We start from the raw sequence: 121,896 nt of genomic DNA on the forward strand, positions 1-121,896 counted from the left end.
TCATCCTGCAATTTCATGGCTTCTAAACTCTAAGAGCTTCCTAGTTATTTCACCCCAAGAGAAAGAGCTAAAGAATTTTAAAGCTAAAAGGATTGGATTTTTACTGTGTGAAATGAATTCAACCAAACACTGCAACCCAGTGGAAGCTCCAGACCTCTTTAAATTAGCCCCTACAGCAGATAATGTCTTTTTAATCAGTTTGATGCTCTGATAAATCGACTCTTATTTCCTAGCAGGGGGAGAAAAAGAGAAACTGAGTTGTTGCTTGCTTGGAACAAAGTATTTTGAGATAGAAGCTATTTGTGTACATAAGTGCCAGAAAGCTTCTAATTTAGAAACACAGGCAATTCCTTTCTATTTCAACTCCATAAATCTGTTTGTCTAATCCTGGGATATTTTGAGGGATTTTATGATAGCCCATGTGTGTATCATTCCACTTGCCTGCACAGCAAAATTTGCTTGAGTACACAAAACATATAGCAACTTGTTGGGCTGAGTAATAGTAATAATCCATCTAATCACAGTCAATTCAGCTGATGGTTGCTTATGGGCATCCTTTACACATTAATTTAAGGACTGAATAAGCAAGATCAGAGCAGCTATTTAACAAAAGCATGCTCATAAAGCTCCTCTAAGCACCCAACACTCATTTTCAGAGGCTTGTGATCTGGGAGCATGCTTTTAAAACAAGTTTACCAGCTTTAGCCTTTCTGCCTGTCATCAGAAACACTCACAAGTCAGGAGAATTTTATTTCATTTCTTACTAAATTACACACATTTCTGATCATTAATTTGGGCATCGAGGAAAAGGACACGTACACACAAACATAATGTGGTAGGATTTTTTGGTTTGTGGTTTGACTTTTTTTTTTAATAAAGCACATATTGTGTCCACTCTCCAGTCTCAACTTGTCTTATTTTCAGTCAAAATTACCCCAGTGAGGTGATGGGTAGCACAGAAGGTCTAGGAGGCACCATCAGTCTTTTCATTAGGAAATATTTCTTGTTTTAAAATGTTTGAGCAGGAAAACCACACACACTAAGTGGCTGAGGCTTTGGTCCATACTGAGTGTCCACTGCTGTTTCCAGCTGCCCCAGAGCTGGTTGGCAGCAGAGGTCACCACCATAGAACAATTCATGGCCTCCTCAAACAGGTCACCCCTGCAAACCCTCACTGCTTAAACCTCTTGGCTTGTGTCCCTTACATTGTCACAGCAGGGAAATAATGCAGCCCATGATCTTGTGGCTTTAAGGGTGAATGTGGAAGAGCTAAGGGTCAAATTCCCCCACCACGAGTGGACATTCCCATGTGAAACAAGCACTCCCCATACAGTGTGTCTGGAGGTGGAATTACAAAACACAGTTACTAAACATGATTCCAGACCTACATCCAACTTTTCGCCACAGGTAAAGGTATTGAGAATATAATTGATTTTTCCCCCAAGACAACAAAACAGCAGCTTGGCTCCAAGCTTGTGCTCATGCAGGGTAGGGTGTTTTACTGGAACATTTGTCATGGGAGGTAGGTATGCATTGAAAGGCATTGAAAGGTCGCTTGTTTAAATCCAACTTCACATGCAGAACCTAAATTTCAAAATTTCCACTGGAAGTTGCAGTTGTATGCATTGCTTTCCCCTTCTTCTAACTGGAAAAGAAATCCTAGTTCTCCAAAGAAGTACTACCTTCTTTTAAAAACACTTCTTTTGCACATGACTAAAGATGTGTTAAGTTCTTGACCATACTTCTAGTTTATATAAATTTGGCTTGTCACTGTAGCATTCAAATTGTTGGTTTATAAAGAAGGAAAGTCTCTGGGCAATAAACTCTGCTGGTACTGGCTACAAGAATTTAGAGTCTACTTATAACACATGGAAAGTTATCACCTTTTGATCAGTAGAGATACCATTGCTACATCATTCTGTGCTATATTGCAACTGGGTTTCTCAAGGAGGCTTATTAATCACCACAAGCTTCATAATATTCCAGTTACTATTACTGTACCACTGCAGAAGTAAACAGAGATTGAGAAACCAAGTATCTTGCCCTCAGATCCCTTAAATAGTCTGTGGCAGATTCAAAGTGTTCTTTATAGTAAAGAAAAGGAAGGCAGCTTAATAGCTAAGCACCAGATTGATACCTGGGAGATCTGAAGTCAGTTCTTTCCCATACACCTTTTGTTTTGTGTCTGGCATGCTTCCAAATATCTCCAGGTTCATCCTTAGTACAAGTGGGTGAAACTAATTAAACAGGAGTTAGACAAATATAGAAAGCGTCAGAGTAACCCAGCCACACACAGCCCAAGCCAGTACTGTTTGTGCAGCAATGCTGTTTTTCATATGTAAGAAGGGGAAAATAATTCATCTTTTAATTGCCAACTGCGTAGTCCTAGAACATAGGAGCTAAAGCACAGGTTAATCCAAGGGGATTACATACCACCCCCAGTGCAGGTACACAAAGCAGCTTATTCCACCTATCCTTTCAAAGCAGGGAATGACTTCACATCAAGGCAGTTTGGGAGCCCCAAGAATGTGGGCAAGTTTGTGCTAGTGCAGTGTAACTTCACAACATGATCAGCTTCTCGTGCCCTGTGGACTGTCCTACACCCCTTGGTGATTGTGCAGCTTCTGGGCAGCAGAGGCATTGGGATGCACAAGGAAATGCACAGAAGGGTTTGTAGGAAAACTTGGAAATGCTGGTGGGACTCAACCAACCTCTTCCAGCAGAGAGGAGAGGAGCTTTGGGATAAATGTTCATCCCTGTGTGCTTCATCACCCCACCTCACAGTAACTGCTGTGAGACAGTGACCTGCAAGCCACTGCAGCAGCAATACAGATCTTACTTATTGAATTAAAGGTGTGAAAGCAGAGATGTAACAGAGGCTTTGACTCCACAGTTCCTTCAGTTCTGTGCATCAATAGACTCATTCAAATGCTTAATAGGAGAACACACCTCATGCATGTGGGCTTCTAATACATGTTGTTGGTCTCAGCCTCTCTTTGATCTGTTCCCAGCGCTGCTGCAGTACATATCACACATTAGCTTCAACCTTTCCATTCAATCAGCTGTCAAATACATCCTATACATTGAAATGCCTTTCCTCCTCTACAAAAAAAAAAAAAAAATTAAGATTAACAGAAAAGACCCCTGGGTCAGGCTTAGAAAAAAGGTACAGGAAAGATTTGGCTTTTCAAGCTTTCCTGTATATGTTCTTCTGCAGCTCTCCCAGTATCACTAAGTCTGTTCATCTCAGGGGAATTACATTTGATAGCATATTTAGTTCACAGGACTAGCACAGTTGCATTAAACAGAGGCTGCTAATAAAACATTACATCTCCCTCCCCCCGGCACTCCATTTGCTGTGATGTAAAAGGCAGACACCCCATAGAGAAATTAATCAGAAAGAAGGGGAATGAATCTAAAGAGTGAAAATTAAAGACCCCATGACATCTACATCCATCTACTGCATCCAGATGAAACAGTGTCCCAAAACTCAAGGATGTATTAAGATCCTTCCGAGAGATGGAAGGGGTTATAAAATTCAGCACATTATCATCAATATATAGTTATTTAAATGGAAAGACTTCTCTTTGCTCAGCACTGACTCTCCACAGAGAACACAATGTCTTTTAGAAGAAAGTACACCTCTTTTGCTCTGTGAAGTGATGAAAAAGACTTAAAGACAGATCCTAGAGGGGCAGTATCAGTCTAATTTCAGTAAAACCACACTGCTTTACCTTCAATAAGGTTATAGCCTAAGCACCTACATTTCTCCCACCCAGGGAAATCTAGGGAAGTGTCTGTGTTCAAAAAAAAAAAAAACACACCCAGCAAAACAGCTATAATTGTGTGTCCTCACATTCCAGTTCTTCCCCATTTGGTCTAATGCTCTCAAAGCTTTTCAACGCCAGAACTACTCCAACATAAGGAATGCCTAAAACTGCCTTAAGGATGTCTTGCTTTCCATTAATCCCTTAACCAGATACTCATCTGTCAGAATCCCTACAACAACATTTGCAGAACCCAATGATGCTGTATAAGGGAAGGATTCCAAGTGCCTCAGCTAACAAATTTGGCTGAAATGGATTAACCTGGATAGAATGTGAAAGAAGCAGTCTTGGCTTTAAGCACACATGCACTACTCCAACCTTTGTAAACTCAAATTCATACCATGGAGAACAGATTTAACCAGCAAGGAAAATTGAAAGACATGGACAAAAGTGAACGGATTGCTCAGATTCTAATCCACCATGCAAGTTTTGTTTGCAACACCCTAACTAAATGCCAAGGTTTAAATTTATGGTCTGTGAGCAAAGCATATGCAAGAAGAACCTCATGAACTCTTGCAGACAGTGCTACTTCTATGAAGCAATGCTCAGACTAGAACTTCCTCAAAAAGCAATTTAGTAGAGCAGGATTTGAAATGTTACATTCAAATCTGTTAGGCTTGATTCAGGTGGACCTGAACTTGGAGTGTGGAATAGGGAGAGAAAGACCCTTAAAATAACCACATACCCCCACAACACAGGGTGCAGAGTAAATACATCATCTTTCCTGTAAAGCTGAATCACTTCAGGTGTTTGCAGATGAATAAGGCTGAATCAACCATGCAAGCCTACTGATTTTGCCAATACCAAAATTTAAATTCATTTTAAATTTAAACTCACTTCTTTTAGCAACCTTAAATCACTTTAAGGGAGAGAGAAAAAATCCCTACAGGAGAAGAATTGTAAGTATAAAGCTTTTTCTCTTCTCAAAACACCATTATTCCAATCTTGGCAGCTCTGGGTCAGAGATCAGAACTGGGCCTTGAAAGATTATTAAACAAGTATTAAAGAAGAATGAGGATTATATTGTATGTCCCTGCTAGGGAGTCTCACACCTTCTGTCTCCCAAATGCTGTTTCTTTGCAGGAAGTGGCTGCACAGCAGAAGACAGAAAATGGTAAATTTAGTCAGAGCTGACTTTCAAAACACACCATCATTTATTCAGAGTGAAAATACCTTCCTACCTCCTGCTTTTGCAGACTGCTGAGATGAGAATAAAATTATCTCCACACCAGACTGAGGGTGGGAAGAGTCTTCCCACATATTACAGAATCCTGTTCATAACCACAATCCAGTTTTAAAAAAGTACAAAGTTATATCTTGGTAGAGACTTCAACCAACTAAGCAAGACAGATAATGCTCCCATTAGTTGTTATCTGTACAACCCAACTACTTGACAGTAACACCTTGGGTGCAGTCCTGCCTAGTCCACCTTCCTCTCTTTGTCTTTCAAAATTCTCCTTCTCTTTCCTTCACTTTCACAACAGCTTCCTTACCAAGACTGTCCCAGGATTTATTTCAAGGTGATGAAATATATCCTGGGCTGTGGCAACACCTGGGAGACCAATGTATCTCATTCTACCACTGCAGTGATGGCAGTGTGCATCCTGGTTACATAAAGGAAAAGAACAACTCAAAAATAATGTTCACATAACATCATTGAGTAAAAATATTTTGCTACAATTTCTGGGAGTTAAGAAACATTCGAGATACAGCCTACAAATGTTATTGGACTGTCTTTGTGAGACATAGGAGGGGAAAGGATGAGAACACTTGTAACAAATGTTCATGACATATTAAGCCAAGATGACTATCTGTGCTTACTTTTTGGAGGATGTTGGTTTATTTACCTGATAAAAAGCTCACAAGGACTAGATCTTAGTTCAGATCAGCACTACACATGCCAACACTCTGCAAAACATTAACTAAGTGAAACAAAGTGAATTGTAAGTTTTCACGTTTCTGACTTTGTATAATGCCAGATTTTTCTAAATTTACCTTCACTGGCTTACTCTTGCCATTTCCCTGGATTATATTGCACTACAGCCTTACAAACCAATAGGCATTATTTTATTGATATGTCCAATACTATGTTTTCCTCTCTTATGTCACCAACACAACAACACTGGGAGGAGAGCTATTCTCTCTACCTTTAAAAAAAGGGTTTTGGTGCCATGGGCACTTGCATAATTGAAATGCAGAGAGCTTTTTGCCCTTGGCACATTAAGCTGTTCCCTCATACAGTAGGCAAACAATAATTAAGATAAAGACTTAGGTATATGAATAACTTTCACTATACATTAGTCTTCACTCAAGAGTTAATAATCTGCCCAGGGTTGAGGTCTGTGTGAAATGTCAGGATTTATCTGAAGCTATCAGGGGGGGTCTGTCCTAGCTTTCAACACCAGCAAATAAAACACCTTATTTTAACAAGATCACAAAGCAGAGTAATGCAATGTTGTTGCTACCACAGTTTTCTACCTGGATGTGTGTCTATGTGTATAAAAAAATTAATCATTTCATCCACATCAGCTTCCTCCAGGAATGTGACAATATCCAATTGTAAAAATATCAGTGAATTCCTACCTGAGGCAAGTTGAGCAGAATTCAGATTTGTTAGTGTTACAGTGATAAGCACCCTTTCATCAGAAGCACATTTTTGTCCTGTAAATAACATTTCTGCATTTGATTCAAAACCTTTTGGGCAGGTCCAGGCAATATTAGACTGGAAGCTGTGGGATGTGATGTATAATCCAACAGCCAGAGTGAGGAATGAGGAGCCAAGACATATTCACCTCACTGACTTGTGTGCTTTTGCTCTTCCTCAGTTTACCCTCAAGAGCACTCTGCTAATGACAGCTTGCTTTAATATTTGCAAAACACACCAAATGCATGTACTGTGCATGTAAATACAAATACAAATGATTTCAGAGCAGGGTGCTCAGCTCTCAAATGTATTTTGGCATGGCATGGGAATGTGAAAAAAGGCTTAACTGAAAACTTCTCCCCAGACTAAATACTTCAGCCCAAATTAGCAATTTGCATTGGAATACTTCACACCCACTTCAGGCTGAGTTGTATTTCAAACTAACATAACTTTTTGCACTATGACGAGAATGAGAGGAAGTACACACATCAGCACTTTCTTCTCCCTTTAAGCACAGTGCAGGTTTTGAAATAGCAACAAATAAGAACAGCTGTATTTTGTAAACAAATTTTCACATTGACTTTCAAGATTACTATGAAGAGTGATTAAAAGATTCATCTTTATTGTTGTAAAGAGTAACATAAACAAACAATTATTCTTTTTTTTTTTTAAAGATATTAGGTTGATCAATTAGGCCTATTGCAGAAAGACTTGAATTAGTCTGATTAGTCTCAGCTACTTAAAGTCAGAAGCAGATGCCTCACTTTGCAAGAGTCTTGATTAAAGGCTGCATTCACAAAAAAAATTGGATTACGCACACTTAAGACAATACCTACCATTTTTCAGCTCTCCCCTCACAGCAGATGGCCCACACAATCACTGACTTCAAAAAATTCTCACTAGAACTCCTCCAAAGCTCCCCTCACTTTTTGAGACAAAGGTATGTGCAAGTCAAGACTATTTTCAAATGTTCTCCTCATATCAAGAGTTATCCTGTAGGTCAAGAAAAGCTTCAGACCATTCACACAGGGCTGTAAGTCAAAATACAGTGCCTGCACATTCCCAGAAGAGTCACCCATATGGCCACTAGCAGCAAGGGAGAGGCAGAATAATAACATAAGAGCCTTGGCAGCAAGCAAAATCCACATCTCACCCTCACAGCACTCCAGCCAGAGGAAGCAAGTGAGAAAGCCAGGACTCAGAGATACAAAATGGCTCATTATCTACCCCAGAAGGCACAGCACTGCCAAGCTGCTCTTTATCAAGTCCTTAACAGGTGTAAAATTAGCACTTGTTATTAAAGACAATGGAGTTACATGTACTGCCAGCAGCTGAAGAAATGTGCTAGAATTGTTTTTACCTCCAGTTAATTCGGTACCATTCAATAATGTGCACGGAGCCCATAAATTAGAGAAGTGCCTCTTGGAGCATGGCAGGGAGCTAAGGCAGTGTGTGAGCATCCTTTCTAAAACACAGGTGCTTTCCTGAAGGAAGGACTGAGGACCAAATCCTCTTTTCATCAATACTGATGTAAATTCAAACAAACAGCATTTACCTGAGTGCAGACTCAGGTAAACCTGTGCCAGCATAATCTGTAACCAGAATCTGGAGCTGTCAGAAATCCTCGTAGGCAAATGCCAGGACAGAGCTATTTTCAGCTTTTCTAACCCCACTGAGCACACACTGACTGGCTGGCTGCACTGATATTCTCTCTTCTCAGCTACTTACAATTCATTCCTGGGAATAAAGCAGAGAAAGGTGTTATTTACCATAAGAAGCAAAAGCCTATTTCAGATGTATCTCATTATGTGCAGATCTCATTATAGGCAGATGACCTCAGGTTTAGGATGAGAAGTCACTGAATCACTCAGGACTGTGTAGCTTCATTGTGTATTTTTCTGTTCTAATACCATGCTCAGCTCTGAAAGCAAATTATTTAGATACATACTGCACACAGGAATGCATCTAACTGCAGAGCCATTTTATTCAATGGCACTGTGCAGCCCACCATTCTCCCCCTCTCCCCAGTAACTGGGAGAAGGGTTGGCCAACATCAAACAAATCTGACCAAGGACAGAAATCTCAGTGATAATTACATTCCCACAGGGTTTCATGAAAACTGGCAGTGAGATAGAGGAGAAAATTAACTCCTCCACCAAGGGGAGGGCAGACACAAGTCAGGCATCTTGCTGTCCCTGTGGCAGCAATTGGCCAGGCAGGCAGCACACAATTTGCTCTGCACTAGTCGAGGCACACACTGCCTTTAGTCTGCTGGGACTGTCACTGGGTGCATGTCAGGGGATCAACTTCAGTGGGAGGGGTTTGTAAATCCATAAAAAACTGTTTTTCTTTGCTCCTCCTGCCAGATACCACGAGCAGACTGAAGTGAGAATCATGGGACAAAGCTCTCTTGCTTCAATATTAATATTGAGTCTATTACTGGTGTGTGTGGGAATGGTGCTGGTGGAATGGAGAACAATTAACTCAGAGTTACTAATAGCCGCAGGTTCTCTTCTGCTCTAGTGTTCTGCAGTGTTCCTACTGTCATTTTATGATGCAGTCAGAACATGTCTGAAACACCCAATATAAAAAGCAAACTGTGTTTCTATTCAAAGGTTGCTGGACAAGTTCAGGTTTGGACAAAACGGGGGGAAAGAAAAAAACCTGTTTGCTAAGGTATGAAACATCTTACCACCATCCTTGGTTCATCATGCATCTTGGAGGAGGCAAAAATCAACAGAAAGCAAATAAAAAGAGCAGTTTCTTTTTATACAGAGCAAATCTCCAGCTCTTGTTGGATTGATAGGTGTGGTGAGTCACCAGCACATTGCCAGGGCTGTCAAGTTGTCACTTGAGCTGGCTGCAGTACAAAGCTGAGTCCTTCCACATGGTCACCACTCCCCTCCCTGCGTGCAAATAAAGACTGCAGCCTTCTCACTCCTTTTTCCAAATGCACAGGGAAATCTGTTGTTTCTTCATCAGTCTCACATCCCCCTGGGCAATGGGAGGGATCATCATCTGATGCATGTAAATGCTAACAAAACACCCATCTTGACACTAAAGGGTTTAAAACCTATAAAAGGGCAACTGCAGTGCAGTAATGACAAAAACTGGCAGGTTTCAGGTGGCCTGCAGTGTCCTGCCGTGCTGGCACTGACATCTGTGACAATGCTAAACCAAACCTGGCACTTCTCAAAGACTGGGAATTAGCAGGAGAACTCGAGTAATAGTCTTGTTGCCGCAGATACTTCTGTCAAGCAGTGGAGCTGCTGGGTCATGCACTGACCCTCTCCCCAGCCTACGTGGTTCACTTTAGAAAGGCAAATCAGCAGCAGGTTCCTCAGAAAAGTCCGTGCCAGTGCACTGCAGGCTGGCAAAACTCATCATTCATTCACTCTGATCAGATGATAACACAACAAAGGCAAGGCTGATGCAACACCTTTGTAAACACAGAGCCACGCTGGCTTTGTTGAAGTGTTGCCACATTTTAAACCTGCGTACAAACAGCAGAACCACTGCCTGTGCAGCGTGTTGCTGAGGTTAGGCTACAGCCAAACCACCCCTGCAGGGTGTCAGGGGCTCAGTGTAAACAGCAACCCGGTGGCAGCCACTTGAAATGCATGCAGCGACTTGCACAGGTCCTTGAGTGCCACCAGCAGCTCTGCACCTCAGCTCCCATCAGCTGGAAAAATATCAACCAGCTGCATCCACACAAGGGGCAGAGAGAGGCTTTGGCCAGGGAGGGGAGGGCAGGGCACTGGCATTTCTAAAGGATGCTGTCAGACTGCTGTGCTGGTTTCCAGCCTGATTATTTACACTGCTAATGGGGAGAGGCCTTGGAGGACAAGGACTGTACAGCTGCATGCCTGGTGCATACAAAGCCAAGATTCCTTGCCATATTCCCAACATATAGAGACCTGTCTGCTACATTGTTGGATTTTATAACATCAGTGATTCAAACAGCACATGCATATCACGGTGGGGTAAATTTTACAAAAACTTTAAATCCTGTATTTACAATTTATGCACCTGAAAAGGGATTTTAGTTGCTATGGTATAGTCATTGTGTTGTCAGTACATTGGAAGACCTTCCTCACAGATGGCTTTTCTAGTTCTGCTTTTAAAGGGAAAATAAGTGAGACGTGTCATTGAAGTTTAATGTTTTGATGCTATTGCAGAGCTTGGTTTGTGTTGGGTCACCTGTCTGTCAAGGAAAATTCCATCCAGTAACTTCAATACCATTGCTCAACACCTAATGGTAAACTGCATTTACAAGTGGATTATTGGTAAAGAAGAGCAGGAAGAAAAGGGAGAGATACTTTAGATGCCAAGGAGCAAATCAGAGACCTAGTGAGGCATTCAAAGAGGCAACAGTAAGAATAATAGATGATGCCCTACCAAACACTTAAAAACTGGGAAAAGGAGATAACAGGGAAACCTTATATTCGCAAAAGCGTTTTGGAAAATTTCTACATCAAAGCTATGCATAGGGGGTTTGCAAATGATTTGGCTTGTATGAGGCTGAGGAGAAATGTGACCAAGGACATCAACAGGGGAGCAACATACGGCTGCCCTCAATCTTCTCCACTCCTTTGTGCTTTCCCAGAACCCACAGCTTTGCAAAGAAGTGCACAATCCATGTATTGGCATTTTCTTCCATTATGGTTGTATTTGTGTACATTATGACATTTTCCTCCTTCTGTTTCTCTCCCCAAAAGCTGAATCAAAGCTCTCCCTCATTTCCTGTTGCATAAGTAAATAACATTAGCTTCACTTTGAAAACTGAACAGTTTGAAAATAGCATCCCATTGGAGCCTGTCTGCAGGGTTTCAGCTGCCACAACTGAATGTTTTGCTCTGTGTTTAGCAAAGGACATTGTGAGAGACGTATTTTTAAGAACTTTTGAGCTCAATTTGAAGGCAAACACAGTAGTCCACTTTGTCCTTCCCTCTCGTACCCTGTCTATTTAGGCTAAAAAATTGTGTTTGCACAGCACTTAGCCCCATGAGACTGAAGCCTTTAGGTACAAATGTAACTCATTTAAATGGTAATGTACAACAAAATGAGTGGCACCCTTCAAAACAAGCAGCATTTATAAGTGTATCTGTGCCCAGTGCTGACAAATGGAGTGGTTGCAGGCAAAGAGAAAGGTCTCAGTGAGACAATATTTAAGTCAGTTTTTCCAGTCAAAGGCCAAACTCTAAAATGTCTGCTTGTTTCTCTACTGTCTGTGCCCTGAAGCACTGTGCCTGCCTCCCAGAGAGCAGCACACAAGGACTCCAAAGGTATTTCCTATACAAGGTCAGATCAATTAAAATGTGCTTTAAATAGAGTCATGGGAGCTATGGCAGGAGCTCCCCAGTCTGATTAGATCCCTGACACTCTGAAGGGCAGAGTCTGAGGCAATCCACTGACCTCGGGTAGGAGAGCCAGATAACAAGGAGGCACAGACCTGCTTTTTCCCTACCCTGAGACCCAAGGCTTTGCTCCTTCTGGTCATCTAATATTGCTTTAATACCAGTGATGCCAGGAGTTAACTAGTGACCTGGTTCTTTCCCTACTGAAGTCAACAGCAGAATTCCAAAACCAAGTCTTTCAAAACTCACGACAAGCTCTTTCAGCTGTCCCAGGAGCCCAAGCAGGAAAGGAGATACTGCCTTCCTTTGCCAGACCTGATAGGAAGCTTCCTCAGAAATGTTTACCTTAAAGAATGAAAAGAAGAAAACCTTGGCAGAGTGAAGTTGTACTGGTTCATGCCAGGGCCTGGGCTGTCCACTTGGGAGACAAAGCAAACAAACAAAATCTGTCTCAGAGAGGCCTCCTTACCACCAAGATTTGAAAGGTCCTAGTCTCAATAGAGAACATTAATGTAAAAGTGCAGCAAGTGAATTATGCTACTGAAGTGTTGATGCAGAGGAGAGATGGCAGAAATGTTATTGGTGTCTGCTGTAAGAGCATCTCTTTACTCTCCATCTCCCAGTGAGATGCAGCCAAGTCACCCCTGCCCTGGGTGTCACAGGAATACACCAAAACCAGGAATGACCTGTCTAAGGCTGAATGCAGCAGTCAGAAGCAAAAGACATAAACAAGGTTAAAAACAGGCTGCTGAGGAAGTGCATCACTTGAAGTCCCCGCCTGGGTTGCTCTGAAACATTCCCCTCCTTTTACCTCCATGCTCCAGCTGTCCCACCCACCCTCTGCTTGTGGGGAGGTTCTTGGGAAGAGAAAAAATGAGTGAAGCCATTACCTTCCCTGTAAGCTGCTGTAAGGTCACTGTCATGCCAAACACACTGTGTCAGCCAGCAGTTCCCTCAGATCTGATAATAAACCTCTGAACATTCACACTGTCAAGGGTTATGTCTTATTCTATGTATTCCACAGGCATATTTCTGCAAGTCAAATTCTGCATGAAGCCATGAGATGCTACATACAAGAGCAGCCTGGAAGGCAGTTTCTGCTTTCTAATTTGCACTTGTGATATCATTGAACATCAACAGAACTGTTCTTTCTCCTAAATATCACTGATAAATAAAGTAGTTTTAGCAAGATTTTCATCTGGTGAAAGTCAGCGCCTCCACCTAAACCAGTGCTAAAGGAATTTACACCATCTGAAGCCCTGGAGCAAAAAAAGTCCAAGTCAATGGGATATAAGCCAAAATTGGAATGTTTTGCTGCATACAAACCAGATTTACTTGCTTGCTTAAACAGGTGACTAAGTGCTCTAGTGAATTGGGTCCCAAATATGACAGCATTTTTTATTTATGTCCACTTCTGCCAACTTAGACATCTGATACAGAGGTCATCTTATAGCTAACATTTTTGTCTTAAACCCTGCCTATAGTCCCACTATAGAACAGCTGCCTGTGGAGTTATGTTCCACACATAACTTTAAAAATAAAATGCAAGTGAGTAGAAAATGTGGGTTTATAACTAGAAAGAAAATACATGGGTACCTCGAACTAGAAATAAATGAAACATTTTCTGCATGCTGAGAAAAGAACAAATAATCTTGTATTTCTATTGCATTCTCTTGTATCACTGGTGTTTCAATACTGCAGTTACAGTGTCCTAGAACTGCCTGAGCTGGAACTGGTTAGACCAGAAGCACTGTCTGGGAAAAGGGTTTACACATACATTAAACAAATTGTCTACAGAGCATCTTATTTCTCTATAGGGAAGCTGAGTTTGTACCAACTGCAATTCCAGACACTTGTAGCAATGTAGCAATCATTGGAATCCCAGCTGAAATCCCATCTCCCAGTACTTTTATGTATTGAACCACTATATGGGAAAAGGCAAAAGTAAGCTTGGAGGCCATGTCCAGAACACAAGTTCCTCCTCACTTTCTCAAGTTCCTGGTCAGCAGATCAGAGTCCTGCTTTCTCACATGATTTCTGTCCATACTTCATCTCCTCCTGAAACAGGCTTGACCATGTGGGGACCTCTTCTCTCCTTGTCCCTCACACACAGGCAAGCTCACCTCTGGCCTGCCTGTGAAACCTAGTGAGATGTGAGGTTTGAGGAAAAGGGAATTTTTGTCCCTGAAATTTAATCTTTAAGCTTTGAATCACCATTGCACTGGTTCCAAAAACCCAGCACTTGTCAATACATTTTTTTTCTTGTTGGGAAATAATTTTGATGTGAGCTTCTTGGTAAACTGGGCCATCAGGGGACCTAGAAATGGTTGCCTCAGCAAGGAGAAGGTGAGGAATTTCGTGGGAAGAACTGCAAGCACAGGAGAAAGAATTCCAGCATGAGCCATCCCTGCCAAAAGTTATTCAGGCAGCTCTCCAAAGCCAGTGGGTTTCTAAAGCTTTATTTGATATCATAACAAGCTCAACACAATCAGGTCTTGAAGTGTGCAATTTAATGGCTATTTTAAATCATTAAATTTAAATAGATGAGTGAAAAAAAACATCCAGCGTGATTTTTGAAATTATGTGTAATCTGATATAATTAAGTCTTTGTAAAATAGACTCAAATAATAAACTAAGTATATCTTTGTGTAAGTTTTAGCTGGACAGAACTGCAACAGCTAAAACAGTAAGCTAAAAGATTACCTCAGTCTTGAGATATGAAAGATAATTGGCTACCCACAATTACCAATAAAGAACAGTATTTGCATAGGGAAAACTGTATTTCATCCATCTGTGCCTCACCTTATTTTGCATTTCAGGCTTGCTTTGTGCCACCAAGCCAGAGCATTTAATATGCATATGATTGCCATGTTGGCATGGAATGCAGTAGCCCTGAAATGTCTCATTTGCTTGTGACAAACATAAACATAGTTAGAAATGAAGGAGAAAGCATCAAAGGATGCAAGGCTGATCAGCAAACACTATATAGGGGAATATTTAAACAAATTATCAGGTTTATGCAAAGTGGCATGGATGATGGGGTACCTTAATCTTTATTTCAGAGGATGATAATATTGTCAGACTGGGGGAGAAACAATGAAGACGTCCAGGGAGAGGATGAGGCGGCTGTCAAATAAATAAAAGAAACAAAACCCCTCGGGTCCATTCAAAATGGCATTAGAGGCTACCTGGGAGAAGTGTGTGCCCAGCCTGGCTGTGCCCAGGGCTCAGAGGTACCATAGGACAACTCATCCTGCCCCAGCACCTTTAAGATGTGCATCTCCAGAGGACAGTGCAATGACACCAGTGCAGAACTCAACACCAAGTGCAGAGCTCCTCATGAAAACATTCTCTTTTTGCCCTCATGTTTGTGGAGGTTTTCCCTTTTGCTAATAAATACTTGTTTCTCAGCATGATGCTCCTTTATTTATTTTGACTGTATTTATTTATCTGATCCTTGCTCTGAAAAAACCCACAGTGTATTGAATCACTACATGGTTTTGATGCTATCTTTGGAAGAACTGTGACTTTCTCCACACAGAAAGTAAATTTAGCTGGAATTTACAAGTTAGTAAATATAGCTGGTATTCATGGGTATCAGCAAGGGGATCCTCTAGAAATTCTAGATGCCATATTCCCTTGCATACAACCCAACACAGTGCCAAATGTCAGTAAACAAACCTAGTGCACCCTTTTCCAGGGATAAATCAGAGGGAGAAGGGCACCCTTTGTAACCCATGCAAAGTCAAAAAGCTCTTTAAGCATCAAACACTTGCTCTGACTCTCCCACTTCTCCAGCTGCAGAATGAGGAGGAAGGAATTTACCCCATCTCACAGGCCTCTTGTGAGGGTAAGAAAACTCAGCACATGGATGCCATGCTGCTAGGGCTACTGACGGGAGGGGAAAACTTCACACATTATCAGCCTTTTGGCCAAATGGCTGGAAAACACTGGAGATGGTATCCTTAGAAGTGCAAGCTTTACATTAACTCTGCCTGGGGAGGCTCCAGCCAGCAGCAGGAGCTGAGGACCACACAAAGCTGCTGTCCAACCAGGGAGCAAACACAGCAGTGTCACAGAGAAATTAATGTAGCTGTTTGCCATAATGGACCTACGAGGCCCAGAGCTTGATTCCACTCCCTAGTTTTCTTGTGGTTTTAAAACCCATTTTTAATTGCTTTTTCTCATCAGGGAAAACAACTGTGTGAGCTGCAGGTCTTTGTTCTGTAAACTATAAAGTGCTAAGAGGATATAAGTACTATCATTGCTATTTATTTCACCCCTCAGTGTTTTGTTTCTCATTCCTGATTGGTTCATGATGACTAATGTCAGAACTCTGTTCCCAGTTACACACCTCTTGGGCAGAGGCAATGAAAGGTGACATTTAACACAGTGTACCACAGGCCATCCTCCTTTCTGAGTGTTAAAATCACATACACACCAAGAAGCACTCTTAACAATAGATGTATCTTTTATTCACAGATAAAAACTGAAGCAAGCTGTTATAATACATATTTATACAAAGGATTTGAAAAAACCATAAAAAGGAAGATGATTAGAAAATATGATTCATTATGAAATGTGGTATTACATACACTATTAAACCTTTTCAAAAGTATTTGTTTGGCAACAATTTATCAATAGTTGCCACACTTAAGTGGCCTCCTTCAAAAAAGCACAAATCTCATGCAGCATGTATAAACTTGATCCTGAGGGTTTGCCTTCCTTAGAAAAACTGTAAAAAGATATACTATTTGTCTTAAAAGTTCAAAATGCAAATGCTATATTTATAGTCAAAACTATATAAAAATATGGACCTAACTTAACATTTACAAAAACTTTTTGCTCCTTTTTTTTTGCTTGTTTTATGGTTTTGGTAATAAACATAATTCTCAATTCCCGCAGTCAGAGAGGAAAAAAGAAAACCAAAACAAACCACAGTGCCCTTCGTAGACTTCCTCACATTAAGTTTACAACTCCAAAAAAGACCAGGTCTGTGAAAAGTGAGGTTAGTAACCAAGGAAGTAGGTAAGCAGTTAATATATATCTATATATGTATATATAAAATGGAAAACAAACATTTATTTTGATATGAAAAAGTAATAATACAAAACCTGAAGGTAAAACAATCATCTCAAAATGCCATAATACTCCTTTTCAATAGATAAATGTTCATAAAAATATCTTGAACCCTAACCAAGAAAACAATTATAATACAATTTTAATTCTGCTACATAAAACAGCTTTTCTATGAAACAAGAAGGCAAGTTCAGGTATGAAAACATAATTTACTTATTGCTTTTGCTACAATGCTGTTTGTTTTTTACATATAGTCATAAATACACTATACAGTATAAAATATTTCGTAGGAATACATTTTGTGGTCTGCTTAGGTTTGCTGGCTTTAATTCTAGCACCAAATACAAAAATGAAAATCAAATGAACTTTAAAGGCACTTCCATTTCATGTTTGTTTGTTTGTTTGTTAATTAACATCATGGTTTGTACTAAATTCTTCACTTCCCTCTGGCAGAAGCAACACTTGATCCTACTTTTATCTTTGTACAGCTCAGGTCACATTGAGGCACCAAACGATTTATGAACATTCCCATTCCTCAGCTGTTTCCTTCTCCCACAACATTCATTGTTGCTTTTCAGTCTTCATCTTTCCTCCTTCACTTCCCAGCTACTTTATCCCTTTACTTCTTCATGTCAGACGACCCAGCTTCACTTCCTTCAGTCCCTTGAAAAACCTCTCTTCAAACCTCCACTTCCCTCACTCCATCTTGCGCATCGGTTATTCCGATATCGAAACACGTCACTATCATGATATGTGACTTGCACAGATTAACACACTGCTCCAGTTCCTCTGTCACTTGTTCCAGTGCCTCCAGGTACTCCTGTGACTCCTTATCAAGATCAGGATCCACTTCAACTGTCAGAGAAGAAAAAGTATTGAGTAAGAGGAACAGCTCATCGTAAAACATTATTCTATCACAAAGGAGCCAATATGGTAGAGTAAAATTTAATTTCTCTTGAACTAAGACTTTCTTCCCTTTGTTCAGCAGATGCAAAACTCTGCCTTGAGGCTCTGGTTACACACAGCACTCAGTCTGTGAACAAATCTCATGCCTCAATTTCCCAGATATAATATGGATATGGAAGCAATTTTTTCCTTCTTTGGAAAGAAGACTAATAAAGGAGTATATATATAATATAAACAAGCATCACAGTGTGAGTCTGCACCATTTTGATGTTCTCTTCTGGTTGGTTTGGATGTTTCTTTTGTTCAAATCATGTATTACGGAAATACAGATTGAGTCATTGAGTATTTTAGGACTCAATTCAGCAAAATATCTTAGCAAGTGATTAAGTTTTTCAGTGGGACTGCTGACATGCTGAAAATCTGTTGTATGCTGATCATACTGCTGTTTTTGCAAAGTACTTACAGTCTTCTTTCCACTTATTTGGATCCATCATCAACCTGCACTTCGTCTCTTCCAACTCTTCCTTCAAAAATTCATGCTTTGCCTTTATTTCTCTGATTCGCTGCTGGCGCCTCTCTAGTATCTTCAGCTTGGTATGGAAATACATCAGACCCTTTTAAGACACAGAAAGACCATTCCATGAATTTTCCTATTGTGAGCTGGCCCATAACAGTCTGACACAAACTGCTCCCAGCTCACAACTTGTGAGTTTTAGCAAGTGGGTTGTTTTATTTGGAGTTAGCAAGTAAGAGTTAGCAGATGGGTTGTTTTATTTGACTGTGGGGTTGGTGGGGTTTTTATGGGTTTTTGGGGGGTCTTTTTATTTGAAGTTTACATTAATGGATTCTAATCTAGAGGAACCACAAGCTGCATCGCTTGGACATTTGTTGCACTTCTCTGAATTAGCAAACATGTCTCAATACATTCTGAAATTACTACTGTTTGTAGCTAAATCTTTTTCCAACAGTGAAAATTATAAACACAGCCTAATGATAATGTCAGAGTCACAATTAATACTAAAACATATGAGTTCTTATTTTCTTAAAAGCTTTCCTACCTTCTCAACATCCTGGAAAGGCTATTACAAAAGAAATGGGAAAAAGGCATCAGTAGAACGTAGAATTCTGGTCTCCAAAATAGAATTAGCTGAAGTGTCTTCCAATTACAAGTAAGTTAAACTCAGTATATCCCTGATTTAATAGAATATTGTCATTTACATAAAGAGTTAATGACCCTATCATTGAGGAAGGCTGTAAGGTTTCATCAGCCAGGCTAGGATTATGAAGTCTTCTCGTAATGTGTTCATTGGTAACTTTCATTTACACCATCAGTCATGTTAAACACAATTAATTTTAGACAGTAATCATTTTCATTTTCTGTGTTAAGAGTACCCCAACATGTGAATTGTAAAATTAATAATTATAGTACTTTAATTGCAATCAATTTCCTGAACACCATTCTGGCATTCATGCAAGGACTTTGTCTGTATATTGTAATTTAAGTTGTCTACAGTTGTAAAATATGTGCTGACCTCAGTTTCCTCTTGTCTGTGTCGCTGTAATCGTTCCACATCATCAATCTCATAAACTTTAATTTCAAATGGCTCTTTCAAAGTGCCAGGCAAAGGTGGTAGATCAACCCATTGGCCAGTGACACTGGGTTTTCTTCCTAAGGAGGCAGCATCTGGCAATGGAGCAGGAATCAGTCTACGACGCTGGAGACCTGAAATACAAAAACAAGCATTCCTCAGGCTCTAAGAGACTAGCACACTGGAGAACATACTGCAGTGAATTAAAGAAAGATCTAGGTTCTCAGCATACTTAGGAAGAAATGCTTTTCTTGATCTTTTCCTTTTAGTAAAATACCCTCAGGCTGCTAATTGCATTACTGCCTTGACAAAGTAGGTTTCACTTGGTTCACAGATGGGAGCAACAGCAGTTCCTCTCCCTAAGCAGATGTCTGAACATCAGTCCTTTATTCTCTCCTTGCAAAAATATTTTGCCTGAATTGATTTTTCTTTGGTGGACTACAATGGAAATCATTGCCTTGCAAAGGCAATGAGATTGTGAATGATCTCAAACCAATACTGATAATGGCACTTTGGAAATTTTCTGCTCCCCCAGTTAAAGCCAAGCAAGGCTATCTAAGATCCCTCTCACTGCACTACCTCTTTGCAAAGACCAAACAGTTTCCTCCAGAACTACTACTGCTATTTTAGGGTGCTAAATACCAGCAGTTTTCAGTGACTTTGTGGCATTCAGAAGGCAACAACTGAACTGCAACTTGAGCCACCTCCAGTGTTGAGACATTTCACCCCTGTGCACCAGCACCCAGAAGTTCAGTGCATGACAAAACTCACCAATTCTGGGAGCCTTCAATAGAAAGCTCCCAGATTTACCAAGAAAATCATACTGCTCCATGGTGCATCTGCTAGGGCTCAAGTTTCATGAGGCAGACACTGAGTTATTTCCTTCAAAAATGCTGATACTTTTGATTGTGAGAGTTGGCACTCTGGTGTCCCCTTTTTTCCCTTTTTAATTTTTTTTTTTTTAATTAAGTCTCTTTTAATTCTCTAAAAGGCTGACCTGTACACTGCATGTGTCAGGGATGACTGCATGCATAGAGATGCTCTAGCAACAGTAACAAGGCTGCAGTCCAATCTTTAAGAAGAAGAGGGCTGAAGGCCACCAGAAACAAGCTGACTGGACACACGGTAGCTAGCAGTAAGTATAAGCTGGCTTTACGTGACTGGTGACAATAAATTAGGTACTTAATTGCCTCCTCTTATTAAAAACTAACTCAGAGGTAAAGAGTCTTGTTTCCTCTGCTCTTACTAAAGGGAGCACAAGAAACAGAAAAGACAGCTGTGCTCAAAGGACAATGCTACCAAAATAACTTCTGGGATGAGACCTCTACAGGAGAGTTACGTACAAGCTAAGGCTGTCAGATAATCCCTGTCACAAACTTCAACATGAAATGAAGAAAAAATCCCAGCAGGTACCCCCAAAGCAGCACACCTCCCTTGATACCCGGAGAATTACCTGCTTTACACATTCTTAAGAAAAACATCCCTCCTTCTTAATTGCATCCTTGATGATTTCTAAGTAACAAGAATAAAATGGGATTGTTTCCAAAAGGCAAAGACTTGCTTCTACTTCCATAACATCATTCTCACAACCCCAATCCATTTAGCCTGAAACACCACTACAGATCCTGTCAGATGAAACCACACACTGTAACCCTGATCCTGTAACTGCTTTGGTGACAGGAGATCCCTCTAAGGACAATACCAAACAGATGTGGTCAAACACATGCAATAGGCAGGCAAACTTCAACTTCATCTCCTTCGACTGTACAAGCCAGGGTCAACATCATTTCTCCAGGAATGAAGTTAAAGGAAAAGGGGACAGGTTTATAGTGACATATATGGGAGTAGGATCTGTCCTTAAAATTCGGAGACTGCATGACTCCAACACAGTCTGGCGCAACATAAGCTACTCCAAGAATATCTAATGATGTGCAAAGATTGTAATTATTTCAGAACAATAACAGGTCTGAGCCAAACATTTCTCAGAAGAAATATTTGATGCACTTCCTGGTAAACCGCATTTCATGCATAAAACACATTATTTTCTCAAAGTCTACAGCACTCCAAAAAAGTAATACATAATTTACTGATATAGAGCAATTACAACTGGAAAAAGAAATAGTTTGTCATTTTTGAAGACCTTATAAACATTTCCTGGGGCAAAAACAAATACAAATCCATCAGTGGGTAATGCCTTCTCAATATGTGTGCAACTTATACAGCTGTTAATATTGATTTGTAGGAAAGGTTTAAGAGGCTGATATGCTATGGAAAGAGAAGTGCAGCAAATGCTGCACTAAGGTTCCAAAATGATTTATCACTTGCTGAAGCAACTCAGTTGCCTTGACCAGAAAGCACCATGAGATCAGCTTTGCTGATTTGGTATAACTGCCAGAACTGAGCATCACAGGTATCTACAGGGATTGCAATAATTGCCACTTTCCAACCAGAAGTTCAGATTCAGTGCATTGCTGATATTAGCTCCTACTACATTTCCAACAGTCAGTATGCCCAGGCTGCTGAAGGAGCCTGCTGGGCATAAGCTACATAGCACTGATTGCCATGGACTCCTTATGATACCACAGGATCCCAACCTAGATCTGAGAAAATGAACTGTAACACCAACCATCTGAGCCAGATTTTGAAGCTGGCTACAAATACACTTGACTGCAGCTGCACTTACATGAGCACCACCTGTGAAAGCCATAAGGAAAGGCACCAGAGAGAAGGAAAGGGGACCTGGATCCCACACGCCCACCATTGCTTGATGTGGTCACACACAGTGAGTCAGAGTTGCCTCTTCCAAGCAACTCTCCCAGTCAGTTTCCTGCTGCTTATAGTTCAGTTTTCTGCTGCTTATAGTATCCACACATACACCCTTAAATTCCTTAACATAAATAATATTACAGTGCAATACAATAATTTAGCGATTAGCTGGTAGCATTAACCAGAGTTAAGAGTCGCTGCATCTTACACACACACCCTACTGCTCTGCCCCTAAACCTTAACTTTGGGTAATCTAACACACGTTTAGCAATCCTCATTAATTCATAAACACTCTTCTCCCCTCCAGGCCTATTCCTTTGTTTCCAAACTACAGCCCCAGCCAGTCTCTCTGACATTCCCTCACAGACACCTAGCAGCAGAGCTCCTCCTCTCCTCCCTGCCCTTCTCTCACCAATCTTCCAGGATCACTCACTTATCCTCACAAAAACTCATCAGCACCTCACTTTTCCCAACCCACCCGTAACACCCTCCTAACTTGGGCCACCCCGGTGCTGGCCCTGCTGAGGGAGGAAGGAATGTCCCCCATCTGCCGGCAGCCTCCCTGTGAGGGAGGAGGCAGCAGGTGGCTGCCGGCACCTCAGGGCACCCCACACTTCTCCTGCCCTCTCCACCACAGCACCTGTGTCACACCTGCAGCTTTGAAGTAAAATAAATGACAAGTAGCTGCTGTCACAGCAATGCACATGCACACACAAGCGCATGCAGTCAGTTCACCTCCCTCAGTTCCCTCCAAGCCTCCTCTCCTCTCTCCCAGAGATGCCACAAAACACCTCCATCCTCAGGGATGCAGCAGAGCACCAGCAAACACCTGACCACCTGCCCCTTCATTCCTTACCTGTGGACCGTTTCTTGGGGGATTTAAGGCTCCTCATCCTACCCGGCGACGACATCCCGCTCTCGCTCATGGAGTCGTGTGCCGAGGAGGCACTGCCAGTGGCCTCGCTGTCCCGAATCATGCTCTCATAGCCACTGCTGCCGCCGCTGTGGTAGAACAGAGCTGTCCTCCCCATGGCTGGCGGCAGCTCCCCGCTCAGGACGCTGCTGTTGTCGCTGCCATGCCCACTGCTGTAGCGCTGCGGCCGCCGCGGCGCTGTTATCTTGCTGTACGGCGACGGCAGCACCGGCATCTGTGACTTCTCATCGCTGAGGTTGATGCCGCTGTCATTGCCGCTGTCGGAGTCAGTGGAGCCTCGGAAGTGCCCCGCCTTGGCAGAGCCGCCCGACACCAGCTCGTTGACGCGGCTGTTGGCTGCCCTCATGGCCTGCTTGGTGCCCATGATGGTGCCGCGGCCTGGTTTGCCGCTCACAGGCTGCACAGAACGGGGCGCTGCCTTCCCGCCGGCCGCCATGCCAGAGCCCTTCCCTGCAGGCTGTGCCAGGGACTTCACCGAGGAGCTGAGAGACTTTGATCCGCTGGCAGAGAGGCCTCGGTTTTTATTCCCACTGGCTTGCACCTTCTGGTTGGATGTGGGTTTTGCCTGGCTGTTTTTACTGGCTGCAGGGGCTGTGAAGGGCAGTGGTAAACCCACGCTGGAAGCAACAGGGGGGACCCCCAGCCTGGGGACAGAGCGCCCTGCCCGGCTGCTGCCAGTGCTCCCACTCTCCCTTGCCACACTTGCTTTGGATCCAACTGATGTCAGGCTGTCACACCTCTCCAGGGACATGTGGCTCCCATATCGGTGCACAGTTTCACTCTTCGACGCTTTCACCTTTAGGCTGGACGTCATCTTGGGCAAAGAGTGGTCACCCTTCAGGTTCATTTTGCAGCTGGCACCTTCACTAAAGTAAGACCCAGCTTTCAACCGCAAATCCACTTCGTCTTCAGCCTTTGGTGTGGCAGCTCTAGCAAAGTCCAGCCCAGAGGCTTTCCCCACACCATTACCCAGACCAACAGGCTTCTGCTCCAGGCTTGATTTACGTACAGGAGGTGTTGGAGGTGTTGGCCCACCTGGTCTGGGCAACATGGTTGATTTCTGTGGTGTGTTCTTCTTTCCCAGTGACGATTTCAAGCTGCCAGTGGCCAAGGGAGCATCCGAATTCCCTCGGGTCACAGACTCTGGCAAAGTACTGTTGGCGTGTGATACTGGCATCACTCCCAACGTGGTGGCTCCTCTCTTCAGCTGTGGAATCTTCATCACAACTTCCGACTTCTTTGCAGCTCCGCTGGAGGATTTGCAGGCCATTTCACAACCATCGACAACCCTCTGTGAACAGGCAAGCATAGTCTGCGACTTCGTTGGCCTGGATGCTGTGCCAAAACACTGGGCAGCTTTTTCTGGCTGCTTCTCAGTACCAAATGTGTGAGGTTTTGGAGACAGCAGCGAGTCGGCAGGTTTTGCTTCCAACTGATAATCGGTGCGTAACAGCCAAGGATCTTCAAATATACCATGTGGATTCTGCAGCTCTTTATAGCTGAGGACAGTATTATTGTGGATTGGAGAAGAGGTAGTTTTTGTTTTCCTAGGAAGACTAGAATGTATTGTTTCTATCACAGGCGCATCACGAGAATTACTAAATTTAATTTTTACTGGCTGATCAGTGACACAAAAAGCACTTTTTATCTGAGATGCTTTGGTAGTTTCAGAGGTTTGAGGGCTTTTGCTGATGCTTGAGGAAAGCTTGCTGGAACTCAAGCTCTCACTCTCCAGTTCAGAGAAGCAAAATCCACTGTCATTCAGAGCGCTTTTCAGGGGGACACATAAATGGGATGAGTCCAAACTGAAGGGTTCCTCAGACTCATTACAGTTGTAAGATGACTGTGCGACAAAACTGTCACTAGACTGGGCTCCATCACTTTCAATTGTACAAATGCTGACTTCACTAAGCCATGAACTGATGGAGGAACGTCTGCTGCTGGTAAAGGGATCCTTAGCAAAGGGCACAACAATATCAATATTTACACCAGTAGAAGTCTCCTTTGAGGTATAAGCATCAAACTCATCATTTATGCTGCTGATAATACTGACCGGCCTCGAACCTGATGCAAGGGCCTGAAGGGAGCAGTCACTGTTAAAGCTAATGATACTGGAAGGTCTCCCATTATCCATAATTCCACTAATAGAGAGCTCTTCCACCACAGTGAAAACAAGCTCATCCTCTCCATTCAACTCAACAGGTTGCTGCAAAGTCACTGTGGTGGTCAGTATATCCCGATCAAAACATTTCCCTCTGAATGCTGACCTGAAGCTGTGTACCTCTATCGCACCTGACTGACTCTGGGTGTTGCTACCAACCAGGAATGTGCTTCCTACAGGGTTTTGCTCACATTTGTTTCCCATCTGTTTGCTCATTCCCACAGGAGGAGTCCGAACTGCACTGCTGTTGTCCAGCTCCAAATTCTCAGCTTTGGAGCTTGGCAAGTATTCTCTCTGCTGTGGAGGGGGAGGTGCTGGACTTGGCAAGGGTCTCTTCACATACAAGGCCTTTTCCTTAGCAACACATTCAGCTGTGGCCTTATTCTGCTCCGGATTCCTCAAAGGGCTACACCTTGAAGTCTGCAGGGAATCAGTGATTGTCTCTCTCTCCCCCTCCAGGAGAGAGTCTATAATTTTGTTGTCAGCTCTGCTCTGCAGCTTGGAAAGCTCTGCTTTCGAGTGAGGTGTGCTATTTTCTTGACAGTTGCCATTGCCACCCCTTGGTGCAACAGCCTGGAAAGGAAGGTTATGCCCTTTCTTGGGAGATGCAGTTTCTTGTGGAATCGGTTTCTTAAATCCTCCAGAAGGAGAGGATATTTTCTCCTTTATCAGCTTAGACTGTGCGTTTTCTGTACTTCCAGGAACAGGACTACAGTTGGACCCAACAGAGATTTCTCCACAAGCAAATTTCATGGGTTCCTCACTTCCATCAATGCACTCTAACCTTTCCTGCAGTTCAGCAAAAGTGTTGCATTTAAAATGGTCCTTGTCAGAACTCCTACCAAGAGCAGAATTGTCTTTATTTCTCTTCTTATTTAGGGACGGGATAATGGGAACAAACTCTGGTGGACCTTCATTATCTGTCAATTCCCTGTCGGACAAAGCTGCACCATTGGGACCAACATAGATGACAGTATCACAAGACTGTTCACTGCTGGAGGAATAATCAGGATCACTGGATATATTCAGGACAGGAAGGTCTGGGTCAAGGGCAACAGTTCGTGGGTGGAATGGTCGCAAATGTGGAGGTCTCCGGACATGTCCTTCTTCACATGAACTCTCTCCTCCAGACGAGCTGGATGCATACTGCAAATGACAAGTAAAGGAAAATTTATTAATATCAATTGATAAGTAACTATATACATACAGGAATTTATTAAAAGGTCAGGCTTGCAATATACTCTGTGCTTTGCGTATACTATCACAACTACATCTACTGGGAAAATATTAGAGGGGACAGTAAATTAAAATAACACGCTACATAGATTTTACTGCATTAGTAATAATATAACAATCACACCTTTTCAGATCATTTCCATTAAATATTATGCATTGTCTTTCTCCTCAATAGTTTTTTGTTCCTCCTTTATTTATTTTTAATTAATTCTATCAATAATAGAAGCTTTTGAGATAGTTCCACATGTAAGCAAAGAAAGAATACATGTTTGAAACAAAAAGAAGGGAATTTCAGGATTAGGGGCAGCATGATGGCTCAGTGCCAAGTCATTTGTCAGTTCCTCTCCTGAGCATTTATGCATTTTGTATTACTTCCTACCATCAAGAAATCCCACGTTCCCCTACCGAGAGGTTAGGAAAACTCATTTTCAAATGAATTAATTTCTGCTTGTTTGTGAACCAACCTTGGATTTCTTCTTTCTCATGCGGTGGATTCGCGATGCGAGCTGAACGGTGGTGAGAGTCTCTGCATAATTGGCTGGGGAGTCAGAAATGTGTGCAATCATAGTGGTCCTGCAGTTGATGTTCCCAAGTGATTCCCTCAACAACATTGTCAACTTGTTGTCCCTGTGCAAAAAAAAAAAAAAAAAAAAAAAGAGAAAATCAGGATTACTTAAAGAAATCATCAATTTTTTTTTGCAGAATTTTACACCACAAGCTGTGCTTTCACTCTTGTGCATGTATGGTACATGTAGATTAGAAATATGCTCCTGTTATTGACCACACGTAAAATGCATCTAAATGTACACATACAAAGTTGCCAGTATTTTAGTTTATCTGCCTGTGTAATTACAGTATGCTAAGTCCTTCTGTTGCTTAGAAAATTGTAAACCAATTGACTGATAACTAGTTATCTCAGATTTAGGTCATACTACCCAAAAAACTCACGAGTGCTGCATTTTTAGCTGAACAGACGTAGTATCTGGGTAGCTGTACTCTGTGAGCTCTACACAAACACTTTTGATAATAAGAAATAAAAGAAAACAGAAATGGTAAGAAATCTCTAAACAGATGTAACAATGTTAGATACCAGAAATATATTATAAGTGTCACCACAACCAATCTACTTTCCATTCTGCCACCTGTGGTCTGCCCTGACATAACAAACAGGAAGCAGAACTTATCTCTGGAAGCTTTTCTTTTGAGGTGAATCCTCCACTGTGGACAGTAAAGCTAACAAGACAAGTGATGTTTTGTCCTCCACTGGTCTCCAAGACATCTTTCCCCACAGCTCCCTGGGGGCTGCTTCCTACTGTCCACCCTGAGCTGGTCCAACCTGAGTCTGCTCACTAAACTACAGTAGGTGACAAAGATGAGGATCTGCCCTTCCCTATTCTAAACCATCCATCCTCTACTCCATACACACACCTAGCAACTAGCCTGAGGAAAATATCTCTCTGCCTGATACAGAAAGAAAAAACACCTGTTTGAGATGCATCACTAGATAAATATGTGCAATGACATGATTGATAATGCATTATAACTCTGTGCTGTTGCTAAGACAAGCAGCAATTAAATTTAAGGACCGAAGGCCAAGTTCTGGTGTGGCTGTTGTCTTTAAGCTGGGCTCCCCACAGGTGTGTTTGACACAAAATTGTTGTCACAGACACTCTGCAAAGGAACACACCTAAACATTCACTTCTGCTAAACTAAGATGCGACATGGTGGTCTTCTATTTTTTTTTTTTCACTGAAAAGATGTATCATCCAAAAAGACATACAGAAATAACAGCCTTTGATGACCATACTTGATCAACAATCAAATATTTTCTGAAATTTCAATACAATTTTTATATTTGCAGAAAGAAGACAAAATCCTATGAAATTTGGGTTGAATTATTCACTAATGTCAAGCTGGCTGAGATCAGCTAAAAATTCCAAATCCAGGAAACAAAGAAGAGAAAGAAGGAAAGAAAACAGCCATTTTTCCCCTCCCTTTTTTCAACAATCAAACCCTCCCCAGCACCTCACCCAACTTCAGTATATACCAATATGTATAACATTTTTGGCCATGTAGCTAAGAATTTAATGTTACCTGAACATTTAAAAACCTGCATGTTAATATGGACAAGTAGATGAACAGATACATGTATCTGTAGAAGTGACCTTAACAGAAGACAGACCCCACTCTTACAGAATTTCCTTTAGCTTCATATCATAGATATAGAGCAAATTGTTGATGCAATCCATTTCTCGTGTAACACCAGCCACAAATTTAAGACAATGCAGACAAGAATTTACTTACTTATATGGCACATGCTTAGCACCATTAATTAAGGCCAAAATTACATTGCCCAGGGCAGAGAGAGACAGACACAGAGAGCCTCCTCCATCTCGGCTCTTGCTCAGCACTTTTTCACAGCTCCCTAGATCAATGAGATGCAAACGACTGCGTCCTCCAGACACTAAAACAAAAAGGGGAAAAACAGTTGTACATCACGTTCTTGCATGGAGTCAAGCCAAACCTGGTATTCAAAAGGCATTCAAATGAGGAAAATAATGAATACACCATGAGATAATGACCAAATTAATATTTAATTGTAAGGAAACCAGATATTAGTCACAGCTACAAAAGTTAAAGGTGACTCAACTGGCTTGAGAGTTCATTTTTTCTTTTTAAGTTAATTGCAAATTATTATTAAAACTAATGCAAGACCACATAATTTAAAAATAAACAACATGGTAAGAACATTCATACTTCCTCCTTTGCCACTCTTCTCCATGCGATACTGGTATATGTGAAGAGTAAAGAGCATGTGTGAATTCCTCCTATCCTCCTCCTCACATTCAGGCTTGCTGGTGCTTCTGGCAGCAATTGCAGCATCAAGGAAAAAGGCAGCTTTCTCTGCTGTCGGGGCCCTTAGCTCACTTTGGTTTTGAAGCTTGAATATAAACAAGAAAATGACTAATTAGCACAGGGGCAGTTTTTTATATTATTTTTTGCTGAACTGGCTAAATCTCCAGGGCACTAAAAAAACAAATATGTACACCATGGGAGAAGGGCTTATAAATTAAAAGCAATAAATTTTTTCACTGGCTTAAAAGTTGTCATAATTGTTGCCAGATAAAAGGAAATAAAAAGTAGAAGAAAGTGAGGCTCAGAAAAATCTATGTTGTGATATTCATTATACCTGGGTTCCACATATTGGATCTTCTCTCAGATAAACCCCAGGAGACTGGCCATCCTGAAGGCTGCCAGTGGCTACTTCAGCTAACAAATCCTTAAGGTTTTCATCTTTGCCACTGATCTCCACAGCAGATACTCTAATAGAGAAACGAGTTCCAGTTTTTTCTTTACGTTCATTGATCAATTTGAAGAGCCAAGAAATTGCACAGGGGATGATACCAAGGCTTTGTGTGGAGCTATCTTTCCCAATCATGGTAAAAGATTTTCCTAGAATGAAAAGACAAACATAAACACAATTTACCTTTCTTGTACAAGACTGTGTGTCTTCATATTAGCACCTGATATCACCACTGTACATTGCATGTAATGCCATGTGCTGCACAGATCAGGGAAAGAACAGATGCAAAAATTCGAAGTATGTAATTAATAATCCATTACTATTTATTCAATTAGGCTTGCAAGTTGTGTAAGCCAGACCCACAGCAAATTAATGTTAAAAACATCTCTGATCTTTCGATTTTCATCACAATGTGCCTACATAAACTTGCTCTTGAATAAGCTAATCTGATGCTACATTTTACCTTTTCAAATTAAAACTTACAGTCACAGTGTAGAAATAAACTGTGATAAGTTTGCAAAGCTAATTAAAAAGAAATTCTAATCTATTCATATACTCCAGGTTTATTGTTCCAGGAGCTGACAGCATGTAATTACCAGACTGACATAGTAATTAACTGTAACGAATTTGGGAGCTCACCAAGCTTGACATGACCAAAGCAAAATATGCAACCATCTGCACCATTCACAACAGACTGGATTACTTCTGCTACTGTTCCAGAGCATACCTCAGCCTGAAAGAAAAATTGGAGACAAATAAGTGAAAGAGCATATACTGCTGTGGTTTTTACTATTCTTCTGTAATGAAATGAATGACTCAATATTTTTGAGGTGCAATATTCTCCCCATTTTTATGGCATCAGTCCCATTATTTTAGTAACTGTGCTATCTTAAAAAATAATAAAATATGCTACTACAGCCTAAAATAGTTTTCAATTCTATTAAACCTATTCTCTTGGAATATTGATTCTATGACTAATGTAGCAAACTGAATGCTATCCAACCAGGCATCCTGCTGATATAATAGCTTAGCCAAGGCTATTCAGTAATAGTTGCAACTCCACCGAAATTAAGCTACTCAGGAGTGCTCACAGGAATTAGAAAGACATCCATACTGGATAAAATGCATTAAGATCCCTAAATAAGATTTCATAGTATCACATTTTCCTCTTCCAGAGGAAGCGTCATCATCAATAAAGTGAACTTGCTAAAATACTTGATTGTGCTAAAACCAGTTTATCCACGTCAGGGAAGGTTTCAAATACACAATGAGATGATCTATTAAGTACAGCAACCGGGGGCAGGGGAGGGTGCTGCTGTAAATATGTAACTACAGTGAAATGATAAGGCTCTGTTTGCAAGTGCATGGCAGCAAGCTTGCCTCCAGCAACGACGCCTGCACAGATGGGGCTGCACTGGCCAACGTCACCCAAAAACACAAGAGGCTACCCAACAGGCCCACTACAACGAATTGAAAAGCCATCCCAAACCAGGGGAAAACAGCCTGAAGGACTGGTGCCAAAACCAGCAGACAAGCAGGCTGTGAGCAGCCACCTTGCAGCAGGACTAGCAGCACAAGTAAGAAAACCTCACTTCCAGTTCTGAATGAAGGTTGAGATCACTGTTGTGTATTTCCTGTCTGAATCTATGCAGGATCTTAAAAGCAGCTTTCGGATGTGGCCACCTTTGCTTTAGGCACTGATGTATGTGGGAAGTTATTCTTCATCTTCTGTGCTTGGCTAGAAGTTTGACTTAATAGATGTTTTCCTATCTATAGTCTGGGACCCAAAAAATTAAGCAAAGCCCAAGAAGAAGATCCGAGGAGGGGATTATGAACTAGGCTTTGTCATGTTTTCTCAACATTTATAGACTATTTTCACCTTGTTTGTTTTGTGGTGTATTTTCGCCCTAACTTTTTTGCAGCAACTCAGACTTGGTGTAGTTCTTCAAATGCTCTTGAATCTGTTCTTCTTTTTAAAGCTGTTTTTAAAGCTGTTCTAGGACTTTATTATCTGAACCAAAGATGCTTCACAGAAGGTATTATCAGATGTCCATGAGTACAACCTCACTGAATATACTGCAGACCCCAATCCTCTCAAAGCCCAGCTATCCTGTCTGTGTAGCAGATTTCAGGTCTGGGGCTACTACGGAATAAATGCTCGCTTTTGCAGGCCAAAAGACATGCACCACCATCAGCACAACCATCAACACAAAATAATCAGTCAAAAACAGTATAAACAAACTGGAAAAGGTGAAGAGAATATAAAAACTTCCTGTTTCAGAATAACAATCCCAAGGATTTAGCTTTATCTTTCCTCCTCAAAGCATTTAGTTTAACATTAAGCATGTATTTATTTCCCTCTGAAAGCTGAGGGGAAGGACTTTGTTTCAGTATCATCAAATAGGTTAAAACCTAGCTGGATGGAAAACTGGATTTCAAACTGGCTGCGTGTCTTTCTTTCACAAGAAAATACTCAAGGTAATTTAGTCAGCAAATCCATCTCCCCAGCTACTATTCCTTTATTTTACATCTCAGCTAAACAGAAGATGTAAGAATTTATCCACTTGTCTATTAATTACCACCTTTTTCCCAGGCATTAAGGTGACTCATTCAAATAAAATTCCCCAGAAACAGAAGGAACTCCTCAGGCAATCAAACGCTGTGGCCACGAAAAGACTCGGGAGGTTTTTACGCAAGTGACTCCAGTACCTGTGAAGCATCCTGGGGGAAAACTGCATCAAAGGCAAACATCTTTGGGACAGCAACAACACCTCTTCTGTGCCCTGCATTGGAAGGCCCACTCGCTGCTGGATCATAAAATGTGATTTGCTTTTTTCGTGGGTCTACCTTTAAGAACGACATGGATTCAGATGTTTCATGTGCTCCTTGAGAGGAACAAATCCTGACCATCACTTTCACCTGCAAGAATTCAGAAGAAAGCAACAACTTGAGTTCCTAGCTACAGATAAACACATGCAAAGCATTCCTCCCAAACCCACTCCCCTTCCCATGATGTGTTTGTTTGTAATGTTTAGGTGTGTCAGAACAACCGTGGGACAAAAACAGAGCCAGATTTTCCAGCCTGGGGTCTTCACTGAACTAATTAGGTTTTAAAGGTGCATTTTGTCTCTTCAGTTGACATTGTTCCAGTTTTACCTATTCAATTTATAAATGTCTGATCTGCAAGTATGATCCACTGCAGGTGTAACACAATACCTAAGATAAGAAAATTCTAGTCTCCTGCCTTTCAAGTACTCAATGTAACCAAAAGGTCACTTTGAAAACCAGTCTGAAATCACACAAGGCTCAGACAGCTACTGCATTTACAATACATCTAGGAACTTTCAATTTCTCATTCACATTATTCTAATATAAAGGTGTTTCCCTTACAACTGTCCCAGGCGGTTGCCTTTATGCTGTCATTGCTAGGCTCTTCAGTGGTTAGTTGCAGATTTAATGGGGGGAAAAAAGGGAAGGAAAAAAAAAACCCAAACCACAAACCACTAAAAGCTCAAAAAGCTTGAAAAGAAACCACTCACAAGGTACATTTCTATTTCAGCACTACAAATTATGGTATCTTACACACAGATTTTTAAGACAAGATCTTTAAAAAGCTCTGACATGTTAGCTGTGATTTCCAAAGCAGCTTATGGGAGCCAAATGACTGAGTCTCAGGAAAATTCAGCAACAGCTGCACACCTGCTTCTTTTAAGCTTCCAGGAAATCATACTCCTACTTTAAAAACCTGTGAAATACTGCCTCACACTCACTTACAACCATTTATCCTTATGAAATGCTCCCATGTCAGAACCAGCATGTTTTATACACCTTGCACTGAAGTAAATTACTATTACAGGTGCAACTTCAACTCTGAACTGCCCAGCAGACCAAACTTCAGAGAAAAGTAATGCTCAGTCAGAATTACTTTTTCCATGGTGGATGAAATGTTTCAGTAATAAGCTGAACAACAGGATAATCTCCTTCTGCAACTTCCAAACAACCCTCACAGCACCAGAGTTAACCAGGTGGTTGAAGAGCCTCCATTGCTGTGATACACCACAGCTGGAATAATTTACAGTCACACTGTCCAAGCACCCATCAGCACCTTCATCTTCTGCAGCACAGCTTCTGAGCCACAAAACATCCACTCCTGTTAAAGCACATGGTGTAGTGGTGGATTGGCAGTGCTGGGTTAACAGCTGGACTTTACCCTGAAGATCCTTTCCAACCTAGACAATTCTACGGTTCCATGAGTCAGGTCCACTTTTAGTCCTGAGCTGGATATTGCTTGGGGAAGCTGGGTTCAAAAGCACTTGTCTCTGATAAAGAATGATTCTCCATTTCCGTAAGTTTTTTGCTAAATGTAACCTTAAAACTGCCAGAACAATTTGACTCCTACTTACTTTGTTTCGAGAACATTATGTTATTAAAATGGTGTGCACTTATTCCATGGACACATTGTTTGTGTCTTTACCAAAAAAATGGGCTTTGCAGTCAGCACTTCACCATCACTTCTGTATCTAGAGAAATACTGGCAAAGGAAGAACCGAAGCTGAAAACCCATGTCAGCAAAGCACAGCATGTGAAATGCAGGCAACAAGCAGAGACCAAAGCAATTTGAGCCACCCTCAGGGATTGCCCCTCACACCAGACAGGATGAAAAGGTGACAGCAGCCACATCTGCACCCAGTGTGCAGTGAAACGCAGTGCCCAAGGCAGGATGATCCACAGCAGATTTAGGACCACACTGAACTGTCCCTGCCCTTATCAGCTGGGGAGGGTAGGTAATCAAAACATTTCATTTCAGTTCTCAACTGTTCCATTCTTCCATCTCCTCCTCTCTGTGGGGGCTAAACTGCACACAGGCATCCCTACACAATTCCTCAAGCACTCTTACAGGACATACTTTCCACAAAGCAGCTCTAAAAGCTTTTCCCCATCATTTTTTCCAAACAAAGAGGTTAAGAAACAACCAACCCTTCCCATAAACACTGCAGGAGGCTCCACCAGCAAATTCTTCCACCTATTGACTCAAGTAGTCCCCTGATTCAACACCTTCTTTTCTTTTGCCTTTCACAGTAACATAAATATGAAAATACAGCCCCAGAAAAAAAGCAAACCTTAGAATAAATGAAACAGCTGCCTCAAAAGCAAAGTGCATCAGAGGTGACACACTCAAGGCTGTTTCCCCATAAAAGCTGCATGAAGCCAGCTTTGTGTATTAGCCTGCTAGCTCAACCTTGACATGCTACCAAGGTGCTCATAAAAAATAACCTCGCTCAGGGCAAAAAAAAAAAAAAAGAAACAAAATCTAAATATATAAATATATATAAGTATAAATGCCCACTTCAGGGTCTCTTGATTAAAATGAATTTTAAAATATACGCTGTTCTCAAAGCACTTATCTAAACAGTCCTTTCTGTTCTCTCTTCCACCTATTATTAGATTATAGCAGCCAGAGCTTGGATAAGAGGAAAATTGGTTTGCTCCTGACCTAAACAGCAAGTTACCTCCATCAGAGCATTGCTTCCCCTAAACACAGAGATGGCTTCACCCACAGAAAATCCTTGTGTGACAAATTAACTATTTAAGATCACCTCTCTGAATCAGAAAGATACTAAAATAGCTTCCCATAATGGATCAGATCCCAAACTTAACAGATCTCAATGGTCATCTTCATTTTTACTGTGGAAGTGAGCTTTCAAGACAAATGGGAGGGGGGAAAGAAAAGCAGCTTGAGGGAGTTCCTCTTTTAGTGATTTGTCTATAAAAGCCGATTTGCAGAGCAGAAAAACACTACTTCACATTTAGTTTCCCTGCCTACTAAATATATCTTTAAGTGGTATCTATCAGTAATGGCAGAGTTATAATGTGCCACACTCACTCATGATGCTCAGCCAGACTGATCTCACTCAGAAATAAAGCAGAAATGCTCATGAAAGCACCATCAAGCACAAAGACTGCTCAAACATATCCCTTCACAAGAGCAAAAACTAGGAGCAGGCAGATCCCAGGTGCATGCACATGCTTCTGTGTGTATAAAAGAAAGGTTTGGCATAACACTGTTTATTCTTCTCACACTTCCTGCATGCCTGTGGTTGAGGACCAATCCTAAGTGACAGGTTTATATTCTCAGCTCCGAAGTTCATCCCAGTGTTCTTCTGGAGTTAATACTGCAGAAAAACAGCATAGCATAAGTACTATGGAGCCAGCATGGCTCTTGCCTTAAGGATCAATTTAACTGCAGCTTCTCCTGGGTCTCTTTATCTAGCTCTCATATAAAAGGCATGCCCACCTGTAGAGATAGCAATACACGGTGCAGGAAATCATCCAGAAACAAGGGCTTGCAGGGAGGGGAGGATTCAGGATAACACAGGGCCTGTAAATCTGAAAGTAACTTTGACCCCTAACTTGAGAGAAAATCAGCAATAACTGAACTCTAATGTTTTTATTTCCTTATGAAAATTAATTATTGGAATCAAGCACAAATAATTTCCGGCCCACTCAGGATCACACCTTTTGTGGGCAATTATTTGACAATATGTCCAGCTTTCTGGGGTCAATTCCAATTGCAGCAGTACCAGCTACTGCTAACGTTTGTACAAAGAAATACAAGAAAATTAGTTTAGTGGAGAATTAACAAAGAAATGGAAGAATAAGATAGATCTAAAGGAAAAAGAACAGGTCAGGGGGGGCAGGAATTGAAGAGAGCTGAAAGGACTGCAGGTGAGGTGAGAGAGAGAGAGAACACAAAAAAAGGAAAGAATACAAATTTGGTGATTTCAGAAGACTCATCTCAGGCTCAGGGCACCCCACGACTTTTAGATTCCTTAAAGAAAGCCAAGACAGAAATTCAACCTGTGATGGGAATGACCCTTTTTGCTAAAAGTGGGTATTAACACTACCTTTTTTCCCCCCTTTTGCTGTTTCTTCTTGAGTGCAGAGGACAATGCAAAGTGAAAAAGAATTACAAGTCGAAGTTCAAAATTATGAAGGATACAAGATGTTGTACACAGACATTCATGCAGACATTGAATATTGGACAGAAACTCTATTTTAATGAGGATGTTGACAGAAAAAGAGGCTAGGTTTGTATTTGAGTTCAATTTCTGTAAATAAAAATTAAAGATTCATAAAGATCACAATATTTGCACATTATTAACATTTTTCTCAGTGCCTGAAGACAGCCTAAATCATGGCAACAACTGAAGTATCTCATTAATTATCTGACTCTAATCTGGTGGCTTTTATACACTGAGGGTTCACACTATATTACTGAACTTTTCCAAATTCGTGTTTCTGCGGAAATCAAGAGATTGGCAGAATTGCTGAAGAAAATCCTATTAAAATCAAAAGTGCTTGGGAAAAGAAGACGGCAAATACATCTTGAGTATATCATTACAAGATATAGAATTTAAAAATATAAATAAACAAGCACCTAATTTGGAAAAGCTCTAGAAATGGGTGGCATAAGAGCCATCAGAGGCCACTCACCCAGCACAACAATGGGTGTAACTTTAACCTTCACTGAGAGAGAGTAACTTTAACTCTCTCTCACTGCCAAGGGTGAGAGAGAGTTTCAGAGCAATCAAGAAATTTTTTTTTTTTTTGTAGATCTGTCAGCCTATAGTGGAAATCAGGGCAAAGAAAGGCAACGAAAGAAAACAGCCACTAGAATTCATTTGCTCCAGCTATGCAAGGGCAAACCTAAGGGGCGGATGCTGAATCTTAAAAACAAAAATCACACCACTTTTATGCAAACATAGAGGGTTTTAAGGAGACAATGCAGCAAAAGGGCAGATTTTTTAATAAAAAGAAAAAACAAGGTAGAAAAAGATAAGTCCTCTGTGTGGAAGACAAGGCTATGTGGAGGACTCTGAGGCCAAAACCCATAAAGTTTTAGAAACATCTGATGAGATCACTAGAGAATCACACATCCACTCAAATGTCAGTAACCTGCTGGTCTCCTGAGACAAAACTCTAGACCTTGAGATCTTTAACCTTTATGAAAGTCAAATCTAGATGTATATTTATCAATTTTCGCCCAAACACTAAAATCTCAGAAACTGAGGGGTGTGATTCTGTCTGGTACCAGCCCTTCCTGCTCCTGCAGCCCTCCTCCTCCTTTGGTACTGGCTACCCCATTCCACACCAAAGGGTCACAAGGAGAGACATTCTGGCCCTTTGTCGCGTGGCAGTCACTGTTCCTACCCTGTGACCTTCTCCAGTATTCCCCATCCCGTGCAACCTCTTTGTGTGAACACAGGATTTCCAGATCGCCCCTTCAACACTGAACCAGCTGGAGTTGAGGAGAACAGGGCAGAGGAGTCACAGCAACCAAAATAACGGGCTGGCTTCACGACCCGCCCAGACAGTGCAGAGCATTGAGTGTATGTCAGTGCCAGAAAGCAGGCCTAGAAAAAGCAAGAGACAAACCAAAAACCTGTGAAACCCAAAATTTGAAGCAATTCCCTGACAGCTGAGGGTGAGACTGATGGTCAGAGGCAAGCCAGCAATTTTTGTCTAATAAAGCCCATATATTTTGGATATGAACTGAATGGAGATATCACAAAGTCACACATCAATGAACATGAAAATCCTCCAAGACCAGTGAGGCATGCATTGTCCCAGAAGAAATCATGTCCAAGGCTGAATGTGCAGAGAAAAGATCCAGTGATCAACAGAGAGAATGACACAATCCTACATCATTTTAGACAGAAACAGTCAGGAGATTGACAATCAGGTTCTCATAGATTATTACCCCATAATCAAGAGAGATGGAAAGGCTTTAAACTCTGAGACCAGAGAAAGGGGAAGGACCATCTCACACTTAAAAGAATCAGATTACTTGAACTCGGTTCCTAAGACTATCATGGGCCTCTACTACATGTTTTAGAAAACAAATACAAAAAAAATTATATATCTATATATATATATATATATATGAGAAAATTGGTCATTCCTCTTTCAATGGAGGGTGCAAACCAATCAACACAGTTTAATTAGGGGCAGACACGTAGACAGAGAAGACTCCACTAATTCACTAGGTAATGACTAGACTCCATGGCATTTTGAATGTTGAGGAAATTAGGATCCTGACCCAGCCAAGTATGTTAGCACAGGCATAACTGTAACATATGGTACCTCCTTTGAAATCAATGGATGTGTAGTGTTTATGTTTTTCTAGTGATGCTTTGTTAGCATCTGATGCTTATATAGTTGTCAAGTTTCATATTAGACAAAATGAGAAAGAAAAAAATAAAAAGAATGGATCAAAAAGCATGTACAATTTTAAAATACAAGGGCTCAAGCCTTTTTACTAAAATAAACTCTGACTTTATCTGTCTGTATTTTGGGAAGGTGCTGGCACTATACTGGAATCCATTTTAAAAATGCTGGTCATATTCTGCATTACAGCGGTATCATAATCCCTAAATGAACAAGCAATTTGGTCTTTAGCAATAAATGTCATTATAACAAATTTGAATGGACACTAAATATTCCCTAGGAACACACATCCTTGACAGGCATCGTGCAGCCAGGAAGTTAATTTTGTCCAATGTTCACAAAATGGCGTATAACAGCAGGTTAATTAAATAACTATGTTTAGACACCCACCATTCTGAATTAAGATTTCTCACCAAGAAATTACAAAGAATTCACATTCAGTTGAATAAAGACCATTTTCCAATGAAATCACTTATTTTTCAACTACAGTGTAAATCAAATTACAAAAGCCCTAGTTCAGAGCCAATATTTTTCATGGATTTAATTGTAACTGACAGATATATAACCCTTGCTAAATTGGTTTACCGTGAGTAGTTCTTACAAGCCTTTCATATACTGCCACTACCAATGGATGGCAAATTTATATGCAAAATTGCCATGCTAGCATAGACCATCTAGCTCCCTTGGGAGAACCTAAAAAAGAAAATTTTTTAAAAAAATCTCTTCTATATTGTACTCTGTTAAAGAAGAACTGATTCTGTACTCTCAGAAAATATGATGGAAAGCTATTCCATTTTTTCAATGTGGAAACAAAGAACTTACGTATTTCTATCTCACTTTTCCACATTTTTGTTCAAGCAATTCAAGGCATTTTGGCAGGGATGCAAGTGCCTTGGATGATCCAGTGCTACCTACATCAATAAGCAAGTACTTACTGTGATACATGACTTATATCAGAAATAACGCTTCAGTCATTAAGGAACAAGGAGCAGTAAAGATGACAAAATTAAGTACCTATTTGTTATCCGTCATCAAACCATCGTAAGAACCAGTGAATGGGACACACAGCGCACTTAAGAAAACCCTGCATGATCAGTAAATCATATTAGCAGTAGCTTAACCATGGCTTGGTAAAACATAAATGAAAGTAAGTGTCTAAAACTCATAAATGGAGAGCAGTATGCATATATACCTGTCCAAGAAACATGTCTGAAAATTCAGGTTCTTTTTAAATGCTCCACTTCAGTTGTCTCACATAGGAGGATTCTGTCATTCTAACATAAAAAAAATTGACAGAATCCTAGGAAGAGACAAGCACTTAAAGTTGCTGTTGTAAGTGATGCAGTACTATAAAGAATGAGCTGAATAGAAGCCCAGAAAATAATATTTTGCATGAAAAAGGCTTCCCACCATGCTAAAAAAAAATAGCACATTAGAATGCTATACAGCAGCCACTGTAAAAAGGATGTCTTTTTTAATACCACAATATGATAAATTATCTTAAGTAGCACATTAATGTCAGAAATTGAGCATAATCTAACTTCTTTCCAGTGACAATATTAAATGGCTTTCAGACGTCTTTCCTACTATTCTGACATTAAATTTAATAACACCCAGAGAGACCACAAAAATGATTCAGTTACAAGAATCATACTGCACTGGATCATTGCCTTTTAAGTAGGATTCAACTAAATGGTTTGGACTCTGATGCTTTTGGCACATTCAAGAGAAAGGTACAAATTTTGCTATGTAACATTTGTCAGAAGTGAGCACATTCCTTTCAGTATCCAGCTTGAATTGACAGTGGGATCTTCCTTTGTTCATGAGTTTGTTTACTGTTGAGTATACGAAACACAGATCCCAGGCAGACCTACCATTCTAAATTGTTGCGCTTTTTTTTTTCAACTTTTCCCTGTTTGGTATTCCAGAGTACTGACAACCCCTGCAAGCACCTGTGAGAGTGTATAACATTTTGCAATCTTGCTACAGAAAATTAAGCAAAAGGCTTAATTAAAGATTTGTATCACAGAACAAGTCCACACACTGCTGCTGAAATTATTATAAGCAGAAAAAATTGGTATTTCTGAAATGTAAAAGAAATTAATATGACATTCATTTTTCCACCTTCCAGAAGAATACTTGAAATAGTGAGAAATTATAAACACAAATTGCAAAAGATATGTAAGGGCTCCCTACTGAAGTAAGTCTCTAATAACAAATGTATTCAACCATAAAAGCCGTATAGCAATTTCACCACAGAAGAACTGGATGATATGCACGGAAATGATGATGTGAAAAAAGGAATAAATTTAGATCTTGGACTCAATAATCAATAGCTGAGTGCAAGAACTGGCCATAATGATCTCTGCATGCTCCTGCCTTGCCCAGCAGTGTTCACAATGCACAGTTACTGCATTTGCTGTAGTCATGCAGCTTATGAAAAGCAAGAACTCAACTTCCTTTCCACAAATGTCTGTTGTGCTCAAAAGCTCCATACAAGGTCCCACAACCAGTGGCAACACCTGTCCAGTTCTAGACACCACAGAAGAACACAAGATAGTCCAGATGTTACCTTCAATCAGTTCCTTAGATTCAACTGTCCCATCACCCAGCACAGAATAACTCTTATTTCTCTGCTGGTCCCAAAATTATATCATATTTTCCACATTGTTTCTGTGTCTCTTACAATATATTGAACCAACCTTGAGTATCAGTGGATGAAAAAATATTAAGAGTTACCCCTGCAGAGACAGTATATACAGAAAGCCAGTCATATTTGCCATTGTAAATTCTTCAACATGTACTTTAAGCTTCCAGCGGATTTACAAGAGAAATGGGACTGCACAGAATGTGTCATTATAAATAATAATTAGTCACTCTAGTATTCAGGCATTACTCACTTAGAATAAATAGTATTTTGGCACAGTTGGCATGTCATTCATCCTTTCATATTTGTTGTAAAGAGAGGCACATTGCACTCACTGAAGCATCTTGGACACTTCATGGGTTTCCAGTTTGTTACTTCTATTTTTCATTCTTGCTAAACAACTTCTCAGAGGTGAGGGAGGAAAAGACTGCCCCACCAGCTGCTTAACCCACTGTAACCACACAGTAATAGTGAGGGACACTGCTGACATGAGAATGATCACACAAACCTCAGAGAGCACCAGCCACAGCTGCTGTGGTAGGAAAAAGCGACTCCAGAATTCACCACTGATTCTGTCCCATATGTGTATCCTATATTCATTATTGGAAAGGCTGCAAGAAAAAGCTGAGGAAAATGATAACCAGGAGGAGTTGTCTGAGGTTACAATATAGATGTATTTAGTATTCTATTACCACCAGCTGTGGGGCATTAGCTGTTATCTCCTGCTGTAACTCACCCCTGGTAACAGTCAATGGGCCATCAAGAACAAACTGCATGACTCATGGACTTATCCTATTGTGAGATGCTCTGCCCAGAGGGAGGAGCCAAGCATTCCCACCTGGATATAACCTGGCCTTGGAACTGCCCAAGTCAGCCCTATCTACTGGATTCCCAGAGGACAAGAACTACCACTGGACCATCAGGTGGAGACCAGACCTTCCACAGGATCACTGCTTCAACCTAACTACTTCACCTGGACTGCTACCACCACCCTAACATGGTATCAGGTTGTATCTGACTCTGTCAGTGTTTTTATTCTTGTATTATTCCACTTTTTTTTTTTTTTCCCTATAAAATTTATAATCCTGACTTGCAGTCTCCCACTGGTTTGTTTTCAATCTAACATAGGAGTGTAAAGCAAAAAGCTGTCAGAAGAGAGACCAATGTTAACAGAGGACCACAGTACAGCTGCCAGTGTTTACTGATTGCTCTTTCCATTGCTGTGATACTTAAAGCAGTGAGGAAGAAAAGTAATTACTTTATTCCCATCACCCTCATCATGAGATAGCAGCTGAGTAAATCTTGATCAGCAGAAGCTGATAAGTAGGAAATAATGGAGAGTGCTAATGCATAGTGAGCTAAATGCTACCACCAAAAGCTGCTTGGCATTGCTCAGAAAAGGTGAAGCTATGAAGTTTTTGTACTAAAGAACACCTATAGAGAAGTGACACTTCTCCTTAGATCACAAGTTTTAAGGATTCAGGCACATGAAATTTTATTTGTGCTAACTCATAATTTTTACAAAAAGCAGTATCATTGGAGAGCTTTTTCTAAGGGCAAACACTGATATTTATAAAGTTGCAAATGAGGAATGGGTTAAGAGACATTTAGCAGATACTGCAGATCTTACACTGTGGATCAGAGATGCCTAGATACTTTGGTTTTTGAAGAGCACTAAAGCTATTAATCCCATCACCATTTGGATGCTCTCAATCTTAACCCAAGAATGAAAGGACTGATTCAATTAGCAGAGAGCTCTTTTCCTCTCCAGCAAAGCACAGGATTTTTCCAAACTGTGGTTAACAAGTATGTGGTGAGAAGGACACAGATAGAACCCTCACAGAATTACAGAACCAGCTGAGTTGGAAGAGACCCATAAGAATCATTGAGTCCAACTCCTGCATCTTGCACAGAACCAGCCCCAGGAATCACAACAAACAGCGTCTTCAATACTTTATGATCTTTGTAGGTTCCTTCCAACACAGGACATTTTGTGATTCTAAGTTTTTAATGTCTGTTACTTAGCTCTCAGCTAAAAACATTTTGAGGGTCAACAGACAGACATATCTCATGCTGAAGTTCCCACATCTGACCTGCTCAGGGTCCTACCATATCCTTGGCATTCTGGTGGAGCTTTTCCCTTGCAAAGTTCTCTGCTCTACTCACTAGTGAAGAAAGCAGGTAGAGCACAAGACCCAAGGCATATTATCTCCTGCCCTCTGAAATCAAGCACTTGATCACAGACTTTGTTAATCTGTTTGAAGACACCTGATAAACCAGTGCTTTCCATGAGGTACAAGTCATGCTGGGAAGTCCACCAGCCACCCTCAAAGCACAGGAAAATGGCTGAAGTCTCCTGGCTACACATAGCTGGAGGCACACAAGTACAAACTCACTTTAACTGAGCTGCAGGCACAAGGATATACAATCATATTTTAAAGGTCTTCCTAAGGCAAAGTGCCTCAGGAGTGCCATGCTCCCTGTTATTCCTGGTGCCACGGCCAAGTACTAAGTCTCACAGGAAAAAAGGAAATAGGCACAACAAATGAGTTTTGTTAAGAAACAAACACACAGAGAGGACATTCCTTAGCAAATGCTCCTCCACCTGGGAAGGACTAAATTACTGCACCAGGTTTACTGTATCCCATCATTTAATACTACATCCTCTTTTCTGAGCACTGGAAAAGCAGGAGAAAAAAAAACACATTTTCATTTGTGAGTTTCCACATGCTTAAAATAGCCCAAATTACTCCTTTATTTTCCATTAAGCACTAACTCAGTTAGGAAATAGGGAGTGTTCTCTGTGAGCAAATGTCAGCTCCAGGTGTTTAGGCTGACAAACTCTTTATGTTAATGCTGATTTGTATAGTTACTCTAGGTGCATATTTTAGCTCTCCTGTGCACATTACATACTTCAATTCTATCTTCAAACACTAATCTCTTGTAGACTATGTAAATAAGTATTCATCCTCTGTTGTGTGGGTGATTAAACAGTTATAAATATGAATAAAGCTCCAAGTAATTGGGTTGTATTTTAATTAATTTTAGATAAACTCAGCACAAATTTTCAATTTCAAAGGTGCTGCATTTCGTAAGTTGGTGAGACTGCTACTCCATTTCCATACTTTAGCAATGACACTTGAAGCAGAGGGAAAAAAAGCCCCCTCAATGCATCTCCTTAACCTCAGCAGAGAGACAGCACCAGCACTTGGGTCCCGCTGGCAACTCAGAGACTACTTCTTCCTGCTGAAGCCTGTGTGAGCACTGGGTTTGGACCAAATGGGTTTGGATGTCAAAGGAAAATTCGTCTCTTGCTCTTTGTAAAGTCTACAGGAGATAACATCACTCAGGCACATTCAGATGGATGTGGCTCTGTCTCAATCCCAAGACCCTTTCTTTGAGCCTACCCAACTGTGTTCCAGGCCAAAAGCTTCCAGCCCGGTTAAAATTTATCTAGAAAACTATTTTAAAACATTGAAATCCAAAGTTACCTTTCCAATGCCAGGGTTGTCCTTGATTTTGGACACAGCTCTCAGAAGGCATGGTGGTGCTGGGGGAGGACAGAGCTGCAGGATGCCACTAAAGTTAGTAGCATAAATAGAGAAGTCGTGTGTGTGTGGCAGGGGCGGATGGTATTTCTTTCTCTTCGAAGACAGGTTAAGCTTCTGTGCTGCTCTGTATAAAAGTAATAGCAAGAAAGGACAAAGTTACTTAGATGTTAACAGGAATAGGAACCAGAAAAACAGATGCTCATTGTCATCACTGCCTGCTTAGGAAATCAAGTCATTGCACTCTAATCTGATTTCATAAGGACAAGCCATCAGGACACTAATAGAGGAAATATGTGCAGAAAAATTACAGGCAAAATATTCAGTTAATTTCTCCACCAACAGAATTTCAATTATAATCTAACTTTCCCTTCTCTCCCGCAACAGCTTGACATCTGAATCCTAAAAATCTAACATCTCACTGACGTAATAAAAAGCTGAAATAATCCCCTTGTAACTGGCAGAACCAGATGGACTTTGCTGGTGATATTATGAAAAGTGTTTCTTTATGCTCTACAAGGTACTCAAGGCAGAGGATAACACTCCAAGTCAGCTGAGCTCAAGATCCTCTCCTGTTGGCTGCACAGGAAATACTGAGATAACAGAAAATTTCCTTCAAGACAGATTGGTTTTTCCTCCCCAGTTCCATTATTTCACATTGAAATGGATAGCTATTAAAAAGACACACTTTAATGTGCTGGATGATAATGATCCTGCTTTTGAAATGTAGAATTTCAAAACATAAAAGATGAAGAAGGAGGAAAAATTAGAACATACAATTAAAATGGTAGCATTCTTCCTTGTGAATAAAAATAGGAACATAATTAGTTTTTTCTGCTATTCCACATCAGCAACACCAAACAATATAGCAAGAAACAAAACCACAAACTCTTCTCTACATCAAAATCCACATGGAGAAAAAAATGAAAACACCCAGCAGAATTAAGCAGAATCAAAATATATGTTAACAAGCACATGCTGCACAACTGGGCATGGCAATGAGAGTGAAATCTCAGTTCTCTCAAAGTCAAGGAGAGCTCTGCCTGAAAAAGACGTGTGATCTGACCCTGAGATTGTCAGTAGATAATCCACCCACAGTTAAATACCATAAAAGCATCCAAAATGTTACCTTTTAGAATTACTTTGAATGACTGTTAGGCCAGCAAAAGCACAAGGCGTCCCACTGCCAGCAACTGTGGACATCCTGAGACCATACACCTGATGCCAGCAGCACTTCAGGGGACAAATCACTATTCTGGTCCATGTTTGCAATATAAGGGCTTGTCACTGAACAAATTAGTAAGTATCTTTATACAATAGCTATTTTATATTTTCATCATGTCTTTCAGCCCATGATCTCCAAGTACTTTTCAGTGAGATTAAACTGGCACTAGCATCTGTGAAGTTATTATAAGCAACTATATGGACAAACTAAGGCAGCACTTCAATGTCAAAACAAATTAAGGGTAAATCTAGAACCCTAAGCTTGCCACAAATCTTGTCATCATTGTCAGGCAGCCTCAGGCTTAGTCAGCTTAGTAAGCTGGTCAGAAAAGGAAACTTTTCCTTTGGTTATATCTCTTGTAGGTTAGAAATAAAAATTAACACCAAGAGCAGAAGGGCTGCACAGTTTCTTCCAGCAGCACTATTGGCTTTAAATGAGCAACAGTACAAAGAACTGGTTGTGTCTGAGGAGCAAAATTTGACACTTGAGTCAAAATCAGACAGCTAGTTAGCGCAACAGCCAGGATTCAATACAGGTCTCCAGAATTCCAAGTCCCTTTTCTCTATATTCCAAAACTTGTGCGTCAAAATCCTGAACCTTTTTACTTCAACTTCTAGAGATGCAGACCCCCTACATGCTTCCTTCTCCCTCTATAAATACTGTAGTATTTAGAAAAAGACAAAGATTCATGTGATGAAAAACTGAGGCACTAGTTCCAAACTCAGAGGGAGCCTAAAGCCACTGTCTTTTGAGGAACAAATTGGGCTTTTGCCTCCAAGGAAAGAAGCAGCTTCTGACTCCTACTGCATCCTGAAACCAGCAGGAACTGCATCCTACAGTGAAGAAAAATACCTCAAGCATCGGTTTATACAGAACCTCAAGGGTTTGGTGGCAATGAGAACTGATTTAACTGCCTAAATCTCAAATCCCCTTGCTAATACTTCATTCAGTATGAAAACATATGCTGAAATAGGACACCGGGAACACAGTTGCACAACTTCACTGTAGTTGCAGCTGCACATTAAAACCGTAATGTCTCCTAAATTATATACAGCTTTACTGTGCTGAAAAGAGTCTCTACCTGTTGGTACTGTCATTGTGGAACTCAAGACAGTCATTAGCATCTATCTCCAAGTACCAATTAACAATCGTGGTTATTATTTAATTGTCTTGTTGATTAATATGAAAGACAATGTTTATTTTCTTGTTTACATGCTATGATCCCTTGTTGAAATTATAAAAACTCCTCAAGAGAATGTCTTCAAAGTGCAATCAAGATATACATTAAATCCTGATTAAATAATTACTCCTGCAACAGATCTGGCTGAAGGAGCTCCTCTGGGAAACATACATGAAACAGAATGAGATACAAAGGACAAATTTACTCAGGAATTGTGTGTTCAAGCAGCTAACTAAGCACTAACAAACAATGAGTAACTGCACCCAAAATGGCCAAGCTAAGCAAAGCATATAAACAATGAACAGAAAATGCCACTTTTTAGAAGTATAGCATCTCTCAAAATAGCTCAGTAGCATATTTCTGGGACATTGTGATAAGCAGATCTAAGATACTGAATCTGTTACTAATTGCCTTAACTTCTGCAGCAAGACAGAACCACTTTCAAACTGGTTCACTTCGACAGAATGCATAACCTTCCTGCACCTCCACTGTTCAAAGGACAGTGGCATATGCTACCTAAAGCAATTAACTGCTGTAGTGCTGATAAATCCTCTTCCTGTGAGTCTGGAGGGTGATGATTTTACTAAGAAATTTGGCAAAGGGTTTGTTGATGTCCATGTGAGATAACGGGAAACAGAAAGCAGAGGAACTGGAGTAGGTGTTGTAGAAAATAATCAGTGCTTTGATGGGAAACAGGCCAACTGCACTAATAATGATGTGTGTGGTTCACACTTAAAAAGCATCTCTTGTCAGGTAACAGTGCACAAAGCTTAATTACAACCTCTCTGTGTTTGAATGCAAGAATGGCTTTGCCTGACATTAAAACAAGGTTATTTCTGGACCTGGAACACCACAGACATGTTTTACAAGCAGTATCAAACAGCTTGCTGCATTTGATTTTGTTTGTTGTTTAGGGTGTCTTTTCTAAAAGGGAAAGGGTAAGGATCTAATTGAAAGCATAGGGCAATTTAGGCAAAACAAAAAACATCACTATCAAGCTGTATACTGTGAATATGAATTCAAGTCATAGTCATCCTCAGCTCCTATAAAAAGCACAGTGAGTTCTTTAACAAAAAGCCACTTGGGCAGCAGCTTTCACATGCTTTGCTTGGGCTCTTGGACAGGTCCAGGCAAAGAGCACAACAGAGGGACTCATCAATCCCTATGTGCTTCTTGCAGAACCAACAAATACTTGGTGGCATGCCAGCCAACTACTAATTAGGCCAAAATATAGGCCAAGCTGGTCTGGACATGGGCCCAAATAAATTAAACAAAATCTATCTTCACAAACCTCCTTACTTCAGTAAAATTCATGGAGGATACAATTACATGGGGCCAATCCTGAAACACTCCAGAGTGCTGGACTTTCTGCAGTCCTCATCCAACAACACATTACTGAATTTACACTTAAGTTTCCAGTTGGGTCTTTTCTCTAGAATTCTTTGTCTCAGGGGAATTTGTTTCATGGAGACAGGACTGGCAAAGCTCTGCTAAACTGGGCCCTTTTTGGCCTAGTACCAGGAAGACAAAATTTGGGCTCACACCAGATCACTTTCTGTAGGAGCTTAATTGGTTGCCATGTCCATTGCCTTTCCTGCTTCTTTTTCTCAAATTTAATCTTGCGCAGTTGGCCCTCACATACATCTTCAGTCCCCACAATGGGCTGTCTGACCTTGTCCAATATCAACTTCTGTTTCCCCACAGGGAAAACTGTGACCTGCAGGGAATTCTACACAAAACTTAAACATTACAGTCATTTGTTTCTCTGGGTATTTGCCAAACGTTTTGTCACACCCTGACAGCATTTTACACTTTCCACCTACTGTCACTTTTCCCATTCAGCCTTTGCAAGCACTCTTCTACAAAACATTCTTAAAAGGGAAACTAAGCCCCATGTTCTTATGCTTCTCTTCCAATTAAAGCATGAGACACATCCATGTATATTGCTTTTAGCTCCAGCTGTGAGATCTACTGTCTGCATTTTGCTTAACTCTTTCCCTCTTTAATAGAAGATGTCTTTTAAGACACTCTGGAGAGTTCTTTCCTCATAGCTAGGCGTCACAGTAGAAAATAAAACTAATATATGGCACATGCAGGGGCACTCAAATATCAAATGACAAGGGACAGTCTCTAACCTGCTCTTTCCCCCACACGATTTACAGATTACTAGGTTTTCTACCATGCATGGATGAGACTAGAGAGGAAAACCACAGCCAGATCAATTACATAATGCTCAGCATCGAGGGAAACAGACTGTGCAACAACAGTAGCTACAAAGCCTGCTCATTGAAAGAGCCATACCATTTTTAATTTTAAATTCTGCCTATGTTGTTAGCATGACATTTCAGATATTCTGATGTACAGCAAGCTGCTTCTAGCTTACACTCCCTGCACACGTTCTGCACATTATAGCTGTGAAAGTAAACAGCACAATTTAAATCCCTAAATGCCCTCCTTCTAAGCACAATTTCTCCATTTAAAAAAAAAAGAAAATTAGATGTGAAACTTTTATAACTATGCAAAATTATAAATTTTTTGTTTAAAAATTTGTGAAATGTATTAACTTTCAGAAGGAAGAGAGCTATGAAATATACTTTGGGACAGATACTAAAAATGGGTCAACTGAGATAAATGCAGAGGACTTAATGGACGCAGTACATTTATGGACAAACTGCCACAAGTCAGAAATAGAACTGGGAGTTCTGATTCCCAATATTAAGCTCCACTGAGAAGAATACTAAAAGAACATTTCTGCACATTCATTTCAGCATGACTCATTAAATATTAACTGTTTTAGTGTTATTAGGCAGCCTTATCTTTCAGAGATCACTATCATTGTTCATATTGTGAGAATGCTTAAGGGCCTCATGAAGGGTCAAGGCCAAAGAACTGTTCAGTCCAAGCTTTAAATATCCTGAACGCTGCAGTTTACATAAGAGTATGCTTACTCAACACTTTTGGGTTGACCTTGACAGACATCAAGGAAGTGATTTTTATCCTGATTCTGAGCCATCTGCAAAGTTTGAAAACTATGGATGCATGTTTACTCTGAGAATCAGTCTACCCTAAAGCAAAGCTTTCCCAAACTTTCCCCGTTCAACAAGGCCTCAATCCCCTGCATCACCAACATCCCAAGCTTTTCCTGCTGCCAACCAGCTCCAAAAGTAGCAGTGGGAAAGTCACAGCCTGTCATGGTATCTGCAGTTCCAGTTATTGTTTCCTTAATCACTCATCAAAACAGACAACAAATAGACGGATGTCCTACAATACATCCTCCAGCACCCTGTCCCAAGCCTTCCACAACTCACAGGATAAACTTGGTTGGCATTATTATTTTTGATATTGCTATTGCTGTTTGATTTGTGGTTCTAAAATTAGAAAGGTAGCACAATGAAAAAAAGGCAGTTGCTACCCAAAACCCCAAGCAAAACTGAAAACTGACAAGTTTTTGTCAGTTTTCACTAACAGCCTTCAACTTGGAAAATAAAATGTGATTTAGAAAGACACATTTTTAAAGCGAAAACTGTGAATGTCTCAATACATCATGAAGGTTTGGAAAGGACAGGCACCATTTGTATTTCCAGAGTAAATTATGTCCAAGGAGTCACTTATAAAGCATATGATAAACTCTGAGGTCTCTTCCACCCCCTAGAACAAGCTTACTAGCTTCCTGTGATGATGTTCAACTTCTGGAGGACATGGATGCTTTCCCTACTTATTACTATCATTAACACAAGTTCTGCACCAAACCTTTGTTTGCTTAGCTGTCCCAGCAATGCTGCTGAGAAGCACTGACAGGAAGAACAAACAATTAATGTTCCTTATTTCTGTGTTTCAACTTCCTCAATAAATAATTAGTTCATCTGGGCCACAATGCACAGCCTCAAACAATGGCATTTTTATAATGGGTAAGGGTAATAAAGTTTCAAGAGAAACCCATTATTCTGAAACATTCCAAAATGTCAAGCCACATTTAATATTGTGGGGATGTTACCTCACCAACACTGTGAGAGCAAGTATCTCCAATTCGAGACAAAGTTCATGCCTTGCCTCATGCACATAACATAATCTTACAATTCAGACTTGAATTTCAGCCTCTCACTTTGACCTTGTAATTTTCTCTTACTATCTCTTATTAAAGTCAGCAAGGCGGAAATAAAGATCAGCAGTGTTGACATATGAGGAACATCATCGTCTCACAGTTTTTAACTAGACAGTTTTTAACTACTCTTACTCTTAGAAAATTCACATCTTGTATCTCTCATTCCTTACTCTCCCCCCACTTCACCAGCAGACATGCAGAGGAGCTTATTTCTTTCTCCTGCAGCAGCTATTACGTGGATGAAAACCACTTCCACACCCCACTCTTCTCTTTTGCAAATTAAGAAGTCTCAATCCTTCCAACCTCTCATCACAAGTCAGGTTTCCTGGATTTCTGGCCATCCCTGCTGCCCACCCTGGACTCTATTCACAACTTTATAAAGTATGAAATCTAAGATTTGAGCACCAGAGAGCAATAATCAAGGCTCACCTGAATTCAGGCACAGTACAGAAAGGCCAGGAAAAGCCACTTTGGGATAAAGTCAAAACAACCTCCAGAAGATGATGAGCTAAAACAAACCTGCAAGGTACTCCTGACTTCATAAGAGGTCCCTCATGCTGCAGAGACCCAAAATGTGGTCCCTCCATTCAGCTACATTTTATTAATTTAACAGAAGCAACCAATCTAGCCCATCTTCAAGCATTCATGCAATTTGCATACAAGTATCCAAGAAGGAATTTTCACCATGCTTCTCCATAGTTTAAGGTTCGTTCCCCGGGTTTAAGGAACACCAAAGGGCAGATCCTCACAAGCACTGACAGCTGCAGTTTTTCCAACCATTTTTTCTGCTCTCCTAAACCAGCAGTTTCTGAGGTTGCTGCTACAAATTTGTCTTGAGTTATGTCAGCTCCATCCAGTTCTCATCAGCTTGTGGATTTTAGACACTTTTCTGGCCCAAGAATATTACTTCAGCATCCAGGAGCAGTGTTCAGGAACTGACTTTTATATATTTTATATATATATTTATGTGTCAGAGTAACAGCTAGTCACAGCAGCCTGCCACGTACCATTTCCAGCTCTGCTCACTAATGATGTTAAACAAAGCAAGAGCAGACGAACATATTGCTGCACTTCCACACTCGCTGTTTACAACTGCACCATCTGACAAACTGCTGAAAACCTGTGTAGGTTAATCTTTAAGTAAGCAAGACTGTCAACACCTAATATAGAAATATGTCAGTTCCTGGGCTGCACGCTGCATAGAGAGCTATGCACTGAAAATACAGCTACCTGAATGCCAGCAATATTTCCCCACTCTGCTTCATGAGCTAACTGAGCTAAAGCAGGCAGAACCACATCAATCTAAGCACACTCCTTAGGCAAAAAAGAAGTTGGACTTATTTGCCAGCAAGACATAGACACATGAAACAGTCAGGTTGAGCAAAACAGAATTCTAATCTCATTTGTATTCTGTCAGGAAAAAGTAATAATGAAATTTTTTAAACTAAAAGGTATTTAAACTGAAACAATGGTGCTAACTAGCCTTTCTTTATTGAAGTAACACTTAAATAGATTACTCAAAATTTTGCTTTGTAGTATCAGTTCCTGGTGTACAAAAATCATTCTGCTCATTCAGGCTGCTCCAGGGAAGAGGTAGACATATTTGCAAGTGGAAAAGGTGAGAGATAAAATACATAACATGGCTAACAAGGGTTCATTTGAAGCACTAGATTTAGACAAATATCTGACAGGAAAGAGAAGGACTGAAAAAGGGGGACATTCAGTACTTCCAAGTTCATGATTGCATACAGCAGCCTGACTATAAGTTAGCATCTGTGAGTATAATGCCTTCTTTACAATAAAAGCTCTGGGATGAGTTACATTTTCCTGTTACCTTCTTTTGACCCAACACACCATCCCCACAGACATACCTTTCTCATCAATTCCAGTTCCCTCAGTTCCACATTTTATTGCACATCTAGAAAATCCACAGAGGATCCATTCCCACTTCAGCTGGGTTTTATTTCAGATGCTTAGTCAAAGGCTTGACACCTATACTGCCAAGCAAACAACTTCTCAGGGGGGGCATTTACTTATTCCTACTGTTAGTGAGTTAAATGGTCACTGACAGCACTAAATGATGCACTGGAAATCATCCAAGTACAGAAGTGTTATGCCTACACAATGAGTATTTTTAAACAGAGGAGGGACACATGGGCTTCTAAACCCAGGGTTACTATAATTTATTTAACTGACATCAGTTCTGAAGTGATAATTCTAGGAGGTGTAACAGGCTGATACTACAGCACCCTTTAAAATAGCACTTGGTGGGAAAATTTGCAATGCATGTTTTTCCATCACTGCAGATGGAGAGAACTGACTGTTTCTGACCCAAAGATGATAACTTCAAATTTCAGCAGAAATGAGCAACTCCTGAAGACCTTCTTGAGACACATTATCAAATAATATTATGAAGCTTGTCCTGAACTCCAGAAAGCTTCACTAATAGCATTTAGATTAGATTCATTATATGCTGATTAACTTCCATTGAGTCATTTCCTCCACAGGGCAAGTGATTCTTAATAAGTGAGCTCCAACACTGAGGACACAAAAAGCCCAACAAAGCAGAAAGCAAACCCAATAGCAGCACTAACTGATGATGAGCAAGGTACTGGCTAAGCTCTTTGAAATGTCCTGCCAAAATAAACATCTTCCAGCCTCCAGCAGGATGGATGAAGGTAGTTTTAGAAAGCCAAAATTCAGGATTTCATAATTTAAAAGTAGCATCAGAGTAATCCTGCAGTTGATCAAGCACTGCAGCTACAGTGCTGGTGCATCATTTTGGCTTGACATTTTCTGTTATAAATGATAATGTGGGATGTCTTATTTTGCAACACGCACAAGCAAGCAAAGCAGTTTAGCTCAGAAAAGAGACAGTGACACTTCAAAGTCCATCTGCCCTGCAAACCACATCCTGCACACCATAAACTGAGTGTTACAGTGACTGCAAGTTAGCCAAGAAAACTAACTATTCAATTAACTGTCAGTCTGATTTAAAACTATTTCACCTGCTAAGTCTGTCTGTCTTAACAATGTTCCTAAAACAGTTACATATGTTATTGGAAGGGTCTGAAAGTCACTAGTAAAGTTTTAAAACAGGTGCAAACTGTCACATTACATCCGCACAGGAAAGTCACCATTATCATTTTACCTATGGAATGCTCCGTTCCCACTGCAGCAAAACCACCAGTGCAGCTGCCACTGCTGCCAAGCTGAGGAGCCCCAAATAACGGAGTCAGAACAAGCGCTGGTGCTCAGGAGTCCAGGAACCAAAAAAGCAGGCAGACTGGGAGGGCTGGGCTGAGGGGGAGTTAGGAGAAGTGCTCCTCTTGACAAGCTAGGAAGGGCAGAAAGAAGGGAAAAAGCCAAGGGGAAAGAGAGAGACTCTGGTAGCTAGGCAGCAGTGACATTCCATATACTCAGGAAAACAGAACAATCAAGTGCATCCAGCTAGGGAGGAAGGAAAAAATAAAGAAATTATTATATTAAAAAAAAAAAAAGCCAACTAAAATTAAGGGAGAAAATATTAAGTCCAGGCAAGCAGAAGATCCAGGAGAGGACAAAGTAAGAAGAAATATCTGCATGACTCCAGTCAAGTACTTCAGAATTTTCCCTAGTTTAAAATTCACTAACCACCATTTACCCCCACAATAAATACAAACTTGGCTATCTACGAAGGCACAGATTCTCCCCTACTTTTGGGTACATCTGTTTTAAATTATTCTTCTTTTCTCTTCCTCATGTGCATCAAGAATGTCTCAGAATATAGAGCTAATCCAAGACCCAACTAGTGCAACTGCTGTCTGCACTGAACCACCTACAGCAGCTCAGAAAGTCACTACACCTCCTGGGGGGGCTGCCTCTGCTGCTCCAGAACCTCTTGTATTATCATCCATCAAGGCACTCAGGGCTGACAAAAATCAGCCTGCCTCAGGGATGGCCTCAAATTATAAAGACCTTTAAGGTATTCAGTCAGCAGAAAACAGTGGAAGTGCTTTGTTGTGCCCCAATTCTGCTTCTGCTCTCAAGCTGGAGATAAGAACTCCAAAATCCTGACCTTACCATGAGGTCCCCACATTACTAGATCCATTTTTTCCTCTCTTTCACTGTCTCTTCCTTTTCATATTTCCTGCCAATCTGGTTGGCACCAGGTTCCCTCCTTTCTTCCTTCTGCCACCTCCTGCACAGCCCAGCCTGATCCCACATTAAAACTACAGTCTGTGTTGTCCAAGTGAGGCTTCTCCTTCCAAATATCTCCCTGACACTGCTGTCATGCATCATCTCTCCTTGGTTCATACCATGATCCCTAACACTTTATAGCAAGGAGCTTCGTCTTCCAAGGCAATGACTGACAGATGCCCAGTCCTGCTTCATCTGGTCACCACCCAGTTCCCTCCGAGGCTTTGTCAAATCCTCACCATGGGCTCTCCAGCTTGGCTGATCATTCTGTGCCTCTAAATCAATAGGCATACCCTGACCACAGATTTGTCAGCCTTTGGGACATTTCCATGCTTTTCGTAGAGTTCTAACTCAGCACTACTCATTTCCAAACTCTACTTTCCCTCTCTTCTCAGCGACTCCCATTTTTTCACCTCTCCCTTTGCTGAACTAAGCTCTGTGTCTCATCTCTGCCCCATCAGTCCCACAGGATCACAGATGAGGTGTTCCTAGCAGGGAGCCAGGCTCGCCACACAAAGATAATGCACTGTGTAAATGCACAATGCCAAATTAGCAGCGATACCAGTAATGATGTTCTGCTGTTAAACACGCTGTCCTGAGAGTCATTTGTGCTTCCAAGAACAAAGCCTAACAAATTCAGGCTTATCTCCTAATTTATCCCCCTCACGGGCTAACGTGAAATGGGATATACCTAAAGCATACACTCTTTGTTTGTCCTTAATTATAGGCAGTATTATGCTGCCACAGCAACGAGGAAAGCTTAAGCTGCCCTAAGTGATACAAGATACTGCACAGAGCCACATGCCCTGCCCCATCTCCTGTCCCCACGCCGTGCTGTTTCGTGCAGATCACGTTTGCTCTCTGGGGACAGGGAGCAGCCACATTCCAGCAGCGTGGCATGGCCCTGGCGAGACAAGGCAAGCCCTGTGGTGACACCCGCTCCCCTTCCATTTGCACATCTGCATCAGGGCTGTCTCACCCTCCCTGGCTCCATGCAGAGAGAGGAAAAGGGGGACAGGAGGGCATGGAGGAGGACACCGTAGGGATCAGGCTACTCCAGCCTTCTAAATCCAGAGGAGGGAATCATTAAGGAGAAAACATTAATTATGTATCTCGCTGCCCCTGAAACAGCTGGATGCTCCACTTCATCTGCACATCCATAGCTCTCCCTCGAGCTGCAAATTTCTCAGCCACCATTCCTGAGCAGTGACCAAATGGTAGCAAGAGCAAGTGAGGCACTGCAGGGTATTTAACAAAGAAGGGATGGTGCACTGAGGGGCTGCTGGGCTGTGTTAATATTAGCGAGCCACCACATCCCCGAGGAGCCCTGCAGCTCCTGTCATATCGCTCTGGCACCATGAAATAGGGACAAACCACGGAGTTTGGATGTACCTGCCAGCAAAGCAGCCCTAATCGCGAAGGGTTTGTACCCCACGTTCTGAGGTGACTAGTTCAAATTAAATTTTCCCACATCACATCAACACAGGATTTCTTGGGCATGGGTTGTGCTTACTGAGGAAGCTTTACCAAGTGACTCTGCTTCTTCTCTTGACCCTTGATTCATCAGGAATTTACAATGGTTACCTGCAATTATAGCAGGGACTTCTGTTTCAACCTCACAGGCTAGCTTAACTATCACAGGTCAGCACAAAAATCTCTAATTCAGGAGTCAATGAATCACACGTTTTCTTCACCTTTTGATGAACTACTACTTATTCATAACCCAGTTATTCATATTATGTGTATAAGAGATTCAATTTATGCCAACTCCACACAAAGCCATGATACCAGTGCACCCCAGCGGGGTACTGGGCAGAAGTTTACAGCTATTAAATACAGGGAACTGTGAACTACATTATGAGCTTAGCAGAAATGTAATTCTTGCTTTTAACAGGACAGAGAATGACAGGCTGAAGTGATTTACCTAGGAACATCTTAAACATGGCAACTTATAATAAAAATATATGTTTCTTTTTTTTTTCTCCCCACATTAAATTCTGAAAGTACTGATAGTCATGGAATAATCAGGTTTAACAGGTTAGCAGTAATATATGCCTCAAGTGTTCCTAATACATCATAATCTTCTTTCACAGAATTTGCATCACTGTCAAACTGAACTACTGATTTTCAGTTGATGCTTTTAACATGTTTCTATGGTTACTTTCCAAGGTCGCATCAGAGAAGCCTGAACAGCAGTTCAGAAAGACAAAAGGCATTTTGCATCCTTCACTATATTAAATAATTTATGAAAGTTAAGGCATCCTCGAGGAAAAAAAAATCATAAAAGAATAGGTTCTGAGGTTATTTTCTCAGCAACAGTTTGAAGCACAGCAAAATCAATATCTCTATAAAAGCTTTCAAGATGAGACTATTTGACTAATGTTCCATATGGTACAAAATGCTAAAGAACACATTCTAAGTTTAGATATATATGCACAAGCCTACATGAACTGCATGAATGGACTTTAAAGCAAAATGCAGACATCTAATTTGCTGCTATCAGCTTCATCTTTTAAATAGGGCACTAGGCATTGTCTCAGTATTCTAAATTTTAAAAATGCAAAAATAAAACTGAAAAAAATAAGTAAAACCAGTAATGACAGCCTTTATTATTTCCACCATTTTTCATTCAAAGCCACACAGATTTCATCTGTCCCCTAAATGTTACAAATTTTGACTAGCATAATGAAAGCTTGTACAAAAAATATCTGAATTCTCTGCCTACCACTACACTAGATCAGAGTTTATTGGAACTAATTGAAGTGTCTAAGGCTTGGAACAAAAACACATTAGTCATTTAGTGGTTGTGCTAATATTGCTATGCCTTTCCTGCAGTTTCATTAGATACAGACTGCTTCAATACCCTAATCATATGCTCAGTCACAGCACAATCAGGACACAGAGTACTGACAAGCTGTCCCACCATGCCTAAAGCTGATAAGGTGCCTGCTCTATGAGTAACCTCAATTATTGACTGTATTTTATGGTCAATCTAATGACCAAATGCTTATCAGTGAACCATCAGGTGCCTGTAATAGGATAGTGACCCTTAGTTTATATGTACCATTACTGCTCATTAGTCAATAATTAGATTCTTTAATCCAAATTCACAGGCATTAAAATATGATGGAATATCCTGCCTCTATAAAAAGACAACTATGCTTATTTTAACTCTTCAGATGTTCAATTACATTACTCAGAGATTGTATATTTTGTTAAGAAAATCTGCTTGCAAAAAGCATATTGTGTGCAATGTTTTATATCATGTCTAAATTGACACAGCTTTCCCAAACATGCAGGAGGATGATGAGAGCGGAAAGATAATGGGTGTGATTCACCACTGTGATTCTCCAGATTTATTATCTTAAATGGTTTTAATCTAGCACAGCCCAGCAAAAACACTGCAAATAATTCAGAAAACTGAAAACTAGTGAGTGGTATGTTTGGAAGACTAATTTCTCAAACTAAAGCAGGTGGATACAAGGGAAAGGAGCTATACAGTTATTTCCCTACTTCGAAGGCAGCAGTCCCACAGCAGCAGGTGCAACCCTGTAAGCTAAGCAGTTTGAAAAGATCAACAATATCAAACAAGATGAGAATCTCAGAAGAGGGACAGTTTGTCTTCTGCTCAGTGCTGCTCAGGATTGCTTGCTTAGATACATATTTTCTTCTAAACAGCTTTGATTCCTCCTCGTTGCCCTGTGCCTGCTCAAACCTTCCTTCCAGCTTGTGCACTGGGGGCAGACATCCTTGTTCTGCAAACCCCACAGCCCCACCCAGCTGCACAGGCACCGCTGCCACCGCTGTCACCAGCCACCAACAGGCGGAAATGGCACGGTAATGGTGACAGCTTCGATTTATTGGGGGTCTCCATTCTCCTCCCAAGGGAGTGGTATTTTCTTTTTTGTCAGATAGCCCATTAACCTCTTCCCAAGTGCACGCCCACTCTCCTCCTCGCTGCCCTTCTGCCTGCTCTTGGAAACACCATTTCCTCTCTTCCCCAGCCGCTTGCGTGACAAGAAAACCCAACAGCTTATTAGAGCTTTATAACAAAATATGCCAGTATTTACTTAGCTGCAAGCATAGCCCACAGAAGGGCCCTACAACTATCTCACATATTTTCCCTCAGTCATATAAAGTTTGTTCAGGTTCCTTATACAAAAAACCCACCTGGAAACTGGTAGAAAGTGTGGAGCACTAGGCAAGGCACAGTTCATGCCACACCAGGGGACAAAGCCAGCTGCATTCCTCTTAAATCTGAAGAATGCAAGAATAAACTTCTCCTCTTGAATTGTAAGGGTGAACTGGGAGTCTTTTCACGGCCATCCATGAACATGAGCTGTGCTTTTTGTCCTGGCTTTCTCATTCTGCCAGTGACCTACTGAGAAGCTCCATTTTCTGCTAAATCCTCTGGTCCTCTGGTAACACAACCAATGAGTAATGTCTGGCAATTTGCTTGCGTGACACAGTCAGATGTTAATCAAAGCTTTCCTCCTTCTGTGACAGATCACAGTGAGGAAAAAAGCTTAAAACTGATTTAATTTCTTAATACGCTTCTGTCTGCTGTCTTTAATATTTGGCTTTGATTTTGAATACTTAGCACTTCTCTGCATTTCTTGGTAATGAATAAAATACTTTTTTTTTTTAAGCAGAACATAATTAAGCTTGAAGAAATTAAATATGACATTGAAATGAGAAAGTGCCTTGGATGAATATGTAGATTTGGGCTGCACATATGCTTAACAAAATCAGTGCATTCCCTGCAAAGAATATCTTAATGATACTCATTTTAACCATGGGTACCTCTTATCACAAGGTATCCTTTTTGTTGTATCTCTTAGCTATTATTTTCTAGGTGAGGGCATGAACTCTCTGTATTTTTTAGAGTTTGTGACCTTACAAACACAAAACTCTGATTCTCATCAAGGAACAAACCGGAGTAGAAAACAAAACAAACAATAAAAAAATCCTGCAGAGATTTCCCTTTCCAGGCACAAAACAGTCCACAGGCAAGAGTGTAAGGGTGTTATTTCAGCAAATAGAGATTCCAGTTTTAACGTGGAAAAGGCATTTATATGTGGTCAGGAAACCATGTCACAAGCCAGAAGCTAGTTGTGCTAGGACCTGTACAAACACAGAGAATACTGTTTCATGAAAAATCCTTTGGAATCCTTTATTTATGTGGGAAAAAAAAAAAATCTGTATCTAGTGTTGCGTGGCTCAGGAAATCACAGATGCAGTTTCCACAAGCACCCTATGAAGGCTTTGTCTTCCAAAGCAACTAACCCTGCACCCAAATACACTGAACACTAACATGCATGCAGATTTTTGCCTAGATACTTTATTTCTAAGGCAAAACAGCCCTTTTTTCACAAGCCAAAGTTTCAACCACAGCTCCTTTTACAAAAAGCTCATGTAAAAAGACGAAGGTCCTCAGTAGATTTGGTCAATGAGAGGCCAATAGTTTGCAAAAAAATAAATATATATGTGTGTGTCTGTGTGATTGTCAATGTATTAACTGCATTTATTCCAGTAGAGAACAAGAAGAAAATGTGCCAGGCTCTACATAACACGAGTAACACACTGGCCTTGCTATGAAGTTCAGATTTTAAGTGGCTGAGGAGTTACAGTATGGAAAAAAAAAAATCAGCAAATATAATGAACGGGTACTACAGCATAACACTACAGCCATGACTCTTCTTTCATCTCCATGTGTTTCCTGAGAGAGGATCAGCTGAACAGAGAGATGAAGGAGAGAGAAGCAAATGCTGCTACAAAAGATTCGCGGCAGGGATGACCTTCCTCAACATGTTCAAGGCTGGATGGTGCAAAGGGAAGCAGACAGGACTGCAAGGGCTGAAGCAAAGAAGCCTGATAGCCCATCAGTACTGAACAAAACCTCCAAACTGGTGATATCCTATTATTTGTGGTCCCTGGATAAGCCATTTCTGCCAGTAGCTGTGTCGTCTCTCACACATCCTTGAGGATTTCCTCCTCTTCCTCTCCCCTTCTGCTGAGAGGACTGCATGGCTTGAGGGTGGAAGGAAGGCTCAGCATGGAAACTTTGCTCCATTAAGGTCCCAATGGCAGAAAAGTCAAAAGAGAAGGAACAGTGTGGGAGTGAGCTTCTCCTGAGGTTAATGCCGAAGCTGGGGGAGCAGCCTGGCCAGAGCTTTGCACCCCCCTGAGAATCTGCTCAACCTACCCAAGTGCCAGGGATCAATGATGGATCTCTCTCCTCCAGCCTTTGTGAGATTTTTTTTCTTGTGTTTCAACAACAGAAAAAGAAACAGAAGTGCTTTGTGCACAAAAATTTCCATCAGCTCTGTCCTTCATTTAAAAAATTCAAGAGAATCAATTTTGAACATGGGTAGGGAATAAGCAATGTACTAATGGGGTTTTTAAATGTTTTAGCTAGCACAGAGCTGCTAAAGCTATAAAATTCTTATTCACTCAAGGCAAAGACAGATTCATGAGAAGCAATTAGGGCCTGATCCAACATACAATGATGTCATTTGCAGTCTTGCTGCTGACTTCAAGAATCTTTGAATTAAGCTAATGACAATAAAAACAGAACTGAGTTTTGCTGACCAGTGACAAAAGCATCACCGGGAGAAAATATTTTGGGTCTTATTTTAGACTATAAGGCACTGATTTCTTTCTCTCAGTTTCAAGGAAGGTATTTTATTTTCTGGCTTTCCCAGTGAAAAGGACAAATCTTTGCTTTTGCTTAGGACGTACAGATTAATACCGAAATAAATCCGAAGTAGATTAAGCTAAAATCACACTGTTTGTACCCACAATTTGAAATACAGTAATGAAAGCTTTGCTGCAGTCCCATCTAGACACTTTGGAAAGGATGCATCTGTCCTTGCTTAGGTAACTAAACAAGAAAAGAGGCATCTGAGCTTTTCCCTGCACTTTTTTCCTCTGCACTCCCACTGATTTCAGACACCTATCTTTGATTGAAACAAATCATCCTCTGCAGGCCACCGTTTCTCTGTGTTGATTTTAAATACAGAGCACAGAAACAATCCACCAACTTACACACAGTGCTCTTGAGGCAGTCATTTCCCAACCTCCTGTGTACAGACAGTCAGTGATATGCAGGTATTTGACACTTCCAATCATTGTGCTGTGTTCTTTTTAAAAAACAGAACTTGGGAAGTTGAGCCCCTGAGATCAGATTAGAACTTGTAGTAAACATCATTTATTTAATGGTACAAAACGCGTTAAGACCAAGGAAAAGGAAACAATACAATTACCATTGTGATTACATTCTAAGAGGGATTCTTGGTGCATAAATTTTACTTTAGTGCTATTCACAGACATACGCTTTCCAATATTGTCTCAAAATATGTTCAGTTCTGAATTAAAAAAGGAGTTGGAATGCAACTACAAAGCCCTGAATTTTGTTGTTTTAAATACCATCTGCTTGACAGCGTATTACATTTAATCAACATTGCTAATTACAACAAACATCCAAACAAAACTAACATATCATTTTTTTTATAAGACAGTAGAATGGGAAAAAAAAGATTGTTATGGGCTATTGCTAAATAAAGAAAGTCAAATTGTTTTCACTGTTGCTACCAACTATGGAAAAACTTTTATTTGAACACATAGGCCATTCTACTGAATAAAAATCTAACTTTTTTCATTTAGATCTGAGTGAAAAAAATCTGTTATTTCAGCTTTTGCTCCAAGGAAACCTACAGAATAGCAGACTTGTGGTGGAGATGGCCATTAAGGACTAGACAAAGCCCAACAGATGCTTTCTTGGGTCTTGGGCAATAGAGGTTCCAGGTCTCCAGAGGGAGAACTGGGGTGTCCCCATCCCATCCCTGCTCCCCAGTGGCAGCAGAAAGCCACAGCCATGACCAGGTGAGCAACTCCACCTCTCAGCAACCAGCCCCATGGCAAAGACTGACCAGCACTCCCCGGCTGTTTGAAGACCCACGAGCAGCTATGGAAACCAGAGAGGAGGAAGAACTACCTGATGAAGAAGGAAGCTGCAGCCGAGGTACCTGCAGAGACCCCGGCTGGAGCCACCACGCTCTGCGAGGTCACCGTGCCACCTGCTCCCGCGGGGTCAGAGCTGTGCTGCCCTGAGCTGATCTGAACACTGGGAACATCTCGGCCACTTTCTGGTGCTGCTTCTGCCTGAGAAAAATAAAAACATATGTACAGGTTAGTATACTTTAAATACATGGCCATGACAGGGGATAATCTCAACACTCACAAAGAGTGTTTTTGCAAGGGTGAGGATCAGTAGCAGCTGAGGAGTGATACAGGTAGACAAGTGTACCACAGCAGGTCCAGCAACACAGAAAGTAAAAACCATGACCGCAGTGGAGGAGCAGAAAAACACAGAGAACCTTTGTGAGGAGTAATGCACAGTTAAACAGTTTGACAGGCATGAAGAAATGGCAAACGATAAGCAGAACCGTTTTGTTTTACAGTATTATTTGGGAGCTGGCAGAACTGTTTATCTGGTTCAGTTATGACTGTCAGGAATTATTTCTCAGTGGCACATCACCTACAAGACCTATCTGTTTAAGAGGAACTAACCAAACAGTCACACTTGCAATATGTTTCCACATGAATAACCCCAAGAACTAAATAAAAGAAAATTGATTTTTTTAAAAACAATATACAGCCCTGTTTTTCAGTATTATTTTTCTTAGCAGCACAAGCATACGGCATTTTTCTCCTGCAAACTGTTCCAGTGGAAGAACAGGAGTTACTGGAGATGCATCTTCTCCACCATAAAGCATCTGTAGTATCTGAGACACAGTTGGTGGGGGGCAATTATTTTGAGATTTTGCCAAAATATCAGATATCTGTATTGTGAAATTGAGTTAGGTCTATATCTTCATGTTTAGGCCACCAACTCTTTCAAGTACCGAGTTCAATTAAGCCCCATCAGTCAAATGCTCACTGACAGTGCTGAGAAGGCTCCTTTTTGGAAGAACCTGCTCTATGTCTGGGAGTCCTGAAGATTTAATTAAAGATGACACCACAATAAATATTTGTCAAAAGAGTTAATTGCTTCATGTATGATAATATATGATGTTTCTGTCATCTGAAATACTACTTTGACATTTCCAACTAATTAGCTAAAATAGATTCCAGGAAAGGAGACAGCCTTGTAATGAAGCACAAATGCAATTAGGTACTTCCTGGTATGCCACCAAATTTTAAATTTTGAGCCGCCACAGATCATGTTTTACAACTACAGATATGCAGACATGGTAATAGGACATTCCCGGTTACATACACACCCTCAATTCTCTCATACACTGACTATACAAACAAGAGATTTTCTCATGAGAAGTGAAGGCAATCCAGTTGTTAGGTACCAAGGAAAAAAAAAACTCTGCCAACCAAGCAGCACTAAACCGGTGCATGAAAGGCTGTCTGGAGTTTCATCTGGACTCATTCCTATAGGCTGAGTGCTGTATTCCTAGTTCCCAACAAAGTCAACAGTCCCAACAAAGTCTTCTTCAACAAGAAGAAAGTGCACCCAGCTCTTTTGAAGGTCTGCTCTTTCAAGATTAATACTATTATCAGTATTATGGAGTGGCTGACTAATGCTCTACCATAGAGTGCTACACAAAAAGGTACTTTTATAGAGCTCACCTAAGAGATCTGAGGCTGAGACACAGAAGAACATTCATGCAGATTAACTTAATCCTAGTGAAGCTACTCACGCTAGAAGCCAAGCTGGAAACTCTGAACAACCCTCTGCAAAACCCTTCACTTTGTAATACAGAAACCTCATGAGATCAAATTTCTTTGTGATGAAAAAAGAAAGACAGAGATCAAGCACTGCCAGAGATCAAAACTGGCACAAAGAAATGGTGTGGCAGGAAAAAGCACTTTAGAAAGGGAGTTTGTCTGTCCTATCCATGATCTACTGGCAAGGACAACCAGAAAGAGAGAAGCTTGGGAAAGGATCAGATCCACTCCCGTGGTTAATTGCTTATAACTAAGTGATGGAGTAATGAACCTTGAGGGGGTCGATAAAGCAGGTATTTGATCATTAATGCACTGAAGCAACAAATGTGTGGTCTTGACCTATGCCAGTCACAGAAGGAATATGGCATGTGGAACAACACACAGACGGGTAAAATCCAGTGTGATGCCTGAACTTCAGAGTTACGCGAACTGACGCAAAGCGCTGACAGCAAGGGGACTTTATTATGGATTTAGCAATTTACAGACTAAAAAAATCTACAGCACAACCTCTGGGGCCAGCACATGGAGCCTACAGAGTGGCATACCAGGGACTGCCATGCTCAACAGCAGTGTCATGATGGCCAGCAAGGAGGACACTCATCCCACAGCCGCTGGCAGAATAACATCTGTGCCTGAATACTCCCCCACATTCGGCCAAGAACACAACCATAACCCTCTGCCACACAAGATGCTGTCTCAGATTAAAAATTACAGGCTCAAGATGAATTCCCAAGGCATATTTTTCCACTCACTTTCAACAGGGGCTATACAGGACAAGAGTCCTTGACACAAAGAAAATTGTGTTTAAGCAAAATTTTGAAAAAAAGGCAGAGCAGCAGTGTGTTCCTAACCAATCACTCTAATTAATGCATAATCTAAATAATGGCATGATCTAAAGCTAAATATGAAATCTGTACAGTTAGCACGAAACTTCATTGAATTTTACAGCAACATGTAACAGACTTTAAGAACTGACTGGAATCTGTTAACAGCTCAATTCCTGTAAAAGCTATTCGCACTTAACAAAAATATAAGCCATGTGTAACACACCTTTCTTTTACACCACTTTTTTATGTCTATGAGAAGTTGAAAGCTTTCATTTTCAAGAGACAAATAATTTGGACACATCAGGCACATAACTTAAAATATCCAAATCAAACCTCATAATTTCAGATGGCAAATGGTCAATATACTTTCCATATCTAAGTTGGATAAATTGCCATTCCCACATCAGACACATTTAAAAACTCAAACTGTAATTTCTGTTTCTGTAAATTTTATTCTCAGTTCTGTGTAAGTATAAAAGTAGGACAAGTGGAAGCCAATACAAAGGCCCTGATTCTTGTAAAGGAACAAAAAGTGAAGACATATAAGATAAAATCATCAGAAGACTATTGAAGAACACAATGCATATCATTTTCATTGTTTTCAACTACCCAACTAATATTAAACACCAGTGTAACATCCATTTAGCTGCATGGTGGGAAGCTGAAAAACCACAGAAGTTCTTCCAAGTTTAGGATTCATTTCAAGGACTGCTTGCACCATCCAAAGTGACAGGGTTTTCCTACACAGCCATATTCAGCTCTGCCTGAAACAGCTACATCTCTCAGGTGATGAGGAAGGCTCAGGTATGAGGAAATTTGTCAGGTCCAGGTCATTTACCCTGAGGCAGGAAAACTAAAAATTAGTAATGGGACCCTCCTGGGCCTCGACACTCCAGTTTGCCACACCACAAAAAAAGAAGGGGGCTTTTTTTTTTTTTTTTAAACTTAATCCAAGAGTTACTTCACACACCTCCCTCATCTCAACACATACTTTTCTCAGGACTGTGTGTGAAAAATGCTCTACACGAATGAGAGCAACTTTGCATGACGTTTTAAAGCGTCTAAGTCTGTATAGAGAGAAGAGACCAGACTGCAGGTGAGAGTGAACTGTGCCTCTCCATTTACTGAATTGTCATAAATCATTACTGATCAAATCCAGAAAGCACAACCTTGTCACTATAAAGTGTTAGTGACTGCAGTGAATATTTAAAATGTCATAGGGCTCCACATCCAGAGAGCAATGTTTGTTTTAATTTTCTAAGAAAATGTTTGCTGGACAAAAGCCATTGGAAAAAACCAAAATCCCTCTGGAAAGAAGCTAAACCTCAAAGGAAGGATTTCCAAAACCGCTCTATAGGACTCCTTCCCATTACTCTCTCCAAAACCACATGATCCCCTGTTCCATCCCTGACTCCCAGCACACAGGCTCACTGTTGTGACTAGATGGCAGGAAACATCTGCCCCAGCTAAAGCAAGTCAGACTGGTCCAAAATTAAACTATAAAGAAGTTGGCCCTGGATGAAATTTCCAGACATACAGGACTCTGTCAGGCCATTACCATCCAAAGGACAATTACAATTCTAACAAGCTCTTTACGTGTTTGAAGTGTAAAGCCAAAAATTAAGCCATAATGTTTCCAGTTTTCTGAGTATTTCCATTCTCTGGACATTGACCTTTGTCCAGAGAACGTCCAGGAATCCAAAAAATCCAAGCTAGGTCAGGCCACTTGGTCTCTGAAATGTATGCAAAATATGTATCTGGCAACAGGCAAGAAAAATACGGTACTATAAAAACCTACAGAAAAATAGATCAGTCCCAGGATAATACTGTCATAGCAAAAGAAAACCAGAAAGTTGGATGGAGCTGCAAATGAGTATCAAGAACAGAATCACTAAAGAGGGAATGAAGAAAATTACAGGAGCCTCTCTAAATCTGACATGCATCCATTTATCAGAATCAGAACTCAAAACAATTTATTTTACTTCAAAAAATTGATTCCATAATGGAAGCACTCAACAGGGTAGTGCAGGTGAAGGTCTAACTGCTCTGGTACAGCCTGAGTCTACCGGTGATTTTTTCGCCCTTTTCTAAGTTTTTTTAGCCCTTTCTGACTAGCAGGCAGACAGAGAATTTACTTTAACTTACTATTTTCCCCTTTCTGACTAGAATGTCACAGTCAATTAATTGTTAAAACTGCTTGATGTAATGATTTTGCAATATTTTAGATCTACTGTTTATATATGATAAAACAATAATTTTCCACCTAAATGATTCATGTAAAGACTCTTATGACCTACTACCACTGACTGGAACAAATGTGACGTAAATCTCGAGCTGGATAATGCTCACCCTATAAACCTTTCTTTCCCATAAGCAAGGATAAGTCCTGCATGCATCTCCTGTGAGAAATGTCTCCTCCTGACTGACGAGCATTCCATAAAGTTAACAGGGCAGCATATGCCAGGCTGAAGTGAAACGTGTTCCGGATAAACTTTTTACTGCCATTTGACATTGTTTCTGCCAGGGCTCATTATAAAATAAGTAGGGCATTTTATAACTACAATACACTACTGTAGTCATTTATAACCTGCAGCTGCGATGTGGTAACAAGAATGCCTAAACCTGTAGTTTTAGACTTTTATATGCATCTCGTGTTCAATGTAAATCAAATGCAGAGCATAATATCCCTTCTCTCAAAAAAGGTTTTTCAGCTACAAGAGTTGCTAATGCCTGGCTTATCATCAGTCTCTGAAGATGAGGCAGAAGGAGAACAATTACAGAGAAGTAGAATTAAATAGAAATAGGAGGCCCATCTGCTGTCACAGACTGGAAAGTAATATAGGTGATGCAAAGACAACCTTGCTTTTTGAAATAATACCTGAATTACTAAAGCAGGTTTTAGGTTTGGATCTTTACCACCAAAAATCATTATCAGTCTGTGCTTCATGCAGAAAGAACCTCATCCTTTTGGGGAGGGCACACACCCAGATACATCCAGCATGGGTGTCCCTGGCAGTACAAGGATGGAGAATCAGCAGCTTCTCCCTTCTGAACAAGGACTTTTGATCTCAATCTGACCCAGATCTCTCTCTCCTAAGCCATGCTCATTGATCCTTGAGAAATTTATTAAGGTTTTGGGCAGGCCTCAATCTACAAAATAAAATTTCATTCATTTCTTCCTGCAGATTGAGAATGTGGGAAATCCCTGCAACCAAGCCTCTGCTAGTGCAAAGATGTCAGGCAATGACAAACCAATTCCTTCACATTTCAGCTATTCAGGACACCCATACCAAAAGACACAGCAAGCAATGCTCTTTTTTCTTTCCTCCTTCACTATCAGACCACCAGTCACATCAACAACACCCTCCTATCTGCACATGTAAACCCACCACCTGAAAAGTCAGGAGGTCACGAAATGAGCTACCAACAAGGGCATACATCCTGTTGCACATTAACACTCTCAAAGCAGGACTTTTCACGTGCAGTGGATTTAAAACAGCCAGGCAAGAGGAACTGTTTTCTCTAATGCCTCTAGGCCAGCATCAGAAATTGTTGCCCAGAGCCCTCCCTGCTGACATGTATCACAATAGTTACAGCCTCCAAAGCCAAAAAATATAGCTGTGTACTGCTCTGGGTATTTATTCCAATGGACAAATATACAATTGAATCTCTGCTTTTTGTCAAAGGTTGATAAGAGCAAGCAAAGGAATTCATTAACAGGCTCATAATACTGCAAATTTCTGTCATTTTAAGATTGGATTTCCTACAAGAAGACAAATACTTTTCCATTAGGACTGACTTCCACAAGACAGACTGTTTCTAACAGCCTCTAAATACAGGACACATACAAAGCTTTGAATGGGGAGAACTTATGTCGCCTTCCTGACTCCACAACAGAATTTTTCAATGATTTGGGCAACTCAACCAAAATCTCACCGTATCTTGATTACTCTCTATTCAGCAAAAGAAATTACCATGTTCCAATTTTCATTATAATCACTGTATTGTTATCATGATTGACATACAATGTCATCAAACAAAGCAAAGGTGGACGGAGACTGTCATACCTCATTTCTATCTCAATCACACTTGAACTTGCTTATATATTAGATGTAGCTGCTTTAAAAAGAGCAACCCTTGGGATCAATTTGCCTGACAGCTACTACATGGAAGGCACCCATTGCCTAGCAGCTCACTTGAAGAGGTACAAGCCCTCATTATCTGAGGGGAAGACTGGCTCTTTAGTACACCCATATTTAGGGACCGAGATTCAATTACAGGCAAGTTCGTGAAACAGCATTAAGTTTGCAAAGACAAGGACAGATGTGATCATTGGGATCATTGTTGAAGGACACCGAGGTCCCAAATTAGGGATGGAGCTGCGCAGATGACACTCTTTTCTTGTGGGTGTTCCTGCTGACCTGCTGTTTGCTCCCAGTGTGGGGACCATGTAACCCAGACATGATTCACTGTGACTAGAGTGAAATCTGAAAGCCTGCAGATGTCCCAAAGCTCTTTCAAGCAGCCAAATGCCAGTAATAAAGAATTCCAGAAGAAATTCCCAAGTGTGAGCATGCAAAGAAGTGTCAGGTGAGATTTTAGAAAGGAAAGACCACATATAAGGAGAAAAGCAACCTAAATGACTCCTCAACAATGCTGAACTCAAAACTTGCAGCTACAACTTGGAAGATCTACAGTTCATTGACAGTTCTTCTGAATCGAGATGGAGCAGCAGCCAAAAAAAAAACCAAAAAACAAACCAGCAAGTAAAATTTGGATATCACAAGGCAGGCACAAAGAACAAGGAGGATGTCTACATGATGAGTGCCACATATCAAGTCCTAGTACTGCATCTCAAGACAGGGTAGTGGAGTAAGGGAAATGACAGAGACAAGCAAGTAAATGGTCAAGAAGATAAAGCAGCTGCCCCAGGAAGAGAGATGAAAGAGGCTGGGACTCTTGCTTGGAGTAGGGAAGACTGAGGACAGCCTGACTGAGGTTTCCAAAGTCATGGAGGTGCTGAATAGATTTCTTTGCACTGGGGTCATGAACTCATGGAACCTGCTGACTCATAGAAGGCTGTGCAGTTAGAGTGTTTCAGGGTCAGAGAGGGTTTGCATAAATTCCTGAACAGCAGGTCCATAAACAGATCCTAAAGGGAACAGACAGGTATGTGTCCCTGTGAATTCTCCAGTTGAGTGCTGGGGATTATGAGCAGACTGCAGAAAGCAGCCAGGCTCCACAGCTCTCCCTAAATACCATTTCCAGCTTCCCTGTTGGAGACAGCCCTGGGCTAGACAGACTGCAGCTGAGACTCAGCAGGATATTACTAATGTTCTTATCATTCCCATACAATCTTTTCATGAGAATCTCAGCTTAACTGGCAACGTGAGGTTGCACTATTCTTGTATTCCCCATGAGTACATCATAGTCATGAGGAAAGACTGATGAGACTCAAGGGGAGGCCAACACAGCTACCTTTCACCAACTCAACTCAGACCCTTCCCAAGCCAGGCATCACAAGGGCCACTCTCTCCTTCTTCATCCTTCCACTGCCATCTGCCCCCTAAAGCAGCCAACTGCCTTGCACAGCTTCATCACCTTCTTTTTTGAAAAGCAGAACAGGGATAGTTCTGAACGGCACATCCGTTATCTTTGCCCAACACCACCAAAAACACAGCAATGGACACATTCCTACAGCATCATTCAAGTGCTTCCTTCGGGTAAGGTATCAGGAAATAACAAACTCATCCAGATTTGAAATAGTAGCTATGCAAATCCAGAGGAATTAACTCAGTTGTCTCTTCTCCAGCCTAAACAGGCCCAGCTGCCTCAGCCTCTTCTCATAAGAGAAATGCTCCAGTCCCCTCATCATCTTCACAGCCCCTCGACGGGACCCTCTCCAGGACCTCTGTGTCCTTCTTGAACAGAGGAGGCCAGAACTCCAGATGTGGCCTCACCCAGGGCTGAGCAGAGGTGCAGGATCACCCCCCTCGACCTGCTGGCAATGCTCTTTCTAATGCAGCCCAGAACACCATTGACCTTCTTGTTCACCAGGGCACTGCTGGCTCATGGTTAACTCGTTGTCTATCAGGACCCCCAGAGCTGCTTTCCAGTAGGTCAGTCCCAGTCTCCGCTGGTACATGGGGTTAGTCCTCCCCAGCTGCAGGACCCTGCACTTGCCTTGGTTAAGTTTCACTGTGTTCCTCTCCACCCACATCTCCAGCCTGTCCAGGTGCTGTTGAATGGCAGCACAGCTCTTTGGGGTACTGGCCACTCCTCCTCAGCAAACTTCCAGAGGCTGCTCTCTGTCCCTTTACCCAGGACATTGATGAATAAGATGAACTAGACTGGAACCAGCCTTGACCCCTGGGGAACACCACTGGCTAAAGGGCTCCAGGTCAATTCTGCGTCACTGATCCCAACCAAAGGCCAGCACAGCACCTCTCTTCATTGGCTTTTCTGTTATTTGGAAAGAAAATTATCATCAACACATTCCAGGAACCTCCTGGATTGCTTATGCCCTGCTGTGTTGTACCTCCAACAGGTATCAGGGTGACTGAAGTCCCTCATAAGGACCAGGACTTCTGAACACAAGGTTGCTCCTACCTGTCTTTGGAGGACCTCATCCACCCAGTCTTCCTGGCTAGGCAGCCCACTCACTACATATAATGTCACTGGGAAATTACCTCATTGTAGCTTTAAAGTTCTATTTATAAGTCTAATAATCCCATCATTGATTACAGTGACTGTATTCAAATTATAAATCCATTAGCTGTTCAACAATGAAATAAAATCAATAATGCACGTAAATGGGAAGAAAGGAATTTAAATGCATACATTAATGTCACTTGAAGTAGCACTATTTTATGCACCATCTCTAACAAAACTGTGTCACATCATTAGCAATAATGTGAAAAATCTTTTCCAATTAACAGAGCTGATTTGATACTATGTTCACTAAAGTGGCAATCCATTCCATTAAACACACGCATATGAAATGCTTGAAATATCTACAAACTCTATCCATACATCATAAATTCTCTCCTAAGTGGTGAAACACAAAAATAGATACATCATTTTGTATTGATGCTTTTTAAACCTTCTCTCTGAAGCTACCAGGCAGGGCACTTCAGTGATTCTAGTTGCAAGTAACAAAGAGCACCAATTTTTGCCCCATGCTCAGCCACTCATGCCACAAACCAACAAGAGGTGCTTTCAGCAATGTTCATCCTGTGCACAGCTCAACCATCTGAAGGCCCTCAGCCTCAACATGCCATCATTTCAGTAAACAGCCTATTGAGACAATGTCAAATTCTAAGCACTTCCAAAAATTAAAAAAAAAAATAAAGATGATGTTCAAATCCTACTTTACACAAGCAGGAAAACTGGGCAATCCTACCTGCATCCAGCTGCGCAAATCAATTCCTTCCACATGCTACACAGACACCATGGCAAAAGACTTTCCCGTCCACCATCCCACACGTGACTAAGGTCTGAGCTCAGCCTGAATTTATCTGGTTTCTCTGCTCCATTAACTTCTGAAGCCAAAGGGCATTATTCACCTGCAGCCCACCCTTAACCCATGTAACCCATGCAACAGTAGCCTTGTAAAAGCCGTTCTTTCTCAAATCTTGGATGATACCACTTTTGAGCTTCAGCCAAAAAGTGTGACTCTTCCTTGTATGCTTCTAGTGCTGAGGTGGCATGGGATGCATTGACTGACAGTCAGCTCACCAGAGGATTTATAGTGGAGGAAATTCCCGGTATACATGGAACAGCGGGAAGTAAAAGCTGAAGGAAGCAAAGTGAACAGAAAAGGATAAAGAAAGAAGTTGAAATGCAAGAGTAGAGAATTTAAGTATTTGGGATATTTAGCGTAGCTTATGGTACACTTGCCAAATTAGAGAAAGAACTGTGGGCCAAAGGTAAATCCAGTGGATTATCATTTCCATATAATCTCTGAAGTCTGCTTGTCTTAAATCTACCTCTGATGAGTTACAGGTGAAGTCTGGGCAAACATTCCTTATTATTGCTTGTTGACTTCAATAGTCAACAAAGGCAAGTACGGACTTGCTTCCTCATGAGAGCTGCAATAGCAACTACTTAGCCTGGAGGGGGGAAAGATCAAAAGAACTGGTTTCAGGTGGTAATTTGAGCCACAAGAGGGTCTGAGTCCTCAAATAGTTACCCTGTCCCACAACTGTAAAACCAGTACTATGGTGGAAATGTCAAACACACAATAAAAAGAAATGCAATCCACACTCTCACCTAGGAAAGTGTTCATTTCCATCTTGTAGCCAAAAACCTTTCTGTTAACTCTTAGTATTTTTCCTGTATCACTCTGATACCTGGAAATACATTAAAAAGTAACCTCATTTTCACCTTCAGCACCCTACACTGGGGGCAATCTAGAATAACAGAGCACAAAGGTCCCAGCAACTACACAAAACAGAGGGCTATGCTTTCAGCTGCACGTTTAAGGCTGAATTTCCAACTCACCCTTCCTAAGCCAGTCTGCTCCCTGGTTGCTGTGGCAGGGTCTCACTGACAGTGGCAGCCTTGTCCTCCCACATCACAGCTCTCCCTCTGCATCTGCCAAGGCAGCAAAGCTCAAAGCAAGGCATGACTGTCCAGCTGAGATGCAGCAGCCACAGGAAAGATCTCTTCCATGGGAACATAAATTAGGTTAGTATGAGAAAGCATTTAGTAACTTGGACCAAAAGATTTCCTTCTGCTGTTGAGATTTGTTATGGAGAATGACCAACACTAACTTTGAAGATTTGTATTTTTTTGTCACCTCATTTCCTTTATGTACTTCCTCTGCAAGAGCAGCGACACCAACACCACTGGAGCTAAAGGGAAAACAGAAAAGCCTCTGTGCAGTCCCAGCCTCACCATCTGTCTGACATTGACTTCTTGAGGATCAAGATGTTATAGGTGGAGTCTAAGAAATGTCCCAAAGCTCAAAGACACCCATACGTCTAACAGACAAGATTTATGGTCAATGCACTGTATTTTAATTGTTTCATTACAAAATATATTTCCCACATTGTATTAATAAAAGGTCACCGAGAAAGCTATCAAGAAGGGGTTTAAAAATTAATTTAAAAATCCATTTGGTATGACATTTATCAAAGTTAAAAAGTAAATGCTGGAAAGTAAATCTTGTCATTGTTCTGTTTTCCACAGTCAGCTTTTTATTGCATCTTTTAAACAAAATGTAAGTCACCCTTGTTATAAACAAACAAAGAGGCTTTAAGGAAAGGCAACAGAGGCTGAACTACTCTCAGATGGATCCATCTGGTTTAGATTAGGGTAAGCAGAAGACTTACTCAAACTACAGGAAAGCTTGAATTGTGACTAAAATAACTCACAGGTCTTTCACAGAAGACAAATAAACGTAAGTTCTTTAACTTTAGGGTCTATGCACCCATTTACATGTGCTGTACTGTGGATGAACCCTCACTCTCTGAACCTCACAGACCCAAGCAATACATTTATACACATATTTAAATTTGTGAATGCTCTCAGGGACATACATAGAGCTTTTAATAATTTTACATACATAGGCTTTAATAGTTTTATCCAAGTCACTTTGAATTTTCCAATGCTCCAACATTTTCAACTTCCTAATGGTGCATTTTTAAATATATTTTTAAAACTTACGATCTGGAAAACATTCAAGGAGTCATAATAGTTTGCCTTCTAACCAGTACCAATTGTATATATTCAAGTTAGAAATACAGTGTGACCAGGGTTTCATTTTGTGTAAGATGAAAGAAAATGCAATTTGCAAATAAGCTTTATTTCACTGTGATGTCTTTATAGCACATGGCATGGCTACTTTAGCACTTTTATGCAGTACATAACACTGCATAATAATAACACAGTCAATTTAAAACATACAGAAAGACCTCTTTTTTTTCTAGAATACACAATAAATGCAGATACTTCTAATATGTGTATGAGGTATTTGCAGTGGTTTTAATGTTCTACCTCAGCCAGATTCCAACACATCTGGCAAGGCCAAACTCCCCTCAGTCCTCTGCTTTTGCATTAAACTGGCTGGCAGTGCTGAGCACTGCTAATGTTTTTTTTTTTTCATTTGAGTAGTAACCTTATATTCACTTGTCAGATCTAGAACTAAAAATATCAATATAAAACTATTTATTAATTAAAGTTGTCAGGTGTCCACCACAAATCAGCTGCTTTACCCAGAGTTACGCCAGTTCCCTCCCCTTCACTGTGTTCAATGTCTGCTCAGACAACTTATCACTGCTACTGGTGATTATTTTCTGTAATTTTTCACAACAGGCCACTTGGGTAAAGCAGCTGATTACATCTTCACCTTTTGCACCTCAGTTGCAATCCTAGCCTTCCCCTCCCTGAACCTTCCTCCAGATCCTTAATTACTGTTCCTCTTCACAGCTCCCGAAGCCCATGGTTATTATTTTGGCTTGAGCAGCACCCACATTGTGCTTCAAACACACGTTCCTGTTCAAAAAATTTATAATCTATATAATGGATTTTTCACACTTGAACTCCAAACACATATTAAAAATTTACGATGTCCTGCACTTCTGACCCCCAACGTTCAGCCCAGAAGTGTTTTCACAACCATAAGTGACATTACAAGGTAATACATGCGAGTTTCAGGAGGGAGATGAGAGGAGCAGAAATCAAAGCTTTTTTTTTTCTCTTCACAGACAATTCCACTACTGCCACTATTAGAACTAACCATCAATAACAAATACGGATCCTGGAGAAATGTGTGCAGCTACAAGGTCTCTTGAGGTTTGGCAGATGTATGCTGGGGTGTATTTTCACACCCAGAAGGCACTGGGGACACAGTGCCCTGCATCCAAAAAATTATTTGCTCCACATGACCCACCTGGGCTCTGCCAGCACCAGCTGAAAGCCACAGGCACCTCCAGTGGACAAGGTAGGCCATGACAGACATCCAAGATGAGAAGGACAAAGCATCTCTTGGAAGTGCCTGTTGGTCTTCCACAGCCACAAACAAAGCCTCAGTAATTATGTTATAATAAACACCTGGGGCTTCAGCAATTAAAAATACTTGAGATGAACCCCAGCCTTTACCTTTGTCTTCCCCATTTTATAAAATTAATCATGCCTGCTTCATATCCAGCAATGACTTTAATCACTGGGAAGGCAAGCATTGGGTAGCAGCCTCTCACCAGGGAGCTCAGCACCTGTTTCAAGCACCCTCTCATCAGGAAAAAAGGTGTAAGTACAGATTCCCAGTGAAACAGGAGTATTCACAGGATGGTCAGAATAACTGGTATCACAACCAAGAGTGAAAACTCCCTGGCAAAAGAGACATCTTTGTCTTCTGCATTTAAGCACTATGTTGCCTAAATGGGGGCTGAAGATGTCAAGATTCAGTCACCCATAATAAATAGTACATTCAATGCTATTCTTTCTACTGCAGTAGTTCTTGCTCCAGAATTCCTCTAGCCAGAACAGCTTTGCTCCCCAAGACAGGATGTTACTGAAGACAGATAGCACTGAAAGTATGAATATCCACAGCTCTCTTCCGGGTGAATCTGAAACCTAAACCCTGTCTCTAACTTCAGGAAAAAAAAGACAAAATTAGCTCTCTAACTAGTAAATAAAACCAACAATGTAAATAAATCAAATATAATTTTCTAATAAAAGGAAGAGAGAATCAACAGAAATCGGAAAATCCCAGTCTTTGAAAAATTTTAAGATGAGGTGAGATAAGCATTGGACAAGAATGTCCTGCAGTGGATACTGTCCTAGACAAGGGCTAGACTAGCTGTTTCCTGAAATCTCTCCAGTCCTATTTCCTTCAACACCTGTGATTCCTCAGGGGAAGAGCGTAGGGGAAGCACTTTCTGCCTCACCCACCCAAACAACTTCATCAGACACAAGGCTGTTAACAATACAAAAGGCAGCAGAAGAATGCAGACAGACGAAGCACAATCTGGAAAGAGATGCACTCACAGTCTTCAGTAACTACATTTGGTTTTAAATGAATAAAAGAAATAGAGAGAGAGAGAGAGGGAGAGAGAGAGATAAAACAACTGAAGACTAACTTCTCTCCAAAAACTGCTTATAAATCTAAACGATCCTTGCAGATGACTGGATCGCATCCAAGCTGCCTCCAACACTCACAGTGTTTGTCCTTTCGTTAAAGGTCACTGTTTTCCAGGCTACTGAGTTTCTTTGCACATTTTTAAATCACACTTAAGCTCTGTTGCATTATACACATTTTTCCTTCACAGGGGTTAAATGAGGCAACAGTTTTATCTTAGAATAGCACAGCGGTTAGGGAAAACCACATCTATCAGTCAGCATGGTTAAGCAGGAAGAAATCTGGAGCTGGCTGTTACTGAATTATTTAGGACAAGAATAAGGGCAGACAAGGAATGAGCAGATAAATGGAAATACTGCTTTCAGAGTGCAGCCTTACCCATTTTTCCTTCTCTATTTCTGTGACATACAAAGAATTTAAAAGGCAATTTAAAGGTAACATCATACACCTTACATGGCCAAATTGCTCCCTAATGCATGGAGAAACATTTTAGAGAAAAGCTCTCATAGCAGCAGTTCCTTATAAACTACCAAGAGCTGAATGGGCCAGTTTTTTTCCCTTTTCTCAGTGAATGATCAGATGTCAGTGGAGATTCTCTGGATTTAATGGGAACCCCTCAGAGGTGGAATGTATGTGGATTCACTCCTTTCCTTATGAGAGAGAAGTATGGGAGGGAGGAATCATGTCTCCAAGCCTTTTCTGGAAAGAAACACAAGTCAGCCTGAAAAATAAGATTAGACAGCAGCACTCAAATATTTATGTCTGATGATCTTGGAGCTCAACCAGATGAAGCTACAAAGCAATATTAGGTAGTGTTTACATACAACAGCACATAAGGCATTATGTTAAATTTAAAGTTGCCTGGCACCAACATGCCTGCTCTCACAAGATCTGCTACATCATCTTTAAGTGAAAACCATTACTTCAAATTGTACACATTTAATTATTATATACACTCCCCTGTTCACTACCTGACAACTGTTCAGGAATAAATCTTAGTCAAAACCAGCCACATTTTGGATCCTTCTTCTTAGCACAGTTCCACAGATAGCCACAAACACATAATGAACTGGCTTTTACAGGTAATGTGCAGCTCTATAAAGCTTTTTCATTTCCCACAAAAGTTCGTAAAATGCACACAGAATACAGGAAAACAACATCAAGGCTTAAAATCCAAGTGCAGTGACATTTACAGGCATGTGGCTCTGAAGCAACCTCCTGAGCTCCCTCCTCAGCAGCAAACTGCTTTGCAACATAGCTAACGTGCAGATTAATGCTCTGCATCACAGTCCATCAACAGCAACTGCTGAACTGCACACAGTGTTAGAAGCTCAGCACTAGACTTGAGGGTCAAGTTCATCTTTGATATTTTCACATGTGACAAACTTGGCCTTTTGTGTTTTTTCTAAAGGGATTACTGGGTATGTGACAGACAAATAACATCACCTGCATACATGAAGCTAAAATACGTGCAAAAACATCTAAGGAAAGGATCTCACCATGTGAGATAAGAAAGCAAATTCCACGTGACATCTGATAGAACATCATTCAAAGCTCTTTAACTCTTCAGCTCTTGAAACGGCTTAGAGTACCATTATCTGATCCCTACTAAGATAAATATGTATACAACTCAAATTTTATCTGTACCTCCCTGTACGTCCACACACATGCAAACAAAACTCAAGCAGCTGAATTATCACTACTTACTAGACAAGCCTGAGGCAGAAAGCTGTTCACCCTGGAGATACTCCACATGCCCTCGAGGTACTGCTGAGCTTGGATGGTGACAGAACTCAGGGCACCACTGAGGCCGCTGGGGGCCACTGTCACTTGGACGCTGGAGTTGGGAAAACTGCCCACACCTTGAGACCATCCAAGTCCCTTCTTCCTCTCTGCCGCAGAGAAGAGATTGGGTGACTTTCCAGGCTGCCTGCCCACCGGCCCAGCAATGAGTGGCAAGTCTCTCTGGGAAGAGACAGTGACCATCCTGGGTACCATGCTGGTCACTGCCCCGGCGCCAGGCGGGAGGTCGGGCATTTCTGGGTAGTTGGTTTGGCTGAGGGTGTGCATCATCTGAATGGCTTCCTGCTTCAGCTGGTTCAAGTGAGTGGCACAAGTTTCACATCTGCTTTCTCCTTCATTCCTGTTTTTCTGTAAGTAGTCAGGCACTTGAAGCTTGTCAAAAATTAAAGCTGATAATCGTGGGTCCTAAAGAAGAGAAGAGAGGGGGAAAAAACATACTCAGTTAAAGCCATGTAGAAGGATAAAAAGAAGGTGTGGGGGAAGTTCTCTGATTTGCTCTCCACTCATGGAAGTTCTTTAAATCTGTTCTGGTAACTCTCAACATTTTTCCCCCTGAATACCCTAACAGGCTCACAGGTCACAGTGGATTAATAAACCATAAGTGAATTCATTTGTATTAGACCCAGCATGAAAATTACCATCAGAATTAAACAGTGGAGCTGCGGTGTACTTGATAACTGCTCATTCTTCTAATTAACTTTCCTTTGGAGACATCTAAGGCACCTGTGTTTCCCATGCTCAGGGACAATGTTAGCTGAGATGCTGAACCTACAAATATCATAACTTGATTCAAAGGCGTATCACCATCAGACACTCAGGAAAATTAGACTTTAAAGTATTTTAAAAAATTAATGTGTGACCTGGTAAACATCTTGCTGTCCTTAACCCTCAGAAATGGTTAATCAAGTGGCATAAAAGCCAGTTTACATCGTGCTGCCCACTGTTATTTCTGATCTCTGCAACCCAGATGGTCACAATATTCCCCCTCCTGCTACAACTGCTTTGATGAGAAATAGATTTGAGCCTACAGCCATGTGTGAAGGTGTGACAATGTGCACACTAAGAAGCTGATTTAAAAGCAACACCTATTTTGTTTCCACAGAGCAATTCCCCACTACCCCTTTGCTAGTTCATTTTAAGGCTGCTCAAACATTTTAAAACCCAGCACCGTGTTTCCACTTTAGAGATAGAGTTACCTATCTCCTGCAACACACAAACGCCTTCCCATCCCAGGCCTGCTACTGTAAAGATTAGTCAAGAGATTAAATCCAGCCCTGTCGTAAATCTGCTATCGAGACTAACGCCAGGCACTAAAACTGACCCGACTTCACACACTCTCATTGAGCTCTCTAAACAATTAAGGTTTTAATGAAATCACAGAGCAGCCAAAGGTTTATTTGTATAATTATTTTAAATGAAAATATTTAATTTGCTTGTTAATAAGGAGGACACACATAGCTGGTAAGTCAGCCATCCAACATATGCTGGGGATATCCCCAGATTGGCACTTGTTTTTAAAAATGTATTACTTTATGCCAAGCTGCAATTGCTTTCTAGGAAATGAACATCCTATTAGAAAACTAATTCTGGTTTTAATTACAATGCATATCCATAAAACTCTTCAAAGAAGTCTTGGCACTGGTACTTTGGCTTAGCTCTGAATTCAGAAAGTACTAAAACACTGCTTAACTTCTGCAGCAGCAGCACAGAATTTATCTCGTGTTCAGCTGTTGGACTACTCCTGCAATAGTTTTTAATCTCTCACGAGACACAGCACAGTGTTGATAGAAACCATTGTGAGTATATCTAGCATCACATTATTCCACAGCCAAAAGCCATTAACCGAAGTTGCTCTTTCCGCAATAATCTAAATTATTGTTTATTGACTTAAAATAAAAATACTTCTCAGGCTAAGAAAACCTACTGTTGCCACAGACTGAACAATAAATTGCATTCACATTAGTGAACCAGCATAAAAAGTGAAGTGAGAGACACTGTTTCATTTTTGTCTCTTTTCTTTATTGAGGTTTAGATCCTGCTAAAAAATGCCTTTGAAGTTGCACCATTTGCTTACCCTCATGAGGAAGAAAATCCTTTCCCACCAAACCTCCCAGAAGATGGTAATACTAAATTAAGAGATATTAGTCAGAAAAAAAAGTAATTAATATTTTAGAAACTTTTTTCTATCCCTTCAGCAGAAAGTGCTATTGGTTAGACTTAAAAAAAATAAAACCAAACAGAGAGACTCAGTGCTGCAAGCACTATTTAGCCTTGGGCAAAACAAAGGCCATGCAGTCTATCTCCCAAGAAAAACAAACAGCACTGTGCTCAGTGCTCCTCAGGAACTTCTCCAAGGGAGAGCCCTCTGAGCAAATACTTGCTGAGGCTGACACACAGCATCTCTTCAAACAGCCCCAAAACACAGCACCTTCCAGCACTGGGCACTACATCCAGGGCCAGGCACATCCCTGGGCTCACTCCTTTGATCCAAGTTGGGCACACAAGGAAGCACCTGCAGGTCCCAACTGCATGAGCCTCATCTGGCAATGTTTAAATTGCTATCAAATGTCAAAAGTTTCAAATAAGCAATTAAAGCGAATTACTAGGTGAAACAGGCTTCTCATTTAAAAGAAATTACTTCTTTTGATGTAAAGAAAATTAATGACCCCAATTCTAGCTCCATAAACACAGTTTACAGCAAGAGGCAGATCAGAGTCAGGCCTGTCTTGGAGTTACAAAGAAATCGAGTGGAAGTCATATTAAAGGGGGGAACAAAAATAAATTTTAAAAATATATCTATTTAGAAAATTACACAGACTAAAGCTTATAGGCATAAAGTATGCCAAATTTAAACCTCATAATTTATTTATAGTAAAAAAAAGAGAAAAAAGGCATCACATTTCCAAGGCTTATATTTTGCCAGGCATTTACAAGGAGCCTCTTAACCCACTCCTCCAGCCTGTGTGACCTCCAGTCTGCATTGTGGCCAACCTCCTCCAGCATCTCAGTGAGGGCCCAGCTGGACAGTTGGATTACTTTTATTTTTCCACTCTGAGAGACAAAAACACCTGGCTAACGGTTGGGTGTGAAGGCCAGAGGAAACACAAGTTACTGTTAAAAACATTAACCATAACTTAAAAGTGTAGCCAGCCCCATTAAAGAGGTTTTACTGCCCGGTGACAATGCCTGGTCCTGGGGAGCCCCTGCTTCGGCATCTCGCGCCCTAGTAAGGACAGGGTGGAAATTACACTCTCGTGTTTAACAGAGGGAAGAAATAAACCTTGAGTGACCAAATGTGTTAGATACACATGTGGGAGGGGTGAAGAGCCAAAGCCATCCTTGCTGCAGCTCCACCAGCAGACGGGCGAGCCAAACAAAGGGGTGTGCAAATTGCTGAGGGGAACGGCAAAAAAATTAAACATACAACACACAAGCCTCTACTCCAAACAGTGCTCCAACACCCCTTTAGTCTGCTGTGCTACAAAGAATATGACTGTTTTATTCCTCCACAGCATAAATAAACTATGCTGTCTTTGTCACACCTACTTTCCAAATGCTCTTCTTACCTCCTGAACAAGCTGGATAAGCAGAATGCTGTGATGCTGTAATATTCACAGCTTCCCCTCCCACTGCAGAAACCAAAACCCTAATTTCAAACTCAGGTTGTTAACTTTCGCAGACATATTTTAGATATTCGAACATCACAGGCTGTTAGAATTGTAAAATAAATGGTCCCACTAGGAACTGGGGAGCCCAGCAGCCCCCAGCAAGGTCAGGGCATGAGATAATTGCATGTTCTTATATGAGGACAAATTTTCTGAATGCTTGAATTTACCACTGCTTTCCAGCAAGCAGTTCTCACAGACACAAGCCAGCTTGCCAACTGCTGCTGGGAGATTAAACACACACATGTGAACTGCCCACATGAGAGGAGCTCACAGACATGGTCTGCAAGTTCAACTGGGCAGGATGGCAAACTTGGAAATCCAGGATTGTGCTCCCACTAGAAAACACAGCAAAACACCCGTTTCCTGCAACACCAGAGCATTTAGCCTGAAGCCTGCCTTCAGGCTTTACCTCTGAAACCACAAGTAGGGAAAAGGAGCACAGCAACATGAAACAGCAAGGAGGAACGAGTCTCCGTAATTCGGGCTTCCCTCTCTGATCTAACACCTCAGCTCTGCTGCCTCTGTGTGAAAGCAAGGGAGGACCCAGCAGGGTTTCAGCTATTGGGGTAACACCATGTGCAGCACGGGGGACACACAAACAAAACCTATATTTCACTATTGAAAAATACTGCACCCCCAGACCACTGCCCTTGAAACTACAGACATAACTCAGAGCAACTCGGATGTGGCCAAAGGCCAGGATCTCCGAAAATTTCTGCTACAGCTTAGACACCAAAGAACAGCCAGGTTTTCAAAGCATGAAACACCAAATTACCTTCCTGGACCCAAACTGTTCTGAGAACTTGAAGCAAGTTGTCAGTGATAACTGCACTTAAATTAAATTATTTTGAAATTTTAGCTCAATCTGTAATTTCCCAAGTACTTAAAGTTTGCAGTTAGATTTTCTGTTCAACTAATGAGAAAGAATAGAGCTTTTTTCCATTGCAAAAGAGAAACAAAGATACAAGCTTTGAATCTTACCTGCAGCTACTGACTTCTAACTCCCAAACTCAGCAAGAAGAGAGGAGGCAGAAAAGCATCTGGATTCTCACTTAAGAAGTCCCTGAAGTAATACCCACCCATCTGTAACCTAATCCTTTCAGCGAGGAACTATGCACAGAGTGCGAACAAACGATGACGAACAAATGATGAAAAGTCAAATTGCCAACAACCGTCCTCAGTAATTACCCGCAATTCTGCCTGGCACCGGTTTCTGCAGTGCGAGTGTATCTGGAGCAGTATTCTGAATTGAATTAAATTAAAGTCTTGATATAAATATAATTTAAGAGAAAGAAGAATCATTGAATGTCACACTGAAATATGTAATTAAACACAGACAGAGGTGAACAACATTTTAAAAGGATGCTTTTGGAGAAACGAATGTACTATCCCAGTGCAAAAGAATCAATGTTAATGATTTTTTGTCTTAATTGTCCTTCCAGATTTCTGCTGTGCTGCTTACAAATTAGTTTTTATCTTAGATGACATTGTGAAATATCCCCTAATATCTTCTATATTGACAAATACTTTGAAGGCTGATGCTTGCTTTCAACTATGCAGCAGTCATTGTCAAAACAAACAAAAAAAAACCCCACAAGCCCTATATTCAACAAACCCAGAGTGTGCTCAAAAAAAACAGTGCTAATTAATTTTTTTTAAGAAAAGGTTCCAACTATCTGACTAATCTCAAAGGAGTGAAAATATGAGCTTTAAGTCTTCAACTAACCCGTGTTGTGAATTCATTCAGTCACTGACCTCGTCTTATCAGAATATAAACAATCAAGGGAAAACAAACACATGAAGCCTTCACAAAACCAGAATTCACCTGAAGTCCCATCTCCAGTGGGTTAAGGGTATTTGGAACTTGCAGTGTAACTTCACTGTCCTTGAAAACATCCCTCTGAACGTGCAGGAGAGCAATCCACATTTCCAATGTGAGCAAAGTGTGCAAGCATTAGAAAAAAAGTAGATACATTTTTAAGGCCAAATTTCATTTGGCCTCTTTCCAGTAATGTCTCACTACCTTTAGGTGAAAGGTTAATTTAAGACAATGGACTGTGGCCCTTCTCCTATTCTATTTGCTAGTAGGATTTCTTCAAATCTGCAGTCCCATTATTCTGCTTCCAACCACAACCTGAGGTAGTGCACACAGACGTATCCCCCTGACTCTACCCAGCCGAGACTCAAACCAATTTCTTTTCAACTCTGGCATCCCAAAGAGTTTGGAAAAAAAAAATCCAAGCACATTTTCTTACTTATAAAAAAAAGTACAAGGTATCTCTTTTAAACAGTGCCCATCTTTCTAACAAAAGCCAAGCAATCCGATAAATCTGCTCAGAACTGCATGACCCCACACTAAAAATGACTGTGCCGTGTTTAGTTATTCGGCAGCTCCACTGAACTCTATTTATTTCCATTTCCTGCCCACTTTAATGTACTTCAGTGGCCTGCAGTAAAGTTAAAGCAATAGGTGTCTGTCATAAAGATGAATAGTGCTATTGGAATGCATAATACAGTGGAAAGAGGAAATGAGAGCAATCTGGTTTATTTACATCTCAGGCTCCCATCAGCACCTCAACCCACCTCCCAACGCCTTCAGCTGCCTTTCCTGTTATCTTGCTGTATAGTCCCCTGCAATGATTTGGCTTTTAACCTCACAGAACCAGAGGGGATGAGCTGATCTCCCAGATTTGCTTTCATGAGCTGGCAGAGTATTGGAGCAAACAGCCATGCAGTGTGTTCAGTGCAAAGAAAACAAAATAAAGGTAGTGGTTGCCATTTAAATTAATTAAAAGACACAAACAAAACAAAAGACCCCAAGGAGATCTGCTATCACCGGTAAATTTAGATCAACACACAGGAACCTGACTACTTCTGAAAAACAGTAATTACCGTTTCACAAAATATTACTTTTAATCTTCTTTCTTTACAATCTAATTAAACAGATATTTTACTTGCCTTTGGAAAATGTTTTTCTTAATTTCATTCAATTTTAACATTTGGTGTATTCTATAAACTACACATCCAAACTAGTATGCGATTTTATGCTTATTTTTAATAGCGTATGAATTCATTTAAAATTGATGACTTTTAATTTGCATGTTTATTGTTGGTTTTAAGTAATCTTTTAATTTTCCCTCTTGGGTCTGTGGCTTGCTATAACTTCACAATGTAAATTCAGTACTGATTTTGTTCATATGAAAACACTGTGTTCCAACACACACTCTGTCTTTTTTAATTTCCCTCTTATTTCTTTTATAAACCTTCAGAAAAGCATTACCACTTGGAACAGCAGAGAGCACATGTAGAAATAGTTGCATGTCTATCACCACACAATACTTGGTGTCTGAGAAGCCTTTGTTTGATTCTACTTTCAGCAATAGACACTTAAAAGAAGTTGACTTTCAGAAATTCAGACAAAAACCTCTGATAGAAATTAGACACTTGTGTTTAAAAGATAAAGAGCTTTCCATCTCTAATTATTATTTGAAACCAGAGAATAAGTTCAGGTTAGCCTATGAGCACAGTAAATCAGATTATAAAAACTCTGCCTATTAGAGTCGCAACTGCTTAAAAACTCACAACTTCCCTTTCCTCTTCAAAGCAAACAAAGTGCTTATGGGTTAGAACTTGGGAGAAGGATGCTGTCTGATGCCTCTATCGCATTGAATGCTACCAGCTCCACATAGAGTCTGAGTTCAGTCAGGCTGCCAGATCATAAAGCAGCTCTGAATTTCAGCACAGGGATGAAAAATGGAGCAAAGCACCACTACACAGAAACATGCTGCCTTGTCAAAATGCCTCGGAAACACCAACTCTTAATATCATTTTATGGGAAACAAAAGGCTGTTCCTGCTGTTAGAATTCAGTCGACAGCCTGTGTTTCCAGAATGACAAATTGCATTGTGAGCCTGGTGAGATGGACTCCTTCACTGATGAACTCTGACCAGCAACCCAGCCCACACAGCCCAATGGACTGGGAGAGGAGTCATGCCCCAGATGAGATCTTCAGTATGTTTAAGTGATCATAACTTCATCTGTCCCAGTAGAACTGTGCCCATTTGTATCAGACCTTTGAGAAGGGAGTTCAGGAACAGCTGGACTCCAGCCACAGAGAAAGCAACTCTAGCTTAGAAAGACTGAATAGGGAAAAAAAAAAGTGCCTGGAACACTCCTCTGTATACGAACCCTACAACTGATTCAGTCCAACCATCTGAATCCAATTAACAGAACGCTCAGCGGCAGAAGTTAGGGAGTGGACACATTTTCCAAATGAACATCATTAGCATAATGTAGATTTAAAATCAGCTATGGAAACCAGCGCTTGGCATTGGATCACACTCTCTTAGTGTCTCATTCACTTGCTCATTTTATCAATTATTTGGTAAATGAATACTTAGGACTGTACAGAAACGATTTAGCCTCCACAACCAAAAGGCTGCCCATTGTGCACTCCCTTGCAAGCTACAAATTACTGCATACAGTGCACAGTTAGTACACCACGCAGTTTTTATTATTACAGAAGTGGATTTCACTTATTCTTCATCTTAATTAAGTTCCACTGCCTCAGTTTAACTGCTTCACCAAAAAAAAAAAAAACCTCATTGGCTGAAAAATTTTGGGTTCACATCTGAATTTAGGCAGTGTTGTAGCAGAGTTGAGTTCTAACTTTTTCTCCTTGCATGGACCTAATCAAGGGGGGGAAAAAAGGGAAAAAACTCCAAGCAGAAATGAATAGAAACGGAATGATGAAGACCATCTGTAACTCCTCAACCACAAGCTGGCCACACTCTTCAGGCAGAGTCTGCTTCAGTTCCTTTGCTTACTAGGTGGCATGTATGAAACATCACCTCCCTCTCCAATCTGTTCATCCCACAGCAGCTCTTTAAAGTGGATTCTTGGATGTTTGGGTTTTTTTTAATACCAGTCTTCAGCAGAGCAACTTCAGCAAGTAAATTCACAAATCTGCCGTCAGCTACCTCTTGGTCCTGTGCCTTCAGGATCTCTGCACTTGGATGGAAGTAAGGTCCACTGATGTCCCTCAGTTTCAGACAGGATGCCAGTGCATAGAAGTAATTGATCACATTCTGCTCACCCCAGCTTACATTATAAAAAAAAGGATAAATATGCAGATCCTGAGGGAGATCTGCAGGTGGAGGATATTGCCCAAAGAATCAAGTGATCCTCCCATGGAATCTCTTTAGGGTGAAGTATGATCCCAACCATATAAAACACAGGTGGAGACAGACAATTTGGGGAGTCTCAGCAGGACAAAATAGCAGTTTAAAAAACAAGAATGTTGTAGGAAGTTAAAGAAGTTTCATTTATTTCATTTAGAAGAATGAAAATCAGAGTCCTTCAGTATAAAAAGCGGTTACAAAGAGACTGGTGACAAATTGCTTTCCATATCCACTTGGGTAGGCAAAATAAGAAATCATTCTACTTTTAAGCAAAGGTGACTCAAGAGAAACTATCAAAGGTGAGTGAATATTGGCAATTGCGACAGAATGGTGTTGAGAAGTCTTGTTCCTTTGAGAATTTCTGAAGAGCAGGTGAAAAACATCCATGGGAGGTGATCAAGAGATAGATGACCCCATTTCAGTGGAGGAATCTGGACTACTTTTTAAAGATCTGAAGATCATACCCCAGCCCTGTGATACCAGTTTTGGAAAGATGAGCAACATATCTGTACACAGACTTGTTGCTTGGGTACAAGTGCCACAGACAAGGAACAGACAAGAGACTTCAAAATACTGCTCTACTTAGATGACTATGCAGTAACCTACACTATCTTGCTTACAGATAGTGTAGCATCTTACTTGCATCATTCCTTTATTAATTCCACACCTCTTGTCCTAGTTGCAACTCTCTGTACGCTTTGAAAAATTCTTTTGTCAAATACAGCCCATTATCACCACACCCAAAGCTTTCCTTTATTGTTAATTATGCTACATATTATATCCCACTTTCAATCTTCCCTTACAGATACAATGCATAGAATTGCTACATTTCCTTCCCTGCAAGTTCAGGGACCAGCTTTAGGAATCCAAAGGAGATGCTTAAATTAGATGGTGCAAGTCCAACTACTCCTATCTGTCCATCTTGACGGACATCAGTGACGAGTGGTCCATATTGGACATCAGTCCCTCAGGGTCCATATTGGGACAGGTGTTGTTTAACATCTTTGTTAATGTCACAGATGAAGGGACTGAGTGCAGCCTCAGCAGATTTGCAGATGATACCAAGCTGACTGGTACTGTTGACACACCTGAATGACAGGATGCCATCCACAGGGACCTGGACAAGCTCACGAACTGGGTGCATGGGAATCTCATGAGGTTTAACAAGACCAAGTGCTGGTGCTGCACCTGGTTCAGGGCAACTCTGGTATCAATCCAGGCTGGGGATGAACAGACTGAGAGCAGCTCTCACAAGAAGGAATTGGGTAAGAATTGCTTTCATGTGAGTAGGATGACAAAAACAGCCTGGTTGGTGATCAATACCCACCTGTACCCACCTGCAGTGGTCCTGTGAAAGCTGCAAGCTGTGCAGCCTCCTGCCATCCACAGGACTGGTGTATCAAAGCAGAGCAGCTCCCTTTGCCTAAGGCCTGTCTTCTACAAGCATAAATCCATGGGGCTGTGCCCACAGGCAGACAAAAACCCACTCTACCCATGCTCAAAGCATCTCAAAAGCCATGTTAACAGGGTTTATAAACTCTGCACAGGCATGGGATATAAACATATTAAACCCATGGGCAAAGTGAGCTTGTATCTGCCTATAACACATGCACATGTAGACATGCCCACAGATGATTGGCAAAAATACCTCTGTAAACTCTTTCAGGCTCCTCACACATACACACAAAACAAGCCTTGTCTCCCGAGACACAGAGGCAATCAAATACCTGGCAACAACTTTCAAAACCCTTCAAGCCAGATCCTATTAAAACCAGCAACTAAGAGATGAAAGGCACCAGCTTGCCCTACCAGTCACACTTAACAAGGCTCTTAAACATTTACTGTAGCTAACGTTACCTCTATAGAAATTCCACAACTGTAGACAATGCCTAACATCATAGGATACATTTATGTTTCCGTTCAATTGAAGGTACTACATAAAAGGATGTTTTTATTTTAATTTGTGTTGTGGGACCTTGGAAAAGAAGCTGGCTCATCACCTGCTGGAAGAGGCCAAGTACAGAGGAAGAAAGAGTTCTTTTAAGAACAGAAATTACAGCCCCAGAGTGAGACCTGGGCCCTAAAGAAATCCACGGCAACATTCATACTGAATGCAAAGTCATTATATCCCCCTCTAAATTGAAGCATGCCTGCTCCTAATTTCAATTTAGCAGTGAATTATTTCACCAGCCTGCCTCTCTGTTTCACAAAATGCATGTTTGTAGTTGTTGGGTGATGACTTAAGTTACATCTTAGTGTGAAAATTTCCCCATTCTTTTTAAAATGAAGTTTTATGGCAATAACTTCTGTGTCAAATTTGCAGTGAATAATTAAAAAAAAAACCTGCCACCCAAGTTGCCTTAGTATTATCATTACAGATGTAAATACACATTTAAAACCAATTGTGTAATTATTCCTTACTAACATCCTTATGAAATCTGACAGCTTGTCAAATAGCTCCCATTGTGGACAGCACTGAAGCAGTTCTACAGATCACCAGAGTTAAAGGGCAATGGAGATAAGTACCTTCTCCCATCTCCTGCACATCATAGCTCTGCTAATTTCAGCCATGAGAAGTAGTGATCCTGATAGGCTTCTTTAATGAAAATAGATGCTTTAGTATTTTAAGAAATTTTAAGAAAAATTTTATTTAAACCCATGTGTCTTCCAAACCTACAGTACTTCTGAAAAAAATAATGTTTTTAAAGTACACAACACAGTGTATGAATAAAAAACAGACAATCAAGCAGGTAGGGAGAGCACTGAAGGTGATGTAAATCCAGTGTGAGCAGACACTATTCTTTGCTCCTGTGACAGTTTATATCAGCAGGGCCAGAAACTCTGCTACTAATGGTCAACTTGAAAAATCCAAGTGGCTGATTCCAGGACTCTCAGCACCATCCCAGGCACTGACTGTGCACTGTTAATATTTTATGTACGCTTGCAGCTCCAGTCTCAGAGAAACCCATTATGCAGGATATGCTCAAAGATGTGTGTTTTACTTCACATGACTGATGCTGTGATTCACAGGGAAAACCTGCACAGAAGGCGCAGGCTGGGATGTTACTGCTCCAAGCTCCATCAGCAAACAATCACCGAAATAAATTACCATCAGCATCTCATGGAAGTCCCTGCATGAGAAAGTTAGGCAAGATTTATTCAAGACTACAGTCTCGTGAGCAATTAATCAGAATCAAAGGTAAGCCAAAAAATGAATAAATGAAAATGGGACCAGCTAGAATAACAAAGCAGCACAGCCAAGGCAGCAGCCACATGACAGCCAGCGGCATCTCCAGAGTGGTCAAAACAACTGTCCACAGACCTTGCCAATGAGCCAGATGCTGCTGCTGGAAGAAGGGTAGTGTTGATATAAACACAGAGATACAAGATGCTTAACACCAAGAGCAATCAATCTTCATGGCTGCCAAGCTTTGCTATTATGCCACAAAGAGATGAAAACAAACTTCATAAAACACATGTAGATTCTACATGACAAACTCCCTCCACCCTCCCCTTACTACTCAGAAACAAACCCACAATTTGGGTGTAGCTGTAAATGACCTGATGCTTTTCCTGAGTTAACAACAGAATCAGGAAAGAATATCATTGGCTAAACAGTGCACTGTGCACACCCTGCCAGAAAACCAATGAACTTATCATACTGTATAGGAAATTCCTATCTCCCACATCAATTAGTGACCCAAGAGTGATTGATTTTATAATCCCAAACTTGACTTCCAAAGTGACTTCCTCTGGGGCCAATTTTCCATTACCCAGCATGTGGAAAATTGCATACGGTCAGTGCACTATGAAAACCAAGGAAAAATAAGTGCTATTTAAACCCCAATTCCATGCCTCCACATTCCTGCTTTCCTAAGGGAGATGCACTTTTGACAGTTACTTCCTTTCCCTGCCCCAACATCCTATCTGCACCACACACCAGCTGGGCACTCAATCAAAACAGAAACAACAACAGGAACTTGCAGCTATTCATTACAATAGGATCAAAACATTTCTAGGCACTAGCACTTCGCCAAGTTGCTGTCCTTGAAGACCTGCCTCTATCCAATTCTTCTCTCCCATCACAGAGACCATCACTGAAATGGCCCCACTTAAACCTGAAGCACCACATATTGAAGATCACAGCTTTTTAATCAGAAGTCACATCTCAGAACTGCAGGAGGCAATGGAACTGGGCAGCAGAAAGGTGAGAAAATTAACTGGCCAACAACACAGGCCGATGTTTATCCTTTATTCCAATCAAGCTAACATTAGCTCCAGTCTATAAAACCAGGATTGCACTGCACACTAACTACCAGGGTAATCACAGAAACAGCAATATGATTACTGGGCCCTAATTATATCTTATAAAGAGTTAAAGACAATCAAGTACATGTAATAAAGATTTATATGCAGTTTTTCACTGACCTGAAACAGCTTTATACATTAGTAGGTTAACGTTACTGCAGGAACAAAGCAAACAGTTACAGCTACATGACAAAATACATGAAACACAAGAGCCACATGTTGAGTCCTTTCATCCAGGAAGCAATTATTTAATTCCTGGGAAAAGATGATCTCTCTCATAGTTTCATCAATACATAATAGATCTCAGAACCAATCCTGGCTCCCTGGCCTGGTCTGGATGCAAATCTGCAGGACTGCACAGGGTCATGAACCAAGGGTTCATGCTGACCTTTGGCGAATCATTTTGGCCACACCATCCTCACCCAGTGTCCATCCTCCCAGATAGCAACACTCATCTTCTCTCAACAGATGGACACTCAACAGCCACCATTAGCACCCACCCAAAGATCACAGAATACTTGATTACACAGGACCCTACACCAGGAGCAATTCAGCAGTTTTAGTAACTGCTCTACAAACAATGTAACTGAAAAAACAAATCCCTCTGCAAGGTTACTCCAAGGCTGCCACTGGTTCAACCAGCCAGCCTCAGCCTGAGAATACTGTATGTAAGGTACGCCCCTGGAAAAGGCCAAACAGATAGCAGCACTTAATAAACAGAGACATTAACTAGGAAACATCCCTGCAGCAATTAAAAGTTTGCAGAGTACTACAACAGACACCTGGTTATTGTTCTGACATCTGCTTAGGTTTTCTGTGTGTTTTTAAGTTGGACCAAACAGAAGAAAATTGACTTTATGGACATTTCATGACCAAAATGACAACAAGGTACTGTTAATTGTTCATGAAAAATGGCATAAAAACTCAAATGAAGCACATGTACTGTTTGAAATGCTTTAAAGTTACCACGTTTTATAATGAACCATATATGACCAAATGGTGTTTCTCCTAGTAAAGAATAAAATTATTCTAAACTAAGGATTTCATCATAAAATGGGAGGAAATTCACAGTCTGAACAACTGCAGTTGTGCTGAGCACATTTTAAGACATATGGCAACTTTATAATGGTCATTGGGGATGAAGAGCTGAAATTCTGCTGCAGATTTTGAATTTAAGACATTTCACATAAAATTGCATATCTCAGGAAACAAATAAATTGTTAAGTGTGCATCCTCATAATGTTACAGAAAATATTTGGCATACATAAATATGACTACCTCAAAATATGGATTCTATTTTCAGTGCAATTACCCAATTGATTCAGAGGGTCCAAATAAGCTTTAAAAAAATTGTATGAAGGCATCATTAAAAGAAAACAAATATGACAAGATCTGCCTTAACTTTATACAGAATTACTGCAACATTATGCAGCTACAATATGTTATCCAGCGTTCCCAAGTAAATGCCCCAATTACTATTGTAAGTCTCTCATTTAAATAGTTCCTTCCTGTTTAAAATGTTGAGAGCCAAATACATTTTCCCACCACTAGGTATTGTGTAAGACTCCTTTCTCTTCCAGCAAGCTGGCTGAAGATGGATGAGCTTCCAAACTGATATCATTTTTAATTACGTGTTTTTCTCTCATTACTAATTTCCTAAACATGTCTCTAATCTCGCAGTGAAATCTCTGAGCACAGTAGGTGTATCCACATACATCATGCTCTAGAAAATTAAAATGAGATAAGGATCAGGACTGCCATCACAACATAACCTGAAAGAAGCAAGATACATGAGAGGTGATACATACTCATAACACTCTGATCTCAAGTGTTTCTGGAAAGCGGTAGTAATTGGATGGTTTCCATCCTTCCTATGGCCCCTCCTGGAGCCAGAAACAGGGTTATTGGGGTCTAGGAGAGGGAGATGCTTCAAGCAACCTCCCACCTTGCCCTTTCCACCAGGCATTTGCAAGCTTGGATGCCAAATGCATATCCACCCCTTCCCTAACAGTCCTCCCTTGCCCTACACAGTCCTCCAAGAAGCCCTATGTGCCTAAGAGATCCACAATCAGCTGCTCCTCTACAGAAGCCAAGCACAGGTATCCCCATTCCCTCCTGCCATCGGGGCTCCAGCAGCTCCCTCCACCTGGGCCAAGGTCTCCTGAAGGGTCTGCCTTCTCCAGGAGCACAGGAGGTGTTGGAGGCAGCCACACCCAGCAGACAGGTAGGGAGGAACATGCCCACGCAGGCCCCACGTACCTGAAGGGGTCACACCCCAGCAGCTCCTGCTGCATCAGATGCTCTCTCAGCGGGCAGAGATCAGGATTATGCATAGACCCGCCAGCCTGGGTCAGCCAAGTGCCAGCCGGTTATTCCCATGGGATCCCTTTCATTCCTTAGATATCTCTCACTACCTGAAAGGCAGTGCACAGCTGAGCAGAGCTGCAGCATTCTTTAACCATTAAACCAGCAGGGTAAGATAGCAACTTTTCAGAGGGGGGAAAAAAAAGCAAAAGAAAACAAAAACAAAAGGGTAACTGTCACGGGGCTTTCTTCCCAGCTAAACACTTCACACACCAAATTCCTAAGGGAGTGATCCTTTCAGCACATCAGCTGCCTTCTCATCAACTGACACTTCCCAAATAAAGGAGGAAAATCCTAGAACTGTTCAGAGTGGCTGACATTTAAGGAATCAAATAAAGCAAAAGCAGATAAATCACAAGCACTTAAATTTAAGTTTATATCTTCAGAGCAGTCTTAAACTATGTCACAAGTATGATTCTGCCTACTCACTCAAAGAAAAGGGATCTCCGCTGTTTCACAGTCAAAAAGATGAAAATAGAGAGGGATTAGAAATACAGTTGAAGAGCACACACCAGATTAATGCTCCTAAAACCAGTGATGCATAAGGAACACCAACACCAGGGCTCTGGTACATATGCATGCAGCTCACTAGTCTGCAATCTCAAGCTGATCAAAATGCATGTGCTAAATGGGGTAAGCTTATCTAAAAATGTAATGCTAGCTGAATTGCCCTGGGTCCCTAGGGAGGCCTGCAGCACAGACAGTGTGAGTGGGCTGGAGTTCAGATGTTTCACTGTATTCACACATGCTGCTGTGGAGGCTGGATGATGAAAAACTACATGATTTCACATTTTGTTCTCAAAAAAAACAGTCCACAAAATTTCATCCCATTTTTCTACCTGGTATCCATCTACTGAGCAGGATCAAAAAGTTTGTAATCTAGCCTTAACTTCCTCAAGAACTTGATGAAGAAATTCCTACAAGAACCCTGGTTCCTCCTGAACATAAATACTTCTACCAAACTTCTCTCATTCAACAGAAGGAAGAAAAAGAATGGAAGCAGTTCCACATGGGAGTCAGGATAAGGCTGAACTGCACAACACAACCCTCGACCTCAGGTGGGAATTCACTGACCGCTGAGGGCAGGGCAAGCCTTTCATGTGACTCCACGGGTTATGACTGGGCTCCTACTTCTTTTTAATTCTCATTAACATTTGCTGACATCTCCTTTACAACCAGAGGGACAGGTTCTTTATGAGAAGCCATTTCACCTTCCCCAGTTAATGTCTTAATCCACAGACTGAAGCAGGTCAGATTATCTACACTTATCAAACACAACATTATGCTTCATAAGCTATTTTTCTGCTTCAGTAAGGAATAAGCACGTTTTATTTCTTACTATGTTTACCCATTACCTCACCGAGCCACATTATTGTTAGTCCTTCTGAGGCTCCCCTAGAATAGGAACGCATAAAACAGGATTTCCTCCAGCTCTGCATACCTACTTATTACAGAGTCATTAATGACACAGGACTGGATTGAACAAAGACTTAACATCAAATGAGCATTCAAAACAGCTGGGAACAAAAATATATCTGCCTGGAACACTACATCTGTGTTTTGTCTTTTAAAAAATGCCAATGAGGCAAAAATTCACTTTCAAGACCACTTTTACAGGAATGTTTTCATGAGAAAAAAAATACTTTCTAAGTACTTGCATGTGGGACATGTATCCCAGTGGGCTCCAAATTAAGTTTATAACAGTTTGTAGATAGAAATCTGCAAATCAGGTTGTCCTTTTTCTGGAGATCAGATGTAACTTAACTGCTGTCAAAAGGAACTCTGCAGAAAACACTCAAGAGCTGCACAAGAATCCTCCAAAAACCCAAACTGTCTTCCATGTGATAACAAGCAATAGCTGAAATACCCAAGGGTAGGTGACTATCCTCAGAACTCCACTCTGAGATTTTTGAAATAGCTTTAAGCAATATTTTAAGGAAAACATACAGATGTATGTATGTATGTATGTAAGAAAAATACAAGTGATATTGTTCCAGGATTGGTAGAAATTAAGGATATTGCTTGGGTTCAGTGTTTAGCACCCAAAATAACCTTGGCAATCTCATAAAGACCTCCTTATGGGTGGTGTATACAAAAGCAGTGGCAGCCAGCAGGCTGGGAGGCAATGTAGGGATGTATGAGAAGAAACACTACAGCTCTGTGTAATGCTATCAGCTCCCACCTGCCCCAGGACATTTCCTACCTCTACCTACAAACACAGCGATTCTCCAACCACTAAGTAAACAGTCTTTGAAGATAACAAAGCTTATTCTAATCTCTCAGTGATGTCACTCCTGTATTGTACTCAGCTGAGCTACAAAACTCCTGGGTTAACTCACTCTTCTGTAAGATCAGGATTACCTTAACTCTTTGTTGTTGCACAGACTTCAGGAATCCTGTTCAGGTACAGAAAGAAGTTTGTCTTTCACTCAGCAGATCTATGTTTTTTCTCGTCGAATAACCACAGACATTTTTCAGCTCACTTCTTTAGCAGCATGCGGACCATTTCTTACCATTATGCTTAGTGAGACAGTTTTCCCAAAGAAAGCACAAGCACAGCCTCTTGGAAGGACAGAATGCCATGGAGTATTTTCCAGCACTAGCAAACAGGACTGCTGCTCCAGTGGCAAGAAGGAAAAATCAGATTGAGCCTGGACTGGTGTGGTGTAATTCTTGAGGTGGTCCTGTACAGGGACAGGAGTTGGATTTCTGTGTTCCTTCCAAATCAGGTTATTCTATGATTCCAGCATGAGAAATTAAATAAAAACTACATAAGAAAACAAAAAAAAGTAGAGGCTTCCGATGAATCACCTCAGAGGACAATGCCTTTGTGTTCTCACTTGTGTTCACTTCCCAAGGTTAAGCATTTGTTCTGCATTGCAGTTCTTTAACTATCTACTCCACAGTTCTCATTGCACCCAATCCTCCAGGAGCCAAACCCTCCCACAGGAATCAAGCGCTCAGTTGAAGAACTCAGGGTGAGTCAGGAAAGCCAATCCTGCACATAACACATCTTTCATGTCATCAAAAGACTTGGCAGTAAGAAGCCGAAACCCAACTAAATTCTTACAGCACAAACAGAGCTTTTTGCTTTTGAGCAGCATGTGCTTATGAGCAGCCATGACCAGAATAATAAAAGAATGCACAGCACAAATCTGAGAACAGGAGCTCAAGCCTGAATATTCAGGCTCCCTGTCAGTCCCAAAAGCAAATTTCTTTTGGAAAGCCTGAATATTGTCAGCCAGGTTTGTTTGCCTCTTCAATAAGCTATATCATAGTTACAACAAACAGATCCTGGCTCTATTTCCACACACATACACATAAACAGGTAATTATGTTCCCACTGAACAGAAAAATGAAGAGGATGTGCTGGAGAAAAGCAGACAGAGGTAATGATACCAACACAGAGAGATGGATTTGGAATACAGACATTGACCAGTTCTGCAGTCTGGCTTCCTCTGCAATTCATCCTTGTAAATCAACTGAAACTACAAAGAGCCAACAGGCTTCATTTTCCACCTGTTAACACAGGTTATCGATTCCACTGTCAATAAAAGAACCACGATGCAAACTGCTATGAAATGAAAATCCAGTGTTGCATGTAACTGGAGACAGAAGTAGGGAGATGTACGTTCAGGATGACATATTGCTGAAAATACTCTTCCCTAAACCCAGCCATGGCTCCCCAAAGGGTTGTTACCAAAGACATGACCACCTTCCACTGCCAAACAGCCCTCAGGGAGCCAGGGAGGCTGGGTCAGGGTGTTGCTGCTCAACTGAGCAAATGCAGAGCACAAAGTCCACTTTCCACACAAAAATCAGAGCAACCCATTCACAGCCTGTGTTTCACAACATGTCAGAATGAGAAACTCTCTCAATCACATAAATATTCTTCTAATCATTTAGCTCTTTGTGGAAGTCTCAGATTTTAAACTTGAATAACAGTAACTTCACCAGAGGTCAGTGAAGCAGCAGTAAGACTGCACAAGGTGGCAGGTTAAAGCATCTCATACTTACAAGAATACAAATATGAGAAATTCAGAAAAGGCCCCCAGGGATCCCAATGCAAGACATGAAGATGTAATTAAAAACCATAAATCCATCAAACAAAAATTATGTAAACTTAACATATTAACTCATATATTTTTCTTCCTTGAACACATTTGTCTTACTCTACACTCCTTTGGAGGAGCCACAAATAAAAAATTAACAATATCTGAAGAAATATTTCTTAACATGTGGAAAGTGAGTATCAATAATAAATGCTTTTTACTTTATTCTTACAGGTAATTGCTGAAAGAAGCTCTCTCAGCAGACTGATGAGATTCTGCGCATATTACAAATTACTTCAACTGTATCTCCTCTTTACAAAATCCACAGAAGGATCTTACAGTGTTTCCATGCCACACAATCATCCACACAAAATTACCCTTGTGAGAGCTTGTTGGACGAATGTCAAATATATTTGCCTGCCTTTACAAAAAAATCTTCAGAGAAAGACAAACAAATAGTTCACAGTTTAGTTACACAAGTTACACTAACACCTGAGCATTTGACCTGCAGATTCTGGGTTTAACTTTGTATTTCAAGCTACAGGCAAAATAGCTATAGGCCAAATCCTGCCCCATGTTTTGCCCACAGCATAGTTTTCAAGATAGCTTACAAAAGCTCTGCATCACCTGTAAACCGTAATAAGTCCCAGGCCCTTCTTCTGGAAAGTGTACTGGGGACAAACCAGCCCTTCCATCTTCTGCTCACTGACCAGAAAAGCAGCACCAGCATTGTCCAGGAATGACAGTGGCAAAGACATTTGTCCCTCACCTCTGTCCTTCAAAGGCCAAATTTCACAGAGCAAAATTTTTTCTCATCATTAACGAGCGCTTCCTTGGAATCATGTTTCCCAGGGCCAGGCAGCAGTGTGGGAGCATCGTGGGTGACTCAAAAGGAGCAGAGCAATTGGAACAAGGACAGCCAGATTTCCTGATCATACAAGCCACTTGTTTGTCTTCAGGTTTCTGACAATTGTAAAGACCGACACATTCCACAGAGCCCCTGGAGACAGCTCACTGTCTGGGGATGGGAACAGCTCCTGCCCTGTTTTGGGGTGGGAATTGGACATGTGCCACTGGACCAGTACAGTGCCATTGATCTCAACCACTTCAGCAGTCTCATTTCCTCCAAAACACTCAGAAGCACCACTCTGCTGAAGGCCATGTGATGTACACTGGGCACAAACACCATCCCCGAACTCCTCAGGAACCACATAAAATGCAAAAGTGGCAGGCAACCCTTGTAAACAAATTTTTACTTGATAAAGCTACTTGCAAGTTGTAGGAAACTGCTGTAGTCTGAAATCCAGGAGAAAAAAGCAATGCTACAAAGAGTAAATGCATGCTACAACATACAATACAGGGAGAACACAAGGCAATAAAAAGGGAGTACAATACAAATTGAGTACATCTAACATCCCAAATGAGTTCAAACACAAAGCCAAAAGCTGCCCATTTACAGTATAATCAGCACTGATCAATGTATACACACAGCAACACAAACCATGTTGTAACAAATGGTATGTTGCAATAAAACAGGAAACACATTTAAACACAACCTTTTAAATGCTGTGAGAACCAGGCCTAACACTTCTCTTTCACTGGTTGTGCTGAAAGCCAATCAATGCCCAGCCTAGCCAGAAGTATCACATTTCAGTTTTGCACAGAAGGCTTCCCATCCCATTCACCCAGCAGTGTAAAATAACTCAGCAACATCAGGGAAAGATTTGCTAAGAGCTAAACGAAAATTGATCATCTTCCCAGAGCAGTCCAGAGTTCCAGGCAATCCTGCACAGCTATTGATGTTTGGTAACGCCAGCCCAGCCCCAGCCGAAACTCGGAGCAGCTTGCAAACTCCAGGAATGCTGATCAAAGACGAATGTTAAGACTTGACTCAAAGAAGTTGTACTCACCTAAGCCTCTTTTTGTGAGCAAGAGCTGAGACTTCCCTGATTCACTGCACATAAGGGTGATGTATACAGAAGTCAGACTCTTGGTAATAAAACAAACATGCAACAATGGCATTATGCTGCCTAAAATAGGTGGATGTATTTATACTAAACATTCTTTCTCCAGCATGAGAATGAACATCTGCCAGCTACGTCTTAAAGGCTCACACAGCTTCAAAGCAAAGAAGTCAGTCCAAAGAGCTACATGCCAAAGATTTACATTCACTTTAGCTTATCCTACAGAAGAATATATTACTCCTGCTAAGTGACATATTCCCACCATATTCCAAATGACTGGAATAATAATTTGAAGCTTTGTTCTTAAGTTCCTCTATAAAATTTATAAAATTCCATTTAAAAGTAAAACACCTTTAATGAAAAATTGGTAAGTAACACACTTTGGCATAAATTTCAACAGCTGTAGGAGGGACTGAAGGCACTGAAGAGCTCCCAGTTTACAAGGACACACCACATTGCCACAAGGTAGCTTTCCAGTTCCATTACAGGGAGGTATCATGCAGTATGCAGATAGAGCCTTTTTAGATGCCATCAGCACAGCTCTAACCCCTGCTCCCTGAGCTGATCTGGTATCTGCTGCTTATGGAAGCTCCACTTCAACTGGACATACACCACAGACCTTCAGTCTCCTTCCACAGCCTCACCACTCCTCTCCCGGTGAACTAGCAGATTTTCAGGACTACCTGTTACTGTCTTTACAGTTCATCTGATGTCCCCAGCTTTTTTTGCTCTTTCTGCTGCTGGAACCAGCTCCAGAACCCTCTCCCCAACACCTGGCCTGAAAGTTCAGCTGCGAGTCACAGAGTCCACTGTCTTCTGTGTCCCTGTGTTATATATTCTTATTATGCATATTACAGGACCAGTCAGCTCTACTAACAGCAACTGATGATGTTTAATGACATACAAGAGAGTCCCCACCACACAAAAAAAAAGTTTTTACTGGAAATAGACAAAAGACGGAAGCATTTCCTCTTTGCTAAGCAGAGGAGTAATTAAGTGTTTGGATATTAAGCAGTTTGCCCAAATTCACAACCTTGGTGACAGATCTGGGGATTGATTCAGATCTTGCATCCTTGCAGTGGGACACAATTCCTGTTAAAAGAGGCAGCAGGAGGCACAATTCTCCTGGAAGTAAGGCCCAAGTTTTCTTCCATAAGTTACTTATCTGAGAGACTGTACAAAATTAGTAGACACTTGAAAAATAAGTCAGGCAGGTCCTGATCACAAGCACAGCCAGCAATAGCCAAGATTCCTACCTTCCTAATGAAGTCTTCCATTTGGGAAGACATACTGGATATACTGGACACATAAGTATATCTACTGGACCCATAAGTTCAAAATAGTTATTCCAGTGCTGTGGGACTGCAGTCAGAGGACAAGGAGACAAATCCAGAAAAGTTAAAATCCATTTATTTCCAGTAAATAATAAAAAGCAGATACATTACTCTCAACTGGACAGCTGCCTGCCACACTCAGTATGACCAATATCCAAAGAGATTTAGTTCCTGAAGGTAACCCAATTTTGAGAAAGGCAACAGCATTGGTATGGAAAAATATTCCACAAAACATGCAGATGCTTCCAGAGAGATTCCTCCTCATCTAACCAGGATGAAGCAAAATTTCTGCTCACTTTTCATGACAAAATGTTCATCTGCCAGCTGAAAACCCAGGGACTAACTGGCTCTTCTCTAGACCATCATCTTGTCTGGGGCAGGCCTACAGAGTGCAATAATTTTGGGGCACCCAAGCAGCAGGAGACACATGCAGCAACTGTGAACATGGCAGGTAATCCTTGTCTTGGGGAAAAAAAAATAAATAAAATAAAATCATGGTGGTTTCAGTCATCCCCACTCCTATACCCTGTAGTGCCAGGTCCACAGCAGCAGCCACTGTCAGCTGCTGTGAGCCAGAGAAGAAGAGGAGGATGACTGCTGCCTCCAACAACCTCACTGTTAACAAGTCAGAGGTTGGGATCACTGTAGGTGGAAACTCTTGGCAAAAACAATAAAGCAGCTACTACATATTTCAACAGGTTCAAAGTAACCTCAGATGTTAGGAGCAGATGCTCTTTTCCACCCCCTGGGATTTTGAAATGGTTTATGTGTTTCCTCCCTTTCCCCTAATAGGGCAGGGTGCTGAAGGAATTAGCCAGAGAAAGAGCCAGAGCAACACTAATTACTCTCAGCTACCCGGGAGACCACAGTACCTTCAGCTAATTGTGCAATCCCCACTCCCCCACCTCAGATCCCCCAGTGAGAAGGTCTCTTGCCTCCAGCATCCAAACTGCAAGATAATCCCTCTCACCTGTATTTTAAAAGGGCACGCTTGAAAATCCAAAGTGTCTAAAGCAAACTCATTACAATTAGTTTCCGCAGCCTCTCCTATCACACAGGGAACTACTGCACTGACTGAAACAAGGGAACTGCTTGTGTCAACACATCTGACACAGTGCTGTCACTAACCCTGTTATTAGACTGCACACGTACCTGAAATCCACATCTGAGCTCATTGCCTGGAGCACTCCACAGCCAAGTCTCTGCAAGAGTCTCTCTCACAAAATTAAATATTAAATGTGCCTCTTAAAAAAATGCCCTGTAGTTTCGTATTTATTAACTAGGACATTACTTTTCCACTTACGCATTTTTGAAATGTTAAATATAGAACATTTTAAGGTGCATTTAGTGCTTGTAAAGAGCTGTGAAAATTGGATTCCTCTAGAGAGCAATCTGTAAAAGACAGCTCTCCCACTCAATTCCCCTTATCCATATCAACCCAGTTGCAGGAAGACGCCCCATGAAAATAAGAAGAGCCCCTAGGTAACAGAGGACCCAAACCTAGCCAAGACTCAGCAGTCTCACCATCCTGACTCCCAAATTCCAAGTGGTGAGGGCTACCCAGTGGTAAGGGCTGACACATTAATAGGAAAAAAAAGGCACAGGAAGGAAAACTCAGTGAAAGCAGGGATTGCTTCTAAAAGCGAAGACTTCTTCCACATGCACCTCAAATGTTGCAGGAAGCCTCCATATGCTCTGAATCCTTGTTTTTTTGGGGGAGCATGACCCTTCAGGCAAACACAGGACACAGAGCTCTCTCCCAGGCTCCTCCACATGCAGCACAGGCTTCTAGAGCACCCAACAGTGCACAGCAGAGGAAACACATACTGAAAGTCAGGGATCACATGAGCTCTCCTTGCCAGGCCATCAGAGAGGCCAAGGTGGGTAAAACAAAGCATCGCTGACTCTCACGCATTGAGACCACAGTCCTCAATCCCATGCTTGTCCTCTCAGCCTGGTTTTCCAAAGCAGTAAGAACAGCTGCATTGCCCTTCTTCCCATCCTTCTTACTGACAGCTTTTGAACCTGTCAAGTAACATGAAATTGAGATAGAAGGCTTGGTACAAGTTCCTACAACTTCTACAAATGGTCTGTGAGAGAAATCGGGCACTACCCATGGGTTATTAGTTGTTTGGCAGAAGCCAGACGTCCAAGTACTGGCTTACCATCAACTAAACAATGTGTGCAGCTGCAGAGAAGATGCTGCCTCTTATAGAGTCATCTGGGACAAGGAGGGAACACCTGGGATTAATGCAGAAGGATGGGGAGAACAAATGCACCAAACATCCATCCTACTAAACCCTTCTTCCCTAGTTCTGCTGCTCACGGGGTTATTTAGCATACAGGAGAAACCCACAGGACAGAGCATGCCCCTCCCAAAACTCTGTTCTTCTTCTCCCCTTCAGGTGAGGCAGTCAGCAGCACATACAGGTGCACCACCAAGACACCATGACTTTGACCAGAAGGAGTAATGGGAGTTCAATCCAGCAGCATTGCCTGGCATTTGCACAGGTAAGACACATCTATAGAAACAAGTCTAAAGCCATCGCCATCCTCCCTTTTTTCCCAGAGAACTCAAGATTCCTCCAGCTCTGGCTGGTGTAACACTGAGCCCTGACAAGGATACAGCAGGCTAGGACTTGCTTAGCTCCCTGAAATGATTCATGGTTCATTGGCAACAAAGGCATAACCTGTCCTGGTCACTGAGGCTCACTGCAGACCAGGGCTGGCAGTGTGATCCTTTGTACCCAGCTGCAGCTTACCTGGGCAACTGGGAACACAGGACTTTTTAGGTATTGGGGAATAAAAAATTGTCAACACCACCAGCAATAGACACCCTCTCTTCTTTGTCCTTCAGACCCTTGGAAGCCATTCAGTGGTGTGCATCATGTAACACACAGTGCACATAATGCAACAGGGGTAAAAAGAAAAAAACAAAACAGAACGGGAAGAAAAGAAGCTCTTAAAAACTATAACAGCAAGAATTTTCTGAACTCAAGCTACAATACAATATGAATGTTTCTGACGCCTGCCTGCACTGGCAGTAGGTACAATATGAACTGCTCAGACTGGGGGAGTCTGGGGCTGAGGGCAGATGGGGACAAGGGAAATGGGGTGTTTGAACCCCTGGGATGGGAGAAACACAATCATCAAAGCTAATCACTTCCAAAGTGAACTTCTTCTGGTCTTGGCCTTCTTTCTGTACCAATAAAAAAATTCTTTTAATAGAGTATACCTGAGCACAATCATTAATTTTCTATAACCAAAATATTTACACCAGTATAGATCCCTTCTGTCAATGTATCCATGTGTGCATTCCTCACACCGAGTGCTTTTTTCCTCTGCTCATAAGGGATTAGCTAAAACCATTTTACAGTAGCTGTGTATCCCTAAGGCTATTGCCTGTGCCAGAGGCAGCACAGAGTTTACTTCTAGAAAAGCAGCTCCAGGAGCACATCTCTCATGCTGAACAGTCCCTGCCTCTCCACTTCCTTTTGAGTGTCCCGGGTTAATGATAAGACTCTCTCTCCTCCGAGAGCGAAGGGCCCCGACACCCCCTCCCCCACCCACAACAGAACCTCTCAGATGAAAGTGAAGAAAAAACTATTTATTTAACAAAACCATGCAGAGTGCCCTACAAGGCACAGGGGAAGGGGAAAAACAAGGTGAAAGGCAGTTATTCAACCTGATTAAAAAGTCCTTTTCTCAGACGCAGTCCCTCTCCTCCTCGCCCCCCACCCGGGGCCGGGTGGAGCTCCCTGGAGAGCTCTGCTGTCCTCTGGCCCTCCTGGGTCTCCGGGTGGCAAAGCAGATCGAAGAGAAGGAGTCCGAACGAGGAAAAAAGAAGAAGAATGGAAAAAACGGGAACAGAGCTCACTCCGACCCCCGTCCAGCACGCAGTCTCTGCCGAGCGACGAATCCTCCCCCGGAGCGAGGCTTGGGGAAAAATGTTTTCAAAAAAACCCGCGTTTCTCTCTGCGGCTGGGTGCAGTTAAAGAGACAGGACCACACATTTTTTTTTTTTTTTCTTGGGCATATAAGCCAACGATAGGGGATAAAGGATTATCATATCATCAATCCAAGACATTCCACCCCTTATTCCATAGCGTTGGCTTAAGGCCCACCTTAACATCTTCCAACTTTAAACACACACATATATATATACACATATATACATATATACATATATACACATAACTATGTACAAATAATGTCACGAACGGTGAACGGTGGTATGTTGCCATCCCAACCTTACATGTGGCCTTCACCCACAATTAAATTTCCCTGAGGGACACATTGTGTTTTTCCATCTTCCTGCATTATCCACCAAGTACACCCTGGTCCCTGAGCAAAGACAACCCCACGGATGGGTTTGTCTTTATGTGAGGCAGAATCAATCCAGACAGTTTTCCCTAACAAGCCTCTGGCATGTACTGCTGGGACCTTATCTCCATCCACTGTATGTAGAAGCTCAGATTGGGCAGGACCTGCTCGGTTGATGGAGCCTCGGGTATTGACTAACCAGGTGGCCTCTGCTAAATTTCGCTCCCAATTCTTATAAGTTCCCCCACCCAATGCCTTTAGGGTGGTTTTTAACAATCCATTATACCGTTCCACTTTGCCAGCGGCTGGTGCATGATAGGGAATGTGGTACACCCACTCAATGCCATGGTCTCTAGCCCAGTTGTTTATGAGGCTATTTTTAAAATGAGTTCCGTTATCTGACTCAATTCTCTCAGGGGTACCATGCCTCCACAGGACTTGGTTCTCAAGGCCCAGGATGGTGTTACGAGCAGTGGCATGAGGCACAGGGTAGGTTTCCAGCCACCCAGTGGTGGCTTCCACCATTGTGAGCACATAGCGCTTGCCATGGCGGGTTTGAGGCAGTGTGATGTAATCAATCTGCCAGGCCTCTCCATACTTATATTTTGACCACCTTCCACCATACCACAGGGGTTTCACCCGCTTGGCTTGCTTGATGGCAGCACATGTTTCACAGTCATGGATAACTTGAGAGATGCAGTCCATGGTTAGATCCACCCCTCGGTCTCGTGCCCACTTATAGGTGGCATCTCTGCCCTGATGGCCTGAGGCATCATGGGCCCTTCGAGCTAGGAATAAATCTCCTTTATGCTGCCAATCCAAGTCTACCTGGGACACCTTTATCTTTGCAGCCTGATCTACCTGTTCGTTGTTTCGGTGTTCCTCCTTAGCTCGACTCTTGGGGACATGGGCGTCTACATGGCGGACCTTCACAGGTAGTCTCTCTGCCCGACTAGCGATGTCTTTCCACTCTTCAGCTGCCCAAATTGGTTTTCCCCTACGCTGCCAACCAGCCTTCTTCCACTTTTCCAGCCAACCCCACAGAGCATTGGCTACCATCCATGAATCAGTATAAAGGTAGAGCTTTGGCCATTTCTCTCTTTCAGCAATGTCCAGGGCTAACTGAACGGCTTTGAGCTCAGCGAATTGGCTCGATCCCCCCTCTTCTTCCCTAGCTTCTGCAACCCGTCGTGTGGGGCTCCACACAGCTGCTTTCCATTTTCTTTTTGTCCCTACAAGACGACAGGAACCATCAGTGAAAAGAGCGTAGCGTGTTTCATCTGCTGGCAGTTGGTTGTATGGTGGGGCTTCCTCTGCACGGGTCACCTGTTCCAGCTCCTCTTCCTCAGTCAGACTAAAATTTTCACCTTCAGGCCAATTTGTAATTATTTCCAAAATCCCAGGGCGATTCAGATTTCCCATACGGGCACGCTGTGTGATAAGGGCAATCCATTTGCTCCATGTGCCATTGGTGGCATGATGAGTAGAGGGACCCTCTGCTTTAAACATCCACCCCAGCACCGGTAGTCGAGGTGCCAGGAGGAGTTGTGCTTCTGTGCCAATTACCTCTGAGGCAGCTTGGACTCCTTCATATGCTGCTAGGATTTCTTTCTCTGTTGGGGTGTAGTTGGCTTCAGACCCTCTGTAACTTCGGCTCCAAAATCCCAGTGGTCGACCTCGGGTCTCACCAGGCACCTTCTGCCCAAGGCTCCAGGACAGGCCATGGCTCCCAGCTGCAGAGTAAAGCACATTCTTTACTTCTGGCCCTGTCCTGACTGGGCCAAGGGCTACTGCATGAGCAATCTCCTGCTTGATCTGGGTGAAGGCTTGCTGCTGTTCAGGGCCCCAATGGAAATCGTTCTTCTTGCGGGTTATGAGGTAGAGAGGACTCACGATCTGGCTGTACTCAGGGATATGCATTCTCCAAAAGCCTATGGCACCTAGGAAAGCTTGCGTCTCCTTCTTGTTGGTTGGGGGGGACATTGTGATGATTTTATTGATAACCTCAGTAGGAATCTGACGCCGTCCATCTTGCCACTTCACTCCTAGGAACTGGATCTCTTTGGCAGGCCCTTTGACTTTGCTCTTTTTTATAGCGAAAACGGCTTCCAGGAGAATCTGGATTACTTCCTTTCCTTTCTCAAATACTTCTTCTGCTGTGTCCCCCCACACAATGATGTCATCAATGTATTGCAAATGTTCTGGAGCCCCACCCTATTCTAGTGCAGCCTGGATCAGTCCATGGCAGATGGTGGGACTGTGTTTCCACCCCTGGGGCAATCGGTTCCAGGTGTACTGCACGCCCCTCAAGGTGAAAGCAAACTGAGGTCTGCACTCTGCTGCCAGAGGAATGGAGAAAAATGCATTTGCAATGTCAATAGTAGCATACCACTTTGCTGCCTTGGACTCTAGCTCATACTGGAGCTCCAGCATGTCTGGCACAGCAGCACTCAGAGGTGGAGTCACCTCATTCAAGGCACGATAGTCCACAGTCAATCTCCATTCTCCTTCAGATTTTCGCACAGGCCAGATGGGGCTGTTAAAGGATGAATGGGTCCTGCTGACCTCCCCTTGGCTCTCCAGCTCACGGATTAGTTTGTGAATGGGAATCACGGCATCACGAGTTGTCCGGTACTGTCGGCGGTGCACAATCGAGGTTGCAATTGGTACTTGTTGCTCTTCCCCTTTCAGGAGTCCTACTGCAGATGGGTTCTCTGACAGTCCAGGCAAGGTGTTCAATTGTTTTATGCCCTCTGTCTCCACCGCAGCTATCCCAAATGCCCACTTGAGTCCCTTTGGGTCTTTGAAATATCCATTTCGGAGGAAGTCTATACCCAAAATACATGGAGCCTCTGGGCCAGTCACAATGGAATGTTCTTTCCACTCTCTTCCAGTCAGGCTCACCTCCGCTTTCACGAGGGTCAAGTCTTGTGATCCTCCTGTAACGCCGGAAATAGAAATAGGTTCTGTCCCCACATGTCTCGATGGGATTATCGTGCATTGTGCACCAGTGTCAACTAAAGCCTCGTATTCTTGTGGCTCTGATGTGCCAGGCCACCGAATCCACACTGTCCAAAAAATTCGGTTTTCCCTGGCCTCTACCTGGCTAGAGGCAGGGCCCCTCTAACCATGGTGGGTATTTGTGTTAGAGGTTCCTTCAACGGAATCAGACATATTGAGTAGAGCTACTTCCCCTCTGGTGGAGTTCCTTCTCTGAGTCTTGCCCTCCTTCAATTCACGCACTCGTCGTGCCAGGACAGCAGTGGGTTGTCCATCCCACCTGTTCATGTTTTCTCCACTGTCACACAGGAAATACCACAACTCATGTCGAGGGTTATATCCAGTTCTCATAGCTGAGGAGCGTCTGCGTGGGGTAGCAGAACCTCTGGTCTGTACTGCTGAGATTTGGAGAAGGCTGTCTTTAATCTCTTTACTGAGTTTCTCATGATTCTTCTCTATCTTATTTTCTAGTTTCTGCAGATTTGTTTCCCCAGCTGAGATTCTTGCATTCATTGGGCTATGCACGACATCTGCATACGCTCGGAGTTTCCTTGTCATATCACGCACAGTCTCATGCCCGTCATCTTGCTTCATAATGGCTAAAGCAGAAGCATACCCTGATGGCCCAAGCTTTAGGAATTTCCGCCACATCACAGGTGTACATTCTATCCTATCTGGGTCTATAATCGGATCTGGGTTTGCTATGTCCTCTGGGAAGACAATTTCTACCACTGCCATTTCTCTCAAGCGTTGAATCCCTTGTTCTATGGTTCTCCACTGGGTTTGTTGCGAATAGAGATCGTCGGGATGTAGGTATCTTTCCCTCGCAGCTCTGATAGCTCGTCTCCAGAGGCTGCTGCAGTCAGGCCCATCTCGTATAGTTTGGTTGATATCTGGGTCACGTGACACAGTCCCTAAATGCCTTGCCTCAGTAGCATCTAGAAGTGTAACATCGCCTGCAGCATCCCAAAGACGGACTAACCAACTAATCACAGATTCATCATCTCGTTGGACATAATCTTTTCTTAGGCTGTGAAGGTCTCTCACATTCATGGATTCAACAATGACCTCTGACTCAGTTGCTGGCCTTGAGGGTCCCTCCCCACTGTCATCTGGGCGATCAGTCTTAAATTGGGCTTTCCTGCTCCTTGTAATAGGAGCAACTGCCATTAGCTTAGGCTCCCTTACTTCCTGTTCTATAATATCTGACAGTGTACGATAAGCATATGCCAGGGCCCAACATATTGCACTGCAGTTGTCTCTGCACTTCTCTTTCAGATACTTCCCCACCTCAGCTGGTCTCGGGATTTGTCCAGGGGGAAATTCCCAGTCTATTGGATCAGAGAATTTCTTTAAAGTTTTACCTATGTCCTCCCATACTCCACACCATTCAAATTTCCTCACATCTGGATTAGGTGCCTGCTCCTGCTCAGCCCCTCTGGACTTCTCAGCCCTCATTCTGGTAACACTGAACATCATATACACGGAAACTCCTAGGTAAAGCACCTGTACTACCAAGTTAATGGTCTCTTTAACATCCAGAGGAAACTGAATATTCTCAAAAGCTGATATACCAGATTTAAAGGGAAAGAGATGGGTGAGGAGCCAGGAAGCTTCACCCTCTACTTCTCTAACAGGTTGGGTAATATTACTAACAAAACTCCAAAACAGGTTACTAAAACTAGAGGAGGAAACTAACAGAGCATGTACATCTTTAACTGTTTCCCATACCTTCTTACAGATCGTCAGTATCACACACATTACTATAACAAGCCGGAGTCGTGTCCCTGATTGGTGGAAATTATACATTAGGGACAGGATTGCCCCTACCTGTTGGTAGGGAAACAAACCTATGTGCCAAACAGACAGTATTACATCAAACAACCTCCCATCAAACAGCATAGTGACTACTGATGGCTGTAATTCAATACCAAGCGATTAAAACCAGAATGCAATTATTAGGGTTTTTTCTTCACTTTCTCTAACCCCACAAAAGGTGTAGAACAAGTAATCAAGGCCCCGTAAGTTGGGCGCCAAATATGTCCCGGGTTAATGATAAGACTCTCTCTCCTCCGAGAGCGAAGGGCCCCGACACCCCCTCCCCCACCCACAACAGAACCTCTCAGATGAAAGTGAAGAAAAAACTATTTATTTAACAAAACCATGCAGAGTGCCCTACAAGGCACAGGGGAAGGGGAAAAACAAGGTGAAAGGCAGTTATTCAACCTGATTAAAAAGTCCTTTTCTCAGACGCAGTCCCTCTCCTCCTCGCCCCCACCCGGGGCCGGGTGGAGCTCCCTGGAGAGCTCTGCTGTCCTCTGGCCCTCCTGGGTCTCCGGGTGGCAAAGCAGATCGAAGAGAAGGGGTCCAAACGAGGAAAAAAGAAGAAGAATGGAAAAAACGGGAACAGAGCTCACTCCGACCCCCGTCCAGTGCGCAGTCTCTGCCGGGCGACGAATCCTCCCCCGGAGCGAGGCTTGGGGAAAATGTTTTCAAAAAAACCCGCGTTTCTCTCTGCGGCTGGGTGCAGTTAAAGAGACAGGACCACACATTTTTTTTTTTTTTTCTTGGGCATATAAGCCAACGATAGGGGATAAAGGATTATCATATCATCAATCCAAGACATGGAGAAACACACCTCGCTCTGACATACACCTCTTTAGAAACGGCAGCATGTTTGGGTTTTACCTAACAGGGGCATCACACAAATTGATTAATTAGCATTTGTGAAGCAATATGAAGCATTTAGGTGCTAAGTACTATTATTACTAATTTAATCTACATCCCATTCAGTCCTCAGACTCTCCCCGAAACTGCCAACAATAATGCCAATTAGTGGTAATTGTGGTGGTTTGTGACAAGGCTATTTGCCAACTGGGAGTGAGACACAGACCACCAACTCATTTCCCATGGATTGTCCCACAGCTGCCAACAGCAACAACTTCCAGGCACAGCAACCTGCTCTCCACTCCAGCCAGAATTATGGCAGTAGGAGATCCTGTATCCCATTACCAACTCTCCAGGGACACAGCCCGCAAAACTTTCAATTAGGGATAAACCAAGACACGTTGTTTTTCCCTCCTGCATTAGTTCAGCACATGACCCAAAAACCGATGCCAACATTGCAATACCAAAATGTTAATCTGGGATAATTCAGATTAAACTTTGCTCAGTTCCATCTACACTTAATGAAAATCACATTTTGATTCACACACAGGCCTCACTGTGGTGGAAAACTGTAAAGGCAGCAGTAGTAAAATGAAGGGAATTGAGAGTGTAGGATGCAGTAAATCTTGTGCTTGGGAGACTGTTTAAAGAGTTTTAACACAAGTGAAGAGGTGTATCTTTTTATCAGCTGTCCACAGAGATTTGGAGGACTTTGAAGAGACACAAACAACTAACAGTATTCTGTAATCAATGCACATCATCTGAACACCGAAACTTTAAATTATTTATATATTTTAAATACATCTAATTGGAAGGATAGCAACACAAACTGAATGAATCATAGCCCTCTCGAGCAATTAGATTTGTTATCCCTGCAGACTGCAAACAGAACGTTGGCTTTTTATTCTAATGTGAATTCAATCCCTTGTCAGCTGCCCCACGCATGAGAATATACCTCCACTCTTTCATCAGGGAAGATATCAACAGCAGGAAACTAGCCCTTCTTTCATCTCCGAGCCACCCACCCACCTTTCCAAAGGGTTTTCAACCAGGTGTGGAAATCTTTCTGAATCTGTGCTGAAAGATCTCTTAATTATTATGGCAAAGGAGGTAAATCCTTTGAGAGCAGCACGCTCCAAGCAGTAGCCTTCTGGTGTTTACTCATCCACCAGTTGCTTAGTTTGACAGTGCGTTAGAAGAGCCTGCAAGAAACTTTGGACTTGCATTGTATAGGCATGAAACTTTCAGAGAGGAGCTGCTTTTTCAGATGTCTTGTTATATAATTAAACAAGAAAGGGAGCGGGGGGGAAATCGAGCAAGCTGCCTTTTTGGCACAAACATTACACAGTGCTCACCCTGCCAGCATATTGCATCAGATTCCCACTGCAAGGCCAATTCGCAGCAGCTGAGTAGCCAAACCCCTGACTGTTATCTCCCGCTAACCTACTTCACGCTCACAAGGCAGTAAGTACAACTCTTTATTGCATCTTCCTTCCTGAGGAGCTGCTCACCACACCAGGATTAGTGGGAGTCTGAGCTTCCAATGAGGTCTCACAAGTGTCAGAGAATGCAGTTTTTAAAAAATTTCAACCATCGAGCCCTACTGCGTGCATCACACCAAATAAACTGCAGGTATCTGTTATTCCGTGCTCGGGTCTGACAAGGTTGTGACACTATGATGACTCCTATTTTATGACCTTCCTAGGCATGCTTTGAAACCCTGCAGAAAAGGGGGATTAATTTACCCATCATCGAGTGCTTATCAAGGCAGTCCCCCGAGACTTGCAGGAAGGAGACCACACAAACAGGCCTTTGCTCACAGGTCTCCTCACCTGAACACCTGGCTGAGGCCCCTGACCCCCCTGCAATGGCAATTTCTTTTTCCCATGGCAGAGATCCACTCCCAGATTGGACACAGTTCTTTATGGCAGAGGCCCACCCCAACAACAGAACAAGGGTTTCAGTGCTCCACATTGAAGCAGCCTATCTCAGGCACTTCACAAGGGAAATTAAACTTCTTTCCACCATTTGCAGCAATCCAGCAAACAAAAGGTCCAGCAGTCCTGAGTCCAGTGAGATAAGATACGTGACCTTTTACACCACAAAAGTAAGAGCCCACTCCAAACCCAAGAAGTCAATAGAGAGCCTCCTGTCAATTTCAAAGGACTTTGGATCTGGCCTGAAAATGCAAACCTCACTGTGCATTCGGACACTGCTCCACAATGCACTTCCAAACAACACTATATTTAGATTCAATGGGAATTCTGTAGATCATACAGGAACTCTTTGAATGAAAACGAAGGTCAGTAGGGTTTGGCTTCCTCTTCAGACCCTCCCCCCCATTCTTGCAAACATCCAGATAAGCATTGTTTAGAAAAAAATACGTTACTTCCAAACGTTATCAAAACCCCAACACACGTTTTGTGTGTCCTGAAACAGACTCTCAGGGTCTTCTGTTGCATTCTGCCCTGTCAGCTAATTCTGGGGGTCTTTTCAGATGTCTACACTAGACTCTGTATCAAGACTGTTTTTTCACCTTTCAAAAGCTTTGTTTTACCTGCTCTGACAAAGGAAAAGGGACAAGGATAATAAAGGCCTCTGATAAAAAACAAGCATGGAAAGCAAAAACTGTGCAGACAATTACCATACATGCAAATAAACCTGCACCTGTGTTAGAGGGAACCTCTTGGCATCCTCATGTACTTTCTCCATTCCCTACCAGATAGGAAGTGCCACGGTGCAGCACAAACTGGAAGAAAATGATACAGCCAGTGCTTGCCCGAGGGACATTAAGGAGTGAGCCCATCAGCCAGGCAGGCACATTCAATAACCCAGAGGGCAAAAGCACAGCCCACTCAAAAATCATCCCACTCGAAGTTTCCTCCAGCGCCAACAAACACAAGGGTTTGATTCTCAGCTGCACTTTATGGGCTTCTCGGAAGGAGGAGCTGAACGTCTGCCACCGGCAGCTTCTCTTGGGAGGGATGAAGGCAAATCCCAGTCGCAACACCGCGCCGGCATCCCCGGGGCGGTGTCAGCAGGGCTGGGCGGCCCCAGAATCTGCGGAGAGACATCGGGAGCTCCCCCGGCACCCGGGCAGCCCCGAGGGCGCGTCCCGGACGGCTCCCGCACAGCCGCTCCTCGGTTCTTTCGCTCCTCTTCCCAAAGTGCCTGTTTTATTTTTAACTGCTTCTGGCGGCCGGTGGCTGTTACAGCGGGTGAGCGTCCAGCCGCACAGTTTCACTTTTTGATAAAAGTCCGGGACGGGAAATCCTTGAACTTTTGCAGAACCCTCCTGGGTCGAAAATCTCCGGCTTTGCCGTCACGCTCCCCTCCCAAACCCGCGGGGATGTACCTGTGACCCCATGCGGACCGGGGCCAGGCTCCCGCACCCCCCGCGACCCCCCGGCGGCGCTGGGCGCTGCACTTACCGGCGGGGCGTTGGGCGGGCAGCCACCGGCAGCCAGCCGGGCCGCCTGCCTCCTCAGCTCGGCCAGCTGCGCCTGGCAGCTCCGGCACCAGCCCCCGGCCGCCGCCCGCTCCAGCGGCCGCAGCTCAGTTCCCGCGGCGGCTCCCGCTCCCTCGGGCGGCGGGCGGCTGGCGCAGCGCTCCTCCTCGGCGGCGGCCGGCGGCCTCTTCCGCGGGGAGAGCTCCCGCGCCGCGCTCCCCTCCGCCACCTGCGGAGACAGCACAGCTCAGCAACGCGGGACGCGGAGGCAACGCTGCTCCCACCCTCCTCGCGAGGGAAAAAAAAATTTAAAAAAAAAAGTGAGAAAAATAATAAAAAAAGGAAAAAGAAGAAAGAATCAACCGCAGGGAGGAGTGTTGTAGCAACTTACCCCCGGCGCCCGGGGATCAGATCCCAGAGCCTTCCTGCCGGCGGCCGCGATCATGATAGCGGGGGATGCTCCCCTGCCCGCGCCCCGCTCCGCTAGTGCGGCCGGCGCGCTGCCCGGCGGCGCGGCCAGCCCGGGGCGCCCATGGCGGGACGGGGTCAGGGTGCCAGCAGTGATCGCGCCGCGTCCCGCCGCCCGGGCTGCCGCTCTAGGTGATGTTGCCTCCCATGTTTAGACGGGAGTGAAGTTTGGGATGGGAGCAGGAGGAGGAGTGAGCTCCCCACAGCGGCACGGGGAAGGACCCAGAGCACCGGAGCACGTCGGCAAAAAAAAGCTGGAAAAGTGCTCCGAGGGCAGGGGAGGAGGGGCTGGGCGGGGGCGGGTGGGGTAAGCGGGGCGGGGGAGCCTCGGCCGGGGCGGGCTGGGCTTTGGGTTTGGGATATCGGCGGGGGGAGAGAGATGCCATTTCACAGTGACCCTACGGGATAGTCCCAAAACCGATGTGACTGAAGTCATTGCCTCCTTCACACTCTAACACCCAAGCTCCCCGGGAGTCGGGGAAAAGGGCCAGGCGCGGGGTGCGCGTCCCGCCGCAGGGCGCGGGGCAGGACAGGGGCCCTGAGGGTGCGGAGCAGCTGCCGGCGGGGCCAAGGGTCCGGCCGGGCTCCGCTCCCCTCGCTCGGCCCCGCGGCTGCCCTCTCCTGCGCGGGCAGGGATGCGGTGCCCTCTCGGCGGGCAGACGCGCAGTGCCTCGGGGCGCACTCCCCGCGGGGCCGACCGCCCCGCCGCTCGGCGGCCGCGGCGGGATGCTCCTACACGCGGAAATTGACCTGACAGATGGAGAAATTAACGTTCGCAGCTAATTGTCTACTTGGCTGCCGCTGCGGCTCGTATATTTAGCACTTTCTCCTTTTTTTAGCTCTTTCCCCCAGAGAGAGGGGTGCGCGCCGCTGTCTGCCGCGCTGCCCCGCGGCGCCTGTCCCTCACGCGGCGGCAAGGCCGGACGTGCCCAGGCCCGCAGGCTCCGCGCGCCGCCGCCGTCCCTGTGACCAGAGCGCCCCCTGCCGGCGCCGCCGCGCCCGCGCTCCCGCCCGGCACCGAGCAGCCCGAGCCCCGCGGGGCCGCGCCGGGAGACGGCGGCCGCTGCCCCGGAGATGCCAGCGCCGCTCCTGGGTCCCCTCCCCGCCACCGCGAGAGGGGGTGCTGGTGGCACTGAACCGTGCGGTAGGGTCTGCGGGGAAGCGGGCAGCGCCGAGCGCAGAGAGTGGGGAAAGGCGTACGCATGAGGGAAAAAATAATCCCGCCCACGAGGCACCTTTCCCCGCCGCTTAAACTTTTCTGACTCTCCCGAGCACGTGTGTGGAGCGCCCCACTACCACCCCCTCCAAAGGTGCGTGCCCTGGGGCAGGGCTGGGGCCGTGGGCGACAGGCACAGCCCTGATGCGAGCCCCGCACGGCGAGCAGAGCCCCCCCACACTGTGATCGCTGCCCCCGCCCGCCGACAGCCCGAAAAAGTTTGGGTGCGGAGAGTGAAGGCACAGGGGGGGCACAGGCTGGTGCCCGGGGATGCCGTGAGCCCCCTTGGGCGGGCGGGGAAGCGGGACTGGCACACACACGCACCCGGGCGCTGCGCCCCGGATCCCTTCTCACGCCTGCTCGGGGCAAGGCTGCTCTCTGGGAAGTTGCTCCGAAATTTCCTGCGCCCGAACGACGTCTGCAAAACCCTCCCGCGGCTCCGAGGCTCGGGTTGGACGGGGCGGGGGTAAAGGGGTGGGCTCCCCGGCGGGCGCTGGGCTGAGCAGCCTCCTTTCCTTCCTAAGTACAAAACCCTCCTGGACATAGCGGGATGCTGTGCCACCACTCCCCATCTGAAACAGGGGTCACATAAGGTGCCGCTGTGCCCGCAGCTAAGCCCCAGGAGGGGTCGGGCAGCGCGGTCCCCCCGCGCCCCTCCGCGCCGCTCCGCGGAGCCGCCAGGACTGTTCGTGGTGCTGAAACCTGCCCGGCACCGCCGCCCGCAACTTCGCACCGCCAAGTTTGCCACCCCCTTCCCCTGAGCCGGCCCAGCACAGGGCAGGCAGCCGGACCACCCCGAGCCCCTCCCCAGCCCCAGCTCCCCCGGACCGCGGCAGGATCCCCTTACCTTGGTTTTCCTCCGCAGGAGGTGGCTGGTGAAGCCGAAGATGATCTCCGAGTCCAAGCACAAGGCTCCTATCTCCAGGAGGCTGGGATTTTTCCTCGTGGCATTGGAGGCATCGGGCGATTTTTGAAAAGCCATAGTTTGGGGTTGGAAATATCCGGCTCCCTGAGCGGAGGCGATGTATTTGTATACACACACACGCACACAGAGGGGAAAAAAAAAAAAAAAAAAAAAAAAAGGATAAAATAGCAAACACCTCCCACCCCTTAAAAAAAGACGGGGGGGATAAAAAGAAAAAAAAAAAAAAGCCAGACGCGGGTGAGTTACTCCGTCATCTGCCAGGATGCGCCGCCGGGGTGAGGTAGCCAGCAGCCGGGCAGACCCGCCAGCCTCCCTGCCTCTCTCTGCTGCTCTCCGCCGCTCTCCCTCCCGTTTTATCCCCCCTCAGCGCACCTTGCCTGACGAGCGAGCGCGGGCGCGGAGCCCTCAGCGCCCCACCGGCGCCGGGGCCGCGGCCGGGGCCGCCGCTGCGCTGGGTGCGCGGGGCCGGCAGCGCCCTGCTCCCCCGCCGCCGGCCATCAGCTCGCCGAGCGAGGGGGCTCCCACCGCCCGCTGGCCAGGAGCCCGCACTGCGAGCCTCCTGCCTCCCCCCATCCACTGCTGGGTGGGTTTAGTGGCTGGGTTGGTGGGTTGTTTTTTCCCTCCTCCTTCTCCTCCTCCTCCGGGGTGAGCGCAAGGAGGGAAAAGCTGCCAGTGAAGTCAGTTTAGGAGGGAAGAAAGACATGCACAAAAAAAAAAAGAAAAAAAATACTGGAAGGTTGAAAAAAAAAAGGAAAGCCTGAGGGAGCAGAGGTAAAGCACTTTCCGGAAGGGACGTGGATTTTCAGTCCTCCAAAAAGCTTCCCCCTCTTTTCTCCCCGCTGCTTTATTGTATTTGCAGTGGGTGCGGACGGCAGGAGGGAGCGAGCTCCTCCTCATCGAGGGGCCGAGACACAGGTGCCCGGTGGCTGCTCCTGGATCGGGCAGCCCTCCCTGCAGGCTGCCTCTCCGGCTGCGTGTCCCACCCCGGGGCCGGGCAGAGCTCGGGGGTCCCCGCTGAGGCGCGGCCCGTCCCGTCGGGGCGGGCGGGATGGATGGAAGCGGGGAGGGGGTTACGGGCAAAGCACTAATCCCTGCCCGCGTACTTTCCCACTAAATAAATAATCCCCCCCGACAAAAGCATTATCCAGCTTCATACGGCCTGCCGCGAAAGGGAGTTCAATAATCTGTTTATCCCGGCTCCGCGCCCGCCGCTCCGCCCGGACACCGGGAGCTGCTGGGCGGGGGGCAGCCGGGCCCGCTGCTCCCACCCACAGCTGCGTCCGGGGCAGGGCTGAGGTTCTGCCCCGCACTCTGGCCCCAGCCGGAGCCTGGCATGTCGCAGGGGGAGCTATGGGATGGCGGGTGCTGCAGGGGAGCGGGGAGGGAAGGAGGAAAGGAGGGGTAGAGATGAGGAAGGGGAAGGAGAATTGAGGGAGGGGAGGAGGGGGAGGGGGGAAAGTAAATAGAGGACGACAAGAGAGGTCTTAAGTCTCCATGGCCACGAAAGGACACCATAGTTTATTCTGAATTTACACAGTTGTCTGTTGTGAGCTTCCCAGATAATGATGATTCTGTGTGTTAGATGAAGGGAGTGGGTTAATGGGTGTCTCTGGAGGATGGAGATGTAACAGGCAGGCACAGAAGCAGTGCTGGGAGGGAGGAGAGGAGGATAGTAGTGGTGAGATGCTTACAGCAAAGGTGCAAGGATTTGTTTGGCTCCTCATTTTGTCCCTTCCTGATGTCCACATATCAGACCAGAGATGTGCCCAGTGTGTTAGCTGGTCCCTGGACCCATCTGGGAATGGTGTCTGCAGGGACTTAGTCCCTGGGCCACCTTGAGATTCACCCTCTCACTCCCCACCAACCCTGTCCCAGCCTCCTGTCTTGCTATGCACCACTATGCATTCAAAATGTTCCACCACCCTCCCCTGCACAAGTGGGATGTTCCCTTGCCACAGAAGATCCTTGTGCTTAGAAGATGTCACATTACCAAGGGAGTAGGAAGAACTGAGTAAAGAGGAGGGCAGAAGGAAAACTACTCAAGCCAGATGGTGGTATGGACATCAACAGTCCAGGTAAAAAGTGTCCCCACCTAGGCTGTCAGCTCAAGTGTTCAGCATGAGGTAGAACAGTGCTCATTACCAGAACCAGAAGCATGAAGTGTCATTTCCCATGCATTGGAGTTTTTCCCACTCATTGGAGTCTTTCCCACCTTGGCTTGGAAACATTCAAGAGCAGAGAAAAACTCATCCAGGCCAGGAAGGCTTGTTGCCTGCTCTGCAGAAGGCCTGAGGCATCTGTCTCCATCCTCCACATTTTCAGACCAACCAAATGTAAGCACTCACACCATGCTGCTCTGGCCTCAAGGAAAGCCCACGCCTTCCCTGTTCTCATGTCACCTCCAGTCCACCACCCACCACATCTCCCTTCCCCACCAGTTTGTCCCTCTTCCCTGACTCTTGGCAAAGTGCCTAGGAAGGCCTGGGTCTAAAATATGCCCTGAATGTCAGGCACTGAGGGTTCCTGTGCAACCCCAACCTCACCCCTAATCCTGGAGAGTCTTCCTTTAATCACCCCTATTAAAGCAAATATCTCCCCACCCCACTGCCCTCAG

The 121,896-nt window shown here is 42.7% G+C and overlaps 1 protein-coding gene across 3 annotated transcripts; it reads right to left on the bottom strand.

Annotated features, from left to right (window-relative positions):
- Positions 1-16,281: 16,281 nt before the first annotated feature.
- KIF26A (kinesin family member 26A) lies at positions 16,282-119,354 on the bottom strand. 3 transcript variants are annotated; one of them, XM_085061241.1, is made up of 17 exons: positions 119,205-119,354; positions 116,657-116,902; positions 80,270-80,770; positions 63,909-64,075; positions 54,885-55,070; positions 45,170-45,353; positions 32,513-32,722; positions 30,443-30,536; positions 29,690-29,952; positions 29,257-29,440; positions 28,804-28,963; positions 26,964-27,126; positions 23,025-26,409; positions 19,346-19,536; positions 18,872-18,892; positions 18,277-18,427; positions 16,282-17,762 (listed from the first exon to the last, which is right to left on the bottom strand). In XM_085061241.1, exons 1-17 carry the CDS (start codon positions 119,337-119,339, stop codon positions 17,587-17,589), a joined length of 6,417 nt encoding a protein of 2,138 aa, XP_084917367.1. In that variant the 5' UTR covers positions 119,340-119,354; the 3' UTR covers positions 16,282-17,586. The 3 variants fall into 3 exon arrangements, with proteins under 3 accessions (XP_084917367.1, XP_084917365.1, XP_084917366.1); XM_085061239.1 differs by lacking the exons at positions 54,885-55,070; positions 119,205-119,354 and adding an exon at positions 117,065-117,390; XM_085061240.1 differs by lacking the exons at positions 18,872-18,892; positions 54,885-55,070; positions 119,205-119,354 and adding an exon at positions 117,065-117,390.
- Positions 119,355-121,896: the final 2,542 nt, after the last annotated feature.

This window comes from Lichenostomus cassidix, chromosome 5 (assembly GCF_008360975.1).
Source record: "Lichenostomus cassidix isolate B80296 chromosome 5, HeHo_3.0, whole genome shotgun sequence".
Lineage (NCBI taxonomy): Eukaryota > Metazoa > Chordata > Aves > Passeriformes > Meliphagidae > Lichenostomus > Lichenostomus cassidix.

Bases quoted from the DNA above. Each gene is read 5' to 3' on its own strand.
- KIF26A (XM_085061241.1), bottom strand. From the start codon at position 119,339: ATGGCTTTTCAAAAATCGCCCGATGCCTCCAATGCCACGAGGAAAAAT. The intron at 80,771-116,656 runs GTAAGTGCAGCG...TCTCTTCTTTAG, and splicing joins GCCCGCCCAACGCCCCGCCG to GACCCACGATTATCAGCTTT. The intron at 55,071-63,908 runs GTAGTTCTTCCT...TGCCCTTCCTAG, and splicing joins GCAGCTTCCTTCTTCATCAG to CTTGTCAAGAGGAGCACTTC.